Below are 131,788 nucleotides of genomic sequence, written 5' to 3'. Positions count from 1 at the left end.
TGGCACTCGAGGGGTCCTTCCTAGTCCCCCACCGGGGACCCGTTACCGGGTGTACTTTTCCACGGGGGAAGCCCGGTGCTCCCTCAGCCAGGCATCGGGGCATGTCCGGAGGGACTGCCCCTTAGCCTGGCAAAGAGGGGCACCTGGGATCCCCAAGACCCGGCAGGACATCGGCCCTGTCATTGCCGATGCCCCTGGCCACCCGGTACCCGAACCCGCCCCCCTCCTCTTCGGACCACCACTACTCCTGCTCAGGCCCAAGGGGCACCTCCCCTACAACGCCCAGAGGAGCGGGAGAGCTCCGCCCTCGCTGCTGACAATCTAGCGGGGCCTATGGAGGAGGGTGTGGCAGAGATACCACCAGGCATGGGAGAGAGCCTGCCCCAGGGAGAATCCTCCCTCCTTTATGCTGCCCCACCGTTCCCCCCCCAAGTCCCTGAGCCATCGCCTTTACCCCCTGACACGACCCCTGCTAACCAGCCCCCAGATGATGCCATGGAGGGCTGGGCCCTAGTCCAGGGGAAGCGAGGCAAGCGGAAGGCTCGAGCTCCGCTTCATCTACCCGAGGAGGAGGCCCCCCGGAAGATCAGGAAGGGGGGCACCGATGCCAAACCTTCCGCTTTGCCCACAAGTGCGTCCCATCCACCAGTGTCAGCCGGGAAAGACGTGGCAGCACCAGAGGGTAGTGTTTCCCCTCCACGGGAGACCCTCCCCTCCGAGACCCTCGAGGAAGCCCCTTCTGTCCTGACGCTACCCGAAGCCCCCGTGAACCCCAAGACAACTGTCGTGGAGGGTGCCAGCGGGGAGAACCCCGGGGCGGCGGAAAGTGTCCTCTCCTCCATGTTCAAGGAGATCGAGGCCTTAGATCTGACCCTAGTCACCCAGGGGGAGGACGACCTTTTGCCAGCAAATCTCGATGTGGGCGACCTCACTCCATCCCTCTTTTCCCCATGCTCCCTCCCCTTAACTGTTGCTTTAGCTCCCACCTCCGAGGAGCCCCTGCATTCCTCCACTGACCCGGCCGCTGATGGCATCCCGCTGACAACCACCGAGCCTGCTCAGGTGACAGCCAGCGCCACGTGGCCATGGCACGAGTTGCCGGAGCACCCCCCGTTGGTGCGGAGCAATTGACTTCCTTGCCGGGCGGGGGCCCTACAGAAGATAATCCACCTCCTGATGCTGTGGCCGCTAAATCCACCACAGAGCACATGCCCAGTATCACTGAGAGCTCCCTCCCCACCCCCTTAACCCTTGAGCCTTATCGGGAGGCACCACCATCCAGCTGCTTGCCTCCCGAAACCCAGAACCTCGCCTCTGCCCCTGCCCCTACCCCATCCAGTCTACCTCCTGTGATGTTATCGCCGCCCCCGGGCCTGTCTTCTTCCCTTTTCCAACCAATGACCCCCAGGGAGCGGCCTTTGCGTTCTCCTGCCCCGACCCATTAGGAGCTGCTATTTTCCCTCCACCACCCCCTATCGCCCCAGAGCTTGAGGCGGGCCTAGAAGCTCCAGCCCATCAGGCACCCCGTCGGGGGTCCGCACCTTGCTTGTCCGTTTTAGTGGACCACAGGGCTGCAGCAAGGGCCCCGCCGGGAAACAACCAGGAAACCGTAACCCCACCCCTCCATGAGCTGTGATGAGAGCTGTGGAAGTTTTTAGAGGATGTCCGCGGCTCCCGCAACAAGGTACAACTTGCTTTCCAGCGATGGGGGGACTTTTCTCAAATCCTCAGGGCCACAAGGGCCCTCATGGGGGAAGGCAAAGGGACGGGAAAGCAGGATGCCGTGGCCTACTGGCGGGTTTGCGTCTTCCGTGAACAATTACTCACCTACGGGATGGGTCACGGACTGCTGCGCGGCCCACTGGGAGATGCGAGCGTCCCTGCCAGTGAGGACCCCTCCAACCCTCCCCATGACACCTCTCACCATCGCAACGTTGAACACCCGGGGTTGTAGGATGGCTCTCTGCAGGTCCCAGGTGCTCTCCTTCCTTCAGGAGGGAGGGTACTCTGTGATTTTCCTACAGGAGACCCATACGGATCCGACCACCGAAGACAGTTGGCGGCTGGAGTGGGGGGACAGGGTCTACTTTAGCCATTCCACGATTCAACAGGCTGGAGTGGCGACCCTGTTCTCCCCTGACCTACAGCCCAAGGTACTAGGGGTCGCTGAGGCCATACGGGGTCGCCTGCTGCATCTCCAGGTCCATATAGAGGGGCTCGTGGTTAACCTCGTTAACGTCTATGCCCCGACATCGGGCCCGGAGCGGCTGCAATTCTATCAGCAGGCATCCGCTTTCCTCAGCACCTTAGATTCTCACGAGTGCCTGGTCCTGGGAGGGGATTTTAATACCACCCTCGAGAAGCGAGACCGCTTAGGGACCGAGCAGAGCCTGGCCACCACAGACACCCTCCAGGAGATAGTTGAACATCACTCCCTAGTGGACATCTGGCATGACCATCACCCGGATGACACTTCCACATTCACCTTTGTCCGGGTGGAAGCCCATCGGTCGAGCCACTCCCGGTTGGACCGCATTTATTTATCACGCTTCCATCTCTCACGAGCCCACTCCTCCAGCATTCGGCTGGCCCCATTTTCTGACCATCACCTAGCCACCGTGACAGCCTCCCTCTGTGTGGAGAGGCCGGGGCCGGCTTACTGGCATTTTAACAACAGCCTGTTGGAGGATGAGGGCTTTGTGATGTCCTTCCGGGAATTCTGGCTGGCCTGGCGAGGGCAGCGGCGTGACTTTCCCTTGGCGCGGCGATGGTGGGACCTGGGGAAGGTGCGCGCCCGGCTTTTCTGCCGCGACTACACCCAGGGCACTAGCCGACGGAGAAATGCGGCGATAGAGCAGTTGGAACGGGAGGTCTTAGAGCTGGAGAGGCGTTTGGCCGCCAGCCCCGAAGACCCACTCCTCTGCGGAGCGTGCCGGGAGAAGCGGGAGGAGCTCCGGGCCCTCGAAGACCATCAGGCCCGGGGCGCCTTTGTTCGATCCCGCATCCGCCTCCTTCAGGAGATGGATTGCTGCTCCCGCTTCTTCTATGCCCTGGAGAAAACGAGGGGGGCCAAGAAACACATCACCTGCCTCCTGGCAGAAGACGGCACCCCCCTCATGGAACCGGCGGAGATGTGCGGGAGGGCCCGAGTCTTCTACACAAGTCTTTTCTCCCCGGATCCGACCGACCCTAGCGCTTACAGAGTGCTTTGGGAGGAGCTCCCTACGGTCAGCGCGAGCAACCGAGACCGGCTAGAGTTGCCTCTGACTCTGGCCGAGTTCTCGGAAGCCCTCCATCATATGCCCACTAATAAGTCGCCAGGCATGGACGAGCTGACCGTGGAATTCTACCGCGTGTTTTGGGATGTCCTCGGCCCAGACCCAGTCACTGTCTGGGCCGAGTCTCTGCAGAGCGGGGTCCTCCCTCTTTCATGCAGGCGAGCTGTGCTCGCCTTATTGCCGAAAAAGGGGGACCTCCACAATTTACAAAATTGGCGTCCCGTCTCACTCCTCAGCACAGACTACAAAATTGTAGCGAAAGCCATCTCGCTGCAGCTAGGGTCTGTGCTGGCGGATGTGATCTGCCCAGACCAGACCTACACCATCCCGGACCGCAGTATCTTTGATAACCTATTTATGGTTTGGGACCTTTTGGAACTCAGGCGTAGAGACGGTCTGTCGTTCGCCCTCCTGTCCCTAGATCAGGAGAAGGCGTTCAATAGGGTGGACCACGGGTACCTCCTGAGCACTCTGCGGGCGTTTGGCTTCGGACCCCAGTTTGTGGGTTTTCTCTGGGTGCTTTACACTTCCGCAGAGTGTCTGGTTAAGCTCAACTGGACCCTGACCAAACCGGTCAGCTTCGGGCGAGGAGTACGGCAGGGGTGCCCCCTCTCGGGCCAGCTGTACTCTCTGGCGATCGAGCCCTTCCTCTGTCTCCTCCGCAGGAGGTTGACAGGGTTGGTGCTGCGGGAGCCAGAGCTGTGGCTGGTCCTGTTGGCGTATGCCGATGACGTGCTCCTCATGATCCAGGACCCCGGCGACCTGGCAAGGGTGGAGGCTTGCCAGGCCATCTATTCAGCAGCCACCTCCGCCCAGGTCAACTGGGTCAAGAGCTCTGGCTTGGCGGTAGGAGACTGGCGGCAGGCGAGCTCCCTCCCACGCACACTTCAGACCATCCGGTGGAGCGCGGGTCCGCTGCTCTACCTCGGCATTTACCTTTCTGCCACGCACCCCTCTCCGCCAGAAAACTGGGAAAATTTAGAGGGAGGGGTGATAGAGCGGCTCCGGAAACGGACGGGACTACTCCGATGTCTCTCCCTCTGAGGGAGAGCGCTGGAGCTTAATCAACTAGTCCTGTCCATGCTCTGGTACCGGCTCAACACCCTGGTCCCGGTCCCGGGTTTCCTGACCAACCTCCGGACATCGATTCTGGGGTTCTTTTGGTCAGGAATGCACTGGGCCCCTGTAGGGGTTCTTCATCTACCCCTTAAGGAAGGAGGACAGGGTCTGAAGTGTCTACACACTCAGGTCCGTGTCTTCCACCTCCAGGCACTACAGAGGCTCCTCTACAGTGCAGGCAGTTCGGCATGGAGCACACTGGCGCACGCCATCCTGCGCCGCATCCGAGGGCTCCGATATGACCGGCAGCTCTTTTATCTCCGTCTGCGAGGTCTTCCGCAAGACCTCTCCGGGCTGCTGGTCTTCTACCAGGACCTCCTCCAGACTTGGAAACTGTTTTTAACGACCAGGTCCGTGGCGGCCACCGAGGGGGTAGATCTCCTCGCGGAGCCCCTGCTACAGAACCCCCAGCTCCGTGTGCAGGTGGCAGAGTCCCACTCGGTGCTCCAGAGCTTGATCCTGGCAGAAGTCACGAGAGTCGGAGACCTCCTGGACTATGACTGGGGAGACTGGCTGGATCCCCTAATGCTTGCCTGGCGCATGGGGCTCTCCAGACCTCGTACCCTTTGCCGTCCGCTGCTAGAGCTTACCTCGATCGGGTCCTGCTCGAGGGCACGCCCCGCCCACCCTCTACCCCAGGCCCGCCGGACCTTTTAATTGGACCCCTGCCCCGCAGACCCAATCAACCCCCTCACCCCTTCACTGCGAGCCTGCTGCATGAACTGCAGCCGGTACACTTCCAAACGGCGCCAAGGAAGCATCTATACATGCTCGTGCTCCACACCCTTCACGCCCTCACCCTAGTGTCCCATCCTGACACAAAGTGGCGAGACCTTCTGCCACCTTTGGAGGGTGAGCAGCCCCAGTGGGCCAGCCTATACTCCACCTTGGTTCCAAGGCCCGTCAGGGACATCAGTTGGCGGCTCCTTCATGGAGCTGTGAGCACGGGCACGTACTTGGCGCGGTTCACCCCCGTCCCAGATACTTGTCCCTTTTGTGGAGTGAGGGAAACCCTGGCGCACGTATATTTGGAGTGTGCCAGGCTGCAGCCCCTGTTCCAGCTCCTCACAAATCTCCTATTATGTTTTTTGGTTGCATTTTTCCTCTCACCTTTTTATTTATGCACTCCCCATCTGTGGCCCCACAAAGTTGTGGGATCTCCTAGTTAACCTCCTCCTGGCCCTGGCTAAAATGGCCATCTATAAAACCAGAGAGGAAGAGGTTGGCCGATGGAGTTTCCTGAGACTGTGGGGCCGTTTTTCGATCCTTGGTCCGTTCACGTATCCGGGCGGAGTTCCTCTGGGCGGCATCCACCAACTCCCTTGATGCTTTTGAGGAGCGGTGGGTGCTGTCCGAGGTTCTCTGCTTGGTGTCCCCGGCCGGGTCCCTTTGTCTGACCCTTTGATTGGGGGAGAGAGTAAGGGACCCCAGCCCCAGCCATTGCTGCTGCGGACACCACCACCTTAGAGGGGTCCTTTCACATGTGGGTGCACGTGCCCCCCTCCCGCTCTGGATTGTCCACCCCACAGCCTGTCCCTCTTGTTGGGTGCTTTCAGAGGAGGGAATTGTTGGTGACACTCGGGCATGGTGCCAGGTAACTCAAGGGGGTGGAAGACCATGAGAGTTGATGAAGCCCCCTCGCTCTGGGCCACCAGGTAACTCGGAAGGGTGGAAGACCACGAGAGTTGATGAAGCCCCCCGCTCTGGGCCCAGGCAAGCTTGAACACTTCCCTCCCCTGAAGCTAATGAGAAAGCAATTGTGATTGGTTGCTGTGTTACACATTGCATATGCTGCTGTTTTTACTTTGTAAGTGTAAGCAGAGTCAGGATGAGCTCCACCCTGACATCTGGTGGTGAGGTGTGGCAAGTTGTGGAAAAGAACTTCAGGGGCTGATCTCATTTGCATAGGCACACCCACCCCACCTAGAATGAGGCCATAACTGCCCAAATGGTCACTTTGGCTGTTGTGGGATCCCCAGTGTCTCTGTTATTGGGGTGGGAAGAATAAATTATTACCCTGATTATGGGAACTGTGCTTGGAACTGTACTTGGCCTTTTGTTATGATGGAGGGACTCACCATCAACTAAGTAGCACTCACTAGGCAAAGGACATGGGTTCCAAAACTCTGTGAATTGAGAGAGGCTTGAGATAGGTATTAATACCTGGTAGTGTGGGCCCCTTTGTGAGAGTCTGAAACACCAATTGTACCTCTGTCTCTCTCCACTGTGGAATGTCAGAGCTAATTTTGGGTCTATTAAGAGTCTTGCTACAGGTACTGTGCTGAATTCACTTTGGCCTTATGGTGCACCAGCACTAAGGCTCCCACTACTATGAGCTGAAATCACTAAGCACTGTGTCAAGCAGTGGGGAGCCGGAAGATCTAGAGTGCAGTGGTGCTGTTTGTGGATAGGCTGGCGGAGCGTTCGTGAGACAGCGAGGCGAGCTGTGCAGAGTGGAGCTGTTTGTGAGATGGCGAGGCGAGCTGTGCAGAGCGGAGCTGTCTGTGAGACGGTGGAGTGGAGCGTTCGTGAGATGGCTAGCTGTGCAGAGCGGAGTCCTGTAGGGCAGTCAGCTTCAGGACACGTAAGGTGCCCCTTACCTCTTTCCCCACACACAGGCACATTTTAGCCAGACTGGGGAGCAACACTATGCAGATGAACTTTTGAACTCTGGGGCTGGACTTTTTGGACTTTGGGTGATTTGTGGATTGCTGGACTCAAGATCCCAAGGGAAAGGATGTGGCCTAATTTGCTGGGGTGGGTCTTTGCTCATGGTTTGGTTAATGAACACTAGTTGTGGTGTTTCCCCAATTTAATGCTGATGTCCTTTACCTCATGTTATTAAAGATTCTCTGCTACACCAAGACTCTGTGCTTGCGAGAGGGGAAGTATTGCCTCTTTGAGGCGCCCAGGGGGTGTGTAACATTTTCCCAGGTCACTGCGTGGGGGCTCGAGCCAGTTTTGCATTTGCTTTGATGAGAGGGAACCCCTGGGTACTGAACCTGGCCCTTGCTGCTATCAACTGGGCCTGGCAGAAGGGTTACGTAAGTGTGTTATGCAAATAAAAACATCTTTTGCTTCAAAAAAAAAAATTACTCTCCTATAGCCATCTGGCCTGACCTTGTCACACTCCATACGAAGCCAGTCAACACTCTGGGGGAGCCTCCTCTCTGTGAGCATACTTTCCCAGGGCAAGAAGCTTACACCGCTTCGACCTTCCTGGGTCTGACCTCGGAGCATTCAGCATCCCCTTCCACACCATGCACTTCCCTCAGTGAGTCTGCACAGGCGAGTCTCCTGGGGAAGCTAGAAGGCCCTGCACCCCAACTCCGCAGTCAGACATGACTCTCAACCAGCCTGTAAAACAGAAGGTTTATTAGATGACAGGAACATGGTCTAAAACAGAGCTTGTAGGTACAGAGAACAGGATCCCTTAGTTAGGTCCGTCTCGGGGGTAGGGAGGCCAGAGCCCCATCTGGGCCTCCCTCCATTTCCCCAGCCAGCTCCAAACTGAAACTCTCCAGCCCCTCCTCTCACCTTTGTCTCTTTCCCAGGCCAGGAGGTCACCTGATCTCTTTGTTCTCCAACCCCTGGGAGGGGCCCAGGCCATCAGTTGCCAGGAGGCAGGGTGTTGGCCATTCTCTTTGTAGACGCCATCACACTGGCCCTCTCGGGCTCTGCAACACTAACACACCCTTATCCTCCCACCTAGATACTTAAGAAATGCGTCGGGGAAACTGAGGCACACACAGTATTCGGAGAAATCATGAAGAACATTCCCACTTCATCACAAGGTGCATTTGGGGATTCTTAGAAATCAAAGCTGCCATGAGAATTTAAGAGGTTACAATATGGAAATCATAGTGGTTCACGCTCTAGGTCCTGTGTGGGGATGCAGAGCTATTTCTGCAAATTCTCTATGGCAGTCAGACTAGGTGGATCTCATTAGCTCCAATTAAATAATACAAAGAATGGGGGAAATAGGAGAAACAGTAAACAGCCAGCTCAGAAGGAGCCCTGCCTGAAGTTGGTGCATTGTAATGCAGTCCTGCCCTCCAGCTTTATTACACAGGAATCAGAGCAAACCCCATGGAGGGGGTAAATTTTTGGGAAATCACCTATTCTGGAGCAGGGGACCCCACCCATTCCCCTTGAGCCAGCTCTGAAAGTGAAGCTTGCCTGATTTCCCTAGCACCTGAGAGAAGAGCAAAAACGCCCAACATCTCCAACCAGTGAACATGGCTGGTCTCTTGGTGCTGGATAATAAAGAGACATAAGCCTGGCTACTCTGTGGCCCAGAACATACTGGACTGAATCAGTTATTGAAGCAAAGCAGACACCACTGATGCAGAGACATCAGTAGCACTCCCAGACCATCCCTATTCACCAGTGGATCTGTCTCTCCACCCTTTTAGCCTAGCTCCCTCTGCACCAGGTCTGGCTGTCCTGAAATGACTTGCATCACAACCCCAGAGCCAACCACATGCAGCTGCTTGGCCCAGCTGGGCACAGAGTTTTCTTTGTCAATTAAAACTCAAGCTGCCCATCCAGGGCCAGCCATAAGGGAAATGGCATCCTGGGCAAAACATTATTTTGGTGCCCCTTCCCCCGCTGTCTCCCAGGGCTCCCCACCCATCCCCCCTGCCCCTGTTGCCTCCTCATCCATCCCCTCATCTCCCCTGACCCTCGCTGCCTCCCTGGGCTCTCCACCTCCCCATTGCCTCCAGCCCCCGCTGCGTCCTCCCCTTGGGCAGTGGGTATCGTAGGCATGGGGAGGCTGTGCCTCCCCAAACAGCCTAGCATGGCCCCGCCCACGCTCTGCCCCCAGGCCAGGCCCCCTTCTGCAGTTCCCAGCACCCAGCCCTGGCTGGCTGGCCTGCCTCCTGCAGAGACTTGGGATGACTGGTGCTGGGGCTGTGTTGCCCCCCGGGCACTCGGACCGCACCGCCCGGTGGTGTGGGGCTGGTCGCCAAGCACACAGGGGCTGGAGGCACTGCGGCCATGCTGCCCAACCACCTGGAGCACCAGGGCTGGGGGCTGCCTAGAGCACCAGGGCTGAGGCCTTGCCGCCTGGCACTTAGGCTGGGGGCTACAGTGGGGGTGCTCTGGGATCTTGCGTGGGGAGGGGAAGAACGGGAGGGACTGGGGACTATCCTCCCCCAACAGCTGGGTCACCGTCCGCCCATGGTCCCCCCTCATTGCCCAGAGCTCCCTTCTGCGGGCTCCCGCAGGCCCACCCCGCTTCTTGCCTCTTGATCACAGCACCCCATAGCTGTGGGAGAGTGGCAGCTGCTGGCCAGGCTGCACAGGGAGGAGTTTCTGAGCCCAGGGGCTCCCCTGGTCCTACGCCCCTGACCATCATGCCCACAGGAAGGGGGGACCCAGGGGCTGGCCCTGCAGGAGCGAGCCCTGCTTCCTGTGCCTCCCTGCCAGGCTGGCAACTCCAGGCAGCATCGGCCGGCCCCTGCCCAGGCTCCAGCCCTGGACTCACCCCACTCCAGCAGCTCAGGCCCACGAGCTTGCAGCACTCGAACGGCCGGCCCCTGACCACAGTGCCCTGCCCAGCCCCGCCCTAGCTACTGGGACACAAACAGGGAGCTCAAGCGTCAGGATCCCGCTGAGTCCAATGCAAAAGCTGAACACACATGTGCCTCTTACTCAGCTAACCTCCTAGGAGCCCTCATCTCTCCTGCCCCCGAGCGTGTCTTCAGCACACAGGGAAGTTGCACAAGACGCTGCACGTGAATTACGTCAGTAGAAAACAATCCGGCGATTTGAAAGTTCTATCACAAGATCCTGAGTGAGGCTGAATTTAGAAATTTTACTTAGAATTTATCGTGAGAATTGGCATGTCTGCACACATTTTTAATAGAGTAACTAACCATTAGAACTATTTACCCAGGGTCGTGGTGGATTCTCCACCACCACTGACGATTTTTACAGCAAAACTGGACGGTTTGCTAACAGCTCTGCTCTAGGAATTATCTGGGGGCAGGTCTCTGGCCTGTGCGATACAGAAGATCAGACTCGATGATCACAATGGTCCCTTCTGGCCTTGGAATCTATGAGCAGAAATATGTTTCTTGGTCCACATTTTCCAATTTCTGCAGAAGCCAAAAGCCAGCAGAAGTGCTGGTGTCCAACCACACTGTTAGTTGATTTTTCTTTGTCATTTTAAAACGGCAACGCTTTGGTGGGAACTTTCAAAGAGAAAAAAACAATTTGTCAGAATTTCCAGAGGAAAAATAATTGTTTTCCAACTGGTTCTACTGACCCCCACCCCCTTCCTTATTTCACCTTCCGTCCTCCCTATGCAGCATACCATGTCAGAGCCAGATCCCCTGAGTCAGGGCTATAGTTAGGGTGACCATGGCCTTGTGCAATGCAGTGAGAATTCCCCTCCTCTCTCGCAGCTGCCCTATGTCCCTGGGGGAGAGGATGTATCTGGGGAGCTGAAAGGTAACTGACTTACTTCTGTTTGTGACATGGGAGCACCAGCTCTGGTAGAGTTAAGGTCAAGACCAGTCTTCTGTTTAACACTGTTCCAAGGTCTCTAAAATTTGCATGCTTACTCGGATTGCCTTGACACTGGGTGTGCCTCATAGGGGCACTGGATTCTGTCAGTGATCCAAATGTGGGGCCATTTAACCAGGGAGTTCCCAAGATACAACACCCCAAAAATAAACATCTCACTCACTTGAGAGAGTGACCCCCAGAGTGTGCAGGAGAGTGACTCCTCCTTTTGGGGAGCAAAATTTAGAATGGTTTTAACAAGAGAAAAGGAGTACTTGTGGCACCTTAGAGACTAACCATTTATGCTCAAATAAATTGGTTAGTCTCTAAGGTGCCACAAGTACTCCTTTTCTTTTTTGCGAATATAAACTAACACAGCTGCTACTCTAAAACCTGTCATTTATTAAAGTTACTCTTCTGGGGCGGGGGGGGGGGTGTCTGTAATTCTATCCGTGTACTGCTTGTGTCACTTGTGTTCTCATACGGAGCTCTACTTCTCCCTGCTGCAAGTTCCCTCCCAGTGGAGCCATCCTGCAGGACCTAGGTTCCCTAGGGCTGGGTTCTTATACATACACACACACAGCGCATCTGAGAGGACTGGGTCAATCAGCACTCCCACGCTAACCCCTTATATGTCCCTGGACTCAGCAGGCTGAGTCAAGCAGCACTTCCAAGCTGCCACCCTCATATTCCCCATGTTCAGCACGTCCCTCCTCCCACTTTCACATTACAATTGTTCTGGTAGTAACCCATTTGATGAGCAAACCCCACAAGATTTTTGGGCACTACAGAGATCTTTAGCTTTGGTAAGAGGAGTGTTGCTGTAGAGCAAATGGGGAAGACAAAAAGACGAGAGAGAGGGAAGCAACCAGCTTAACCATAAAAGTTATTTATTGCCAGGTAATAACCATATAAGGAGAGCCAAACAAAAAAGCCAGTTACAATATTAAATCTATATTAAATTTGATTACAAAAGTCAGGTTTAGAAAACTGTAACTGATCACACAAGTCAAGATTAGAAAGCTATACCTAGAGTAGAAAAAAAGCCTCAGAGAGAGAGAGCTGGGTTCCCCTCACTCTGTGAAGCTTGAGCCGGTCAGGGTTTCCCAGGTGGTGGTGGTAGCTGAGGGGCCAGAGTAATGGAGACAGGCAGAGCCCCCAGCACGATCAGTCAGGAGAAGATGAAGTTATAGTGGAACTGATACAGATGTTGGATCCAGGCATCAGAACACTTATTTGAGCGTGGGTCAGGGTTTTTGTACAAAAAGAACAATGGTTCAAGGGAGAACACTAGATTTTTTTATGGGTAAACTGATGGCTCAAGGGAGGATACCAAATTTGTTTTGTTCAGGGTAGACAATAGGAACTGCTCATTCTTGGCTATGGGCAGTGTTCCTTCAAGGGAGCTCACAATGCAATTAGGCAACTTCAGTATTTTGGATACCAGTAAAGGATTTATTACTGGAATTGGTCTGATAACTACTGAGCTGGGTGTGTACAGGCATGTGTTCGTTAACACCTGGAGCACAGATCCCCCATCATGCAGTGCTTCCTTGCTTTTCTGGTCCCAGAGTTCAGTGCGGTTCTTGCCTTGGAATCTCTGTTCTCCATTCTGTATGCTAATGGAGATGCCTCCCTGTCCCATCTTCGATGCAAATGAGACTAGGGGAGTTGCACCTGAATCCCTCCCGACAAGGGGGCAGCATTAAGGCGTCTCCCACAGCCTTTTCATTGTTTGTGGTAGTCTTTCATAGAATATCAGGGTGGGAAGGGACCTCAGGAGGTCATCTAGTCCAACCCCCTGCTCAAAGCAGGACCAATCCCCAACTTTCTTCTGATCGATGTTGGTTCAGGCAGAGGCTGGGGTGTCTTTCATGCATCAGACAGGCTGGATACTGCACCCTGGTTACCCAAGAACACAGAGCTGATAGGTAACAACTTTTAATCAGGCTTTTGCACAGCACACAGTGTGCCTTCAGGAGTTTAAGGGATTTAACCAAAGGCCAAAATGTAGTACACAAGCAAGCCTTCACCCCAGCAGGGGGCAGGAGTTAATCATAGTCCATCTGTCTCCTCCATCCTACCTCCTTACCTGGAGCTGGGCCTTTTGCCATCACCTGGGAAGGGAAGAGCTCCCTCTTTGGACTTTGGACCCCCATGAGATCAGACCACTGCAGCTCTTCCCTGGAGCCCTCTGCGATCCTCTAGCTACTGTCTGGGAAGGTCCTTTTGTTGGGTCTCCATAGGGCTTAGCACTCATAGCTTTCCCTTTCCACAACCTCTCCCCTCTAGGGGCACCATTCCTGGGGAGCTTCCTGATCAGCTACTGTGAGACCAGCCTCTGAGTTCTGGGCTTCTTGACTGAGCCCTCATAACCCTTTATTAGGCCCAGGTGTTCCTCAGCTAATTAGCTGCTGCCCTTGGCAGTTAGCTACTCACAGGTGCGTCTGGGTTGGCTTGTTCTTGTTAGCAGAGCCTGTCACAGTGGGGTGGTGCAGGCACCTCCAGTCACCCTGTCTCATACTACAAAACCAGGCAGGCAAGGTGTGTAAAGGCCATGCACGCCGCTCCGGAGAAGAGCTTCAGAGGTTTGACCTTAGGATGAGCCTGACTCCTGGTGAAGGGCAGGGATTGTCACTTACTCTATGTTTGTACAGAACCCAGCGCCAGCGGGCCCAGCCTGGTTGGCTTGTAGGTGCCATGGCAAGGTAAAGGTTAAATAACAGTAATAAGGAAGGTTTCAGAGTAGCAGCCGGGTTAGTCTGTATTCGCAAAAAGAAAAGGAGGACTAATGGCACCTTAGAGACTAACCAATTTATTTGAGCCTAAGCTTTCGTGAGCTCCAGCTCACTCCATCGGATGCATTCAGTGGAATCTCCTCACTGTATTTTCCACTGAATGCATCCAATGTAGTGAGCTGTAGCTCACGAAAGCTTATGCTCAAATAAATTGGTTAGTCTCTAAGGTGCCACTAGTAATAAGGAAGTACTTTTTCATACAAACCATAATCAGCCCGTGAAACTGTAGTGTACTAAATTGCTCCCCGTTGGAATGAGCAACTTACAGTGTACTACTTACAGCTGCCAGTCCTGGTACTCCGTAAGTAGCACATCCCTATGGGGAGCAATTCGTACACTACACCTGGCGGCTCTCGCAGCCTTGCTGCTCGGCAGGAGTTCGCAGCTCCACTGCCCAGAGCGCTGACGGCACAGGGAGCTGAGGCTGCAGAGGAGGGGCCTAACCTCCCCAGCTGGGAGCTCAGGGGCTGGGCAGCATGGTCCCGCAGGCCGGATGTGGCCCACGGGCCGTAGTTTGCGCACCTCTGGCCTAGAGGCTGCAGGCCTCCTACCTAACCTCGAGCTTCGTGCTGCAGGGAACTCCCACCCCATTGAAATCCCCTGCACCTATGCAGATTCCCCTGCACTCCGATGTCCACTGGTCCAGCTGCTGGCTCCATCCGCCCTGCTCTGCACTAGATACCGTCTGTGCTGGTGCACTCCATGTGGCTCAGCCCAGCTGGGGACAAGGTTTTCTTTGTCAATCGAAACTGCACATCCCTCAGCCTGCAGAATGCTTCCATTTGCGCCCACATGCAGGAGCAGCCACGGCTCAGTGCAGGGCAGACGGAGCCCCCCTGACTGCTGCAGAGACCCTGCTTTACAGGAGGTGCTCACGAGTCACCATCCACGCAGGGGTATGGAAAAGGGACTCCATGAATAATCCCTTGCTCTTGTCCAGCACTTTCTCTCCCCCTGCATTCAGCTGTCCTTATGCAAACCCATCTCGCTCTCTCTCTACTAGTGATGTTGCGCTGGTTGCCCTGCCTTGTCTCATGTACTGTTTATTAGCAGCCTGCAGGGCTACTTGCAGAGGTAGGCAATATGAGTGGCTGCCCAGTGGGCCAAACAACAGGGGAACCATTGGAATGAGAAGATCCTAACACATCTGTAGTGGCTTATTTTGGAGAGGCACCAAATGGAACTTGGCCAGGAGGGTGAGCTTGGGAGAGGCAGGTAGCTGGACTGGTGGCTCTGGAGATGTTGCCTGCTGCATGGCTTGGGTTTCACACTGAATTAAGGGGATTTAGTCGCAGAGACGGAAAGACCATGATTTGCACAAGTGGGAGCCCAGCGGTGGACTTCTGAGTCCATAGCCAGGCACAGCAGTGAGAAAGCAGCCCGAGGGTCTGAGCCAGGCACCCAAGAGCCTCCTGGGGAGATCAGCACCTTGGAGAATCAGGCAGAGCACTGGACTTGCTCACACATTACATGTGTGAGTGTGTGCACTGAACTCAGTGGCACGGCTCCAGTGTGCCACACTCAGCCCATGCTTTGCTGGGACAGGGCCAAGCCTGGGATCTGACCATGGACCGAGGTTTTCTTTTACCCTGGGCCCACTGACAATCAGTACTCAGCTAAGTGTGACCCGGCTGCTCCTGCTGTGCGGAGCCAATTCCTGGCCATGTCCTATGGCTGCTCCTGCAGATCCCAAATCCTGCAGCACAGTGGCGCTGGCTAGCAGGCGTGGCACGCCCGCTCTTCACCACCCTGTTTCCGGATGGCTGGCAGACACAGGGGCTGCAACTGCTGCGGAACTTGTGATGGCTTCGGCCTCTGACTCAGAGGCTGGCTCTGGGCCAGAGGATCCTAGCCCCAGTGCAAGTCCTGTGCTGTCCCCGGGTGTGAGGAAGCCATTGTTAGGGGACATGGGGCGAGGGTGGTACCTGGCTGAGCCTGAACTGGGCTAGGGGACAGTCACAAACCCAGTGATGGCAGAAGAAGGCAAGTGCTTGAGCCCAGTGACCCCAGTAACTTCCCAGATCTGGTGTGGGAGATTTCACCCCTTGATCTCACTTCCAGGCTGCCCAGCCAGTCGGTAGGACAATCAGTGGCTGGCACAGGCTGGGATCAAGACAGACTGCCTTCTACCACATCCCAGCAGTTCTGGGAAGTACTGGAGGTAGGGTTGCCAGAAGCGCTGGAGATAGGCTTGGCAGATGTCCGTTTTTTGACTGGAACACCCAGTTGAAAAGGGACCTGGGCTCCAGTCCCGCTGATTAGGCCGCTAAAAGTACCGTTGGCTGCAGAGTGGGGCTGGCAGGCTCCCCGCCCAGCTCCCTGCAGCTCTCAGAAGCTACGACATGTCTCTCCTGCTCCTGGGCGGAAGGGCAGCCAGGAGGGCTCTGTGCGCTGCCCACACCCTGTGCGCCGGCTCTGCAACTCCCATTGGCCAGGAGCATTGGTCACTTGTCTAAGGGGGCCATGCTCCTTGGTGAGGATGAAGGGTGTAATCCCCAAGGGAGTGCACATAGCACACAGGCCGGGGGAGGGACTAGGTGCAGAGTTGGGGACCAGTAGAAGGTCCCAGGCTGGGGAACAGCCTCCCCAAGTCCCATCACTGCAGACATTTAATCCTGGCCCAACGAACCCACCTCCTGACTCTTCTCCCTCTCTCGCCTGGGGACTGGGGGGAACTTTCCGAAAACACCAGGAATTCCCCCCAGTTTCGCATTGGCAACAAAATGCTGCAGAAAATCTGCCTTTGGCAGAAAATGCTTCACAAATGGCAGCTCTGCAGTGTCCCCTCCTCGGGCCACGTGAACCAATGGGAAGGCACCAAGCCTCAGAACCATGGCAACTGCCCTTGGAGGACACAGCTGTCCTAGCCCTCATCAGCCTCATTGTATCCAAGGCACCTCCTGACAAACTGTGTCCGTGCTTCATTATCAATGCGCTTTGCAGTGACTGTGAAATCCATTAGCCTCATTTTGCAGATGGGGAAACTGAGGCAGACACTAACCCACAGTCACTTGGGAGTCAGTGTCACAGCTGGGAATAGAACCCAAGACTCCAGGCCCCCAGTGCTGTGCTCAGACCATGCCTGTCTAATACAGATCCGTTTGTACTGGCTTCTCAGCCCCCCAGGTTTTCCCTCTTCTTCCCTCCTCTCCCAAGTCCGAGCTGAATGCTTCCCAGTTCTGGTTCCCACCTGTAATGAACCATCCCTCAGAGGGGCCTTTCTTCCCAGCCAAGGACAAGCTGACATGAGAAAGACCCAAAGTAGGGTCTCCTCACGAGAGCCCATTGTGTGCATCTCCTCTGCGACCTGCTGCATCTGAACAGAACACAAAATGGCAGCTCTCCAGGCAGTGTAGCTGAGTGTTGGCACAGAAACCAGAGCCCACACTCCCAGCTACACAGGGGCACCGACCCCCATTGCTGTGCTGGCATCACACACTCTGTGGCAGCTTTGCAGGCTCTGGTGCCTGTGAGTGGCATTACCATAAGTCTGCCTCTGCCAGCAGGAGCCCGGCCTGCACTGAAGAGTGATTCCTGGCTGGGTGGAATGGGGCTTGGATGGGCCATTCTCACCTGCTGTGTCAGGGCCCTGCTGCATCCACAGACAGCTGGGGGGCAGAGTGCCTAGTGGATGGGGAGCCAGGAAACTCCCCGTTCTGCCACTGCCCTGCTGTGGGACCTTGGCCAAGTCACCTCCCCTCTCTGGGCCTCAGTTTCCCTCCCCAGTATTTATAATGGGAACTGCAGCAGCAGGGCTTGGTCACCCAGGCTCCCCCTGGGACTGAGCCAGGCACCTTCCAGCTCCCACCACGCTGAGGAGCCTCACAGTGAAATGGGAGGGAATCCAACTACCCATTGTAACAAACTGCCCCCCTGGCCCAGGCTCCTGGCCCTCCCACCCAGCTCCCTCACAGATGGGCGACTGCTGCCTCCACCCAGGGCAGCCCAACTCCAAAGCACTAAGGACTGCTCCAGGAGGCAACAGCTTGTTTTCCCACCTCCTCTCATCAGCACAAAGGACACCAGCCTGGTGCCCTCGCACGGGACGGTTGTCCCCCTGCATGCAGCGAGCAGTGAGGTCTCTGGTGTGAGGGGGTCACTGACCGGCTTTGGGGTGTGCAGCCCTGGCCCCAGAGAGGATCAGGGCCCTGCTGCTAGGCTAGAGGTCTCCTTCAGCTCAGCCTTGTGCAGGGAGCTGGGTGGCAGGGTCCCAGCCCCTGGTGTGTGTGTGATTTAGAAGTCTAGGGTCTGCCCGCCACTGTGATCCAGCAGGCACCTTCAGCCTGGCCTGAGGACATGCTAGGCCAGGCCTCCTGCAGCCAATGACAGCGAGGCCCTTGCACCATCCTCGGGACTCGTCATGGAATCTTCACCCACGTTAGGAGCCACATCCCAATGCGGGGGCCTCCTAGCACCAGGGGCCTACGGGATCTACGGGGCAGGGGGAAGGCAGAGCATGAACTCCCGGGCAGTACAACGAGAGCCCAGCTGGCAGCTCAGGGCTCATGCCCAGTGTAAACTGCCTTTACCAGCTCAGGGAGCTCAGAGTGGCTGCTTGCTTGTCTTTTCAGCACTTTGTATGGCGGGGCTGTGATGCGCCCCCAAGAGAGGGAAGCCCCCTGGAGAGGCAGGAGGACCGGGGCAGTGTGTCCTGCCTGCCAGCCCTGCATGTGGCACAGCAGCAAAGAGGAGCGGAGGTGCTCAGGGTTGAAAATAGAGCTGGGCAGGTGATTTACCCCAGGGCTCCTCGCTTTGCTCTTTGCCGCCGATGGATCCAGCTGTTTCAGGGACTGAGATCTGTCTGACTGCCAGGGCTTGCCATGCTCCTGCCCTCTGGCTCGCACTGCATTCCTCCTGGGGGCTGCAGCGGCCCCTACGCGCCCGCCGAGAATGCTGCCTGACAAAGGTGGCTGTGTGCCCGCAGCGTGTTTACCACTCGCTCACACACACCAAACAAAATCCCCCTTTCAGTTTTGTTCCTCTCTCTCTCTCTTTCCCCCACCACCCCGGATGCCAGGCTCCCATTGGCCCGGGCGTTTTGCAGACCCTGCATCACCGAAGCACTGGCTGTTTTTAAACCCCAGGGCCGTTCTCCAGCCATCCTTCGGCGAGGAACTCTTGGTCCCACTGCTGGCTTGCCCATGCCTCTAGGAGTCATACAGTAACTGGAAGCCATGGGGTCCCAGGGCACTTCGGGGAGTGGGAGCCTCGTGCTGGTCGCTGCCCTGTTCTCTGCACTGGGTAAGTGACTTCTCCCATGGGGGCGGGGAGCCGTTCTCTCCCTGTCCCCACAGAGACCGGAGGGGTGGCGAGGCACATGGTGGGAGTGGGCCCTGCCCTGTGAGGTGCGTGTCTCGGTGGTAACCAGAAGACACGTGGGGATGGGAGGCTGTTGTGGAGCAGCCCCAGTGCCAGGGGTTCGGTTCATGGGGAGACGAGTTTTGTGACTGTTAGACTGGCAGTGGCTGCCCCTGGAAAACGGGGCAGGCTGGGCTGCACCTGCACCCTCTGCAGGAAGGTCCATGCTGCTGCTCCAGGAGCTGCTCATACAGCCGGCATTTCCCTTGCACTTTCCTCCCTGAGGATCCCAAAGTTTTTCCCAGGCCACAGGAACAGAACCCAGCTGCATGCAGCTCTGGGTGTCTCCTCAGCACTGCCAGGGACCCAGCTGCCCTGTAATGAGGAGCATGTGCAAGGGAGCTGGAGACAAGGGGGTGACATTAGTGGGGAAGGTCTGGGTGGACAGAGCATTTCATGGGGTCTCTGGGGTCACAGGAGCCAGAGGTGGGGCTGGAGCAGGATTGCTCCAGGGACTGTTTGAAGCATTACATCTGCATCTCTATCCTTGAACTGCCTCGTTGCTTTGAGCCAATGACCCCCTGGCACATCTGGTTCCCATCTGTCCAGAGAGCCCTGCAGTCCTTGGGCAAAGATAGGAGGGAAGAATCCTGCACCGGCCCTGGGAGATGCCTCCTCCATCCCCAGTTGGGGGCTGAAGTAAGAGCCCACCTCTGGCTGGGGTATTGGCACAAACTGGGATGAATCCTCTGGCCTGTTTCATTCCATGCATTCCCACGTGGGACGGTTCCTGGCTCCTGTCACTGCATTTCCCACCAACCTCCCTCCTGTCCTGTGGGGCAGAGACAGGACCCGGCTGCTCAGAGCACTTGCTGCTGGGGGCGACTTCAGGGGCGCTTCCCTCTCCCTCTTCTTGGGCCCCTCGGCTGGGCCCGGGGGGGGGCTGCCATTGTCACGTCAGCACACATTTCTGTTCATTGGAAGCTGGTAACAGACCCCATGTCTGTCAGGGGAGGGTGTAACAGGCTGACACATCCCGGACTGTAGCAGGCTCTCAGGGCCAGACTGGTAAAGGTATTTAGGTGCCTAGTCGGCATCAAGGTGTTTTTAAAAATCCCACAAGGCTTCTAAATCCCTGTAACAATCTGCCCCCCGCCTTCCCAGCAGTGACATGGCAGGCGCAGCATCCCAAGGCTCTCATGGCACCTCTCCTGTAGCTATCAGAGCATTGGAGCTGCTGCGCCAGAATGGACAGTACCTCCATATAGTTTTATATCCCTTCTCCTGCCATGTGAGGTCAGATCGTTGGTGTATCTAGCCCCATGTCCTGCAGCTCCTTGGTCCACGTCATCTGATATTACAAATAATATGTGAAGCTAGAACCAGTTCTTCTGCTGGGAATCAATGAATTTACAAATGTTACTAGACTGAACCAGGTTTCTATCCACTCCTGTCCTGCCTTCTGTGGTACCAGGGACTTTGGGCAGGCTTGCACAAGGTGATGGAAAAACCCACTCCTGACCCCAGCGTAATCAGTTTACACGCTGGAGCATGGAGTTTGCTCTCTCTGATTAACCCAATGGCCTGTGTCAGTCCTAGTCAGTGCAGAACCTGGTGGGGTTCTAGCCGCAGGGTGTGTCTTCCTAGCCAGCTCATGCAGCAGTGAGTTCCACAGGTCAATTTCTCCTATGATCCCATCTCCTTCATCAGGATTAGCTGCTCAGTTCCCATCTTCCTCCCAGGGCGATGGGAGGACAGGGAAGAGGCAGGCCCCCGACTCAGAGAACACCCCAGAGGTCAGCACCACAGTGCGCTCCTGCCAGCCCCCAACACACTGCCTACCATGTCCCTGGAGTGGCAACAGGCAGCTCCTCTGAACACACCCACCGCCACCTCCTGCCTTTACCCCAGAGCTAGGTTTGCCTTTGGGGTCTCTTTTCCTCGGGTCAGTTGGGGATATTTGGCTCTGTGTCTCTCAAGGCAGCATCAGGCTGCAGCCCAGTGGCCAGGGCCAGAGCCCAGGCAGGACGGCACCAGCCTCATTGGTTCCTTGCCCCTTAGTTCCTCCGCCAGCCCAGGCTCCAGTGCCAGCTTCCTGGAAGCCCTTTGGCTCAGACTGCAGCCTGGCTACCATGTGAATGAACCTGTGCTCCTTGCTCTCCCAACAGAGCAGGGGTTGGGGAGACCCATGTGGGAAGATCTCCCTCCCCCCACCCCTTGCTTTCCTCCTGTCCTGACAGCTCTAAGGCTCAGGGACAGCGGGCACAGCCCTGTGTCCTGCCAGAGCAGTGCCTGCCTGGAGATGGCACCAGGAGTTCCTGGCCATTCGGTGCGGGCCGTGCAGAGCAGAAGAGAACTCGCCCATGTCTAGCTGACCTTGGTCCCTGCCTGGGTTTGTGAATAACAGGCCAGACCCCTCACTGATGTGAGTCAGCCTTGCTCCATGGGCTGCCATTGGCACTAGGCTGAGTTACACCTGTCGTGAGTCCTTGAGGGAAAATTCACCATTGTCCTGTCCCTTGTGCTGCTGTTTACACCAGTGCACAGCGCCACCATGCTGGTGTGACAGCATTTACAGCCACTGTGCACTGGTGAAAATGCCCACACAAGGGACAGGGCAATGGGTCTAGTGGTGAGAGGAGGCAGCTGCCACCAGAACTCCCGGGTTCCATTCCTGGCTTTGACACTGATTTACTGTAGTCTTTGAAATGCACCCATCACAGCCTCCTGGCCCAAATGACACTGTCCCTTGGATCAGGAGAATGGTCCTGCCAAACCCCCACCCACCGAAAACCATGGCCCTGGAATGGCAAATGTCAGGGAGACGACCTCCCCCAGGGTTTAGCTGCACATAAACACTGCAATCCAACCCCACAGGTGTAGCGGACCAGGACAGCCCGCAGAGCCAGACTCTTCACCACCTCAGGGACTGCGAATTCGAGGGCCAGGCCTCACCTCTTCACAAGCTCATCCTCCCAGCCAGTCTGAGCTGTCTCCATGGCACAGGGGGCTCACTTTGGGCTTTGCAGAGCTTCCATCCTGCAAACTGGAAGCAGCTAAGAGGCCAGTGCAGTCTGGGCACCCCGTGTGATCCACTCTGTGCCTAATGCAGTAGCTGAAGCATCACAGAGGGAGCTGAGTGACCAACCTGCTCTGTAGCCTTGGGAGCAAGTCACCCCCTCCCACCCGACACACACACACACACCCTGTGACTCAGTTTCCCCATCTGTGCAGTGACGATCCTGACCACCTCCCAGGAGGATGCAAAGGTTTTGTCCCTAACATGTGCAGTGTTGGAGGTTCTCATTGGGCAGGGGCAGAACCAGCATGTTCTCTCCTACTGGGCAGCCTGGAACCTGCACTCTGGGGTTCAAGTGGCTCATCCCTTGGCTGTTCGCTCATCCCTTGGCTGTTCGCTCTCCTCTCCCCCTTGCTTGCTCTTTTCATCTCTCCCCCTCTCCTCCCGGGGGCCCAGCTGCACAGACACTAGCAGGTGCTGAGCAAGTCTGATGGCACCTTTCTCTGCTCATGTCCATGGCTAGCACACAAGCGGAAAGGGGAGTTAAATCCGCAGCCGCCATTTCTCTGAACACAGAAAGGCCTGGCTACCTGGTTGGTACCCACCACATTTGCTAAAGCACGTGTGCTGGCACTTCCCATTACCACTCTGCTGCTGCTGAGCTGCCAGGGAGCCCACTTAGCACAGCTGCTCGGCCACAGAGGGCTCCAGGTACGCCTGGGAGAAACACACCTTCTGTACTGCGTGGAGCACGAGTGCATCCAGCTAGAGCACACCTGACATGCTGCGTGGGGCACTACGCATCCGACGAAGTGGGCGTTCACCCACGAAAGCTCATGCTCCAATACGTCTGTTAGTCTATAAGGTACCACGGGACTCTTTGCCGCTTTGATGGGACACTAGTGCACCTAAGTAGGGCACACCTGCCGTGCTGCAGAGTTTGCATCCCCTCCCCTCCTCAGACCCAAAATGGCCCTTCTGTGGCACCGTCTGGAGAGGAAGTTCGCAGCCAGCCCCATGCGTCTGCCTCTGGCTTTGCGTCCCCTTAGCTCACAGGGGAATATAATTAGCTGCCCCCCCTTACCAGCTGTGAGGACCCAGCAATCTTCAGGGAACGGACGTTTTACTGCCAGAAAGCTCCTAAAGCACAAACTCAAGGAGAGCTGGGCTGGGTGGTACAGAGAGCAGCACAAGGCTGGCACTGCACACCTGGCAGACATGTCCCTGCTTCTCTTACTGCCTAGAGCTTCCTCTACCCATCAGCTGCGATGATTCTCTGCCCTTCCCCCAGACCTATGGCCCAATGGCTCAGTTTGTATTTGGTAGGATGCCACGACCCACCGGGTAAGGGATTCCCTTGGAGAGGCATCAGATAAGAGGCTTTCCTGAATGCCAGTCTCAGCCAGCCCTGAGCCAGCTGTGCTGGGTGCTTCTCGAGGCCCCTTCACGTCCCAGTCATTAGTGTATTTCTCCTCACAGCCCCCTGGGAGGCAGGGCAGGGCTCGTGCCCCCAGAGCTAGGAGAGGACAGGAGGGGAAGTGAAGCCCCACGAGCTGAGTGACTGGCCCAAGGTTAGGCAGGGAGCCCATAGCAGGGAAGGGAATCGAAGGCAGGTCTCCTATGTTAGTGCCCTGCCCATAGGGCCATCCTTCCGCTCCAACCAGTCCTTGTGGGAGGGAAGGGAGACATGGGCCTGGTGCGCCCCCCTGCACAGGGGCATTTCCCCACAGCGCTGGCCTGCCTGATCAGTGTAAGTGGGGCTGGGGAGTGCAGGGTCTGACCCCCCTTAGTCAGGGTGGGGCAGGTGATGTGAGGTGGGGCCAGTGGCTGACAGGAGTGTCTGCGTTACCAGAGCACAGTACAGACTTCCAGCTCAGACATCTGGAGCTACAGCAGCACCACTCTCCCCACAACCAGCCCCAGGGGCCCAGCCTGGCTCCCGGGCCCAGCTGCCCACAGCAGTGGCCTGGGAGCAATTGAGGGTCCTTTGGTTTCACAGACTCTTTCTGCCCCATCCTTGGCCTGTTAAATGCCATGGCTCCTGCCTGGCTGTGACCAGCTGCCAGCTCCCACCAGCTCCATCGGACAGGATCTGCTGCCTGTAGCGGGAGAGAGGAGCAACACTGAGTGCTGGCTGGGTCCAGCTCATGCAGAGGCACCGAACAGGGCCCAGCGGCTCTAAACCACCCTGCTAGGGTGCGTCCCACTGAGGGAAGGTGGTCGAGTCAGATCCTAGGAGAAGCCATGGCTAAAACCAGCAACAAGGGGCACCTGGCATCTGCAGTAGGGGAGAGGTGGAGCTTAGCTAGCACGCATCAGCTAAGCTCAGCTCCTCTCCTAGCCAAGATGAGCCCCAGACCAGGCCACAGCATGGCCTTGGCCTCCAGCCAGCACCTCAGCGTTGATGTGGGGGCAGGAGGCACCATCCCCCACAGGGCTGCACAAGGGAGCTGGAAGAGACACAGGGCGCAGAGGGCAGTGGCCCCTCTGGTGTCAGCCAGGGCATCCCCCGGCCTGGATGCAGCTGTGAATGGCCATCTAGCCAGTGGTACTGGTCCAGGCTGGACAGACATTCCTGAGAGGTGTCTGGCCCCCGCTGCTCTGTCTGGCCCAGGATTTCCCCTCAAGCCAGCAAGTGGGTGAGGCCCCAAGCCAGGGTGGAACAGCAGGGAAATCTCCCCCCACTGTCAGAAATGTCAGCTCGGGGGTGGACAAAAGCCTAGGCAAGTGCTTGTCTGGAGCACAATTCCCCCTTTGAGCTGCCAGCTCAGTGTCACCCAAGTGGCTCCAGCAGGCCCAGCAATGTTCTGGCCCCCGACCCAGAGCCCAGTGAGCCCGCCAAAGCCTCCTCCAGCAGAGCTGGGCCGGGCGGAGGGGAGGGGACCAGAACAAAGCCATACACAGTGGGGACAATGGGCCAGTGTCAGGTCCCAGCTCTTGTGTATTCTCCAAAATAGAACAAAGGGGCCTTTGCCCCCCAGCCGGTAGCATTGGCATGGGGCTCCGGCATGTTTCCAGCAAGCGCTGTGCCAAGGTGGGCACTCGGACTCCTGAGGGAGCAAGACACCTGCTGCCCTGGGAGTCAGGGCTGGCTGAGCTCCTCTAGAGAAGTCGGAGCAACCGCACTGCAGAGGGGTTTCTGCTAACACCTCCACCTGGCACTAAGGATGGAAACCCCCCTAGACTCTCCATGCCCAGCACAGCACCGGGCATGCCACCGGTGACAGGAGATAGTGCTCCCATGTGGCATAGCCCTACACCACTGCACAAGGCACGGGGGCTATCATAAAAGGGAGTCCCATGGGAGCTGCTAACATCTCCTTCCACTGCTGCTGGCCTGCGCGCAGCCTGGACAGCCTCTGCCTGCCAGGAGAGGAGCTGTGTGACACATGGCACCACGCTTTGGCTCCACGTACAGGGGAAGGATCCCATTGTGGCTAAAGCACCAGCCTGGCATCCAGGCTATCCATGCTACAGTCGTGGCTATGCCATGACCTGGCGACGTGAACTCGGGCAAGCCACTGTGCTCCCTGTGAGACAGAGACACCAAGGCCCCAGGCTGTGGCAGGGCTTCCCTGGGCTGGAAGGGAGAGAGAATTGTCATTTACTAGCCGGGACTCTCCATTGCTGGGTATTTTGCCCCTTCCCTGCCTACACATGCAGATGTGGGCAGGGTGCCTAGGGGCCTAACATACTCACACAGCAGTGGGCAGGGGCTGGCTCGGACCTGCTCCTAGGCAGCAGGGCTGGAATGACTCTTCGGCTTCGTCTCCCTGCAGTGCTGGCTCCAACCTGGGCCATCCACGTTTACACACACCGGGAGGTCCATGGCACGGTGGGAGACCAGGTCACCCTTGCCTGCAGCTTCTGGTCCAGCGAGTGGATCTCCGATGACATCTCCATCACCTGGCTGTTCCAGCCAGAGAGCGGCAAGGACACCATCTCAGTAAGAGGCTGGCGGCTCAGGAAGGCCCCTACGTCCATCCGTCCCATCCCCTAGGCTCTGCCCCTGGCTTAGCTCGCATCCTCATCACTCGCTTTTGTCTTCCCCCAGATATTCCACTTCGTAAAAGGGCAGCCCTATGTCGATGAAGTGGGCGCCTTCAAGAATCGCATGGAGTGGGTGGGGGACCCACACCGCAAAGACGGCTCCATCATCATCCGCAACCTGGATTATACCGACAACGGCACCTTCACCTGCGACGTCAAGAACCCACCCGATATTGGCGGCAAGTCGTCTCAGGTCACCCTCTATGTCTTCGAAAAAGGTACGTCGGGGAGGAGCTCAGAGCGTGGCCCTGCCCCACTGAGATGTGGGAGCCTGATAACTTCCAGTCACACCATTAACACACTCCTCGCCTGCCCGTTATCTGGGTTGCCCCACACCAGATCCCACCTCAGACCTGCATGTGGCGCCACCCTGCCTCTCAACCCATACATGGTCCTGTCCTGCCCCTTCGACCCACACATGACCCCAACCTGCCCCTCAGACCCATAAGTGGCCTCTTGTTAAGCCAGTGGCAAGACTGGCAGCCCCCTCGTCCATCCCCCCCATTTCTCACCCCACCACAGGCCTGGCTGCCTCAACACACCTTAGCAAGGAGTCCTGCAGTCACTGGCTGATGCTGCTACGGCAGAGGTGGGCAAACTACAACCCATGGGCCACATCCAGCCCACGGGACCCTTCTGTCCGGCCCCTGAGCTCCTGCCCCAGGAGGCTCGCCCCTGGCCCCTCCCCTGCTGTCCCCCCTCTCTTGCAGCCTCAGCTCGCTCTGCCGCTGGCGCAATGCTCTGGGCAGTGGGGCTGCGAGGTCCTGGGGCAGCACAGCTGCCGAGCCCGGCCAGACCCGGTGCTCTGTGCTGCATGGTGGCAGGTGGCGGCATGGCCCAGCTCCATCTGGGTGGCACAGCTATAGGACCGCCAGCCACCAGTGCTCCAGGCAGTGCGGTAAGGGGGCACGGAGCAGGGTGTGTTGGCGGAGGGCAGGGGAGTTCAGGGTGGTGGTCAGAGGGCACGGGTGTGAATAGGGGTTGGGGTGGGAACAGGGGGTTGAATGGGGGGCAGTCAGGAAGGAGGGGGGGTTGAATGGGGCAGCAGGGGGCAGTCAGGGGCAGGGGGTCCAGGGGCTGTCAGGGAACAGGGGGGTTGGATGGGGCAGGGGACCTGGGGGGGGCAGTCAGGAATGAGAGGAGGGGTTGGATGGGGTAGCAGGGGGCAGTTAGGGGCAGGGGTCCGGGGACGGTCAGGGGACAGGGAGCGGAGGTGTGTGGATGGGGCAGGGGTCCCAGGGGGCTGTCAGGGAATGGCGGGGGTGGATAGGAGGTGTGGACCGGGCCACAACCCCCTCCCCTAACTGGCCCTCCATACAATTTCCAAAACCCAATGCAGCCCTCAGGCCAAAAAGTTTGCCCGCCCCTGTGCTACAGGCTAATCTGCTGCCAGCCACTAGGAGCAGCACTGAGACCCCCAAATAACTCATCTGACACAGTCGTGACACAGGAACCACCCCCAGGCAGTACCATGGGGGTCTGAACTGGAGCCATGTATCTCGGGCTGTCCCACCACCCCAGCTTTGAGCATGAGCAGCATTCCAGGTGTTCCTGTGTGTGTACTAATCCCAGCTGTGCCACCAACCTTGGGCAAGCCCCATCCCTTCGCTATGCCTCAGTTTCCCCTCCCACCCATTGTATATTCAGACTGTGAGCTCCCTGGAGACAGTGTGTGTCTGTGCAGCATCTGACACAACAAGGGTCTGTTCTCAGTTGGGTCATTCAGTGCGATTGTACTACAGATAATAAATACGGCTAAGGAACCATGTTGAGGGCCCTGCCAAAGCCCCATGGGTTTCACAGATTTTAAGGCCAGAGGGCCTACCCTAGTCAGAGCTGCTGCTGAACCCAGGCCGGAGACCCTCCCCCAGGGCTTCCAGCCTCCAACCTCTCTATATGGTGGTTGAGCCAAAGTCCTAGGGCATGTGCCTTGGTAACAGGTCCCTCTCCTCCACAGTGCCCACCAGGTACGGTGTGGTCTTGGGGGCCGTCATCGGAGGAGTGCTGGGGTTGGTCATCCTCGTGGTGGTGACAGGCTATCTCATCAGGTATTGCTGGCTAAGGAGGCAGGCAACGCTGCAGAGGCAACTCAGGTAGGGATGGCTTAGAGAGAGTGCTGGAGGGACATGGCGTGTGCTGGGCTGGAGGGCTGGGAGATGGAGCATGGGGGGAAGAGCTGTGCTGGGGGCTGCATGTTGGGCTGGCATCCCCTACGGTGTCTGCAGGGGGAAGGCCAAAGCGGTGACTAATTAGCCTGAGCGGTGGCTAATTCGCTCACAGGATGGGTAATGGCGGGGTGAGGGGACGGGTGCTCATCCTGGCTCCTGCTGCGATCTGCATGGAAGCTATGGTGAGACTGGTGTGAAGACAGCGGCTCCTTTCGGAAGCCCCCAGCTAGTTCAGAATCCAGCTGCCCGTGCTCTGCATCACTTGGCAGGCTGGACACAAGCAAACAGTCTGCATTTGAATATGGCCAAATGTCAGTGTCTCCACATAGGAGCAAAAAATGCAGGCCATGCTTACAGGATAGGAGATTCTGCAAAAGATTTGGGGGTCGTGGCTCCCAGTGTGAGGCTGTGACCAAAAGGGCCACTGCAGTCCTTGGATACATCAACAGGGGAATATCAAGTTAGAGTCGGTCGGTTATTTCACCTTTCTGGTGTGACCGCTGCTGGAATCCTGCATCCATTTCAGGTGTCCACAATTCAAAAAGCATGTTGACAAACTGGAGAGGGGTCAGAAGAGAAGAGCCATGAGAATAATTAATGGTTTGGAAAACCTGCCTCCTAATGATAGATTCAAGGAGCTCAACCTATTTAGCTTAACAAAGAGAAACTTAAGGGGTGACTTGATCACAATCTGTAAGTACCTACATAGAGAACAAATATTTAATAACTGGCTCTTCAGTCTAGCAAAGGTCTAGCACAATCCAATGGCTGGAAGTTGAAGCTAGACAAATTCAGACTAGAAACAAGATGCAATTTTTTAACAATGAGGGTAATTAACCATTGAAAGAACTTACCAAAGGTCGTGGGGGATTCTCCATCACTAGTCATTTTTAAATTGAGATGGGATGTTTTTCTAAAAGCTGTGCTCTACTTCAAACAGGAATTAATTCAGGGAAGTCCTGTGGTCTGTGTTATTCAGGAGGTCAGATTAGATGGTCACAATCTTCCCCTCTGACTGCGGAATCTATGAATTGGGCATCTTACAGGCAGTGCTGACCAATTTCTGTTCTCATTTAGTGCTATGGAGAAAGGCAAACTGCAGAGGTCAGCCAAGGATTCGTCAAAACGAGGCCGCCAGGTGAGCAGGAGAGAACATGACCGTGGGGGAAAGCGGGGAGGGAAGACTCATAGGTCAGCACTAACAGAGCTACTGCCAGCCCCAGATTTCAAAGGGAGTAAAGCACCTGGGTCCCCCTTTGCAGAGAGGGAAACACAGGCCCAGGGAAGAGCAGTGAGGTACACACGGGCAGCAGGAGGCAGGACTAGAACCCACCTATCTCAGCTCCCAGCTTCACACTCCAGCCCCACAAGGAAAACAGCGCAACCCTGGGAAGGAGAGAGAGGGAAGTAACCTGCTCTCCCTCAAGTCACTGGTAAATCTCCCGCTGCCGCCAATGGGACCCACAGAAAGGTCCCAAGTTAGGGCCTGATCCTGTGAGCTGCCCTTAGCACCCCACGGGCTCAGGGCCTGAGTGCCAGCGGGGCTGGAAGGAGGCTTACAGACCCAGGAAACGGCCCAGCACACTAAGGCCCCCACACTGCCCCGAGCCAGCCCTGACAGCGCTTGCTGCCAGTGTCTCCCCACACACTCAGGGGTGGAGCTTACCGATCAGCCACAGCCTCGCTGCCCCACTGCAGCTGCCAGCCTCACCGCTTTCCTTCCCCCTACAGCCCCCTGTCCTGTACGCCATGCTGGACCATAGCCGGAGCACCAAGTCGGCCAGCGAGAAGAAATCCAAGGGCGGCCTGGGCGAGTCTCGCAAGGACAAGAAATAGCGGTTAGCAGGCAGGGAAGGTACCCCCAAGGCGGGCGCCGAGTCCCCCCGCAGTTCAAAGGTTGTCATGACCATCGAGATGGAACTGAGGGGGGACGAGGCTGAGGCCACCAGCCTCAAACCTGCCGTCAAGTCCCCCAGCAAGAACAGCCTCAAAAACGCCCTGATGAACATCATCAAGATGGACTCGGAAAAATGATGAACGCCCCCAAACCGAAGAAAGGGGTGTCCTGCCCCTCCCCCTAGGCTTTCTGAGGGAGGGGGCCAGGATGCCTGCCCCACCATCCCCTCCTCCTGGCTTCACCTCTCCGCACTGGTCCGCCGGGCTGAGGGGCAGGGCTAGGCCATGGCACACCAGTGCGGGCTCCTCTCTCTAGGCTCAACTGCAGAGGTTACATGAACCCCAGTGCAGAGCAGCTGCATGTAGGATCTTTGAGGAGACCAGAGGCAAGCCGGGATGGGGGCGTCAGCCCCTTCCGGCACCGCAGGCGAGACACTGCCAGGCAGAATCACGCGCCCCTGCTAAGATAGCTAGGGTGAGGGCAGTGCCAATCCCATCAGCAGGCGCCTGGTTGGCGAGAGGTGCCAGGTTGCACCTGCCCTGGGGCTGTGTGAGGATGAGGGTGGGAGTTGCCCTGGTGGGTCTGCGTGCACTGCACATGGCCACAGGCCGGCCAGGTGACACGAAGGCCTGGGACAGAGCAGAGGAGACGGCCCCAGGGGAGAAGGGTGCTGCCAGCAGGGCATCTCTCACCCTGGCCCCGACTCCTCCGGGGCCTGCCCCTGCCCTCAGTCTGGGGGACCCTACAAGGATTTGGGTGTGGTCCTTGGACAGGGTCCTCACAGAAATGGCCGCCCAATGCCCCGGCCTGAGAGACCGGACTCCCGGCAGCCGCTGAGCCTGACGAGACATGGAAGCCACGAGGACGGGATAGCCGGGGCCCCTCTTCCCTGACATGAGGCCCCTGTATATGGTACCTTCCACTGCGTGAACATCTGTAAAAATCCCTCCCCCGCCCGGCACCCCGGGCACAGGTGTAATTTTTTATTTGAAGATACAATCAGTGACTCTGGGATTCAGCAGGATGGTTTAACCCCCACCTCCCCAGGGGCTTCCCTTGAGCAGGGGCAGCTAGGGGCACCTGCTAGTCCCACCCCAGTGCCTGCCAGCATCTGCCCTCCCACCCCCCTGCACTGCGATGTCTGCCCCGTGGCCCCTGCTCCCTGCCCCACAGCCCACGTGGGAGTTACACCATCCTGGGACACCCCCAGCCCCCCGGCTCCAAACCCTCAGTGATGGACGGGTTTTCACCTTGGATTCGTCCCTTTTGCTCTTTCGTCCCTTCTTGCCATTTTCTCGTCTCTTCCTGGGATGTGACTGAGCACAAATGATGTCACACGGTGACCCTCCCTCCCTCGCTCCCTCCAGGTCTCTCCGCTCCTGCCCTGCCCATTTTTGGATTAACCCCTGTCGTGAGGATGGACTCGGTAACCCCCTTGTGCCCCTGGGGCCCCTCGCCAGCAGCCAAAGGCTCCTGGGGTAGGCGATACTGCCTCAAGACCAGGAGGTGCCACAACATTGAGGACCCCCTGCCCAGGCTGCTGCTGGGACCCCCATCTCCTGTGGCCTCCTCTCTGCCCCAAAGCTGGGCTGCCCTTCCCCGAAAGACAAGCCAGGGCTGGCTGTGCCCTCGGGGCCAGGCCATCGGGTCACTCTGGGTGTATGTGGATACAGCAGTATCTATGGCAGGCTGTGTGCACGTGCTGTGCAGATAACGTCCGTCCATGAGGAGCTGTTCTAAACCACTAAACTGCAGCTGTGTGTGTCCAGTGAAGCGCGGTGTATTTTCTACGTTCTGTACATTCCCCTGAGCAACAAAGACACCATTAAACCCTTAATAAAAACTGACATTTCTAGGACCAAAAAGACAGACAAATAGGCTGGGCTTGTTATCCCTCATCCCCCGCCGTGGGTCGAGTGGCCTTTGCCACAGATCAGCCATGGGCAAGAGGAGGCCGGCTGGCTTAGTCAAAAGCATGCCACACAGCCTCAGCCCTGCCCGAGTGGGACCCCATGGAGGGGCGAGCAGGGAATTCAGTCCTTGGCCTCCCTGCTCTGGAAGGAGCCCTTTAGGGCCTGACACCGTGCTGGGAATTTTGCCTTTGACCCACATAGGCCCTGGAGTTGGCCATTAGCACCACTGGAGTTTTGTGACACGGACAATTATTTCCTAGGAAACCAAAGAACACCCCAGCTCATGCTGCTGCCCAAATGAGCCACCCAGTGGCACAACTTTGGGTTGCTACCAGCTTGGGCTGGACTTGGACCCAGTGATGCAAGGGCTGTGGCCCCTGAGCCCTCCCCCAGTCAGGGTCTAGACAGATGTGACATGGCTTTCCTCTAGATCTGTCATCATGTGCCATTGGGACTCTGTCCCCTTCCCTGGCTGGCTCACTGACCCTGTGCCCAGTGTGTCGTGCTGGGAATTGTTCACCCACCCTGAGAGTGCAACCCTGTCTGGATAACACCCGCATAGCGCCCAGCCACGAGGACAGGATAGCCATTGAGTTGTGTCCTTACTGCAGCTTTTGTCACAACGCAACAGGATGGCACCTAGATTTGTGTCCATCACATCCACGCTGCCAGCCCAGGGCATTCTGGGAAAATCTGGGCCGCTATCCTATAGTGCCTTAGCAGGGTGAGGGCTGCCCAGAGGACATGCACACAGAGTAGCACCCAAGCAGCGCAGTAGGGGATGCCCCACTGCATGGTTTGCTGGGAGGAGGAGGAAGCATGTCCAAGCCAGTTCCAGGGGCCCTGGGGGCGGGGTGTCCCAGCTACCCTGCAAAATATCATTGTGCCAAACTGGTGACATGCCACCCAAACCACCAGCGAGGGCTACATGTGGTCACTTGCCCTGGCTACTCCATGAATGGCGTCTGGACACAAATCCTTTCCCGAGCCACCCACGCTGTTAGCCAGTTACAAACTCAGCGACAAGTTGGAGCCAGAAGCTGCTGAGCTCAGATCTCTGCCAGGCTCCGGGGGACACAATACTTGTGGCTGGAATATCGCAGGGGAAGACTGGCACAGCCAAGCAGAGCCCGGGCAAGGGCATGAAGGAGCCCATCCCCAGTCTTCTCCTCCCAATCCCATGGGGGAGCCTGAACAGCCGGCTGGGAGAGGCAGCTGTGGATGTAGCAGGGCAGACGGATGCGGAAGGATCTGTCTGTGCTGGCTCCCTTCACAGCTGGCTCTGACTACTCCCTTGGGGCCAGGCAGTCCCCTGTGCAGGGAACTCAGGACACTGCCCCAGCTGATGCTCCCAAGGTTTCCATTTTCAAAAGGGGCACAGGGGTTGCATCGCTCATGGGAAGTAATAGTCAATGGTCATGGGAAGGGCAGGGCAAGGAGTCCTTCACGCACGAGGACTCTTCCCCCACATCATGCACAGGAGGGGAGAGCAGCATGAGGTGAAGCTCAGTTGCAGCTTTTTCCTTCCAGGTTTGAAGGGTATGATGCCAAGAAGGGGTCAGTTGACCCACCCTGCTCCCGTTGGTCCCACAGTGGGGTTAGCAGGGGAACTGGACAGCCTGCAAGAGCCACTGCAGCCCCTCAGTACCCTCTCACCCCATCCACTCCTGCTGTGGGTCCCCATGTCACATCTGCCTAGTCCCTGAGGGGGGCATGTCCAGCCCTGCCGTTACCTGTGGCCCCCAGCCGAGCACTGGGGCCCGGGTGTGAATAGGCACACTGGATCCCAGGGCTTGGGGCTGTGTGCCTTGGGTTCATGGCATCTCCATTCCCCGCGTCTTGTGCAGTCATTTGCACCAGATCTGGCAGCACTCTGCCCCACTGGGCCCTGGTGCACACAACGGCACAGCGGGCAGGGCAGCAGCGAATCAGGGGTCCCCAAGAGCAAGGCCAGAAGGGGCTGCTCGGTTCACCCTGGCTGAGCTCAGGCCTAGTACCGGCCAGAGAGCCTCACCCTGGGACTCCTGCTTCCAGCCCAGTGACTAGTGGGCTTGCGTTCCTCTGAGCTGGGTGACCTTCTCTGAGCCCAGGATGGGGGGGTGGGATGTGTCGGGGGCGGGGCCTGGAGACACCTAAACTCCAGAAGAACCCCTTTCCAAGCCTCCTGCCCCCTGGAGCTACTCCCATGGTGCTCTGTGCCCAGCCCCTGGAGCCTAGCCCAGGGGCTGGCTCATATACTCTCCCTGCACAGAGAATCTCTCTGGGTGCCTACCTGCCCAGGAGCCCAGCCCAGAGGGGCAAGGTTGGGCTCATGAGGGGTGAATTGCTCTGGTCCCAGGGACTGTAGGCTTCCAATCACCCACTCTCTGCAGTAGGTATGACTCCCATTCGCCATGTGCACCCCATAGAAAGGGAGTGGGGGCTAGTGGTTAGAGCAGAGGACTGGGCTCCACGTCCTCTCTATGTGCCTTAGTTTCCCCAGGCGGTGCTGCAGAGCTTCACTAGGGTTAGCAAAACGATTGGAGGCCTCTGGTTAAAGATCATGAGGAAGGGCCATGGATCAGTATGGACTGGGAAACTGAGGTACGTGGTCTGCCCAAAGTCACACAATGGCCATTTAAGCAGGGTGAGGCAGGGCAGGGCAGGGCAGGGCAGCACTTGGCTGGGATGGATGAGAAATGCAGACACCTTTCTAGGTCATTTCTGCTTCACCATCACCCTTCACCTTGCTTTTCCTGGCTCCCGGGGCTCTCTGGGGGGATGCTGGCCGGCACTATTGGTACTGCAGAGCGGTTTAACCAGAGCTGGGGCCTTGTCCTTCCTGCCAGACTTGCTTACTGTAAAAAGGTAAATTAGCATAAACAGGTTCATTTCAAAACCTTAGCCTGCTAGAGGACTGGATGCAGTCTCAGCTCCGGATCTCAGCAGGCTGGGGCTGGTCAGTATCTGGTCTAAGGCTGTAGGAAGTGTTGCCAGTAGCCCTCTCCTCCTGGGGTCAGGCCTGAGCTCAGGTCCTAGGGGGCACTGTGCATATCCAGGTACCTTAGCTTCACCCTGCCTCAGAGAACAAGGGGATGTTCAGGGATACCCGATTTTAAACCAACAAAGGGAAATACTACTTCACAATGCACAATAACCTTTGGAATCCTCTGCCACAAGTTATCACTGAGGCCAAGAGTTAGCAGAGAATTCAAGAAAGCATTGGATGTTTTTATAACAACCCCCTTGAGTGGGTCACCTTCCAGGACTGAATTTATGGCCTGTGGATCTAAAAGTATGAGCCTCTATGGATAAAGGATGGGCTTCATAAGCTTAAAGGCAGCAGCAGCCGCCTCCGGTTTCACTCACAGCAGAGATTCAGCCTTTCCGCTTCATATGAAGAATGCAGCGTATCTTTCCCAAGCTTCTGTAAGCGGGGGAATAGTCCCGCTATTGTGGGGAACGTTCCTGGCTTCTGCACAACCCCGATGAGGTGGGCTAGTGAAAGGATCTGAGTCCTCGCTCCCACTCCCTTTACCCAGTGGCCTCCCTGCCCTTGAGGACTCCCCGTCCACTCTCCCATCTGGCAGAATCCTCGTAACCCCAACAACGCTGGGCCCAGGATTCCTGGGGGGCTCGACCCCCCAACCCTGCTGCGGTCACCTAGGACAGGGGCTAGGGTGTCCCCACTCCGAGGTACTCTCTCTGCACTGGGCACTTCTCTGACCCACTGATTATTACATACAATTTGAAGCAAATGCAAGTTATTTAATCAACAATTAATTTTAAAAAGAATAAGGGGAAATGGGAAAGGTTAAAGGAAACACATCACCCCGCTCTGTGGCAGGGAACATCACAAACAGTGTCTCTGGAACGTCAGGGCAGTTCACAGTCTGCTCCTTGTAAGTCCCAGGCCTCCTTCTCAGGCCCTGGCTGTGCTGCAGGGATGCTGTGGGTTGGACACTCGCTCTGGTGGTGGCCACACGCTCTCAGGCTCTAAGTGGTAGGACCCTTCTTCCTGGTGTTACCCCTGCCCTGTTGGGGTTACGATCCAAGTCTGGCCTGCAGAGCCTCTTGGCTGAGGGGCCTCCCTGTGCTGGACCCGCTGCCCAGGGTCCCCCTCGCTCTCCCCAGCTACTCACCGCACCCAGCTCCGGACTGCTCCAGCCCCAGCTCCACCGCTCTGCCTCTGCTGCTTTGCCTCCAGCTCCCTGGGCTGCTTCTTTGGCCCCCCTGCCTCTGGTTGCTGCAGCTCTGCTCCCAGGACAGGTCTGCTCCGCAGGCTGCTTCTGTGACTCTGCTCCCAGCACTGACCTGCTTCCTGGGCTGCTTTTCTGGCCCCTCTGGCTCTGGTTGCTGCAGATCTGCTCCCAGGACATGCTCTGCTCTCTCTGGGCTGCTTCTCTGGCCCCTCTGGATCTGGCCCAGCTCTGCTCCCCAGCTCAGCTCAGGCCCCTGCTATCTCCTTAGCTCGGCCCCACTTTGTCTGACCCAGTCAAATCCAGCTCACACAGAGGACGGGGCCTCCTGACTCCCTGATTAGCCTGCCAGCCCTGTCATTCAGGCTGACCTGGACATTGGCCTCTCCCCATTGTTCCTGGGGGCTGTCAGTCTCAGGGTCCTGATTCCCCATCGACCCTTCCCCTTTGATTACTGGGAGCTAGCAACTAAAACACACCCACTGAATGTTAGTAAGGGGGCAACAGTCCCCTTACACTTACGGCACTTAGGCTGTGGGTAAAAACTGAATTTCCTGGGACTCTTCAACTAAATCTCTTACTCAGTTTATGAGCTAAATCTTGTTTAAAATGTGATGTTCAAGAAAAAATGTCTGCAGAAGCTCACCTTTTTTGTACCGTTTATTAACCAAAGGCTGCTCTGTGTCCTTCACACTTTCATGTAGTTATGACTCATGGCAAACTAGCCACGAACGTACATTGGAGAGATTAGGTTGTAATTAAGCAAAGTTATTGATGATTGCCCCCAACTTTCTTGTTATATTCACAATTTTCCCTTACTCAGAATAGCTGCGTTTTCCCAAAAAGCCTTAATTACAACCTCATACGCCCAGCTCGCTGCACAGACAGTAACACTGCACAGGTGCACATGTTGCTGAGGTTGTCGTTCCTGCTTTGTATTGTACCGTGGGGATTGCTGAGCAAAGAGTTGATTTTTGGGTTTGGTGGCTGATATGAAAAATAAAATAAAATAAAATAAATTATTTCAGGTCAACCCAAAACTGAAACCTTTTGGTTTTGCTCACTGAAATAAAAAAAATGAAAAATAAAAATATAACGAATAAATTGCTTCAGGCTGAATAAAACATTTTGTTCAACTAGCAACTTTTGGGAGGGGTCATTTAGTTTTCAGGTGCATTTTTACACTTTTCTAAAAATTAATCGAGCTAAATTTTGGACTTTTGGGGGGGGATTAGTTTTTTTAATTATTATTTACCCCAAAAATGATTTGCCCAAATCTGCAAAGTTTCAGTCACCCTGAGACTGCATTTTCTGGCAAATGAACTGTTTGTCTGAAAAATGTCAGGCAGCTCTAATTGCAGGGAGCTGATTGTGAGTTGGAGGGTGTTCCCTTATCGACAGGAGACAGAAGGAAGGCTCCAGTGGAGGTGTGCAGGCAGTTGTTGTCAGTGGAAATGTACTGTGTGGGCACTAGGGCCTGGCTAAGAGATGACCCATCACTTGTCCTCAAGGTATATGTTGAGGGGATCGCGCTTACCCAACCTGAAGCCGTAAAACAAAGCTTTTGTACTTGGACTTGTCTAGGTAGCAAGAACAGCCAGTATTATAACAGTAATAGTAACTGCTGGGGTACAGCCTTCAGCCAACCTTGGACTACTGGACTTGGGATAATCCGCCCTCTGGGTGGTTCACTCAATAACTGTCTGCTGTGGGGTGGGAGGAGGTATTGTCTCATGATCTCTGTGTGTATATAATGTCTGCTGCAGTTTCCACGGTATGCATCCGATGAAGTGAGCTGTAGCTCACGAAAGCTCATGCTCAAATAAATTGGTTAGTCTCTAAGGTGCCACAAGTCCTCCTTTTCTTTTTGCAAATACAGACTAACACGGCTGTTACTCTGAGACCTGTCTGCTGTGGGGTTCCGGCACCTCCCTCTCAAGCAGCTGATGCTGTCTACGGACCGGATGCTAAACCAGGGGTTCTCACAAGAAATGTTTTGGTGGCCTCAGAGTACGGCCACCAACTCTTGTTGGTGGCCACTCTGACAATTTTTCCGAAAATACTTGATTAACTTTAGGAAAAATAAATAAATATGCACATATCCACGTCCAAATCATTGTCATTTATCTATGTAGGGTTGTTTTTCAGACTCAGTAATAAAAATAATGTACAGTTGTCTCTGTTTTTTACTGGACCTTAACAGAATAGAAACAAAATAAGGTGTTTTGCACATTCTTGTCTTTTTTACTGTTGTTTCTTTTGCTTTTTTGGCTGCTTTTTTTTTTTTCTTTTAGACTTGCTAGCTAGTAAGGCTGCTGCTATGAAAAGTGATATTTGTATATTTGTATGTATCACTTTTCACAGCAGTAGACTTGCTAGCTAGCAGGGAGGCAATGAAAAGTTGTATTAAAAAACATACAAATATCGCTTTTCACAGCAGACTTACGCAGCCCCGGCAAGCCTGGGGACAAATTAAGCCATGGATGGAGAGGTGAGTAGGGAGGCAGTGGAGGCCAGGGGCGATGAGGTGAGCCCAGCTTGGGGATGGAGCCTGAAACCCTGCGGCCGGAGCCTGGCGCTGCCACCCCAGGTCTGAAGCTAGAAGCCCAAGCCCCACCACCCTGGGGAAGGTGAGGAATTCACACCAGCTGCCTAGTCCTCTGGCATTTGTGGCTCCAGAGGAAGGCAGGGACCAACCCCTGCTGACAGCCCCAGGGGAGGAGCCACTGCTTCCTCCCCCCACCCCCCATCACTGCCCAGGAGGCTGTGACCATAAGAAAAGCCTCTGAACTCAATGGACCAATGCTCTGAGCCACTCTGGCAACCCCCATCTCCCTGTGAACCATCTTTCACTTGAGAAACCTCAGTAACTTTCATCACCATGCCATTTTTGATAGGTGCCACATCCCCACCCATAAATCAGAAGCCCATGTAGGACCACAAGTCCCGCCTTCTCCCACCCCCTCTTGTCCAGTGAGAAACTAGCATTGGCCCAGGAGTTCCCCTTCCCCCTTCCTACAGTGAAGTGGCATCATTTGGGGGCTGGGCTGCATGTGCTGTTGACTGGCCATTTTCAAAACGTCTTTGAGAAGGCTGGGTTAGTGTATGTGATGCTCTGTACCTTGTGGGAACACCCTGCACTCCGATGTTCATCCTTATAAAATGATTGTGTGGTATCCAGTGCAAAGTTTGTCATGTTGGGTGTTTTTGGAAGGCTCATTATGCACTGAGCATGGTTGTTACAGCGATGTTATAGTAATTGTTACAGTAATGTTATAGTTAGGTTATAATTTCATGTATGTAGTTATGAGTCTGAAAATGTATCCTCATGGCTTAAAATAAGCCCAGGAAAAAACTGTCCAAGAGCAGAGGGGCAGTTCACACCTCATCAGGGCATGTATGGGACAAACCCAGCCCAGCCTCACAGGAACAAAGGACACTGGCCTAAGCAGCAACAAAGGATCTGTTGGACTCTCGAGTGAGGCACCCCCCTTCCTCTGGTCAGTTTGGGTCTGCGATGATGTAATGCTCACCTGACTCTGAAGGGCAGGGGGAGCAAAGCCAAGAGGGAAGAAAGAACATGATAAAAGGGAGAGGTGTTTGCCATGCTCGTTCTCTCTCTTCCACCTACATCCACAGACACCACAACCACCCAGCGACTGAAGCGCTGATCAAAGGGGAGAGCCTGGCTGAAGGGCAACCAGCCAGCCTGTGGTGAGAAGCATCTAAGTTTATAAGGGCCCTGAAAGAGTTAAGATCAGCTTAGAATGCGTTTTGCTTTTATTTCATTTGATCAAATCTGACTTGTTATGCTTTGACTTATAATCACTTAAAATTTATCTTTGTAGTTAATAAATGTTGTTTGTTTGTTTGTTTATTCTACCTGAAGCAGTGCGTTTGGTTTGAAGCATGTAAGACTCCTCTTGGGATAACAAGCCTTGTACATATCAATTTCTTTGTTAAACTGACAAACTCATGTAGGTTTGCAGTGTCCAGTGTGCTTAACTGGACACTGCAAAATGGAGGTTCCTAGGGTGGTGTCTGGGACTAGAGATATTGGCTAGTGTCATTCGGTTGCACAATCCAAGGAGCAGCTTACATGCCAGAGGCTGTGCGTGAACAGCCCAGGAGTGGGGGTTCTCACAGCAGGGCAGGATAAGGCTGGCTCCCAGAGTCCAGGACTGGAGTGACCTAGCAGATCACTGGTCCAGATAACACCAGAGGGGAACATCACAGGGTGCGTGTGCTGTTGACTGGCCATTTTCAAAAGATCTTTGAGGAGGCTGGGTTAGTATAATTGTGATCCTCCCCGCTGTTAGCTCAGATGCAAACACAGGCCTGACATGAGGTGGGCAGCACTGGCCTCACATCTCTTGCAACTGCACAAAGTAAAAATTGGAAGAGTTTGTGCCTTTGCCTCCCTTTCTCAGAGGGCAGGTTCGGCAGAGGATACAGGAGGCTGGTTTCAGAGCTGCATGAAACTAGTTACAGAGAAATTAAAAAATATTCCCAAGGAAAAAACACAGAAGAAAAAGGCCCTTTACCCCCAGGAGAAGCATAGTGCTAACTTCATGCCATACAATATCAGGGTTGGAAAGGACGTCAGGAGGTCATCTAGTTCAACCCCCTGCTCAAAGCAGGACCAATCCCCAATTTTTGCCCCAGATCCCTAAATGGCCAATGCTCAAACCACTGAGCTATTCCTCCCCGCATGCTGCCTGATAGTGGGGTAAAAACTCACCCCTTTCCTCAAGCCGATCAGGGCAGGCCTATGACCCAGAGCACATGTGTGTAACTTAGGCTCTGATCCTACATACATGTTCAGCTTAATTTTGGGTGTGTGAGTGAGCAGGTCCCTCTGAAATCACTTGTCTTTACTGCAGAGTTAACTCGAGTTCTCCGGCGGGTGTTCCCCCTAACCTGAGTCTTGTCCACACACACAAACCCCTCACTCGAGTGTGCTGCTTTTAACTGGAGTTGGCTGGGCCATCGGGGGTACAGGCGATGGCTCGTGTGGGCACAACTAGTCAGCAGCTAACACAACCACTCTAGTGTGGATGCAGACCAGCTCCACTCGAGTGCTGCTAGTCCTCCAGCACCTTCCTACAATTCCCCTGTGGGCCCAGCAAGGACAGACAAGTTCTCCCCTAGTTCACTGGGAAAGAATCCACAGAGCAGCAGCTCACAGCAGCGCTAAGAACCAGGGGATGTGCCCCCAGGAGCCATAGCGCCTCACAGGAGCACCAATGTGGACACAGCAGCTGGAGGGTTACTGCACAGTGGGGCTGCTCTCACGTGAGCTGGGCTGACTCGAGTCGAGTCATCGGAGCATAGGGAGCTCGAGTTAACTGTGCCCTGAAGACAGACCCTGTGTGTGTGGGTATGTGTGTGTGCTCACCTGTGTGTGTCTGTGCATGTGAATTGGAAACCAAACTACTTTAGTACACAGACCCGCCCCTCCCAGGCTGGAGGCCCCCTTGCATCCCTGACCCTGGTGCTTCCCTGTGACTGTTAATGGGCTTAATCAGTAACATCCCAAAGGGCTCTTGCTTGTGCAAAACCAAAGCTATATCCTTAGAAGAACAGAAGTTTTCACAGGTCTGTGTGGTGAGACTGGGGCTGCAGAAAGAGTCTGCCTCACCCCCTTCCTTTCTCTCTCCCTCACACACACACAGAGGTACCAGCTGACACACAAACGTCTGCTGTTGACTAGAAGTGTCAAAGCTGCACGATTTTCCATTGACAAAGTGCTTCCTGCAGCCCCCTGCCCTCTTCACACACCCCACCCCCTCACTCCAGCTGAGCACTCCTGCCAACACAAGATTGCTTGTTGACTCCACTCAGCAGTTACCACCCACGAAAACCAGCTGTGCTATCTAACCAGGCCATAGGATCTGGTATCTTCAGTTCCCAGATATAAATCATAGGGTCTGGTCCCTCTTCCTTTTCTTTCCACATTTTACAGTAGCTCTTTGCAGGGCTACTTTACTGTATCATGTCTCTGGAAGGGAAATGTTCACTCTGTGGGCCGGACTGGGAAGCAGGACTCCTGGGCTCTTCTATTCCCAGTTCTGCAAGCAACTTTCTGTGCGACCTTGGGCAAGACACATCCCTGCTCTGTGCCTCAGTTTCCCCACCTGCGTAATGGGAATAACAGTCTCCCCTTCCTGCTGCGAGTGGGGAGTTATGCTACTCCAGGAGAAAGCCGCTCTCGACGCATGCAGCTCAGAGCAACAGCACAGCTGGAAGAGAGGACTTCATGGCATGAAGCTGGTGGGCACAGAAAGTGTGGCTCACAACCTGCGGGGAGGGAGGGACAGAGACCTAGGAGTGGGGCAGCATTGCTGGCAGGGAAGAGGCAGGGCACAAAAGAGAGGGGTCTCTCAGAATTCATGGGTCTGCTGCTCTAAATAAGAGGTGGATGATCCTATTTTAAAGGGACAGTTGGTGGAATTTAGGCTCCTAAATCAGCTAGGCATTGCAATGCCTTTAATAATCTGGGCTTAGCCTCTGTGGACCTCAGTTCCCTATCTGTACAATGAGGACGGAAGCCCTGCCCTGCCCTGCCCCACAGGCCGGTTGTGAGGAGAAATATGGTAAAGACTGGGAGGCGTTCAGATGCTATGGTAATGGGGGACCTACAAGGACCTGAGATAGAGAGCAGCACCACAAAGGAGGCAAAAGGGATTATAGCACCTCAAGCTGGTCACTATCATCATAAGTAAACATGGATTCATCAAGGGCAAGTCATGCCTGACCAACCTGACTGCCTTCTATGATGAGATAACTGGCTCTGGAGCTATGGGGAAAGCAGTGGACGTGATCAATGGCTCCATGTCTAGCTGGCAGCCGGTATCAAGTGGAGTGCCCCAAGGGTCAGTCCTGGGGCCGGTTTTGTTCAATATCTTCATAAATGATCTGGAGGATGGTGTGGATTGCACCCTCAGCAAATTTGCAGATGACACTAAACTGGGAGGAGAGGTAGATACGCTGGAGGGTAGGGATAGGATACAGAGGGACCTAGACAAATTGGAGGATTGGCCCAAAGGAAATCTGATGAGGTTCAACAAGGACAAGTGCAGAGTCCTGCACTTAGGACGGAAGAACCCCATGCACCGCTACAGACTAGGGACCGAATGCCTCGGCAGCAGTTCTACAGAAAAGGACCTAGGGGTTACAGTGGACAAGAAGCTGGATATGAGTCCACAGTGTGCCCTTGTTGCCAAGAAGGCCAATGGCATTTTGGGGTGTATAAGTAGGGGCATTGCCAGCAGATCGAGGGACGTGATCTTTCCCTTCTATTCGACACTGGTGAGGCCTCATGTGGAGTACTGTGTCCAGTTTTGGGCCCCACACTACAAGAAGGATGTGGAAAAATTGGAAAGAGTCCAGCGGAGGGCAACAAAAATGATTAGGGGACTGGAACACATGAGTTATGAGGAGAGGCTGAGGGAACTGGGCTTGTTTAGTCTACGGAAGAGAAGAATGAGGGAGGATTTGATAGCTGCTTTCAACTACCTGAAAGGGGGTTCCAAAGAGGATGGCTCTAGACTGTTCTCAGTGGTAGCAGATAACAGAACAAGGAGTAATGGTCTCAAGTTGCAGTGGGGGAGAACTAGGTTGGATATTAGGAAAAACTTTTTCACTAGGAGGGTGGTGAAACACTGGAATGCGTTACCTAGGGAGGTGGTGGAATCTCCTTCCTTAGAAGTTTTTAAGGTCAGGCTTGACAAAGCCCTGGCTGGGATGATTTAATTGGGGATCAGTCCTGCTCTGAGCAGGGGTTGGACTAGATGACCTCCTGAGGTCCCTTCCAACCCTGATATTCTATGATTCAATGATTCTATGATATATCTTGACTTTAGCAAAGCTTTTGATACAGTCTCCCACAGTATTCTTGCCAGCAGGTTACAAAAATATGGATTGGATTAATGGACTATAAGGTGGATAGAAAGCTGGCTAGATTGTCGGGCTCAATGGGTAGTGATAAACAGCTTGATGTCTTGTTGGCAGCCGGTATCAAGTGGAGTGCCAGGTGACCAGATGTCCCGATTTTACAGGGACAGTCCCGATATTTGGGGCTTTTTCTTATATAGGCTCCTGTTACCCCCCCAACCTCTGTCCCTATTTTTCACTCTTGCTATCTGGTCAACCTAGAGAAGTGACCCCACAGTCAGTCCTGGGACTGGTTTTGTTCAACATCCTTATTAATGATCTGGATGATGGGATGGATTGCACTCTCAGCAAGTTTGGAGATGACACTAAGCTCGGGGGAGAGGTAGATATGCTGGAGGGTAGAGATAGGATCCAGAGTGACCTAGACAAATTGGAGGATTGGGCCAAAAGAAATCTGATGAGGTTCAACAAGGACAAGAGCAGAGTCCTGCACTTAGGACAGAAGAATCCCATGTACTGCCACAGGCTGTGGACCAAATGGCTAAGTGGCAGTTCTTCAGAAAAGCACCTGGGGATTACAGTGGATGAGAAGCTGGATATGAGTCAACAGTGTGCCCCCATTGCCAAGAAGGCTAATGGTATATTGGGCTGCATTAGTAGGAGCATTGCCAGCAGATTGAGGGAAGTGATTATTCCCCTCTATTTGGCACTCATGAGGCCACATCTGGAGTATTGGATCCAATTTTGGGGCCCCCATTACAGAAAGGATGTGGACAAATTGGAGAAGAGTCCAACAGAGGACAATGAAAATGACTAGGGGCTGGGGCACATGACTTATGAGAAGAGGCTGAGGGAACTGGCGTTATTTAGTCTGCAGAAGAGAAGAGTGAAGGAACAAAATGGACACCATGCAGAATTAAACACATGGGTTTATTACGCACAGTGCTGGCGGAGCGTCACTTTGCTTATTAGGCTCAGAGACACTGCCAAGCAATTGACTACAACGGATTATATGGAATCTTCATGAGTGGAGGGAAGCGACGGGGTGGGAGGTCCCGAGCCCCTGGATAGGTCTAGCAGCAAGACAAGATAAGCACAGTAGCCAATAGTCTAAAGATTACATAATGTCTCCGCCCATGGTTTTAGGTTAACATGTAACATACTGTTAGTACACAGGTGTTTTCCTTTAAACAATGTATAAAGTGTACAAGTATAAAATATATATGTTGAGTTCTGCTTTGGGGTCCATAGGAATGAGGTAGCTCCTCTGATTGTCCAACAGGTACATTTCTGGGGGTTAAAGCAAAAAGACATTGAAAAGTACATGGCAATAGAAATTGTTTTTTAGGTTGCCCCATTGTGTTTTTAAAGGCAGACACTGGCAATTGGGAGGGAGGACGTCATATCTAGCCTCTCCATGAACTCAAGGTTGGTATTTGGCGAGGGTATTGGTATCTCTTGCTGCAGAGGAGTGGACATCGAGGCCCTTTTCAATACTTTGGTCTGTTTGCAGCTTCAGATAAGAGCGCCAATTACTGCTCCCCATCCGGAGTTTTGCTGACCATGCTTATTTTAGTAAAAAACGAGGTTGTCTCTTGTTTGTTCCACTTGTCTTAGCTAATATTGTTCACTGTTTGCTCGGCCCCGAGGCCTCTTTGACCAAGCTTTGGACTTTGGGCCTGTGCAAAGTTGCTGCCATAGACTGCGTCAGGATTTTACATACACAACAGATAGATTTTAGCCCTTCAAAGACTGAGGGAGATTTGAGAGCAGCCTTCAGCTACCTGAAGGGGGGTTCCAAAGAGGATGGAGCTCGGCTGTTCTCAGAGGTGGCAGATGACAGAACAAGGAGCAATGGTCTCAAGTTGCAGTGGGGGAGAACTAGGTGGATATTAGGAAACACTATTTCACGAGGAGAGTGGTGAAGCACTGGAATGGGTTGCCTAGGGAGGTGGTGGAATCTCCATCCTTAGAGGATTTTAAGGCCCGGCTTGACAAAGCCCTGGCTGGGATGATTTAGTTGGTGTTGGTCCTGCTTTGAGGAGGGGGTTGGACTAGATGGCCTCCTGAGGTCTCTTCCAACCCTAATCTTCTATGATTCTATGATCATTCCCCCATTCCATGGGGGGAAATTGGCCAAGGTCACCCAGCAAGTCACTGGCAGGGCTGGGTTTACAATCCTAGTGTGCTTTGATACATTAGCCAGCACTCTCTCTATATGAAGAGCAGTACAGGAGAGGGCAGTTAGGATGGAAATGGACACAGGGGCTGCAGCGTCACTCATTGGCAGTGGGTGAACGATGGGTTCAGGGAAGCTAGCCCCCTCTCCAGCCTGCCCCTTCTGTCTGAAGCCCAGCCCCTCCTGCCCCAGAGCCACCCCGCTCCTCACGGACGCCAGCCCCTGTCCTCTAGCCCCAGGCCGCCCGAGCACCTCCAGCCCCAGAGCACTGGGCAGGTGGGCAGTGCGGCCCCGAGCCCCGGAGCAGCAGGTGGGCAGGCAGGGCAGCCCCCACCCCAGAGCACCAGGCAGGCAAGTGGCACAAGCACCGGCTCTAGCTGCCCGGAGTCCCTGGCCACAGGTTGGCCCCCACTAGCCCCAACCCCAGCCCAGGCCCCAGCCACGGGGGAAGAGCCACACAGTGCAGGGAAGCAGGAGTGGGTCTGGGGGTGGAGCATGGTTTGGGCCATGTAGGGTTGTTTGGGGAGGCTCAACCTCCCGCAGCCTTTAATACCCACTGACCTTGGAGGACCTGGACAGTGAGGGATTCCCTAACAGGAAGGGGGCAGAGGAGGGATCTATCTGTTGGTGGGTGGGGTGTGTAAAGACAGGCAAAGTCCCGAGGCAAACAGTTCAGTCAGCAGGTCCTTGCTAACAGAGGCACCAGGCCCCTCATTGTTCCTTCACAATTGGTTAGAGCTTTAACAGCTGAGCTGGTCCAGGAGACATGAACTAGCCAATGAATATTTCCCAGGGGAAAAGCTCATCAGAGTACAGGTATTACAAAGCGAAATGCCTCATGAGCACCCGCGCATCCAAGCCGACAGCTCCGGTGCTTTGGTGCATCCCGTCTATGTGCAAAGTCTCTGTGTGGTGCTTGGAGTGTGAGCTCACGGGGCAGGGACCATCCTTTCATTAGCCAAGTCTCCGGCTCCTCCTCACACTGTCCAGCTTGTCAGGCCAGTCACTGCAGTGATCTGATATTGTGCCCCCTGTGTCCAGCACAATGGGGCCCCAATCCCTGCATGTCTGTGGCCTCTGGGGACCACTGCAGTACATCCAATTAACTAATTATAAACACAAGACTCCAGCATCATCCTATTTAAATCAAACCCAAAGGAATCCTGTTCACTGTAAATATACACAGGGGAAATACCACAGATGAAAGGGGACGATGCCTGCATTTGCCAAGGGCTTCTTCCCTCTGGCACCTGCTTGTCTTTCTGGATATTAATCCTCCCTGCTGGGGTGGCTAATAAGAGAGGGGCAGCTGAGAAATGCTGGTTTCCACAAATTCTTTGGCCATATGTCTGGTGTTGGTGTCTATATAAAAACACCCATCACCATAGTATCTGTTTCCTCCTCCCTCCAGAGCCTGCCAAGCATGGAACTGGCTTCTCCACCAAGCACCAGAGACTATGTCCTCCGAGCAAATCGCCTGCCAAGGAACACTTCTTGCTGGGCCCTTGTCTGTGCTCTACAAATCCTGCTAGCTGAGCACACCCACCCACGGGCTGATTCCATCCCCAGCGCTTCCTTGGATTTCTTTCATCACAAGGAGTTGGTGGGTTGGCCTGGCCTTTCCATGGGAGCTCCCTGCCTCAGACGCATCTGTGACCACCACTGTACTTCATCGCTGCTTCATTTTAAACAGCCTCCAGGCAAAGCTGTAAGGGTGGGTGTCAAGCTATCCTGCAGTGGCTCAAGAGCATGAGTGCCAACCTCAGGGCAAGGTCATATATTACCTCCCCCACCATGTGTCTCTAATATCCTGGGACCAACACAGCTACAGCTTACACTGCATACAACCTCCGGACAGACTGTTGAGAAGCGGGGCACAATCCCCAAATTAGTTGTGAGATCTATACTTAGATTTCACCAACCAATTATCAAGTTTAAACTCCTCAGGCACTATAACAGTCATAATATGGAGTCACAGACACTCCTTGTGGGTACTCCGATTTATCTTGCCACCCAGGTGAGCTTACCTTTGTGATAGATGGTCCCTTATACCATAGGCACTAACTCTGTGGGTACTCGGGGCTCAAACAATCACAGAAAAAAATAGGGAATGCTCAGCACCCATCAGTGGGGTCGCCGATCAGCTGTTTGGTGGCTGGTGGGAGGTGCTAGAGGGATGGCAGAGAGCAGCTGGCAGGGAAGCCTCGGGGGAGTGGGCAGAGCGGGGGCAGGAAGAGGTGGAGTGAGGGTGGGGGCTCAGGGAGGGGGTGGAGTGGGGTAGGAAGAGGCGGAGCAAGGGCGGGGCCTCCGGGGAAGGGGCAGAGTGGGGACAGGACCTCGGGGCAGAGCAGGAAAGAAGCACCCACCAGGAAAAGTAATAGCACCAGTGCCTTACACCAAAGACACAGCAATATTCAGGTTCAAAACAGCCCTAAAGGACCAGTCACTTACCCCAGCGCAATTGCACCTTAGATCTCACACCAAGACAACACTTGTAGCCAATCCTATAATACAATATCCAAAGATTTATTAACTAGGAAAAGGCAATAAGAGTTATTTACACAGTTAAATTGGATAAACATACACACACAACTGAGTTCCAATCTTAAGTTTCAAAAAGTAATAGAAGCTTCTACAATAAGCAAGATCTGTATGTCCTCAAGGGCTGATGCAGGCCAAGCCTTGGGGATCATTTGTTTATGCTGGGTAATTCTTGCCCCTCGGAGTCCAAGCAATATAAAAGATACAGTAGTAGTAATCCACTGATTAGCATTCATCACCATGTAATTTCTGACAGGTTTCCACACCCTTTTTTTATTTATGTCTTGCTCTCCAGCCCCCTATCCAGTCATGTGCACATTTGGTACAGATGGCCATTTTGTGGGAGGGAAAGTTTTTTCTTTTCTTTTTTTCCCATGGGGAATGTTAGGGTTCGTTGCGTGTGTGTTTTTACATATGAAGGTTAGAAGAAGACTGGGTTTTTGAGAGAAAAATCGTTGACAGGCCTTTTTAGAAAATAAGGTGTGTTCTGAGAGGAAAAAGAGAAAACATAAGGGCAGTTATTTTAAAAAGAGGTTTATGAGAAGAAAGAGAAAAAATAAGGGAGGTTATTAAAAGAAAGAAGGTTTTAGAGAAAAAGAAAGGAAGTTATTAAAGAAAAAGGGGTGTGAGAGGAAAGAAAGTGCTTTACAGAAAAAAGGAAACCATGGTTATTTTGAAAAATCGACAAGTGAGAAAAGCAGATGGCAGAGAGGAGAAAAGAGAGTGTGATGAGCACATGCAAGTGGGAGAGAGAGAAGCACAGCAGCTTACATCAGAGGCTGCCTCTCGGGAAATGCCAGCAATTCTGGGGTCAAACCACGCCGCCTCGGTTGGACCAATCAGGAGCTGGTCTATAGCTATGTCGTAGAACGCATTTTCCTGAAACAATCATATTATCCCAAGAAGCATAGCTTTTGACGGGTGGCTGGTTTAAAAAAAAACATAACACAGCAATCTTATTAAAAAAACCTGTTAGCTTGTTTTTTAAAGCATTACTGTGACCAGGGTCCCACTTTGAAATTGCTCAATTAGGGCAAACTGCAAAGAATGAGGTAGATGATCCCCAAAACTGGTAGTTATTTCTAATACTTAGATTCACCAAGCCAGCAACGAAGCAGCTTCTACAATACCTTACTGGTTACCTAGAAGCCAAAACCACAGTTCCCTTGAAACAATCCAGCCTTGAGCTCCCACCCAGACAGCCAAGTGAAATATGATGAGGATTACTGAAAATCTTGTTCATCGTATAAAAAATTCTACCAATGCCAAAGGATCAGACACATTACCCACCAGGTTAATTAATATTTCAGATCTTACCCAAATACATGCTTACAGCCAATTCTTATTAACTAAACTAAGATTTATTAAAAAAGAAAAAAGAGCAAATACTGGTAAAAGACATTATACACACAGGTATGAATAGAGTTCTTAGGTCAGTTTCATAGTAGAGATAGGTTTCAGAGTAACAGCCGTGTTAGTCTGTATTCGCAAAAAGAAAAGGAGTACTTGTGGCACCTTAGAGACTAACCAATTTATTTGAGCATGAGCTTTCGTGAGATAGTATGCTTTAGAGTTGCAAAAAGTTCTTTCAGAATAAATTCTGTAAATTATAATCCAATGTCCAACATCAGGGTGACCCAGTCTGGAGCTGGGGCCCTAAGTCTTGTAATTCAAACTTCCCCTGATGAAGCTTAAGCAGACCTGAAATAACAGGATCAGGGCCCAACAGATCTTTTTATAGTTCTCTGGCAGGCCATCTATAGCCTCTTGACAGCAGGCATTGCTTGGGTGAAGAATAGTGGCTTTGAAGTGACCTCCTATTTCCTAAGCACCACTGGTGATTAGCTGCATGGAATAACATATGGCAACTGCCCATTTTCAAGTAGTTTACCACAAACTTCAAAGAGGAATAAAGTCAATAACATCACTACATTCACAGTTTGTCTAAAGGTTAACATCTCCCTTTGACCTCTGAATTAACAGAATACAGCGACAGACAGGAACCAATTGGTTATGTTGTCAACCTCTATCCATATATATGTAAACACACAAAAAACACAATCATTATCTACTAATATGTCTCTAAAGGTTGAATCTGAGTCAATTAGCCTGCTAGCTGTGTAACCCTTTCTGGTCACAAAGCTTGTTTTTTAAAGTGTTGCCTAAAGGAAAACTTGTATAAAGAAATCTTTAACTTTATACAAAACACACACACACAGCGGCTAACTTAACAGAAAAAACAGATTATGTAAAACAGTGGATAAAAAGGCTGTTTCTCCCCCACTTCCTGACTTTTAAAATCCCGTTAAACTTTTAACAATTGCCTAAAGGAAAAACTGGTTGTAAAGAAGGCTTTAGATTGATACAAAACATGAAAAAACTTTAGCTTATGTAAAAGAGTTAAGAAAGCTATTTTTTCTACTTTTTTTTTAAATCTAAACCAAGAAAAGTTTTAACAAATGTTAATCAAAGGGAACATGTGTGTAGATTTCTTTATTTACAGCATTTAGTTTTGTTCCTGGAGTTAAATTACCTTTAAAATTGGTAGAAAGCCACTTATTGAAAGTTAAATCAAGCTCTCTTATTGTGTTTACTTAAAAGTTTTACTGGAAATTAGCATCTATTGACTTTAGTTGTAAGGAGACCTTTTAATTGAAGCTCTGTAATACCGGTTTACAGGATATTCTCGTAAAGTGTGAATGTAATATTCCCATCATTTAAAATAAAAGTTTAAAAAGACAAAAGTTGAATAACCGCATAATAGGAGTAGAGCTATACGGGGTCTAAACGTGACACTAAGAAAGCAGAATTTTGCAACAAAGAGGCACCACTTCTAAATGTATGAAGATAAAAGGCTGAAGCAGATCACCATGGTTATTTAAGTAAGAGCCTGGGTTAAAAACAAATGCCCTTACTAACAGCAGATTCTGTAAAAGCCGTGTGCTATTTTTTTGTAGTGATAAGAGAAAGTTGCTCTCCGGACCTCTATTTTACACTTTGGCCTTGTCTTACTTAAAACTATTGTTAGTTAAAAAAAAAAAAAGAACATGGGGTATACGTTGACATTAATGCCGCTTTTTGAAATATACATATGCAGGGGTTAAAAACTTGTGCCTTTACTAACAGCAGATGCTACAAAAGCTGCATGCTACTGTTTGCAGTGATCAGAGAAAGTCATCTCCCCCAGACTTTTTTTCTTAAATCTTTTGCTAACATAAATAAACAGCACTGATCATTTTTGACTGAGATGTAAATACTTGTTTTATAGTGAAATGTTATTTAAAACGTGTTTATCTGTGTGTTTCAATACAAAGTAGCATGCAGTAAGGAGAGGGTTGTGCTTTTCAAAAGCATTTTGCAGTGAAATTCATTTTTAATCACAGGATTAAAATTAAATAATGTAAGCCTAAAGGGATGCCAAGTTTACTTACTATAGATAATCATCATATCTGTGACACAGCTTAAACAAAGATTTTAGTCTAAAGTTCATAGTAAGAAAAATCCCCATAAAAATACTCTGCAGGTGTGTAAATTGTGAAGAAATAGCAATATTACAACTGATAATGTATTCGGTGTGGTGTTACTACCAAAATAATAATTTAAAGAGTTGTTTTACAATAAAAGTTTTAAAATTTCATGAAGAAGAAAAATGATGCAGGAACACAGCCACTCCTGTCCCCCAGCCCTTTTTTCCTAGAAGAAAACTGTATGAAGAAGGTAGATAACCGTTGACCCCCTCACTTTGGTTCTTTGAAGAAATGACTTTTAAAAAAATAATTTTAGGGGCCCACCTTTTTTTACAGAATTAGTCCTATACATAGACTGAGAAAAGTGGACATAGTGTTCAAAAGAAATATTGCTGATGTACTTTTATGTAAGACGTCTGCCTCCATGGGGAGCAATGAAATGGTAAAACAAAAAATACTATTTTGTGTGTGCCACCATGTTTTGATGCATGTGGGGTGGTCAGCAAAAAACAGCAGCATTTAATTTTAAATAGGCCAATGCCTTTTCCTTGAAATATCACAAGCTGCTCTAGAAGGGTCAACAAATTTTGGTTAGATCATGTTTAATGTTTTACAGAATTATGGTTTTATTTTTGGAAGAAAAATGTTTTTAAAGTTTCTTTTTTATTATTATTTTTAATTTAGATCAAGATGGAGGTCAAATTCAACAGATGATAGTTTTTCCTGACAATACAGAAGATGATATGGGTTGTTGTTGTTTTTTTAATATGAGTTTGCAATGTTCTGGCTCTTCTCCCTGAGGTCCTGCCCCTTCTCCGCCCCCTGCCCTGAGGCCCCCCCCACTCGCCACTCGCACCTCTCCATCCGCTTCCCTGAGGCCTCTGTGCTCCATCCCCCAAGGCCCCTCTGCAGAAAGGGTGGAGGTGCCAGCAGTGGAGGGGGCAATGAGACATGAGCAGGGGGGTCCTCGGAGGAGGAGGCCAAGAGGGAGCAGGGCCTGGGGCAGAGTGGGGGTATAGCGTGGGCAGAGCCTCAGGGGGAGGAGGCTGAGTGGGGGGGCCTCAGAACGGAGCAGGGAGCGGGGCCACACTCCAGGCGCTGGTGGACCTCCCGCACACACTTCTAGGGAGCTTCTGGCACTCAAGCCCAGCCTCCACAAATGCAGGAGTCACACGCCACCCATTGTTGCCATTACAAACAGCCATTGATATAAAGGTTGTTGTTTTGTGTAGCAATAAGAGAAAGTTTCTTCCCCCCGCACACCATCTCTTTTTTACACTTTGGTCTTGTCTTACTTAAAATGATTGTTAGTAAAAAAGAAACAAAAAGAATATGGGGTATGCCATGCAAGAATTTCATTCCTTCTACCTCTGTAAAGGGCATCTCCTCAATCTTTTAGATCTCTCCCACTTTCTTTTTCATAGCCCTCTTTTCATTTTTAGATTTCATGTTTAGTCAGAGTTGTTTACCCTTCACCACTTTCTCCAGTTTTACAAACATTGCCTATGTTTCTGTTATCTTTTGATTTAAGGCCTCCCTCTCTTCTGGCAAATCTTGTGTTTGAAACAAATTAAAAACTGGATTCTTTTTCTCTATTGAATGCCTAAGAACCTGAAAAGCTCTTTACAATCAGCAATTGCTGCATCAAAACCATTTGTCCCTGTCAAGCCAACAGATGGCCAGGTGTTTGTAGAAAAGGCTCACGGTTGTTCGGAATTGGGGGTGTTGGCCTTTTAGTGTCGTGGTTGCCATTTACCCCCAACCCTGGAAACTGCAGCTGCTTCAGAGGATCTTACAGAAGCTAACTTTGCCCTTTTAAAAGCTGCTTCCTTTGAGTCCTCATGTAAAGAGAAGGCTCTGGATGTGCTGGGTTGTTCATAGTCGGAGGTGTTGGGCCTTTTGTGTCGTGTTTGCGACTTACCTCCACTCCTGGAAACTGCAACTGCTTCTGGGAAGCTTGTACAAGTTATCTTTGCCCTTCTTAAAGCCAGTTCCTCCAATATTTCTTCTTATAGAATAACACTTGATAAGTCTGCCAATACACAACAATACAATGTTTTTAAAACAAAAACCTGTCAAAAATTGAGACACCTCGAACAAATTCCTGCATGGCATAACGCATGCAGCCAGGTGATGAGCATGCCAATTTGCCCAAGAAGCCAACCTCTCTGCTGCAGCAATAGGTCTTACACACAGTGGAAAAAGTCTTCACAGTGTAGGGAGCCTCCTCAGTGTTTCTATGTCCAGTTGATCTCTCCCAGAGTAGTCTGGAAAATGCATTTCAGGGCAAAATAAGCAACACCCCAGGCACGGGGAGACAGTCAGGGGATCGCCCCGTATTCCGTCTGGCAGGGAAGACAGTCAGGGGATCGCCCACACTCCCCCCAGGCAGGGGAAGACAGTCAGGGGATCACCCACACTCCCCCCAGGCAGGGGGAGACAGTCAGAGGATCACCCGCACTCCCCCCAGACAGGGGGAGACAGTCAGGGGGTCGCCCGTACTCCCCCCAGGCAGGGGGAGACAGTCAGGGGGTCACCCACATTCTCTCAGACGGAGCTCTCCTCCTCTCATCACCCCTCTGCTCGGCTTAGTCAGCCTTCCTTCCCCCAGGGTTTGCCCAGTCACCAGGCTCAGCACCCTGGGCGAGGTGAGCACACTGCCATCTTCCCCATCTCTTGGCTACCCAGCAACAAGCCTGGCTCCCTTTCTCGTCTGACCTATTAACCGGGTTAAGTTTGTTTCTCCATTCGTAAAATAGAGACAACTGTCACCTGTCAATGAGAGAGGCCATTCGAACTCTGAATAACTAATGGCTTTGAGAAGGTGAATTGAATGCTCCTGCTCACCTTCTCATCGTGCAGGAACAAGGGTTGTTTCTATTAGGGTTGCCAACTTTCTACTGGCACAAAACCGAACACCCTTGCCCTGCCCCTGTCCCAGCCGTCATCTGAGGCTCCGCCCCTGCCCTGCCCCTTCTCTGAGACCCCCGGACCTGCTCACTCCATCCCCTCTCCCTCTGTCACTCTCTCTCCCCCACCCTAACTCTCTCGTTCATTCTCACCGGGCTGGCTTAATGCAGGGGGGGTGAGGGCTCTGGCTGAGGGTGTGGGCTCTGGGGTGGGGCCAGAAATGAGGGGTTCAAGGTGTGGCACGGGGCTCCAGGCTGAGGCAGTGGGTTGGGGTGCAGGAGGGGGTGAGGGCTCTTGTTGGGGTGCAGGCTCTGGTGTGGGGCCGGGGATGAGGGATTTGGGGCACAGAAGCGTGCTCTGGGCTGGGGCGGAGGGGTTCGGAAGGTGGGAGAGGGATCATCAAGGCTGGGGCGGGGTTGAGGCATGAGAGGGGGTGAGGGGTGTAAGCTCCATGCGGCACTTACCTCAAGCCGCTCCCGAAAGCAGTGGCATGTCCCCTTTCTGGTTCCTACACGGAAGCATGGCCAGGTGCTCTATGTTCTGCCCCGTCAGCAGGTGCCGCCCCTGCAGTTCCCATTGGCCATTCCCAGCCAATGGGAGCTACAGAGCCAGAGCTTGGGGTAGGGACAGCGTGCAGAGCCCCCTGGCTGCCCCTACACCTAGAAGCCGGAGGCGGGACATGCCGCTGCTTCCAGGAGCCGCAAGGAGCCTGCCTTAGCCCTGCTGTGCCACCGACTGGAATTTTAACAGCTTGATCAGCAGTGCTGACTGGAGCCGCCAGTGTCCCTTTTTGACCAGGCATTCCAGTCGAAAACCAGACACCTGGCAACCCTATGCAGTGGAAATTGGCTCAGCTGTTAAACCACATGCTACAACAGGAAGCAGGGCCAGGGCTGTCAAGTGCGTGTGGTCTGGACTTTCCCGGAAGTCCCAGGTGGCACCTCACATGCTGTGAGGAATATTGACCTGATGCCAGCTGGAGACTGACCTTGCTCTGGGTCAGGGGGCAAAAAGCAGGCTGCAGAAAACAAAAAAACGGAACACACTGTACGGGGAGATGTCAGCAAACCAGTAAAGTGCCTGAAACCACTATGGCTTATTGCTAAAAGCAGCCAAGACAGCAGGCTTAGTTTAAGCAAGGCAGGAGGGGAGGGCGTTTTGGGTGCCACAGAAAGGGCAGCTTGACCCCATGTCCTTCCTGATAAGAATTGCGTTGAAGTTGCTGATACATGCATTTTAGAAGAGCAGGTTATGCCCCAGGAATGTCTATTGGGGCCTCAAGCCTGAAAACTCTGGAAAAACCCACACCTGGTTAATCAATAATCAGAAGGAACCTCTTGCTTGACTATTGAAACTGCTTACTTAACAAGTTTTCTTTAAGAGACATGTCATTCTATTGCTAATGTATAAATAAGGGGGAAAAGTTTGAGGTAATTGGATTCTTCTGGACTCTCCCTCTGGATACATCTTGCAGTCCCCAGCGGCAGATGGACTGCCACTGTTCCACTCGAGAGCTGCGCTCAGCTTTGGTAATGATCAAGGGTGTTTTACTAACCTGTTGCGGATATTGTGCGTAAGTGCTTGAGACTAAGTAAAGTTCAGCTTTAAGTGAAAGCACTCTTGTGTTGTCCTGTTTGTGCCAGCCATCGATCGGTCGAACGGCCATGTCTCCCCTGATTTATTTCCTGTCACCACCTCGCACAGAGTAAACGTTACCAAGAGCTTTGGGTTGACAGAACCGCGGGTAACAACAATATTTCAACCAGCAACAATCACTCTGCCTGAGGTGTCAATTTGGATGCTGATGGAGCCAAAGTTCAGGGCTGATTGGACCCCGCTTCTCTGAGTTCATTAGCTCTGAGTGGCACAGCATGGGGGCTAAGTCAGGCTGTCTGCCTGTCCTGGCACCATGCTGTGCGCACCCCGGAAGCAGCCAGCAGATCTGGTTCCTAGGCCAGGGGGCCAGGAGACTCCATGAGCCACTCTTGCCCGCAGGCACCACCCCCACAGCTCCCATTGGCCAGGAACCAGCCAATAGAAGTGCAGAGCCAGTGCTCGGGGTGGGGTGCAGCATGGTGCCAGCCAGGACAGGTAGGGACTAGCCTGCCTTAGTGCCACAGCACTGCCAACCGGACTTTTAATGGCCCAGTCAGCAGTGCTGACTGGAGCCGCCAGGGTCCCTTTTCAACCATTTGTTCTGGTCGAAAACTGGACACCTGGTCACCCTAGTTTCAATTATGTTGCAAGAGGTAAATTTTTTAAATGACACAAGGATTTTTTTTTTTACACACTACATGATTAACCCATGGAACTCACTGCTACAAGATCTCACTGTGGCCAAGAGCTTTGTAGGATTGTAGAAAATATGAGGCATTTATTTGGACAATGAGAACATGCAGAGTTACATTTGTAAGAGAAAGAAAGAAAGAAAGAAAGAAAGAAAGAAAGAAAGAAAGAAAGAAAGAAAGAAAGAAAGAAAGAAAGAAAGAAAGAAAGAAAGAAAGAAAGAAAGAAAGAAAGAAAGGTACCCTGGATAAGGAAGCAGAGGAGACACATGGGGCGGTCACATATCCTCTCCTTTACATTGTGTTCTTCCAGTATGGGGAGACATGAGTTGTCTATGGATCAAAGTGATTGTTAAATGTATGAGTGCATTTGATGTTTAAACTTCATGAAAACTAGTGGTATGTTACTTGCATTGGTTTCACTTATCTGTATCCCATTATAAATCAGTAGCAAACATTTACTTTTGTGTATATTCCTGTAACTAAGTAACCCATCAAACGAGAAAGAAGCCTCGTGGAATGCAAATGAAGAACTTTAACAGAAAAGTGCTAATTTCAAAGCAAGTGGTCATTGTGTGTGATGATTGGAGGTCAAAGACTCACAATGCATTCCTCACTCTCCATCAGCAAAAGAAAAGCCCATGTGGGTAGTGACATTGTCAGCTTGTTTTCTGTGAGAAGCTATGTGCATGGACTCCACGAAAGGTCCTTCATCTCTGGACTGTTTGGACTCTTAAAGGGAAGTGTACCAGATGCAAAGCAGAGATCCCCAGCGATAATCTGGGTACCCGGAATAGACTTTTGGGAAACTGGCAGCTTATTACATCACTTCCACCATTTGGAATTACAAACTGCAACTCACCTGTGCATAGTTTTACCAGCTTTAACCTTTCAATAACTTTATCATTTTCTTTTCTTAGCTAATAAACCTTTACTTAATTTACTATAGAATTAGCTACCTGCCTTGCCTTCTCTTTGGTAAGATCTAGAGTACCAATTGATCTGGGGTAAGTGACTGGTTTCTTGGGAATGGGAGTAACCTGATGTGGTGTGATTTTTGCTTTAAGTGACCCTTTATCACAAAGCCTAGTTTGTCTGGGTGGCAAGAAAGACTGGAGAATCTAAGGGGACTGTTTGTGATTCTGTGGTAAGACTGGTAGAGTGATCCAGGAGTTCACATTTGTTACTGGTTTGGTGAAATCTAATTATAGAACACACCACCAGCTTGAGGTGTCTGCCCTGTTTTTCTGACAATCTGCCCTGAAGTAGACACTGATGAAGTGGGTTTTAGCTCACGAAAGTTTATCATAGAATCATAGAATAACAGAGTGGAAGGGACCTCTGGAGGCCATCTAGTCCAACCCCCTGCCCAGAGCAGGACCAATCCCAACTAAATCATCCCAGCCAGGGCTTTGTCAAGCCTGACCTTAAAAACTTCTAAGGAAGGGGATTCCACCACCTCCCTAGGTAACGCATTCCAGTGTTTCACCACCCTCCTAGTGAAAAAGTTTTTTCCTAATATCCAACCTAAATCTCCCCCACTGCAACTTGAGACCATTACTCCTTGTCCTGTCATCTGCTATCACTGAGAATAGTCTAGATCCATCCTCTTTGGATCCACCTTTCAGGTAGTTACAAGCAGCTATCAAATCCCCCCTCATTCTTCTCTTCCGTAGACTAAACAAGCCCAGTTCCCTCAGCCTCTCCTCATAAGTCATATGTTCCAGACCCCTAATCATTTTTATTACCCTTCACTGGACTCTCTCCAATTTCTCCACATCCTTCTTGTAGTGTGGGGCCCAAAACTGGACACAGTACTCCAGATGAGGCCTCACCAATGTCGAATAGAGGGGAACGATCACGTCCCTCGATCTGCTGGTAATGCCCCTACTTATACACCCCAAAATGCCATTGGCCTTCTTGGCAACAAGGGCACACTGTCGACCCATATCCAGCTTCTTGTCCACTGTAACCCCTAGGTCCTTCTCTGCAGAACTGCTGCCGAGGCATTCGGTCCCTAGTCTGTAGTGGTGCATGGGATTCTTCCGTCCTAAGTGCAGGACTCTGCACTTGTCCTTGTTGAACCTCATCAGATTTCCTTTGGCCCTATCCTCCAATTTGTCTAGTTTCCTCTGTATCCTATCTCTACCATCCAGCTTATCTACCTCTCCTCCCAGTTTAGTCTCATCCGTAAACTTTCTGAGGGTGCAATCCACACCATCCTCCAGATCATTAATGAAGATATTGAACAAAACCGGCCCCAGGACCAACCCTTCGGGCACTCCGCTAGATACTGGCTGCCAGCTAGACATGGAGCCATTGATCACTACCCATTTAGCCCGACAATCTAGCCAACTTTCTACCCACCTTGTAGCGCATCCATCCAGCCCATACTTCTTTAACTTGCTGACAAGAATACTGTGGGAGACCGTGTCAAAAGCTTTGCTAAAGTTGAGGAATAACACGTCCACTGCTTTGCCTTCATCCACAGAACCAGTTATCTCATCATAGAAGGCAATTAGATTAGTCAGGCATTACTTTCCCTTGGTGAATCCATGCTGACTGTTCCTGATCACTTTCCTCTCGTCTAAGTGCTTCAGAATTGATTCCTTGAAGACCTGCTCCATGACTTGTCCGGGAACTGAGGTAAGGCTGACCGGCCTGTAGTTCCCAGGATCCTCCTTCTTCCCTTTTTTAAAGATGGGGACTACATTAGCCTTTTTCTAGTCTTCCAGGACTTCCCCCGATCGCCATGAGTTTTCAAAGATAATGCCCAATGGCTCTGCAATCACATCCGCCAATTCCTTTAGCACTCTCGGATGCAACGCATCCGGCCCCATGGACTTGTGCACGTCCAGTTTTTCTAAATAGTCCCGAACCACTTCTTCCCTCACAGAGGGCTGGCCACCTCCTCCCCATGCTGTGCTGCCCAGTGCAGTAGTCTGGGAGCTGACCTTGTTCGTGAAGACAGAGGCAAAAAAAGCATTGAGTACATTAGCTTTTTCCACATCCTCTGTCACTAGGTTGCCTCCCTCATTCAGTAAGGGGCATACACTTTCCTTGGCTTTCTTCTTATTGCCAACATACCTGAAGAAACCCTTCTTGTTACTCTTAACATCCCTCACTAGCTGCAACTCCAGGTGTGATATAGCCTTCCTGATTTCATTCCTACATGCCCAAGCAATATTTATATACTCATCCCTGGTCATTTGTCCAATCTTCCACTTCTTGTAAGCCTCTTTTTTGTGTTTAAGATCAGCAAGGATTTCACTGTTAAGCCAAGCTGGTCGCCTGCCATATTTACTATTCTTTCTACACATCGGGATGGTTTGTCCCTGTAACCTCAATAAGGATTCTTTAAAATACAGCCAGCTCTCCTGGACTCCTTTCCCCCTCATGTTTTTCTCCCAGGGGATCTTGCCCATCATTATGCCCAAATAAATTTGTTAGTCTCTAAGGGTATGTCTACAATACGAAATTAGGTCGAATTTATAGAAGTCAGTTTTGTAGAAAGCATTTTTATACAGTCGATTGTGTGTGTCCCCACACAAATGCTCTAAGTGCATGTAGTCGGTGGAGTGTGTCCACAGTACCGAGGCAACTGTCGACTTCCGGAGCGTTGCACCGTGGGTAGCTATCCCACAGTTCCCGCAGTCTCCGCCGCCCATTTGAATTCTGGGTAAAAATCCCAGTTCTTGATGGGGCTAAAACATTGTCACGGGTGGTTCTGGGTACATATCGTTAGGCCCCCCTTCCCTCCCTCCCTCCGTGAAAGCAAGGGCAGACAATCGTTTTGCGCCTTTTTTCTTGAATTACCTGTGCAGATGCCATACCACGGCAAGCATGGAGCCCGCTCAGCTGACTGTCACCGTATGTCTCCTGGGTGCTGGCAGACGCAGTACTGCATTGCTACACAGCAACAGTTTATTGCCTTTTGGCAGCAGACAGTGCAGTATGACTGGTAGCCGTCGTCAACGTAGTCCTGGGTGCTCTTTTAACTGGGCACCTGGGCAAACATGGGAGTGACTCAGGCAGGTCATTTCCCTTTTAAGTTTCATCCCATGGAGATTGAGACCTACCAGCAGTGCACTGTCTTTTAATGAGCAGCCAGCGGAAGATGATGGCCAGCAGTCATACTGCACCGTCTTCTGCCGAGCACCCAGGAGATGACAATGGCTAGCGGTCGTACTGCACAGTCTGCTGCCAGCAAGATGTATAAAGATAGATGAAGTGGCTCAAAACAAGAAATAGACCAGATTTGTTTTGTTTTCATTTTCTCCTCCCTCCCTCCATGAAATCAACAGCCTGCTAAACCCAGTTGAGTTCTATCCTTGACGTTTTGAATTCTATCCTTGAGGGGGCCATTCAGTTTGTCGCAAAGCCACCCCCTTTGTTGATTTTAATTCCCTGTAAGCCAACCCTGTAAGCCATGTCGTTAGTCACCCCTCCCTCCGTCAGGGCAATGGCAGACAATCGTTCCACGCCTTTTTTCTGTGCAGACACTATACCACGGCAAGCATGGAGCCCGCTCAGATCACTTTGGCAATTAGGAGCACATTAAACACCACATGCATTATCCAGCAGTATATGCAGCACCAGAACCTGGCAAAGCGAAACCATGCAAGTAGGCAACGTCAGCGCGATGGCGAGAGTGATGAGGACATGGACACAGACTTCTCTCAAAGTATGGGCCCTGCCAATGCATGCATCATGGTGCTAATGGGGCAGGTTCATGCTGTGGAATGCCGATTCTGGGCTCGGGAAACAAGCACAGACTGGTGGGACTGCATAGTGTTGCAGGTCTGGGACGGATTCCCAGTGGCTGCGAAACTTTCGCATGTGTAAGGGCACTTTCATGGAACTTTATGACTTGCTTTCCCCTGCCCTGAGGTGCAAGAATACCAAGATGAGAGCAGCCCTCACAGTTAAGAAGCAATTGGCAACAGCCCTGTGGAAGCTTGCAACACCAGACAGCTACCGGTCAGTTGGGAATCAATTTGGAGTGGGCAAATCTACTGTGGGGGCTGCTGTGATGCAAGTAGCCAAAGCAATCAAAGATCTGCTGATATCAAGGGTAGTGACTCTGAGAAATGTGCAGGTCATAGTGGATGACTTTGCTGCAATGGGATTCCCTAACTGTGGTGGGGCCATAGACGGAACCCATCTCCCTATCTTGGCACCGGAGCACCAAGCCGGCGAGTACATAAACCGCAAGGGGTACTTTTCAATAGTGCTGCAAACACTGGTGGATCACAAGGGACGTTTCACCAACATCAATGTGGGATGGCCGGGAAAGGTACAAGACGCTCGCATCTTCAGGAACTCTGGTCTGTTTCAAAACTGCAGGAAGGGACTTTATTCCCAGACCAGAAAATAACCATTGGGGATGTTGAAATGCCTATAGCTATCCTTGGGGGACCCAGCCTACCCCTTAATGCCATGGCTCATGAAGCCGTACACAGGCAGCCTGGACAGTAGTCAGGAGCTGTTCAACTACAGGCTGAGCAAGTGCAGAATGGTGGTAGAATGTGCATTTGGACGTTTAAAGGCGCGCTGGCGCAGTTTACTGACTCGGTTAGACCTCAGCAAAACCAATATTCCCACTGTTATTACTGCTTGCTGTGCACTCCACAATATTTGTGAGAGTAAGGGGGAGATGTTTATGGCAGGATGGGAGGTTGAGGCAAATCATCTGGCTGCTGGTTACGCGCAGCCAGACACCAGGGCGGTTAGAAGAGCACAGGAGGGCGCGGTGCGCATCAGAGAAGCTTTGAAAACCAGTTTCATGACTGGACAGGCCACAGTGTGAAGGTTCTGTTTGTTTCTCCTTGATGAAACCCCCCACCCCTTGGTTCACTCTACTTCCCTGTAAGCTAACCACCCTCCCCTCCTCCCTTCGATCACCGCTTACAGAGGCAATAAAGTCATTGTTGCTTCACATTCATGCATTCTTTATTAATTCATCACAGAAATAGGGGGATAACTACCAAGGTATCCCAGGAGGGGTGGTGAAGGAGAGAAGCACCAGGAGAGGTGGTGGAGGAGGGAAGGACAAGGCCACACAGCACTTTAAAAGTTTAAAACTTTAAAACTTATTGAATGCCAGCCTTCTGTTGCTTGGGCAATCCTCTGGGGTGGAGTGGCTGGGTGGCCAGAGGCCCCCCATCACGTTCTTGGGTGTCTGGATGAGGAGGCTATGGAACTTGGGGAGGAGGGCGGTTGGTTAGACAGGGGCTGTAGCGGGGGTCTGTGCTCCTGCTGCCTTTCCTGCAGCTCAACCATATGCTGAAGCATATTAGTTTGATCCTCCAGCAGCCTCAGCATTGAATCCTGCCTCCTCTCATCACGCTGCCACCACCTTTCAGCTTCAGCTCTCTCTTCAGCCCTCCACTTACTCTCTTCAGCCTGCCACCTCTCCTCCCAGTCATTTTGTGCTTTCCTGCATTCTGACATTGTCTGCCTCCACGCATTCATCTGTGCTCTGTCAGTGTGGGAGGACAGCATGAGCTTAGAGAACATTTCATCATGAGTGCATTTTTTTCACCTTCTAATCTTCGCTAGCCTCTGGGAAGGAGAAGATCCTGTGATCCTTGAAACACATGCAGCTGGTGGAGAAAAAAGAAGAGACAGTGGTATTTAAAAAGACACATTTTATAGAACAATGGGTACACTCTTTCATGGTAAACCTTGCTGTTAACATTACATACATAGCACATGTGCTTTCGTTACAAGGTCGCATTTTGCCTCCCCACAGCGCATGGCTAACCCCTCCCCCCTCCTCCCTCCCCATGGCTAACAGCAGGGAACATTTCTGTTCAGCCACAGGCAAACAGCCCAGCAGGAACGGGCACCTCTGAATGCCCCCTTAAGAAAAGCACCCTATTTTAACCAGGTGACCATGAATGATATCACTCTCCTGAGGATAACACAGAGAGATACAGAACGGATGTTGTTTGAACACCAGCAAGCATACACTGCAATGCTTTGTTCTACAATGATTCCCGAGTATGTGTTACTGGCCTGGAGTGGTAAAGTGTCCTACCCTGGTGGATGGAATAAGGCTGCCCTCTCCAGAAACCTTTTGCAAAGGCTTTGGGAGTACATCCAGGAGAGCCGCGAATGCCAGGGCAAATTATTCCTTTCATATGCTTGCTTTTAAACCATGATTTTAAAAGATACACTCACCAGAGGTCCCTTCTCCGCCTGGTGGGTCCGGGAGGCAGTCTTGGGTGGGTTCGGGGTGTACTGGCTCCAGGTCCAGGGTGAGAAACCGTTCCTGGCTGTCGGGAAAACTGGTTTCTCCGCTTGCTTGCTGTGAGCTATCTACAACCTCATCATCATCATCTTCCTCGTCCCAAAAACCTGCTTCCATGTTGCCTCCCTCTCCATTGAAGGAGTCAAACAACACGGCTGGAGTAGTAGTGGCTGAACCCCCTAAAATGGCATGCAGCTCATCATAGAAGCAGCATGTTTTGGGCTCTGACCCGGAGCGGCCGTTCACCTCTCTGGTTTTCTGGTAGGCTTGCCTCAGCTCCTTAAGTTTCACCCGGCACTGGTTCGGGTCCCTGTTATGGCCTCTGTCCTTCATGCCCTGGGAGATTTTGACAAAGGTTTTGGCATTTCAAAAACTGGAACGGAGTTCTGATAGCACGGATTCCTCTCCCCATACAGCGATCAGATCCCGTACCTCCCGTTCAGTCCATGCTGGAGCTCTTTTGCAATTCTGGGACTCCATCATGGTCACCTCTGCTGATGAGCTCTGCATGGTCACCTGCAGCTTGCCATGCTGGCCAAACAGGAAATTGAAATTCAAAAGTTTGTGGGCCTTTTCCAGTCACAATGGAGCACTCTGGGATAGCTCACAGAGGCCAATACCGTCTAATTGTATCCACAGTACCCCAAATTCGACCCAGCAAGGCCTATTTCAGTGCTAATCCCCTTGTTGGGGGTGGAGTAAGGAAATCGATTTTAAGAGCCCTTTAAGTCGAAAAAAAGGGCTTCATCTTGTGGACGGGTGCAGAGCTAAATCGATTTAATGCTGCTAAATTCGACCTCAACTCCTAGTGTAGACCAGGGCTAAGGTGCCACAAGGACTCCTCGTTGTTTTTGCTGGTACAGACTAACACGGCTACCACTCTGAAACTTCAGTGTGACACTGGAGGATGTCTACAGCTGAAAGTACAATACACTGGCTGCAGCAGGCAGTGGCTCTGCCAGGGCCAAGATTCCTGGGGGTGACTGTTTGTTCCAAACCACTGGGTGACTCCAGGAAAGTCCTTTCCTTCTGGGGGTCTCTGATTTCCCCTCTGTAAAATGGGGCCCAAGCTGTCACCTAGAAGCAGAGGAGTGGTGGCAAAACCGAGCTTGAAGGGAGCTAACGGCTGTATCTCCTGGAGAAATGGCTACCAAATACTGAGTAATGCAACAGAGACTAATATTTCTGCAGAGTTTTCTTTGCTGTGTTGCAATCAATGTCTCCTGAGCATGAGAAGGCTCCAGGGACGGGGAAAGTTGCCAAACCCATTCAGGGGATCCCAGAGCTCTGCTGTGGGCACTGCAGGGAAACCCTGCAGGGAGGCTTTCTGGAGAAAGGCTGAGTGAGGATTTGCCCTCCAGGTTCCCAGCCCAGTTCTGCATGGAACAAAGGCTTCAAGAGAAGACTGGTGCCAGACTACATGCATTTGGCACAGGGATTTCCCTACACCTCCCCATGGGGGTGTTTACCCACCCTGAATTTCCCTGACACCCCTCCCCCCGAGTTTTGTGAACTTGTTACATGCAGAGTTGTCAATTTAGTGGTTGTCTGGAAATTTGAATTGAAATTGAAACATATGTTTTAAAAACATTTTAAAAGCATATACAGTGTATGATAAAATACGTGTATCTGAAAAAGTATAATAGATTTGAAAAGTATGAACATAGACTAGCTTCCTTATACAGCTGTTGTTTTTATGACCATGTCAGTGCATTCATTTTGGTGATGTTGGCCAACCTAATAATTTCAAATTATGATTTGTAAGCAAAGTCTAAATGAGCTCTCCCTGACAGCTAGTGATGAGCTGGGCAGAAAGGCTTCCGGACCAGATTGTATTTACATTCACACTTAATCTACCCAGGTATCCAGCAAACAGAGCTGTGTTGCCCAAGTGATAGATTTTGGCTGGGGTTGGGTTACAAATCACTTGAATGAGGGGGGTAAAGAAATGCTGTTATTCTTATTGTCTGAGTAAAGGGCATTAGAACTGTACTTAGCCTCTGCTGATTGAGGGCATCAAGAGAGAGGGTGGGGACAGGTGTTTTGCTTGATGGTCTGCCTGAGTCACAAGTACTGTTTGACCTGCCCCTCTCCACTGTTTAAAGACAGAGCTGATTAGGCTCCATAGAGAGTCTTTTGTTCTGTTAAGTGATCACTACAGCTGAAATCACTGAGAATCAGGTCTAAGTGCTTAGACCTGCTGTGGGACAGTGTTTCTGTGGAAGAGATGGCCCAGTCTGCTCTAGCAGAGAGGTTCCCCCACTTTTGAGAGTTCAGCTGAATTCACTGAGAGCCGGGTGGAACCTCAAGAGACCAACTCGCAGAGGTCACAGTGGCAGGTGGCAGCAGAAGGTGACGGTGCAGGGCCATTGGCAACAGAGTGATGGAGTGAACGGTGGCACAACGAACAACAGTGGCCATGGCCAGAGCGAACAGTGAGCAGCTGGAGGAACGAGCAAGGTGCCTTCTTGCCCCCCACCTGGGAGGTGAACACATGTGAAAACACCTCTGAACTCTGAGTCTCCACTGACCAACTGGTGAGTGTTAATGAGGCTGTTAAGAATGCTGGAGACACAACACAGTTCATGCGAACAAACATGGCCATGGCATCATACTTTCTATTTAGGCAAGAGATACCACATACTGCAAACTGGAGGCCAATGTTAAGTGCATTGTCGCTTGTTCATCCTGAAGTTGAACACTGGTTCCGAACAAGATCAGCAAACGCTCACTATCTTTCTGCAAGAAACTCAACAGACGGGCTAGATGCCTGTGGTGCAACAGTGAAAGACTCAACAGCTGAAAAAGTGAAGAACTCTCTCACCACATTCAAAAAAATTTGCATACATGGCTGATGAATGCACCAGTGCAAATGGTCATCAAGTATTAAGTCATTGTGTACGTTATCTTGATGTCAGTCATAGGCCAGTAGATGCATTTCTAGATGTTCAAGTTACAGAAGACAGATTGGCTGCATCTGTGACAACCCACATCTTAGAAGAGTTATGCTTGTCAGTTGGACCCCAAACAGATGGCTGCTTGTGCATTTGATGGAGCTGCAAACTTCTCTAAATTTAATGTCTTCATTATATTCTTTTTTCAGCAAGAGTCCAAAAAGACTGAATATCTTGGAAAATATAGAAGATACACTGGGACTGAAGTTCAAATTAATCTAACCGGGGAAAGCCCTCTGGCTTTCTCATGAGCAATCCTTGGCTGTTGTCTTAAAATTACCCCAGCCATTATTACTGGCTTTGGAAAGTATCTACCAAGATGGGATGGATCCAAGGAGTGAGGCTTGTCGAGGCTACTTTTGCTAATACATTCTGAGAAGACTATTGTCATTCTCTCCCTTGTAAGTCTACTGTTGAAACCACTTGGGTCATTAAACAATGCCATCCAGGCATCTGCTACAACAGTAGTAGATCTCTGTCCAGGAAAGCTTGTCCAGAAGCCACATTTGGATCACTCAGAGAGCTATCCATTGAAAAAGTACTGGAAGAAACACAAGACTTCAGTCCAGAAGTTGACTAATGAAGGCATTTATATTGAATCCTTAAGTGAAGAGGACAAGAAGTTAAGAACTGAAAAAGTACACAGACTTGATTCTACAACAGTGACTTCTAGATTCTACTCAACCTCTAGGTAGCTTTTACAGATCCCTGTCCTATAAAACACCGACAGTTGAGTGGAGTGAGGCACGACCAGCAATGGGGCTGCCATGTGCTCAGGACAGAACAGAGAATTTGAACACAGAGTGGAATATCATACGACGAATGAAAGATTTGACATCAACTTCTTTTTTATCATCACTAGTGGCTCGATCCGATCTTTATGTTATGTTTCCTGGGCTGAAAGAAGTAGGAATTCATCTCTTGCTACTCCCAGTCACAACAGCTACAGTTGAGCGTTCTTTTTCATCATTGAATAGAATTTTGTGTTCTGAAAGAACTTGCCTTCTGCCTGATCACATGAATGAAGTAATGATCATATCAGTTGAAGGAATGGAAGTACTGGACACATGAGAAGCCACCAAAGATAAATGCATTGCATTCAAGAAGTTCATTAACAGAGTTGTGCAAAATTATAACAAGAAACCAGGAAGGATGTAGATGTAGTGCCTCATAGAAGGCTTGAGTAGCCAACTTTAATTTGTGTGATGATTTTAAAATCTAATAAAATGGTCATGAAACATTTTTCAGTTTTTACTATGGTGCCATACAGCCCACCTTCACCCTCACAGTCTCACCCCTCATCAGCCCGGACCTTCCCCCCCCCCCCCCCGCAAATTTGAACACACACCCCTAATTTCAATTCCTGGGGAAAACACTGATTTGGCATGTCATAGCTGGAAACAGCCAGACAGCTGATATAAACTGACCAAGCTCTAAGGAGTGGAATGGCATTATGCTGGTTTACACCATTGGAATCCATTGGAGTTATGCTCGTCCAGCTGGGGAGAGGACAAATACCACTGTTCTCCCAGCAATCCTTATGTCAGTGGGACATTGACTTACAAGAGGGCCAATGCTTGCAGCACCAAGGCCTTTGATAATGCTTGTAAAAAGAGCAGGTGAGATGCGTGTTTAAGTGTTTTTTAAGTTGACCGGGCCCCGTGATGGAAGTGGAGCAAGACTGAGAATCTACGTGCAATCCCTGCTACCCCAGGCCAGAATCAGACTCCCCAGTACAGCAAGGTATTAAGAAAGTGCCTAACTCTAAGCATGTCAGCCCTAGGGAAGTCAATAGGGTTATTCTTGTACTCAAAGTCAGGCAAGTGCATAAGTACTTGCTGAACTAGGGCTCGAGCAGTGGTACTCAACCTGTGGGCCGCATGTGGCCCAATTTGCACACAACTGTGGCTTAGCTGTGTACTGAAGGCTGCTGGGCCCATGGACTGCCCCACTGCCTGATGCAGCACAGTGCAGGGCCCTGACTGCCCTGCCGCACATGGTGGAGTCCAGGGTTGGGGCTGCCAGGCTGCCCTGTCCTGCCCTCCCTGCTGTCCGGGCTCAGGGCTGCAATGCCTTGCCACCCAGGTCCGGGCTCAGGGCCGCACTTCCCTGCTTGGCAGGGTCCGGGCTACCCTGCTGCCTGACCCCACCCTGCAGGGTCCAGGGTCAGGGCTGCTGTGTGACAGGGTTGGGGGGTACAGGTTGCCCCATGGCCCCACGTCTGGGGGCTGCTCCTGGCCCCACTCTGTGGAGGGGTCTGTGTTGGGCCAAAGTGTTGGGCACAGGGGTCTGTAGGGGGATTTTGGGGGGCAGGGTACTGTGGTTCTCAACCTGCAGCCCACAATGATAGGTTGAGAACCACTGGCCTAGAGGGACCTCAGCATATTTAGCTTACCAAAGAGGTTAAGATGTGATTTAATCATGGTCTATAAGTACTCTCACCCCTATTTGATCAGTGTGGTGAGCTGAGATCCAAGGTCACACTGGTTGTCTCAGTGAGGGGCAGGAATTGACGATGGAGCCAAGAATCGTTGATGCAATCCTGTTCATTTATAAAGAATGTGCAGAGTTCTGTTTCCTTGAACATAGCAACTAAGGCCTTGTCTACACTGGCATTTTACAGCACTGCAACTTTCTCGCTCAGGGGTGTGAAAAAACACTCCTGTGAGCACAGCAAGTTTCAGCACTGTAAGCCGCCAGTGTAGACAGTGCACCAGCACTGGGAGCCACTCCTTGTGTGCCGTGACTACATAAGCCACATGTGCCATGACTACACAAGCACGGCAGCACTTTAATGTTGCCAGTGTAGACTATCTCATAGTGTTTGCTCACAGCTCCAAGCCCCTTTCTAGCCAACACTCAGCTCAAAAGCCCACTCTCACAGTGTTTCTGTGTTGTTGGGTGCTTCCTTCTCTCCGCTTCTCTGGCCTCTCTTGTGCTTCTCTCACACGGAGACAGACATGCACACCTCCACCAAACCATATCCAGTCATATCCCCCCACCCACATGTGCCTTGCATGTACCTGTGTTTTCAGTGGAGATGCTATTGTTTCAGCTATCTGCGTCCATAAAAAAGCTTAACTGTTCCTTAACAATCAACCTGCAATGAAGGGCAGCTGCCACACTCACCAGTTTCAAGGTTTAACCCAACCTATAGCAGAACCTACACACGCATAACAAAGCGCACTAGTTAGGAGCTGCAGTCAGCAAAGTTCAAGCTGGAAATAAGGTGCAAATTTTTAACAGTTACTTAGGTGCTACCTCAATTTCACTAGAAACCAACCCAGGGTTACACGTATATTGGTTTTATTAAATGCTGCTATTGGGTCAAACAGAAAAGGGATGGAGCTTATTTATGTACGCACACATTCAATGCATTCATACCCTCATGCACCCACACAGTCACGCAAGTGGAGAGCTACTGGAGACAGCATAGGAAGCTGAGAAGCCGAAGATCTGGGACGGTGAGCAGGTCAAGAAGAAGAACTTGTGAGCATGCTTTCTTCCTTTTATTGGAACTGGGCGGCTCCTGTCACGTACACTGAGTTTTCCTTCTGTGTCCACACCAAGAAGCATTCCCAGACCTCATCCTTTCACGCATACCAGGTTCTTCTTTTCTTTACAGCACCCCATGATTGCCTTCTCAGGGCAGATTACATCAGACACACAGTAGTACTGATCAATGAAATTGTTTTTAATTGTACACTTTATTAATATAACTTCATAAGCAAAGTTTTATGAATGAAACAACAACATTTATTCATAAAACTGGTTACCCCAATGACTGGCTAATTGAGTTTCACTTTCAATCCAATTGCTGCTTAAATCGCTGAAACTTGCAATGCTTCAACATTGTAACTTCTACTCACTGTTTGTCATTCATTATACTTGTCTATATTGTAACTTCTGTTCACTGTTTGCTATTCCTTACACTTGTCCATATTGTAACTCAAACTCCATTTTAAAATGCTCACCCCATTTTGCAAAACCCTGCTGTAATCTTATTAGTGTAGTTTAGATGTGTGAATGAGGGATGTGTGGATGATGGAATCAACTTCCAGTCCCAGCCCGTCCTGATAAAATAAAGTGTAAACACCAACCCCTGAAGATGCAGACAACAGCCCTGACAAAGTAAGAGGAGTCCACCCTCAAAAGAAAAGAACAAAAGTACAACTGAAGAAACATCAAAGCCAGGTCCCAGGCTGAAAGTCATGACTGCAATTGACGGGTGATCACACTAGACCCAGAGGCAGCGTGACACAGCAAGACCTATAGACTCTGGATTCAAACTAAAGCCTACAAAAAGGATGGATGAGATGGAAGACTTTGGAGGGTAACATTCTGCTGCCAACATGGAAGGGCCTGGGTGCATGCCCAACAGAGACCTAGCCCTTCCTCATGCCCAGCTTTCCTGGCCAGTTAGCCGCCACAAGCAACGAACCCAAGCTACTTTCAGGACTGTTAACAATACAGCAGCTGCAGAACATTTGGTGTGGGTGTGGCTGTGTATACAAAGGTATTAGATATTAGTTATTGGTCATAAATCAAATTGTGTTATAATAAACATGACATCTTGTCTTGTCCCCTAAAACGATCCTGTGTAGTTTTGTCTGCATAACAACACCTGGCTCCTGGCTCTTTTCTCCTTGCAGTTCCTCTCCACCCAGTCCCACATACACGCCCTTGTTCACACTCCCTTATCTCCCACACACACTCCCTTGTTCACACTCTTCCTGATCCCCCTAATGGAATATTGCAAAGCTTGGGGGTTATACAAGTGGTAACTAAAAAGGTTACAAAACTTGCAAAAGTTACAAAATTTAAAAGGCTATGCTAACAATGATTAAAAGTTACAATGTTTGACTAGCAATGACTGAAAAGTTACAAATCTTACAATAAAAAGAAAAGGAGGAGTTGTGGCTCCTTAGAAACTAACAAATTTATTTGAGCATAAGCTTTCGTGAGCAACAGCTCACTGAGGCTCTAAGGTGTCACAAGTACTCCTTTTCTTTTTGCGGATACAGACTAACACGGCTGCTACTCTGAAATCTTACAATCACATTCTGCTGGATTGAGCGGAGGCTTTACACAACAGTAGGGTAATTCTCTGGGATTCATCTGGGAAATTCTCCATCACTTTCAGTCTTTAAACCACAACTGGATTCTTTCTTTCTAGAATATACTCTTCTTTAGTTACATGCTATGGGCCTGCATCAGGTTCTCTGCCTGAGCTATGCAAGTCATCAGACTCAGGGATCTCAAACTCAAATCACCACGAGGGCCACATGAGGACTAGTACATTGCCCCAAGGGCTGCATCACTGACGCCTTTTCATACAAAGATACAAAAGCCCCGCCCCCGGCCCCACCCCCACTCCACCCCTTCTGTGAGGCCCCACCCCTGCCCCACCTCTTCCCACCCCCATTCCAACCCCTTCCCCAAAGTCCACACCCCAACTCCACCCCCTCCCTGCCCCTATTCCAAACCCTTGCCCAAATCCCCGCCCGGCCCCGCCTCTTCTCTGCCTCCTCCCCTCTCTCCTGGAAAGTCCTAAACAGCTGGTTGGTGATGGGAAGCACTGGGAGGTAGGCGAGGAGCGGGACAGAGCACACTCGGAGGGGCGGAGGGTGAGGGGAGCTATGGCAGGCCACAGGAAAAAGCTCCGCAGACCACGTGTTTGAGACACCCTTCCCCTCCCCATGAGGGGGGAGGGATAGCTCAGTGGTTTGAGCATTGGCCTGCTAAACCCAGGGTTGTGAATTCAATCCTTGAGGGGGCCATTTAGGGATCAGGGGCAAACCTTGGGGATTAGTCCTGCTTTGAGCAGGGGTTTGGACTAGATGACCTCCTGAGGTCCCTTCCAACCCTGATATTCTATGATTCCATGACTAGACGGTCAGAATGGGCCCTTCTAGCTGGTGCAAGGGGGTTTGCGGGTTTTTAACTGATCAGTGAAATAGTTTTCAGAGTAACAGCCATGTTAGTCTGTATTCGCAAAAAGAAAAGGAGTACTTGTGGCACCTTAGAGACTAACCAATTTATTTGAGCATGAGCTTTCGTGAGCTACAGCTCACTTCATCGGATGCATACCGTGGAAACTGCAGAAGACATTATATACACACAGAGACCATGAAACGATACCTCCTCCCACCCCACTGTGCATACCGTGGAAACTGCAGAAGACATTATATACACACAGAGACCATGAAACGATACCTCCTCCCACCCCACTGTCCTGCTGGTAATAGCTTATCTAAAGTAATCATCAAGTTGGGCCATTTCCAGCACAAATACAGGTTTTCTCACCCTCCGCCCCCCCACATACAAACTCACTCTCCTGCTGGTAATAGCTTATCCAAAGTGACCACTCTCCCTACAATGACAGGTTTCAGAGTAACAGCCGTGTTAGTCTGTATTCGCAAAAAGAAAAGGAGTACTTGTGGCACCTTAGAGACTAACCAATTTATTTGAGCATGAGCTTTCGTGAAAAGCTCACGAAAGCTCATGCTCAAATAAATTGGTTAGTCTCTAAGGTGCCACAAGTACTCCTTTTCTTTCTCCCTACAATGTGCATGATAATTAAGGTGGGCCATTTCCAGCACAAATCCAGGCTTTCTCACCACACCCCGGAACACACACACACACACACAAACTCACTCTCCTGCTGGCAATAGCTCATCCAAACTGACCACTCTCCAAGTTTAAATCCAAGTTTAACCAGAACATCGGGGAGGGGGGAGGGGATAGGAAAAAACAAGGGGAAATAGGCTACCTTGCATAATGACTTAGCCACTCCCAGTCTCTATTTAAGCCTAAATTAACAGTATCCAATTTGCAAATGAATTCCAATTCAGCAGTTTCTCGCTGGAGTCTGGATTTGAAGTTTTTTTGTTGTAAGATAGCGACCTTCATGTCTGTGATTGCGTGACCAGAGAGATTGAAGTGTTCTCCGACTGGTTTATGAATGTTATAATTCTTGACATCTGATTTGTGTCCATTTATTCTTTTACGTAGAGACTGTCCAGTTTGACCAATGTACATGGCAGAGGGGCACTGCTGGCACATGATGGCATATATCACATTGGTGGATGTGCAGGTAAACGAGCCTCTGTGCCAGCAGTGCCCCTCTGCCATGTACATTGGTCAAACTGGACAGTCTCTACGTAAAAGAATAAATGGACACAAATCAGATGTCAAGAATTATAACATTCATAAACCAGTCGGAGAACACTTCAATCTCTCTGGTCACGCAATCACAGACATGAAGGTCGCTATCTTACAACAAAAAAACTTCAAATCCAGACTCCAGCGAGAAACTGCTGAATTGGAATTCATTTGCAAATTGGATACTGTTAATTTAGGCTTAAATAGAGACTGGGAGTGGCTACGTCATTATGCAAGGTAGCCTATTTCCCCTTGTTTTTTCCTATCCCCTCCCCCCTCCCCGATGTTCTGGTTAAACTTGGATTTAAACTTGGAGAGTGGTCAGTTTGGATGAGCTATTGCCAGCAGGAGAGTGAGTTTGTGTGTGTATGGGGGGGGGGGGGTGAGAAAACCTGGATTTGTGCTGGAAATGGCCCACCTTGATTATCATGCACATTGTAGGGAGAGTGGTCACTTTGGATGAGCTATTACCAGCAGGATAGTGAGTTTGTGTGTGTGGTTTTTGGGAGGGGGGTGAGGGGGTGAGAGAACCTGGATTTGTGCAGGAAATGGCCCAACTTGATTATCATGCACATTGTGTAAAGAGTTGTCACTTTGGATGGGCTATCACCAGCAGGAGAGTGAATTTGTGTGGGGGGGTGGAGGGTGAGAAAACCTGGATTTGTGCTGGAAATGGCCCAACCTGATGATCACTTTAGATAAGCTATTACCAGCAGGGCAGTGGGGTGGGAGGAGGTATTGTTTCATATTCTCTGTGTGTATATAAAGTCTGCTGCAGTTTCCACGGTATGCATCTGAGGAAGTGAGCTGTAGCTCACGAAAGCTCATGCTCAAATAAATTGGTTAGTCTCTAAGGTGCCACAAGTCCTCCTTTTCTTTTTGCGAGCCTCTGACAGTGTGGCGTATGTTATTAGGCCCTGTGATGGTGTCCCCTGAATAGATATGTGGGCACAGCTGACAACGGGCTTTGTTGCAAGGATAGTTGAAATAGTTGAGATTCACATTATGGTCACTGGGCTTTAAGTCAGACCCGCTGAGGATGCTTGGGAGCAGCTGACAGGCCTGGGACTTGGAGCAAGCACAGAGTGAGAGCAGCAGAGATGAACCATTCTGAGCCTGTGCCATGTTCCTCCTCCTCTCTCCCAGCACTTTCTGTGCTGTACCCCCAAATTATTCATCCACTCTCCATGCTGTGCCCCCACCCTCCTCCTCTGTATCCCAAACTCTCCCAGAACGCTCCAGGCTGCCCCCAACCCCTCCTCTGTATCCCAAACTCCCCACCGCTCTGTGCGGTGCCCCCACCCTCCTCCTCTGTACCCCAAACTTTCCCCCACCCTCCTCCTCTGTACCCCAAACTCTCCCAGCACTCTCCAGGCTGCCCCCAACCCCTCCTCTGTACCCCAAACTCTCCCCCCACTCTGTGCGGTGCCCCCACCCTCCTCCTCTGTACCCCAAACTCTCCCAGCACTCTCCAGGCTGCCCCCAACCCCTCCTCTGTACCCCAAACTCCCCACCGCTCTGTGCGGTGCCCCCACCCTCCTCCTCTGTACCCCAAACTCCCCCCGCCCTCTGTACGGTACCCCCAGCTGCCAATACCAGAGGCCCCGCCCCCTTCCGTCCCGTCCCACGTGGAGCAGCCACAGCTGGTAGCTGAGCAGGGGGTGGGGAAGGTCCGGGCCGCCGCTTCGGCAGCTGTTACTGCGCCTGCGCGGCTCTGCCCGCGGCAGATTCGGATCGGGCGAGGCGCGCCGCGCTTTGTCACCCTGCCCGGGAGAGCGGCTGCCGCGTGGGGTGAGTGTCCCGCTCCGGCGCCCCCGCCCCGGGCCACGCCGCCGGAGCCTTCCCGCCTGGCGGGGGCGCGGAGAGACACGTGCGGCTGCGGGGCGCCTGGGCGGGAGAGCGGCCACTAGGGCTGGGGCGGGGGGACCCAGCTGTCAGGGCCCCCCCCAGCGAAGGGGCTGCGAGCGCTGCGGTCATTCCTGCCCTGGCTGTACCTCCGCCTCGTGTAGACAAGCCCTGAGAGTCTCTCCGGGGGTGACTGGGTAAGAAACACATCTGGGCCGCAGCTGGAGAGAGGCGAGGGAGACCTTTCCTTCCCGCTGGCGTGCACAAAAGGGGAGAATGCCCCTTGCCTGCCCGGGTGTGGGTGGGGGCAGTGTTTGCCCCAGATGGCAGTAAGCTCTGTTCCCACTGCAGTGGAGGAAGAGCTGCTGTGGGCAGGGATAGACACTGGAGCCTCATCTACACTAGCTCGGGGGTTTTCAAACTTTTTTTTCAGGGGACCCAGTTTAAGAACGTTGTTGAAGTCCGCGACCCAATGGAGCTGGGGATGAGGGGTTTGCGGGGGGCGCTCTGGGCTGGGGCAGGGGGTTGGGGTGAAGGAGTGGGTCAGGGCTCTGGTCTGGGGGTGCAGGCTGTGGGGTGGGGATGTAGATGAGGGTATTGGGGTGCAGGAAGGGGTTCTGGATTTGGGAGGGCTGGGGTTGGGTTGCAGGAGGGGGTCTGGGCTGGGGGTGCAGGCTCTGGGGTGGGGATGAGGATGAGGGGTTTAGGGTGCAGGAAGGGGTTCTGGGTTTTGGGGGGGTTGGGTGCAGAAGGGGGTCAGGGCTCTGGGCTGGAGGTGCAGGCTCTGGGGTGGGGCCGGGGATGAGGGGTTTGGGGCTCAGGAACAGGTTCCGTGTTTGGGGGGGCACAAGGTTGGGGCACGGATTTACCCTGGCAGCTCCCGTTCAGTAGCACAGCTGGGGTGCAGAGGCAGGCTTTTTGCCTGTCCTGGCACCATGGACCACACTGTGCCCCGGAAGCGGCCAACAGCAGGCTCGGCTCCTAGGCAGAGGCGTGCAAGCATCTCCACACAGCAGAGCCCCGTCGCCTCCCTGCCTAGAAGCTGGACCCGCTGCTGGCCGCTTCCGGGGTGCAGCGTGGTGTCGGAACAGGTAGGCACTCGCCTGCCTTAGCCAGGCAGCACCGCTGATGGGACTTCTTATGTCCCAGTCGGCGGTGCTGACCAGAGCCGCTAGGGTCCCTGGGTGCTGAGCAAGGCGACTCAGTGCCTTACATAGCCAGTACTTTGAAAAACACTGCCCTTGGGCACGGAGATGTTCCTTTGAAAATTAGCAGTAATAACATTAATGTGTTATGTTTAAAAAAACAGCAAAATTCATGTTTAGAGATCTACTGCCTGTCTCATTTAACCTCGCCTCCAATTCTAATTTTTAAGTAACAAAGCCTGGTGGGCCAAGACGTCTTGATGTGAGATTGATAAAGTGGGATCCTCTCATTCCAAGTTCATATGGTAGAACATTTACTGCTAGTAAATTTTAGTGCTGAAATGCCCCGGTTGGGGTCCCATTGTGCTGGGTATTTCTAGTCAGACAACTGGCTAATGTGAACGTAGCCATGCTGTGTTCTGCTGTTGTGGTTTTATCTCCTGTTCTTTCTGTCTTCCTGTTGTAAACGATTGTGTTCTCTGGACTGCATAATGATGATAAACTCAAGAGCTGCCACGTTCCACCCCAGCAGTGGCTGGATTGTCATGGTGGATAAGTGATCTCCGCTCAAAGTTTGCATATCAGCTTATGTTCATGGTACCTGGGTTGAAGGTGTTCCGTACATATACATGTAGGATGTTCGTACAGGTCTCCATCCTGTGAACCAAGCTAGGCCTGATGCATTTGTGAGATTAGGGGAGTTGCAGGGGAAGGTTTAGCTGCTTTTCTGAGGCTGCCTTGCATAGGGCTTGGACGCTTGGAAAGTTAAGGCCAGTCACCTGAAGGGTGAAGTCAGTGTGAGTGGGACTTGTCTATCTGGCACCAGGGGCCATGAATTTTAGCCCATGCTGATCTGTAGAGTTCTGACTGCCCCATGTAGACCTGGCTGGCGTGAACTAGAGCTAGCAAACAGAGCTGTAAACAGGGGAGTTTGAGTGGGAGTTTGAAAGGGGAGTTTGTCTTGTGGTGCTTGTGTGGGGTTTGGTTTTGCTGTGGGTGGTGGTGTTTTGGTGTGGTTTGTGTTTCCCAGATTAACAGGATTTAGGTGGGAAGGCTATGACAGATTCAGAGGTGGCAGTGGGAGTGACCCATGTAGCAGATGACACAATGAAGATGACTGGATGTGGAAGCTGTGGTATGTACATGATCCTGGAGGGGGCACCTGGTAAGAGTTTTGTCTGCATGAAATGCCGTCTGATAGAGCTGATGGAGGAAAAGATCAGAGGTTTGGAGATGCAGGTGGAAAGTCTGGTAGAGTTTAGGAAGGGGTTTGAGCAGATTATGGAGCAAAGACATGAGGTATCTGAAGGGAAAAGCTCAGACTTGCAGATGGAAGCAGGACTAGGGAATTCTGAGGGGAGACTGGGTGAGGAAAGTGGTCAGTGGAAGCATGTGACTAAAAGAACTAGGCAGAGGAAAAGACGGGCTAGTGAAGGAGAAATAGAGCTTCAGAATAGGTTTGCAGAGTTGGAAAATGAAGAAGGGGCTCAGCAGGTAGTCACTGAAGGTGACAGGGCAAGGAAGAAGAGAAGAGCGGTTAGTCCTATAGGAAAAGGGGAAGAGTTAATGGAGATTACACCAAATATGAGCCCCAGGAGGATACAGGATGGGTTAAAAAGGATTACAAGGGAGAATGGGAATGGAAAGAACTTGCAGCCAGAGGGAACAGGGGATAGACTGGAGAATAGCACCGTCACTAGGAAAAGGCAGGTCTATGTGATTGGGGACTCTTTACTGAGAAGAATAGATAGGCCTGTAACCAGAGCTGATCCAGAAAATAGGAGGGTGTGCTGTCTTCCAGGTGCTAAGATACGGGATGTAGACCTGAGGTTGAAAAGGATTCTAAAGGGAGCGGGAAAGAATCCCCTAATTATCTTTCATGTGGGAACAAATGATACGGCTAGATTCTTGCTGGAAAGTATTAAGGGAGACTATGCTAGGCTGGGGAGGACGCTTAAGGAAATTGAGGCTCAGGTGATCTTTAGTGGGATTCTGCCTGTTCCTAGAGAAGGGCAACAAAGGTGTGACAAGATTATGACTATCAATAGATGGCTTAGGCAGTGGTGCTATAAGGAGGGCTTTGGGATGTATGGCCATTGGGAGGCATTCATGGATAGAGGACAGTTCTCTCGGGATGGACTTCATCTGAGTAGGGAAGGAAATAGACTTCTAGGATGGAGGCTGGCACAACTGATTAAGAGAGCTTTAAACTAGGAATTTGGGGGAGATGGTTGGGAGATGTCCAGGTAATCTCCACGCCAGAATTTAGCATAGAGTGGAAAGAAAATGAAGTAAGAGTGGATACAGCTGTAGGTAGGAGGAAGGGCAGTGTAGATACAAGTCTAATAGGTTATACTGGTAGTAAAATAACCGTGCCTAATAGGGTACAGAATGTGAGTGAGGCCAAACAGCAAAAATTAAGATGTTTGTACACTAATGCAAGGAGCCTAGGTAACAAAATGGAGGAACTAGAGTTACTGGTGCAGGAAGTGAAACCAGATATTATAGGTATAACAGAGACCTGGTGGAATAGTAGTCATGACTGGGCTACAGGTATTGAAGGGTATGTGCTGTTTAGGAAAGACCGAAATAAAGGTAAAGATGGTGGAGTAGCACTGTATATCAATGATGAGATAGAATGTAAAGAAATAAGAAGCGATGAAATGGATATGACTGAGTCTGTCTGGGCAACAATTAAATTGGGGAAGAAAACTATTAGAGCCTCCCCTGGGATAGTGCTTGGGGTGTGCTATAGACCGCCGGGATCTAATTTGGATATGGATAGAGCCCTTTTTAATGTTTTTAATAAAGTAAATACTAATGGAAACTGTGTGATCATGGGAGACTTTAACTTCCCAGATATAGACTGGAGGACGAGTGCTAGTAATAATAATAGGGCTCAGATTTTCCTAGATGCGATAGCTGATGGATTCCTTCAGCAAGTAGTTGCTGAACCGACTAGAGGGGATGCCATTTTAGATTTGGTCTTGGTGAGTAATGAGGACCTCATAGAGGAAATGGTTGTAGGGGATAATCTTGGCTCAAGTGATCATGAGCTAATTCAGTTCAAACTGAATGGAAGGATTAACAAAAATAAATCTGCAACTAGGGTTTTTGATTTCAAAAGGGCTGACTTTCAAAAATTAAGGAAATTAGTTAGGGAAGTGGATTGGACTGAAGAATTTATGGGTTTAAAGGTAGAGGAGGCCTGGGATTATTTTAAATTAAAGCTGCAGAAGCTATCGGAAGCCTGCATCCCAAGAAAGGGGAAAAAATTCATAGGCAGGAGTTGTAGACCAAGCTGGATGAGCAAGCATCTTAGAGAGGTAATTAAGAAAAAGCAGAAAGCATATAGGGAGTGGAAGAAGGGAGGGATCAGTAAGGAAAGCTACCTTATTGAGGTCAGAATATGTAGGGATAAAGTGAGACAGGCTAAAAGTCAAGTAGAGTTGGACCTTGCAAAGGGAATTAAAACCAATAGTAAAAGGTTCTATAGTCATATAAATAGGAAGAAAACAAAGAAAGAAGAAGTGGGACCGCTAAAAACTGAGGATGGAGTGGAGGTCAAGGATAATCTAGGCATGGCCCAATATCTAAACAAATACTTTGCCTCAGTCTTTAATAAGACTAAAGAGGATCTTAGGGATAATGGTAGCATGATAAATGGGAATGAGGATATGGAGGTAGACATCACCATATCTGAGGTAGAAGCGAAACTCAAACAGCTTAATGGGACTAAATCGGGGGGCCCAGATAATCTTCATCCAAGAATATTAAAAGAATTGGCACAAGAAATTGCAAGCCCATTAGCAAGAATTTTTAATGAATCTGTAAACTCAGGGGTTGTACCGTATGATTGGAGAATTGCTTACATAGTTCCTATTTTTAAGAAAGGGAAAAAAAGTGATCCAAGTAATTATAGGTCTGTTAGTTTGACATCTGTAGTATGCAAGGTCTTGGAAAAAATTTTGAAGGAGAAGGTAGTTAAGGACATTGAAGTCAATGGTAAATGGGACAAAATACAACATGGTTTTACAAAAGGTAGATCGTGCCAAACCAACCTGATCTCCTTCTTTGAGAGAGTAACAGATTTTTTAGATAAAGGAAACACAGTGGATCTAATTTACTTAGATTTTAGTAAGGCGTTTGATACTGTGCCACATGGGGAATTATTAGTTAAATTGGATAAGATGGGCATCAATAGGAAAATTGAAAGGTGGATAGGGAATTGGTTAAAGGGGAGACTACAACGGGTCCTACTGAAAGGTGAACTGTCAAGTTGGAGGGAGGTTACCAGTGGAGTTCCTCAAGGATCAGTTTTGGGACCAATCTTATTTAATCTTTTTATTACTGACCTGGGCACAAAAAGTGGGAGTGTGCTAATAAAGTTTGCAGATGATACAAAGCTGGGAGGTATTGCTAATTTAGAGAAGGACAGGGATACCCTACAGGAGGATCTGGATGACCTTGTAAACTGGAGTAATAGGAATAGGATGAAATTTAATAGTGAGAAGTGTAAGGTCATGCATTTAGGGATTAATAACAAGAATTTTAGTTATAAGCTAGGGACGCATCAACTAGAAGTAACGGAGGAGGAAAAGGACCTTGGAGTATTGGTTGATCATAGGATGACTATGAGCTGCCAATGTGATATGGCTGTGAAAAAAGCTAATGTCGTCTTGGGATGCATCAGGAGAGGTATTTCCAGTAGGGATAAGGAGGTTTTAGTACCGTTATATAAGGCACTGGTGAGACCTCACCTGGAATACTGTGTGCAGTTCTGGTCTCCCATGTTTAAGAAGGATGAATTCAAACTGGAACAGGTACAGAGAAGGGCTACTAGGATGATCCGAGGAATGGAAAACTTGTCTTATGAAAGGAGACTCAGGGAGCTTGGCTTGTTTAGCCTAACTAAAAGAAGGTTGAGGGGAGATATGATTGCTCTCTATAAATATATCAGAGGGATAAATACCAGAGAGGGAGAGGAATTATTTAAACTCAGTACCAATGTGGACACAAGAACAAATGGATATAAACTGGCCACTAGGAAATTTAGATTAGAAATTAGACGAAGGTTTCTAACCATCAGAGGAGTGAAGTTTTGGAATAGCCTTCCGAGGGAAGTAGTGGGGGCAAAAGATCTATCTTGCTTTAAGATTAAACTCGATAAGTTTATGGAGGAGATGGTATGATGGGATAACATGGTTTTGGTAATTAAATATTCATGGTAAATAGGCCCAATGGCCTGTGATGGGTTTTTAGATGGGGTAAGATCCAAGTTACCCGGGAAAGAATTTTCTGTAGTATCTGGCTGATGAATCTTGCCCATATGCTCAGGGTTTAGCTGATCGCCATATTTGGGGTCGGGAAGGAATTTTCCTCCAGGGCAGATTGGAAGGCCCTGGAGGTTTTTCGCCTTCCTCTGTAGCATGGGGCACGGGTCACTTGCTGGAGGATTCTCTGCTCCTTGAGGTCTTCAAACTACAATTTGAGGACTTCAATAGCACAGATATAGGTGTGAGGTCTTTTTTAGGAGTGGTGGGTGAAATTCTGTGGCCTGCATTGTGCAGGAGGTCAGACTAGATGATCATAATGGTCCCTTCTGACCTAAATATCTATGAATCTATGAACTAAAAGGCATCCACCATGCATTAACATAGTCCTTCTCGAAATGGGACTACACAGCACATTTAGTCAGTGCCAGCAGAGTCTACCGGTGGCAGTTAGAGCATAACATGTTACTGTGCGCTATCATTTATGCACTGCAGCACCATGTGGACGATCCTTAAATTAAAGCATGTTTACTCCTGAGAGAAAGCAGGAGTTAAGTGGCCTTAGTTTGCCATAACTTAATTCTCCTCCTTGGCGCTTAACTTCAGGATGAGAGAGACAAACCGCCACGAGGATGTGACTCAGTTTTAACTTTTGTGCTTTGACTTCACATCTGAAGTTGATGTGCCTTAACTTTCCTGTCCCTGTGTAGACATGGCTTCATGTCATTAGTATCCAAATGGTAACAAACAGAGGTGCTGGAACAGTTTTTACAGGGGAGGGTGCTGAGAGCCATTGAACAAACTGTAAACCCTGTCTATGATGGAAACCACTTCAAGCCAGAGCGTGCAGCAGCACGCCTAGTTCCAGCACCTATGGTAACAAGTAGGTTTGAAGTGATCCCTTCAGGGAACTAGCTTTTCCTACCTGAACTCCCCCATTCCCACCCACTCCCCGCTGGTCTGTTGCCAATGTAGTCGTTTTCCAACACACACCTGGAGATTGGAACAGCCTGGGGTACCATTTAGGGAGGTCAGGTGGGCGGGGGGCTTCTCCCCCACCGTTTCTAACCACAGTGGAGTGCAAACAGGAAAACTAACTGTTGCTCTGCGCTCAGAGGAATCCGCAGCCGGTAGCTGGGGTCTGAGTAAGAAGTTGCTGGTGGCTGACAGGGCTGGCCCCCGGGAGTTGGATCAACAGCTCCCCCCTGGGCCCCAGGAAATGTAAATTCCCCGGCTGTGTGGGCCGCGGCTGCTCCGTGTCCTGGAGCCGGAGAGCTGTCAGCGTTGCTCTGCACCCCTGCACAGGGTGAGACTGATGAGGTTCCCAAGTGCCCCCTGCAGCTGGGTGGCTGAGAGCCTGTGCGCCCAGCAGAGGTACAAACGGCTCTCAAAGCACTTCATGAGTGTAAATAGCTCCTTGTCACCCAGCTGAGAGGCAGGAGAGAGCAGTTTCTGGGAGAAGAGACCTGTTGAGTGCTGATCTCCTTAACTCTCCCACAAAGCTGATCTGTTTTATTTTCAGAGTAACAGTCAGTTGGACATTTCAGTTGATCTTGATGGAAATCAGAGGAAGTCATTGTACATAGCTCTGATTCTTAATCAGAAAACACAAATGCTTCTAATCAATTTTGTTGCCCTTCTTTGTACCTTTTCCATTTCTAATATATCTTTTTTGAGATGGAGCAACCAGATGAGCCCACAGTATTCAAGATGTGGGCGTACCATGGATTTATAAAGAGGCATTATGATATTTTCTGTTGTATTATCTATCCCTTTCCTAAAGGTTCCTAACATTGTTAGCTTTTTTGACTGCTGCTGCACATTGAGTGGATGTTTTCAGAGAACTGTCCACAATGACTCCAAGATCTCTCTCTTGAGTGGTAATAGCTAGTTTAGACCCCATGATTTTATATGTGCAGTTGGGGTTATGTTTTCCAATGTGCATTACTTTGCATTTATCAACATTGAATTTCATCTTCAATTTGATTGTCCAATCACCCTGTTTTGTGAGACCCCTTTGTAGCTCTTCGCAGTCTGCTTTGGACTTAACTATCTTGAGTAGTTTTTGTATCATCTGCAAATTTTGCCACTTTGCTGTTTACCCCCTTTTCCAGGTCATTTATGAATATGTTGAATAGGACTGGTCCCAGTACAGACTCCTGAGGGACACTACTATTTACCTCTCTCCATTCTGAAAACTGACCATTTATTCCTTCCCTTTGTTTCCTGTCTTTTAACCAGTCCATGAGAGGACCCTCCCTCTTATCCCAAGGCAGCTTACTTTGCTTAAGAGCCTTTGGTGAGGGACCTTGTCAAAGGCTTTCTGAACATTTAAGTACACTATATCCATCAGATCCCCCTTGTCCACATGCTTGTTGACCCCCTCGGAGAATTCTAGTAGATTGGTGAGGCATGATTTCCCTTTACAAAAACCATGCTGACTCTTCCCCCAACAAATTATGTTCATCTATGTGTCTGACAATTCCGTTCTTTATTATAGTTTCAACCAGTTTGCCTGGTACTGAAGTCAAGCTTTTTGGCCTATAATTGACAGGATCACCTCTGGAGCCCTTTTTAAAATTTGGCATCACATTAGCTGTCCTCCTGTCACTTGGTACAGAAGCTGATTTAAATGATAGGTTACAAACCACAGTTAATAGTTTTGCAATTTCACATTTGAGTTCCTTCAGAACTCTTGGGTGAATATCATCTGCTCCTGGTGACTTATTACTGTTTAATTTATCAATTTGTTCCAAAACCACCTCTAATGACACCTCAATCTGGGACAGTTCCTCATATTTGTCACCTAAAAGAATGGCTCAGATTTGGGAATCTCCCTCACATCCTCAGCTGTGAAGAGCGATGCAAAGAATTCATTTAGTTTCTCCACAATGGCCTTATCATCCTTGAGTGCTCCTTTAGCATCTCGATCGTCCACTGGTGGTTTAGCAGGGTTTTTGCTTCTGATGTACTTAAAAGCTTTTTGTTATTACTTTTGGAGTCTTTGGCTAGCTGTTCTTCAAATTCTTTTTGGCCTTCCTAATGATTATATTTTTATACTTCACTTGCCAGAGTTTATGCTCTTTTCTATTTTTCCATGCTAGGATTTAACTTCTACGTTTCAAAGGATGCCTTTTTGTCTCTCACTGCTTCTTTTACTTTGTTTAGCGATGGTGGCACTTTTTTTGGTTCTCTTACTATGTTTTTTAATCTGGGGTATACGTTTAAGTTGAGTGTCTATTATGGTGTCTTTAAAAAGTTTCCATGCAGGTTGCAGGGATTTCACTTTTGGTGCTGTACTTTTTAATTTCTGTTTAACTTCCTCATTTTTGTGTAGTCCCCCTTTCTGAAATTAAATGCTACAGTGTTGGGCTGCTATGGTGATTTCCCCACTACAGGGATGTTAAATTTAATTAAGTTATGGTAACTATTACCAAGCGGTCCAGCTATATTCACTTCTTGGACCAAATCCTTGATCCATTTAGGACTTAATCAAGACTTGCCTCTCCTCTGGTGGGTTCCAGGTCTAGCTGCTCCCAGAATCAGTCATTTAAGGTGTCAAGAAACTTTATCTCTGCATCCCATCCTGAGGTGACATGAACCCAGTCAATATGGGGATAGTTGAAATCCCCCATTAGTATTAAGGTTTTTATTTTTATAGCTTCTCTCATCTCTCTGAGCATTTTGCAGTCATTATCGCCATCCTGGTCAGGCGGTTGGTAGTATGTCCCTACTGCTATATTATTATTCGCACGTGGAATTACTATCCATAGAGATTCTGTGATACAGTTTGGAGTACAGGTCAGCTTGGAAAAGAGACAACTAAGGGGGGATATGATAGAGGTCTATAAAATGTTGACTGCTGTGGAGAAAGTGAATAAGGAAATGTTATTTATACATAATGCAAGAACCAGGGTCACACAATGAAATTAACAGGGAGCAGGTTTAAAACAAACAAGAGGAAGTGTTTCTTCCCATAATGCACTGTCAACCTGTGGAACGCGTTGCCAGGGGATGTTGTGAAGACCAAAACTATAATAGGGTTAAAAAAAGGATTAGATAAATTCATGAAGGAGAGGTCCAACAGTGGCTGTTAGCCAGGATGGTCAGGGTTGCAACCCCATGTTCTGACTGTGACAGTGTCCCTTAGCCTCTCTTTGCCAGAAGCTGGGAGTGGACAACAGGGGATGGATCACTTGATGATTCCCTGTTCTGTTCATTTTCTCTGAAGCATCTGCCATTGACTGTCAGAAGACAGGATACTGGGCTAAATGGGCCATTGGTTTGACTCATTTGTATGGTTTGGGATTGGGAATATCTTGCTGGATTATGTCCCGATTGTTCTAATTTTACATATAAATTTAAAATATGGCTTTAACTGGTGTTAGAGAGAGAGAGCGCTTTCTCTATATAGAAATTAGATACAGTGCTTCTGTCAGCTAATTTCTAAGTTATCTGCTAAAAAAGTTTTCATGTGCCAAAGTAGCTCCTGGAATCATGGTTAAAGTTGCCCCCCCCTTCCACCAAAATCAGTTTCTGGGGAAGACTCTTGGCAGGGGATCATACTTGTTTGCTGGTAGTTGTCTGGAGATAAGTTTCCATGGCTGTGAGCCTTCCGTGGAGCTGGCTGATGCTATATTAGGCCTTGTCCGCATGAGAAAGCAGCATCTATTCAATTTAAGGTGTAATTTTAAACTAGCTAATGGGTGTGGATGTTCTGATTTCTGATAAAGCAGCTCATATAATAGATTCTAACTGGCTGGAAGGGATCACTGTGATCATCTAGTCTTGTCTCCTGTATAACACAGGGCGTAGGTCTTCCCTGAATTTAATTCCTATTTGAACTAGAGCAGATCTTCTGGAAAAACATCTAGTCTTGTTTTAAAACTTGCCAGTGATGCAGAATCCCCCACAACTCTTGGTAAATTGTTTGGAAGGCTGATCATCCTCATTTAGAATTTTTCACCTTATTTCAAGTCAGAATTGGTCTAGCTTCAACTTCCAGCCATTGGATTGTGTTAACTTTGTCTGTTAGATTGATCAAACATTTGTTCCCCGTGTAGGTAATTACAGATTGTGATCAAGTCACCTCTCTTTGTTAGGCTAAATAGATTGAGCTCCTTGAGCATATCGCTAAAAGACCAGGCATATTTTCCAATCCTTTAATCATTCTCATGGCTCTTTTCTGAACCGTCTCCAATTTATCAACAGCCTTGTTGAATTGTGGGCTCCAGAACTGGACAGAGGATTCCAGCAGTGGTGTCACCAGTGCCAAATTCAGAGATAAAATAACCTCTCTACTCCTACTGAAGATTCTCTTGTTTGTGCATCCAAACATTGCCTTGGTCCTTTTGGTCATCCTGGGAGCTCATGTTCTGCGGTTCTCTACCATGACCCCCAAGTTGTTTTCAGTGTCACTGCTTCCTAGGATAGAGGCCCCCATCCTATAAGCATTACTATAGCCTTTGTTCCTAGGTGTATACATTTACATTTGGCCATATTAAAATGTACACTGTGCCCAGCTTACCAAAGTGGCTCTGTATCAGTGTCCTCTTAGAATCATAGAATATCAGGGTTGGAAGGGACCCCAGAAGGTCATCTAGTCCAACCCCCTGCTCGAAGCAGGACCAATTCCCAGTTAAATCATCCCAGCCAGGGCTTTGTCAAGCCTGACCTTAAAAACCTCTAAGGAAGGAGATTCTACCACCTCCCTAGGTAACGCATTCCAGTGTTTCACCACCCTCTTAGTGAAAAAGTTTTTCCTAATATCCAATCTAAACCTCCCCCACTGCAACTTGAGACCATTACTCCTCGTTCTGTCATCTGCTACCATTGAGAACAGTCTAGAGCCATCCTCTTTGGAACCCCCTTTCAGGTAGTTGAAATGTTAAATAGTGTAGGGCCAAGAACAGATCCCTGTAGGACCCCACTACAAAAACACCCCTGTTTGATTCCAAATTGATTTAAGCCAAAGCAAAATAAGCCTGGTTTAAACCATTCACATTGCCTTTTGTACTGGTTTATAATCACACTGTAAACTAACCTAGTGCAACTTTCTCCCTTAGATAAGGCCCAAGATACAGTTAAACATTTTTAAAATTAACTTCTAAAAACAATATTTTAAAGTTTTTTAAAAAGGACAAACCTGCATCCCTGGTAGAAAAAAGCCCTGAGTCTCTTGTGCCTTGGTCTATAGGGCATGGCCGGTGAAAGCAAACCTGGAGAGTCTTGACTAAGCACCCAAGATTTGGGGGACCTGATTCTGTTATGCCAAGGCCTCTTTCTGCTATTCTAGCACCATAAAAGTGAGTGGAAGTGGTCTGCTGAGAATCCCCTTGTGCAGCTGCTCTGCACATTAATGATCTGGAGGATGGTATGGATTGCACCCTCAGCAAGTTTGTAGATGACACTAAACTGGGAGGAGTGGTAGATACGCTGGAGGGTAGGGATAGGATACAGAGGGACCTAGACAAATTGGAGGATTGGGCCAAAAGAAATCTGATGAGGTTCAACAAGGACAAGTGCAGAGTCCTGCACTTAGGACGGAAGAATCCAATGCACCGCTACACACTAGGGACCGAATGGCTGGGCAGCAGTTCTGCAGAGAAGGACCTGGGGGTGACAGTGGATGAGAAGCTGGATATGAGTCTCAGGGACCTGGAGGCCATTGGAAACCTCAGCCGTGCTCCATAGTGGTTCCTGCATTCTGGAGCTGGGCGTATTGCCCATTGCTGGGAAGCAGCCTCCCTCAGAGTAACATTTTGCTGTTACAGCTTCGAGCTCCGTGGTCGGAAACCAACCATCCAGTCATCTGCAGAGCGCCCGAGACGGGACAATGGAGGCCGCCAGCCTGCCAAATGAAGGTAATGCCCTTTATCTTTTGAGAACAAAGCATGGAAGAGCAGCATGTCCTAGTGGATAGAGCAGGGAGTTGGGCATCTGAGTTCTAGGACTGACTCTGCGCAGACTCATTGTGTGACTGTGGACAAGTCACTTCTCCGCTCTCTGCTTCAGTTTCTCCTAAGCTTTCTTCCAGCCAGGGCAGCGTGTCCCTAGTGAGCCATGCCATATTCTCCAACATTATGTTAGATTGGCTTCTGGAGTGATTGAGACAGGGGAGGAGCTGTGGTGGTGAGCAGGAAGGGGTCAGGGCGCGGGGGGGTGGGGTGATAGGAGGGGAAGTGGGGGTGGCGGTTCTCTGTGCCAGTGTAGAAGCAGAAGCCAGTGATGACGTGACACCTTGCATGATTCTCCTCATCTCTCTGCCAACAGGCCAGTTTGCCCCAGGCTCCTTCCTGGAGAAGCTGAATTCCCTGGTGAAAGGAATCGGCTGCCCCAATCCCGATGTGGGGAGGGCCCCGCACAAAGCCTTTGACAAGAGATGGGCGAGTCTGCCAAATCCAGCCCCTCCCCCTGCCAAGGTGCCAGTGACTGCATCCCCTCCATCATCTTGCTCCAACGGTAAAAAATCACCACCTGCGCATGGCGCACATTGGGCTATCACAGCCCATCTGCATGCTCCCATCCCAGGAGCAGGTAACAAGGGGTCCGAACTACTTTTATCCCAAGGAAAACAACTGCCCATCATGTGGGACCATGGAGAGTGGGCCTCGGGCCTCACTGCAGAGCTACTGGAGTGAGCCCTGGCAGAGGCACTAAGAACTTTCTCGTGGTGTACACCGTCCATCCCTGCTGCAGCTGTTGTCCACTGAGTCTGGGCCATGCTCAGCTGCCACCTCCCTGCCTGGCTGGCTCAGTGTCATGCCCAATCCCTGTGCCTCTTACCCGCTTCGCCCTGCGGCATGGGGCCAGGGTGGTACGCTCCTGGGACAGGAGTGGCTCCATGGCAGTGGTGAGGAGGAGCAGTGCTTGCCGCCCCACTGGCTGGTGTGCCCACTCAGGTTTGGCCCTGGGGACTGGGGGAGACAGTGGGGTGGACAGTGTTGCTGCGTGGCAGAACGTGTGTCTGGCTGCAGGAGCGATCTCTCTCCCCCCAGACTGGGCCGGTGCTACTTCCTCTCCCCATGGCCACCCCCCTCAGTCCTGCAGCTCAGTCAGTGCATGGCCTCTTCTCTGAGAGCAACCTCAGGTGGGAGGGGTGTGGGGAGGGAGGCTGAGAAGCCAATGCTTGCTGGGGCAGTTGTTTGTTCCTGTTTGGGGACATGCTGACATGGGAGCTGGGGAGAACTCGGGTGAGGCTGGGCAGGCTGACGTCTCTCCTGTGTGCCTCAGAGCTCTGCCTCGGCCCTGACACAGCTCAGCCTCCTCCAAGCTGTGACACAATCCTGACTGGCCAGCAGGAAAATTTCATCTGCCTTATTGGGAGTAATATCCTTAACCTCTATTTATTAACAATCACCAAAACAGAATACACACGCAAAGCATATAATGCTCATCACTCCCAATAAGGGTTGCCAACCCTCCAGGATTGCCCTGAGTCTCCAGGAATTACAGATTAAGTAGAGATTGTCATGTGATGAAACCTCCAGGAATACCTCCAAACAAAATTAGCAACTCTAGAGAGCCTTCTAGATGGGCCTTACAGTTCTAGTGCAGGAGGGGGATACTGGGATCATTTCTTTAACATCCACCCTAAAGAAGCAAACAAAGGGCACTGCCCAACTTGTGTTTTCCTTGGCTGGTCCTGTTTAGAGAATGGCAGTCTCTTCTCCCCGCTCGGTCTCCTTCCCCTCTCCATCTGGTTTGACAGATCGGGCTTCATCAGCAGCTTACTCCCTTAACTCTTCCTGATCTCTGTCATCGTCTCCCTCCCAGCAGGGGAGCCTCTTAGCCATAAAGATAAAGCAAGGGCTGGCCTCAGAGGAAATGCAAAACAGGGCTTCCCCCCAGGGACTGATCAGCACCAGGATTAGAGCTCTGCTAGGGAGGATTCTGCTGCAGGGGTTGCTGGGGGATGTTTTCTTAAGGAGACGAATGCAGCCTATGGCAGAGTCAGACAGCAGTCCTGGCTGTCTTCTCACCCTTTCCTTTCTGAGGTCTTTGCTGTCAACTTGACAAGTGGGTTTGGGTCTCCGTGTTTTTTGGGGTGATGTTGTACAACATCGGGGGGGAGGGGGGAGGAAGTGCTGCTAATTAGCTATGCATGTCTGTAAATGCCAACTCCATGTGGCTCCCTAAACTCCCCTGCCCCGACAGCTTGTGCCAGATCAGGAATCCCATCTAGTTCCACCTAGCATGTTCCGAATGCTAGTTTAAACTAATTAATGTGAAAGAAGTGATCATGCTTTTTACCAAAGAGGATGATGCGATTTCTTCCTAACTTTTAAAAAAGTTTAAATTCTCTTAAGCATCATCACACCACGTACAGTTTTAACAAATAAACTTGTAAGTTTAACATGAAAAATGCTTTGTAGCACTCACGCTCAAGTTTTTGTCTTAGGGATATTTTGTAGAAATATCCCAGTCTTCAAAAAAATAGCATTAGCTTGCTTTTTAAAGTTTTGCCTAAATGAATTGCCCAGCATTCAAAGGCAATTCCAGACAAACCTATATTGTTCTAAAAACTTATTACTTGTAAACTGTCAGGAAAGCTTTAGATTCCCTTCAGCATTACGTTGTACAAAACATACATGCGGCCTAACTTAAAAGAGAGGCTAGTTTGAACTAATTTTTGTCAAAGAGGTCCTAACTCTTTTTACCACTTTTTATTATTTCTTCCTGACTTTTTTAACAGAATTTAGATTTTTAAAACTTTACTTGATGCAATTATGTTTAACAAATAAACTTTCAAATGTTTAACGTGGAAACAGTGGGCACTGATAAATGCTTTGTAGCTGTCACATGTGCTTTTAAAGATAACACGAGAAAACAGAACATTGATAAATGTAAGTGAAGCAGCTTTGTAGTGTGCTCTCACGCGCGCACACACTCACTCACAAACCTGTATTTTGTAGCGGTCTAATGAAATAATGACAGTTTATACAGGGCTAGCATTTGTCAATTGTGGAGAAGCAAAGCCTTTATTTGGGCCATTTTTTCCTTCTACTTAATAATTGAGACATGGCCTATCTGAAGAAACCGATCCCCTCAAGCCGCCACCTCCTGTCTTCTAAAAGAATTTAGTGTTTGCAGCAAAAGAATTCTTAATCACAGGATTAAAATTAAATAAAATTAGCTTTTAAATATTTTATTTCAATTTTCTATCTCAAATTTAAAAAATAATGTAAACATGATTTTTAAATTGAATGTATCTGTTACAGCTTAAAGAGATGCCAAGAACAGGAAATTAAGTTTACTTCATTTCCATAACTAAATCATTATTTTGCAGCAGACACACATCCTACACCTTAAATAATACCCTAGCAACAACTATGTTGTTTTGTTTTTGTCTAGCATCACATTTAAGGGGCCCTAAAGAATTATTTTTCTTTTTTTATATAACACCTTAACCCTAGATGCCTTAGACAGTTAAATAATACAAGACAGTAGATGAGAGCCCTGGGCAATTACTGAAAATGCATGTTAGGATGACTAAAAGCCTACTGCAGAGGGCCTGGGGGGAAATTAAAAGGCACAACTTTTAAGGAAGAGGGCATGATTTGAGGAGGTATATAGAAAAAGGGGGAGATGAATGGTTCAGGGCTATTTTGTGTTGGCCCAGATGCCCTACTGCCTATATTTCTAACACGCACAAGTACATGGGGTCCTATGCAACCTACTTCCCTTTTGACAGGAACCGCCTCTCCATATCCTGCTATGACCCAGACAGAAATCCCTCTTATGTGGGGTGGGAGGCCAATGGACTCTTAAACAATTGGCTGTAAATTACTGGCTAAGAAGCTGTTGCTGTTGTATGAAAGAGAATGAGCTTTTCAGACCTATTGATTGAAGATGGAAGAGTCCAATTTCAGCCCTCAAGGAAATATATTCTAGGAGAAAAAACAACTGATCGCATGGACTGAACAAATGTTGCATGTCTGTTCATATGTAGTTTCGTAGTCCTGGAGAGCTTGATGGTGTTGGTTGCCCTATGGAAAAATAACAAATTGCACAACTGTACGTACTTTTTGGTTGGCAGTCTAACTCTCTGTGATCTGTTACTTGGCACAGTTTACTGAGGGTATGTCTACACTACGAAATTAGGTTGAATTTATAGAAGTCGTTTTTTTAGAAATCGTTTTTATATATTCGAGTGTGTGTCCCCCCACAGAAAATGCTCTAAGTGCATTAACTCGGCGGAGTGCTTCCACAGTACCGAGGCAAGCGTTGACTTCCAGAGTGTTGCACTGTGGGTAGCTATCCCACAGTTCCCGCAGTCTCCGCCGCCCATTGGAATTCTGGGTTGAGATCCCAATGCCTGATCGGGCTAAAACATTGTCACGGGTGGTTCTGGGTACATATCGTCAGGCCCCTGTTCCCTCCCTCCCTCCATGAAAGCAGCAGCAGACAATCGTTTCGCACCTTTTTTCTTGAGTTACCTGTGCAGATGCCATACCTCAGCAAGCATGGAGCCTGCTCAGGTAACTGTCACCCTATGTCTCCTGGGTGCTGGCAGATGTGGTACTGCATTGCTACACAGCAGCATCAACCCATTGCCTTGTGGCAGCAGAAGGTACAGTAGGACTGGTAGCTGTCATAGTCATGTCCGAGGTGCTCCTGGTCGCCTCTGTGAGGTTGATCAGGAGAGCCTGGGCAGACATGGGTGCAGGGACTAAATTTGGAGTGACTTGACCAGGTCATTCTCTTTAGTCCTGCAGTCAGTCCTATTGAACCATCTTATGGTGAGCAGGCAGGCGATACAGATTGCTAGCAGTCCTACTGTACCATCTTCTGCCAGGCAGGCAAGAGGTGAGGATGGCTAGCAGTCCTACTGCATCATTTTCTGCTGAGCAGCCATGAGATGTGGATGGCTTGCAGTCCTTCTGCACCATCTGCTGCCAGCCAAAGATGTAAAAGGTAGATGGAGTGGATCAAAACAAGAAATAGACCAGATTTGCTTTGTACTCATTTGCTTCCCCCCCTCCCCGTCTAGGGGACTCATTCCTCTAGGTCACACTGCAGTCACTCACAGAGAAGGTGCAGCGAGGTAAATCTAGCCATGTATCAATCAGAGGCCAGACCAACCTGCTTGTTCCAATAAGAACAATTACTTAGGTGCACCATTTCTTATTGGAATCCTCCGTGAAGTCCTGCCTGAAATACTCATTGATGTAAACCCACCCCCTTTGTTGATTTTAATTCCCTGTAAGCCATGTCATCAGTCGCCCCTCCCTCCGTCAGAGCAACGGCAGACAATCGTTCCGCGCCTTTTTTCTGTGCGGACGCCATACCAAGGCAAGCATGGAGGCCACTCAGCTCACTTTGGCAATTAGAAGCACATTAAACACCACACACATTATCCAGCAGTATATGCAGCACCAGAACCTGGCAGAGCGATACCGGGCGAGGAGGCGACGTCAGCGCGGTCACGTGAGTGATCAGGACATGGACACAGATTTCTCTCAAAGCATGGGCCCTGCCAATGCATGCATCATGGTGCTAATGGGGCAGGTTCATGCTGTGGAACGCAGATTCTGGGCTCGGGAAACAAGCACAGACTGGTGGGACTGCAGTGTTGCAGGTCTGGGACAGATTCCCAGTGGCTGCGAAACTATCGCATGCGTAAGGGCACTTTCATGGAACTTTGTGACTTGCTTTCCCCTGCCCTGAAGCGCATGAATACCAAGATGAGAGCAGCCCTCACAGTTGAGAAGCGAGTGGCGATAGCCCTGTGGAAGCTTGCAACGCCAGACAGCTACCGGTCAGTCGGGAATCAATTTGGAGTGGGCAAATCTACTGTGGGGGCTGCTGTGATGCAAGTAGCCAAAGCAATCAAAGATCTGCTGATATCAAGGGTAGTGACCCTGGGAAATGTGCAGGTCATAGTGGATGGCTTTGCTGCAATGGGATTCCCTAACTGTGGTGGGGCCATAGACGGAACCCATCTCCCTATCTTGGCACCGGAGCACCAAGCCGGCGAGTACATAAACCGCAAGGGGTACTTTTCAATAGTGCTGCAAGCTCTGGTGGATCACAAGGGACGTTTCACGGACATCAACGTGGGATGGCTGGGAAAAGTACATGACACTCGCATCTTCAGGAACTCTGGTCTGTTTCAAAAGCTGCAGGAAGGGACTTTATTCCCAGACCAGAAAATAACTGTTGAGGATGTTGAAATGCCTATAGTTATCCTTGGGGACCCAGCCTACTCCTTAATGCCATGGCTCATGAAGCCGTACACAGGCAGCCTGGACAGTAGTCAGGAGCTGTTCAACTACAGGCTGAGCAAGTGCAGAATGGTGGTAGAATGTGCATTTGGACGTTAAAGGCGCGCTGGCGCAGTTTACTGACTCGCTTAGACCTCAGCGAAACCAATATTCCCACTGTTATTACTGCTTGCTGTGTTCTCCACCATATCTGTGAGAGTAAGGGGGAGACGTTTATGGCGGGGTTGGAGGTTAAGGCAAATCGTCTGGCTGCTGGTTACGCTCAGCCAGACACCAGGGCGGTTAGAAGAGCACAGGAGGGCGCGGTACGCATCAGAGAAGCTTTGAAAACCAGTTTCATGACTGGCCAGGCTACGGTGTGAAAGTTCTGTTTGTTTCTCCTTGATGAAACCCCCTGCCCCTTGGTTCACTCTACTTCCCTGTAAGCTAACCACCCTCCCCTCCTCCCTTCGATCACTGCTTGCAGAGGCAATAAAGTCATTGTTGCTTCACATTCATGCATTCTTTATTCGTTCATCACACAAATAGGGGGATGACTACCAAGGTAGCCCAGGAGGGGTGGTGGCGAAGGGAAGGAAAATGCCACACAGCACTTTAAAAGTTTACAACTTTAAAATTTATTGAATGCCAGCCTTCTGTTGCTTGGGCAATCCTCTGGGGTAGAGTGGCTGGTTGGCCGGTGCCCCCACCCCACCGCGTTCTTGGGCATCTGGGTGTGGAGGCTATGGAACTTGGGGTGGAGGGCGGTTGGTTACACAGGGGCTGTAGTGGCAGTCTGTGGTCCAGCTGCCTTTGCTGCAGCTCAACCATACACTGGAGCATAGTGGTTTGATCCTCCAGCAGCCTCAGCATTGAATCCTGCCTCCTCTCATCACGCTGCCGCCACATTTGAGCTTCAGCCCTGTCTTCAGCCCACCACGTCTCCTCCCGGTCATTTTGTGCTTTCCTGCACTCTGACATTATTTGCCTCCATGCATTCGTCTGTCTTCTGTCAGTGTGGGAGGACAGCATAAGCTCAGAGAACATTTCATCACGAGTGCGTTTTTTTTTTTCTTTCTAATCTTCACTAGCCTCTGGGAAGGAGAAGATCGTGTGATCATTGAAACACATGCAGCTGGTGGAGGAAAAAAAAGAGACAGCGGTATTTAAAAAACACATTTTATAAAACAGTGGCTACGCTCTTTCAGAGTAAACCTTGCTGTTAACATTACATACATAGCACATGTGCTTTCGTTACAAGATTGCATTTTGCCTCCCCCCTCCCCATGGCTACCCCCTCCCCATGGCTAACAGCAGGGAACATTTCTGTTCAGCCACAGGCAAACAGCCCAGCAGGAACGGGCACCTCTGAGTGTCCCCTAAAGAAAAGCACCCTATTTCAACCAGGTGACCATGAATGATATCTCACTCTCCTGAGGATAACATAGAGAGATAAAGAACAGATGTTGTCTGAACGCCAGCAAACATACACTGCAATGCTTTGTTGTACAATGATTCCTGAGCATGTGTTACTGGCCTGGAGTGGTAAAGCGTCCTACCATGGAGGACGCAATAAGGCTGCCCTCCCCAGAAATCTTTTGCAAAGGCTTTGGGAGTACATCCAGGAGAGCTGTGAATGCCAGGGCAAATTATTCCTTTCACATGCTTGCTTTTAAACCACATATATTATTTTAAAAGGTACACTCACCAGAGGTCCCTTCTCCGCCTGCTGGGTCCAGGAGGCAGCCTTGGGTGGGTTCGGGGGGTACTGGCTCCAGGTCCAGGGTGAGAAACAGTTCCTGGCTGTCGGGAAAACCGGTTTCTCCGCTTGCTTGCTGTGAGCGATCTACAACCTCATCATCTTCTTTGTCCCCAAAACCTGCTTCTGTGTTGCCTCCATCTCCATTGAAGGAGTCAAACAACACGGCTGGGGTAGTGGTGTTTGAACCCCCTAAAATGGCATGCAGCTCGTCATAGAAGCAGCATGTTTGGGGCTCTGACCCGGAGCGGCCATTCGCCTCTCTGGTTTTCTGGTAGGCTTGCCTCAGCTCCTTAAGTTTCATGCAGCACTGCTTCGGGTCCCTGTTATGGCCTCTGTCCTTCATGCCCTGGGAGATTTTGACAAAGGTTTTGGCATTTCAAAAACTGGAACGGAGTTCTGATAGCACGGATTCCTCTCCCCATACAGCGATCAGATCCTGTACCTCCCATTCAATCCATGCTGGAGCTCTTTTGCGATTTTGGGACTCCATCATGGTCACTTCTGCTGATGAGCTCTGCCTGGTCACCTGCAGCTTGCCACGCTGGCCAAACAGGAAATGAGATTCAAAAGTTCGCAGTTCTTTTCCTGTCTACCTGGCCAGTGCATCTGAGTTGAGAGTGCTGTCCAGAGCAGTCACAATGGAGCACTCCGGGATAGGTCCCGGAGGCCAATACTGTTGAATTGTGTCCACGGTACCCCAAATTCGACCCGGCAAGGCCGATTTAAGCGCTAATCCACTTGTCAGGGGTGAAGTAAGGAAATCAATTTTAAGAGCCCTTTAAGTCGAAAAAAAGGGCTTCATCGTGTGGATGGGTGCAGGTTTACATCGATTTAACGCTGCTAAATTCGACCTAAAGTCCTAGTGTAGACCAGGACTGAGTAACATTCTTATGTCTGGAAGGAAAACTCCAAGACTGTCTTACGCAATCTGGTTTATTAGGAAAGGCTAGATGTTTGTTGCCCTAGGAGCTTCCATTTTTAGTTTGTTAGACCTAGTCATTGAGAGACATTTGATTGTGGTTAAAAGGAGGCCTTATGAGGCAAATAAGAAGTACAAGGTTTTCTTATCAGACCATGTCGGCTTATCTCAGTTTCCCTGGTACTGTTAGAAACCCTCAATGGAAAATGTATCAACAACTTACCAGACTGCTCAACAGGGTTTGCCTCTTTATTCCATAAGTGTCTTTATAACCATTTTGGCAACAATTGTTATGCTTTGCATGGATATTTACATACTAATAACTCGGAGATCTATGGCATGGTGTAGGATATTTCTGATTGTAACTGGTGGATTCATCGCCTGTTGGCCTCCGTTGTTTGTTCTGGTGCTCACAGATGTAGCCTGCAAAGTAAAAGTGTGCCATTTTATACAAGGCTGGCTGGTTCATTGCCTTGGCCCTCATTAATTCTGCACTGAATCTCAGCATTTACATTATGGCCAGCAAGAAACCATGGCGGTTTTCTTTCACCTTGTTTGTGGCTGACTAGTGAAGACCAGCTTGACCAGATCTTTGTCTGTGATCTGTGTTGGACCATAGAGGCAGCGCAAGTCTGCGGCTCATGCAGTCAAATCATAGGGAAAAACGTTAGCCACGTTTTAAACGCTGAGTACCTGTTTATCACATAACTTGTCTGGGTTTTAATTCTGTAACAACTGACTCAGGAAAGTATAAAATATATAAATAATGCAAAACCAAGGGTGCAACAGCCCCATCTTCTTATCCCCTTAAACAGAAAGCCCTGCTTACTTAGGGAGGGAGACTAATAGACTTTTGAAAAAATAGCCCTGAACTATTGTCTAAGGAAGTATTGCACAAGCGTTGTATAAAAGAGGATGTGCCATTCTAACAGGATGGAAGTACCCTGAATCCAAGCCTCGCCAACACCAGCAGTCAAGAGGGCTCATGAAGGGATCTAGGTCAGGGTTACAAAGATTGTCACATGAGAGGGTTCAGGGGTCACTGACTCCAGGGCTTCCTCTTGCATCTTCCTTTTTCTTTGAAAACCAAATGCAAATAAAACATAACCTCAGCCAAACACAGAGGGGTCCAGCCAGCTATTAACTCTCCCAAAGGGGATCGAGAAGGTAGGCAGGCAGGTCAGGATCAGGCAATGTCAGGGCTTGTACCGACACTCACCATGTAGCGTGTGGGCACCTCCCATGTAATATCCATTAGCAACTGGATTCCTTGGAGTCTTTGGTTCTGCTCCCTTTTGAGGTAGAAAGCTGGTCTTATGGTGGGATTTGTTGGTTTTTATTCTCGGGGGGCGGGGCAGGAGGGTTATGAATGTCACTCCAGTAACGGGCTTTGTCCAAGGGCCAGGTTCTCTGTGTCCCTAAAGTTGCTCTGAGTCTAGACTCCGCTAATGGCTCAGGAAGGCCGTTCCATAGCTGGATCCATTGGTCCTTGGCTCTTGTACCGTCCTGAGAGGATTATTTTTGCTATTATTGAACATCTGTCAGTAGGGACTGCAGCATTGCTAACTTGTGTGACTTTATCATGAGTCACACTATATTTAGTGTCTGTCTTTAAGCCCCAGCTCCTGGAGTCACATGAATATGTAAGAATCTCTGCTTTGGTTTGTCTATAAAAAGCAAGTTTCTAGCCATTATGATTGCAGGGGAAAGTTTGAAAATGTGACCTCAGTGTAACTTTTAGGCTCAGAAACCAGAAGGCAAATAAAAAGAACCCAAAATGTGTACGTGTTTTTTTAATATCTTGTGGGTTTTAAACCCAACTGATGATTTTTCAGTGCTTAGGGCTGGTGATGCTGCTGCTGTGTCTGGACTACCATGCCTTTCTGCTAATGTAGTATTCCCCAAACAGCTCTGCCTCTGGAGCCCAGACCGCTCCTGGTGCATTGCCATTGTCAGTGACTGGATGGGCAGGTCGTGCTACTGGGACAATTGGGATGGCCCACAGAAACAGAGCCGGTGCCCTCTTTGGTTGTGCTTAGATGCCTTCTGTGTCCCTCCTGTAGGGCTGACCTCAGGCCTTGTGTGGTCTTGATGCTGTATCAGGTACCTGTCTAAAATCTAACCTCCTCTCCCACTTGCAGTTGAGATTGCTGGACACTCTTGTTTCTCCGGTTCCAGATTCCAGCTTGTATCTCTTTACTTAACAACTACTTCAGGGTGATCTGTCTTTGGCCCAAGTCATTTGCTAGGTGTTGGCACGAAGGCTTTTGTCCTTTGGCCTGTGAGGCTTGTACAGTGCTGTAAGCAGTGCTGTAGCAGTTTTAACAGTGTCAGTAGAGAAGCCAATGGGTGTGTCTACGCTGCAATTAAACACCGACAGCTGGCCTGTGTCAGATGACTCGGACTTGTGGGGGTCAGGCTTGTGGGGCTCAGGCTATGGGGCTGTAAAATTGCGGTGTAGAGATTAATACTCAAGCTGCAGTCTGGACTCTGGGACCCTCCCGACCCACAGGGTCCCAGAGCTCAGACTCCAGCCCGAGCCCAAATGTCTACACTGTAGGTTCACAGCCCTGCAAGCCTGAGTCAGCTGACACAGGCCAGTGTAGACATGTCCCTGGGGGAGGGGATATTTATTTTTAAATCAGTGTCTTTACTATTTATGGCTACTTTTACAAACTTTTCTGCCAACCTATTTGACTGAACATAGGGCTTGACATGGTGGGTCTGAACTGGCCTGGCACAGAACAACCTGAAATGAGCCACTCCTGGGAACCAGCCCTCCATTGCACTGGGCACTTGCACCAACACAGGCCGGAGACAGTCCTTGCCCTCATTAATTCATTGCTAATCCCATGGGGAGCAAACTGATTTACAGCATGCTGGCACAGTGCTCGAGATGCTCCTTAGTGTGCCAACAGCTCAGCTTAAAAAGAATGTGGTAGCCGCGGCACACTAAGGAGAGGTGACCTTTCCCATGTAATTTGCAGAGCGCAGTGTAATTTGCAGAGTTTCACGTCTGGATGTTTGATCTTTGCTGATGTGGTGACATGAGGAGGGTCCTACCCGCTGGTTTGTGGTGACCGCTATCCCTTCCCTGAGAGCGGGGGGCTCAGGCCCAGAGTCTGCAGTGGCATGGTGTGCTGTGTCTGTTTCAAAGTGACTCTGATCAATTTTCAGTCCATGCTGGCGGCACGGCCGCTGTGAAATTCTCTGTTATGCCTCACAAGCAGGCATGTGATTTAGAGCTGCTGCTGTTTCAATTTCCCACAGGACTCCCTACTGTTGTACCGCTGCCTGTGAGGACTCAGCGAGAGCCTGTCACCAAACCGATCGCTGAGGCGAGCGTCTCGTCGGCTCGGGGAAGCAGGACAGCCGCCCGCCCCCCACTTGCTCCCGCAGGTAGGAGAATCACTACTGTTAGAAGGGATCAATACACACTTCCCCTCCTCCATGGGATCCCCCATGGATGGGGATGGGTTCCCCTAAAATAACACTTCCTTGTGTACCAGTGAACCCCAAGGCGCTCAAAGGGAGGAAGTTTATTACAGGACTAACCCATCAGTGATCCTGCTGTGCAAATTCTTTGTTGCATTTTTCTCAGTGTCAACAATTAAACCAAACTGGCCAGTTTCCCTTTCGTCTTTGCTCTGTGTCTGCCTTCAGGTTCTCATGCAGTAGCCCAATGGCGGGATGTTTATTATTTATTTGTAGAGCTCAGAGACCCCACCTGAGATCAGGGCCCCATTCTGCTAGATGCTGTGTGTACTTAAAACAAGAAAACAGCGCTTGCCCCGATTAGCTCACAGTTGAAGATGAGATGCAGGGTCGAGATGGAGGCCGAGGGGGAGGGGTTGTGCCCCAGGGTTTGCAGCAGGTCCATGGCACATCTGGGAATAGACTCCAAGTCCTCATCTGCTTTGGGCTGCAACCCCTGGCTCGAGCGTGGGAAGGGGAGAAAAGTTTAAATCCAAACAAAGCACCTGTGTGTTTGGCCCATGAGCCTCTGAGCTGGTGAATCTCGTACAGCGCTGCCGGCTGGGCTGTAGTAGTTTAATAGCCCCAGTAGACAGCCACTGGGCATGTCTGTGCTGCAATTAAACATCCTTTAGTGTCGAGCTGCAGCAGCTTGCAGGCAGCCCCACAAAGAACAAGTGCAGCCAAAGCACTAGCAGGTGAGTGTGCCTTGGAACAGGTTTCCTGGGCCTAGCTGAGGTCCAGCTGCGTGTCTCTTTCTCTCCTCCTCTGCGAGCAGAACTGCTTCCTCCCTAGGCTGTCGGCTCCATGCGCTCGGCTTCCTCCTGGGGCCAGGGGAGAGTCTGGCCTTAGAGCTAGGCTTCCCCTGAGTACTTCTGTGACTCGCCCGCCATTGTTCTAGCACCCATGGGAGTCCTAGCACAGTGCAGCCCTGTTGCCTTCACACCCCACCCCCACTGACCCCTGGCAGTGCCCTGACTCTCATGAAAAGTACCCCGGGATCTTCAATGAGCTCAAGTGCCCGGGATTGAGCTCTGATGTCTTTGACGGCGGCACAGCACCTGCTCCAGTCGTCATGCTGGCGGATTGGCGCAAGAGCGCCGGTGAAGGCCTAGGCTGTAGCCTTGCTATAACCGTGCTGTGACCGTGTCCCCTTGCAGCGTGTGCTGCACGGTCAGTCCAGTGTTTCAGCTTGATTAGAGGCCGTGCAGAGGTCTCCCCTCCACACCGTGCTTTAGGTATGGACTTAGCTAGGGCCTGACCACATGCAGCACAAGATGTTCCTCAGTTTCCCCTCTAAATCCTGAACTGGCTTGACCCTGCTTAACCTGCAGGGATCCCATTGGCTCCAGCTATCAGGGAGTGAGCCAGCATAGGGACAATGGCACTCCACCCAAAGGGATATTGAATTTCAGCCCTTCCCCAAGGGCTCTGGGTTTGGGGGGGAAGGAGTGGGGAGAGAGCTGCCAGTGAGGCAGGTGAAGCTGAGCAGACACCCCCACCCTCATTGTCACTAGGAGGAAGTGATGGCAGCTGATAAGGGAAATGCAGTTCCCAGTGGGAGGGAGGTGGTGGCCTGTGGGGGGTTCAGGAGTGGTCATGCTTCTCTTCCTGAGATAAGTCTCTGGTGGCTCCTGTCCAAACTGCTTCCTTCCTCTCTGTCCCAGGCAGCTGGAAAGCCAAGGAGCACTCCTGGATGGGATTACAATCCTCCTGAGGGGAGAGCGAGGGTTTGAAAGGCCTGGGAGGCAGGAGCTGGCCTGGCAGCCGGGGAATCAGGTTGGAGAGCCTAGTGTTTGGGTGAGGGGGTATTTGAGATGGTGCATGTCCTTCATGGGGAGAAGATACTTTTTGGGGTACATCCCAAGGGAAGGTGCTTTAGAGAGACATCTCACTGGGACCGAGCAGGGGGAGGGGCATTCTTGCCACCCACCACTGCGTTAAAAAGACCCATGAGCTCCCCCGCAGGGAGCTGGGAAGCTGGAGGACCTTAGAGAGAGGACACACCTTTGAACTCTGTGGAAATAGCCTGAAGTAAGAGGGGCAGAGTGGGGAAGGGTTGCTTGGAAAATAGGATCTGACCCTCCTGAAATGGGGACAGGGCTGTGGTCAGAGTGGGGTGTGGGAGCCAGGACTCCTGGGTTTTATTTGTAGCTCTGCTGCTGGCTCTCTGTGTGGCCTTGGGGGAGTCACTGCCCCTCTCTGTGCCTTAGTTTATCAAGTTTGTCCAAAGGTCGGGGAAGGGGGTGGTGATCTTTCCCTGCCTCCCTGGGGCTGAGGCTGAATCAGTGGCCTCTTCCAGATCAAGACATGGAAGGTGCTAGGTGACCACTGCTCCCTCGAAGCTGTGCACGTGTGTGCGTGCCCTCCGATCCTAAACCCCGTGCACAAGGTGAAACACCGCACGCGCGCGCACAAATTGCAAAGAAGAAATTTTTTGCGCTCACGGCCTGCCAAAAATTAGAGGGAACATTGTAGGTGACACGTGTGAGTTAACACCTGCCACTTCCTCATCTGGACAAAGGCCTGAGATGAAAGACGCTGGTGAGTGTTGAAGCCCTTGCTCCTTCTCTACCATACTGGGGGCCAGGTCACCCCTCCCTCTTTCCCTCCCACCCCCCGCCCCCCCCGGGGCCTTGCCCTGCCCCCAGCGTGTCTTGTCTCACACATGCAACAGGACTCTGCTGCCCCCAGGCTCAGCTGGGGCGTTGCTGTGCTGGGCTCCCCAGCAGATGGAGCAGCAAGCGGTTCCCTGGCCATGCCCGTTACATGGCAGCAACAGCCCTGGGGAGGTAGGGCAGGGGAGCTGAGCAGTGCCTACTCAATCCAGCCCCATCCGCCCTTCACGCTGGCCGTCCAGGGGGGCTGCGGTGTCTGGGGGGGGAGGTAAGGGAGACCCCCACCCCTGTGTGTATGGAGCCATGGGGGGAATAGTTCAGAAATGGGCTGTCAGAGGGGACCAGGCTTCTGACCCTATTGCCCTCTGGGGGGACATGAGCAAAGATGGGGTTGAGCCCCAGTGCTGGAATCCAGCCTGCCCTGATGTGTGGGGCCAGGTCCCATCCAGCAACTGGCTGAGCTGCTGCCCCTCCTCCCACTGCTCTTTCTGCGGGCGGGGGTAATTGGAAGGCTCTGCTCTTTTCTGGCATAAAGGGGTGTCTCCCGCTCCCATCTCTCAGGCCTTGGTTTGCACATGGGTAGGGCCCTGCCAAATTCACAGCCATGAAAAACACATGGACTGTGAAATCTGGTCCGCCCCCCCGAAATTGGTATAGTAGAGGGTAAAAGTACACAGAAGATCTAATGTCACGGGGGAGACCAGCGTTTCTCACATGGTGGGTCCTGACCCAAAAGGGAGTTGCAGGAGGGGGCTTGGTATTGCTGCCCTTACTTCTGCGCTGCTGCCTTCCGAGCCGGGCGGCCGGAGAGCGGCGGCTGCTCACTGAAGGTCCAGCTCTGCAGGCAGCAGCGGAGAAGAAAGGGCAGCAGCAAGGGTGCCCCGCTATCAGATGGGAGGTAGAGTGATGCTCCTACCCCAGCCCTAGGTGAGCGCTCTCCCCTCTCAGACTACGTGCAAGGAACTGGCATGGTGTGTCCGGCGCTGCATGGACCCCAGCCCAGTGAGTATGGGGCTGCAGTGAGCTGCTGCAGCTGGAGAGGACTTCGCTGGTTTGAAAGACAGGGCCCTGCTTGCGAAAACCTCAGTGGGTGGGTGTGGGGTGTATCCTGGCTTTTTAATTCCTTACCTGCAGGCAGGTGTGTCCACCCCCTGCTGGTTGCAGCAGACCCCTTGCAGCTTCCTTCGCCATTGCAGCAGGGCAGAACTCACTTCTAGCACTTTGACGTGGAGCGCCCGGGGTGGATCGGAAGGGCTTGATCCCACAGGGCTCTGAGTTAAGGGGGGCACACGGAAAGCTTGTATGTAACACTCACAATGTTTAAAACTAATGTGATGCAACAGCAGCTGGGCCTGGTGTTCGCTGCCAGCCAAGGACCCTCTCCCCCCACCCCACACATACACAGCAACTCCCCACAAGCACCCTGCACTCTTGAGGGCTTCAGCAAGGGGTTCGGGATGGAGCCCTTAGTGCCCCCCAGCAGTGTCGCAGCAAGGGAGGGGTGCTTAAAAATAAAGCAATGTCCCCTTTTTAAAACTCACTGTTCCTAACAGTTGTGCCCCAGCCCTGGACCCTGCGGTTTGTTACAGCCCTGGCAACGGACTCTGATTGATTAGCAGGAGGAGCCACGGGTGTTGCCAACAGGGGGCAGGACAGTGCCCACCTACATACTGGAAGTTTGAGGCATCTGGAGCCATCCTTCCATGGAGCAGGAACACTGGGGCTTTGTTCATAGTTTAAATGGACTGTTTTAGATGCCAAGGCAGCCCAGTGCGATCAGGCAGCTTCACTCAGTCCCATCAGTGTCCCTGGGCCTCCATGTGGATCAGCTGCACTCATCAGGAGAGAGCTCAGCTCGGTTCCTCCTCTAAATGACACGTGGGACTGGGTTTGCTGAAGGGCTCGGCAGCTCCCATTGCACCATGCTTATGGCCAGAGTTTCAAAAGGGTTCGGTGCTCCATGTGCTGAGCCCTTCTGAAAATAATGGGCCTGCAGGAGCACCACATTCCACTCTCCCATACACGGGTTCAGCTCCATGGACACTGGTGGAGCTGAAAGTGGAATTTTTCCCTAGGCTGTAACAAAGCTGCTGGTCCAGGGGAAGGTCTTGTCATCCTTAGGCCCCGATCTTGCATTCGTATCAGCACATGCAGCCTTCTGCATCCCCGGAGCCTTAGGATTGGAGTTGCCATGCAGGCTGTTCTTACCTGCTCAGTGCAAGCCCCGCACCCAATTTTAGCACAGTAACAAAGGGCAGCTAGTTAATTTTCTTAAACCTTATCAACCCAGAACCTTTCGGCTGTGAAAAGTAATGCACTGTCAGATCAAAGGGGATTAAACGGTCTTGCAGTTAGGGATTTAAGGACCCGATCCTGATCTCATTGAAGTTGGGGGGAGCAAAAGCTGCTGTTAGTGTGGTAATGGGAGGGAAATGCTCCAGGAGCTGGAAAGTCTGCTCTATGTATTCCAGTATGCCGAGAGGCCTCAGCTGAGATCAGGGCCCCATTGATTTTTGAACAGTGCGAACAATGTCGCACATATTAAATGGATTAAAAACTGGTTAAGGATCGCTCTCAAAATTAATGGGGAATCATCCTCCAGTGAGATCTCTTCTAATAGGGTCCTTCAGGGATTGGTATGGAGACAGTGCTGTTCAGGAGCTTGAACAACAATCTGGAAGAAAGCATAAAATCTTAGCTGGGAAAATTCGTGGCTGTCACCTGTCCACTGATTCATTGTGGATAATGACCCATCCGTTCCACAGAGCAATCTGGGCCAGTTGGCAAGGGGACAGGGTGCTCGTGTTTTAACACTGCCCCATGCAAGGCCCTGCAGAGTGTGGGTCATGTATAAAATGGGGAACTGTGTCCTGGAATGTGGGACACTGGAAAGGACTGAGGGGTCATGGCAGAAGGAATCCGACTGAATGTGAGCTCGCAGGGCGATGCTCTAGCTCAGGGTGAACGCAATCCTCAGGTGTGTAAGGGAGCTAGCGGGTGGGAGTAGAGAGATGCTATCGCCTCTGTATAGGTTATATGTTAGTGGGGCCATTACTGGTTGCTGGGTTTCGTTCTGCTGTCCACGCAGCCACAAGAATGCTAACAAATTAGAAAGCGTTGAGGAAAGCACTACAGGAACAATTCAAGGATTGGAAAACCTGTCTGAGAGACAAACGAAACTTGATCCATTTAGTTTATCAAAGAGAAAGTTCAGAGGTGACTTAATCGTGGTTTTCAAGAACCAATGTGGGTACTTCTCTGCCTGAGGGGCTCTTAAAGGCAGAATAAGATGCAGCGGCTAGAAGCTGAAGCTAGCTAAATTCAGACTAGAAATAAGGTGAAGACTGTTGACCACTGGAACAGTTTATCTGGGAGTGTGGTGCGTTCCCTAGCACTTGGAGTCTTTACATTGAGATTGGGGGGCTCTTAAAACACATGCTCTGGCTCAAACACAGCTGCTGGGCCTGCCACAGGAATTGCCTGGTGAGATTCTCCGGCCTGTGACACAGGACATCAGACTAGGTCAGTGTTTCTCAAATGCAGCCACCATGACCACATGCAGCCACCAGGGGCTTTTCTTGTGGCCACAGCCTGCTGGGTGGTGATGGGGGGAGGGGCAAAGCAGTTGCCCCTCCTCAGGACCACCTGCAGGGGTTGGTCCTTGCCCCCTTCTGGAGCCACAAACATTGTAGGAGCAGGCGGCCAGTGTGAGTTCCCACCTTCCCAGGGGTGGTGGAGCTTGGGTTTCGGCCCTGTGGTGATGGGCAGTAGGCTCTGGCGTATGGCGGCGGACTTCAGCCTCCAGCCGCACGGCTTCAGGCTCTAGCCCTGGGCCCACCCCGCATTGCCCCTGGTCCTCCCCGACACCTTCCCACCTCCCTGTGTAGGACTTAATTTGTCCCTCAGCTTGCCAGGGCTGGGTAAGTCCTCTGTGAAAAGTGATATTAACAAATATACAAATATAACTTTTCAGAGTAGCAGATTTACTAGCTAGCTCGTCTACAATCTCCCTGGTCACTCAATAACAGACTTAAAAGTGGCAGTTCTTCAACAAAAAAACTTCAAAAACAGACTCCAATGTGAAACTGCAGAACTGGAATTAATTTGCAAACTGGACACCATCACATTAGGCCTGAATAAAGACGGGGAGTGGTTGGGTCATTACAAAACGTACACCTAATTTCCCCCTGCTGTTACTCACACCTTCTTGTCAACTGTTTGAAATAGTCCACTCTCATTACAACTTCAAAAGTTATTTTTCCTCCCTTGGTATCCTGCTGTTTAATTGAATTGTCTTATTAGACTCACCTCACACTTGGTAAGGCAACTCCCATCTTTTCATAGAATCATAGAATATCAGGGTTGGAAGGGACCCCAGAAGGTCATCTAGTCCAACCCCCTGCTCGAAGCAGGACCAATTCCCAGTTAAATCATCCCAGCCAGGGCTTTGTCAAGCCTGACCTTAAAAACCTCTAACGAAGGAGATTCTACCACCTCCCTAGGTAACGCATTCCAGTGTTTCACCACCCTCTTAGTGAAAAAGTTTTTCCTAATATCCAATCTAAACCTCCCCCACTGCAACTTGAGACCATTACTCCTCGTTCTGTCATCTGCTACCATTGAAAACAGTCTAGAGCCATCCTCTTTGGAACCCCCTTTCAGGTAGTTGAAAGCAGCTATCAAATCCCCCCTCATTCTTCTCTTCTGCAGGCTAAACAATCCCAGCTCCCTCAGCCTCTCCTCATAACTCATGTGTTCCAGTCCCCTAATCATTTTTGTTGCCCTTCGCTGGACTCTCTCCAATTTATCCACATCCTTCTTGAAGTGTGGGGCCCAAAACTGGACACAGTACTCCAGATGAGGCCTCACCAATGTCGAATAGAGGGGAACGATCACGTCCCTCGATCTGCTCGCTATGCCCCTACTTATACATCCCAAAATGCCATTGGCCTTCTTGGCAACAAGGGCACACTGCTGACTCATATCCAGCTTCTCGTCCACTGTCACCCCTAGGTCCTTTTCCGCAGAACTGCTGCCTAGCCATTCGGTCCCTAGTCTGTAGCTGTGCATTGGGTTCTTCCGTCCTAAGTGCAGGACCCTGCACTTATCCTTATTGAACCTCATCAGATTCCTTTTGGCCCAATCTTCCAATTGGTCTAGGTCCTTCTGTATCCTATCCCTCCCCTCCAGCGTATCTACCACTCCTCCCAGTTTAGTATCATCCGCAAATTTGCTGAGAGTGCAATCCACACCATCCTCCAGATCATTTATGAAGATATTGAATAAAACCGGCCCCAGGACCGACCCTTGGGGCACTCCACTTGATACCGGCTGCCAACTAGACATGGAGCCATTGATCACCACCTGTTGAGCCCGACAATCTAGCCAGCTTTCTACCCACCTTATAGTGCATTCATCCAGCCCATACTTCCTTAACTTGGTGACAAGAATACTATGGGAGACCGTGTCAAAAGCTTTGCTAAAGTCAAGAAACAATACATCCATTGCTTTCCCTTCATCCACAGAAGCAGTAATCTCATCATAAAAGGCGATTAGATTAGTCAGGCATGACCTTCCCTTGGTGAATCCATGCTGGCTGTTCCTGATCACTTTCCTCTCCTCTAAGTGCTTCAGAATTGATTCCTTGAGGACCTGCTCCATGATTTTTCCAGGGACTGAGGTGAGGCTGACTGGCCTGTAGTTCCCAGGATCTTCCTTCTTCCCTTTTTTAAAGATTGGCACTACATTAGCCTTTTTCCAGTCATCGGGGACTTCCCCGGTTTGCCACGAGTTTTCAAAGATAATGGCCAGTGGCTCTGCAATCACAGCCGCCAATTCCTTCAGCACTCTCGGATGCAACTCGTCTGGCCCCATGGACTTGTGCACGTCCAGCTTTTCTAAATAGTCCCTAACCGCCTCTATCTCCACAGAGGGCTGGCCATCTCTTCCGCATTTTGTGATGCCCAGCGCAGCAGTCTGGGAGCTGACCTTGTTAGTGAAAACAGAGGCAAAAAAAGCATTGAGTACATTAGCTTTTTCCACATCCTCTGTCACTAGGTTGCCTCCCTCATTCAGTAAGGGGCCCACACATTCATGTACGTATACCTGCTCCTGTATTTTCTGCTCCATGCATCTGATGAAGTGGGTTTTAGCCCACGAAAGCTTATGCCCAAATAAATCTGTTTGTCTCTAAGGTGCCACAAGGACTCCTCGTTGTTTTTACAAAAACAAAATCAACCAAAAAAATCAAAACATGCAAAGCACCTTATTTGTGTTCCTGGTCTGTTTGGGTCTAGTAAAGAACAGAGACAACTGCACATTACTTCATTTTTTTTGCAGACTCAACAATAAAAGTAAACTCCTATATAAATAAATAAATAATAATTTGGACATGAGTATGCGCATATTTATTTGTTTTTCCTAAAATTAAATATTTTAGGAAAAATTGTCAGAGCGGCCACCAGACACTTCATTGTGAGAACCCCTGCACTAGGTGGTTACAATGTTCCTCTCTGGCCTTAGAATCCACAGGCTATGCCTGGGGCTCTGCTCCCTGTAGGGACACTGGCCCTGAGGTTCTCTGCCCCCCCAAATGGGACAGAGGGCTGAGCTCTCCCCGGGATTAGACCTGGGGTCCCTGATCCACCAGACCACGCTGCCTTTGCTGCCTCATGTGTTCTTTGGGTGACGCTCTGGCTGTGCCTGACCTGGAGTACCCCTGGGGGGGCTGTCAGCCCTGAGGGATTTCAGTGTGAAGGAGAAGTGGAGGGGTTTTGTTGTAGTTGAATGCCAGAGAGAAAATGTCTCCACTATAACAAATTGTGCGGGGAAGGGGGCCTGCTTTCCTGCTAGCATGGGGCAGAGGGGGGCCGTGAGAACCCCCTTCCCCTGCAAAACTCAAGAATGGAGACTTCCCAAACTGCCCCATGTCACTACTTGCGGTGCTGGCAGGCATGGGGGATGTGATGAGTTCTGTGGGGCTCTGCAAACCCCAGCCTGCCCTGTTAAATGGACCAGTTTTCTTTCTTTAAAGAAGGGAATTTCCCGGGGCTCTGTCTGCTGCTTTGCCCGGCCTTGTGGCAGCTCAGGCTTCGCTTTTCCTCTGCATCGTCAGACGTGACCCCTCATGCTAGGGGGTACAGGGCAATGGCCACCCCCCGAGAGACCCCAATGCGCATGCCGAGCATGAAGCTCCCAACATTGGGCACTGGCTGGGATCTGCCCTGCCCAGTGCAGGTGGCTGAACAAGGCCTTGCGCACTGCTCGCACCCTTGCCGTGGGGTCAAGCTGGGGCCCAGGCCATGCGTGGGGAGATTTTACCTCAGAAGCTCCCTGCCTCTCCCTTTATTACAAGGGGGAGTGCCAAAATCCAGCAGCCAGAGGGGAGTGGTGTCCCTACCCAGAGCCAGTGATGGGGAGGTAAAAGGCATATAGGGCTGAGCAAAGCAACACACTGACCATCTCCTTCTAACACCCTCCTTCCCGCAGCTCCGCGCCAGGCCTCCAGCGTGGCCCAGGAACCATCTCTCCGGGCGGCTCTGGAGCTCCAGGGCGGCACCAGCAGCCTCGACGAGCAGGCCCAGCAGCTGGATGCGGAGATCAACGAGCTGATCCAGCAGTGGGAGCTCAGGCCCGAGGATGAGGAGTTGGAGGACACTGCCTCTTCTGTGCTGCTGAAGAGTAGGTGCCCTCGGCGCATGGTGCCCATACCCCTGTGGGCTGTCCGGCTCCACAGCCCAGGGAACTTAGAGCGGGGTGATCCCTGTCAGATCACCTGCGGCAGCAGCAGGATGGTTCCCTACAGACCGTCCCCAGGGCTCTGTCCAGTCTGGGTTTAAATGCTGCTTGGCCCAGTCCCTCTCCAGTAGCCAGTTCCCCCAGCCTTGGACCTCCTAGCATAACAGGGAACGTCTGCTTTGTTCAGACACCCCCAAGGCTCCTACCTCTCCCCTTGCCCAGCCCCAGTCCCTCTCCCAGCCCAGTGCTCCCCCAACTTTGGTCTGGCTCAGGACTGTATAGTAGCTCTGAGGCCAACATGCCACTTCCTATTCTTGCTTACTCGCACAGAGCCCAGCAGAGTGAAGGTGGGTCCCAGGCCAGGGTTGGGGAGAGGAGCCAGGCACTGAAAGCTCCAGAGATGTGCCCCTAATCCCTGAGACCCACCTGGGCGTGGCTTGCCCTTTCCCCTGCATCTCCCTGCCCGGTGGCTTTGGCAGGGCCAGGTGTTGCTCTGAGCTCCTGCCCTGATGAGACACCCCCAGATTCCCACCCAGTGTGCTTTCTGTGCAGGTAAATGGTGCCAGGGTGACCCCATGGATCTGGACGACGAGTTCATCTGGGAGGACCCTGCCTACGACGCAGACAGGGTGGAGAGCAAGGCTCTGGAAGCAGGTGATGGGGGAGAGGATGTCACTGGGGTGACCTGAGTCCTGCTCAGCCCCCCTGCCACAGCTCAGAAGGGGCCATTGGGCTCCTGCCATGCCAGCACAAGCAAGGCAGGAGGAGGGATGACCTGGTCTGATCTGCTGCCATCACGGTGCTGCCCAGCTCTGTGAGAAGGGCCCTGAGTGCAGCTGGGCACCTGGGGGTCCCTCGTAGAGGGAGATTGCTGGGCGAAGACTCAGGGAGGTACATGGCATACCCAGCTCCCTTTTGGAGCTCTGCAGCTAGCACATGCATACGGGGATCCCTGTTGGGGCCTGAGGCAACACCTTCCTCCGGGGGGGTGGGAGAGCAGTGGCCTGTTGTGCACAGATCTTGAAGGGCCTGGGAGAGAGGAGGGGGCTCAGCAGGGGAGGTGCAGGCGGGAAGCCGAGTGATCTGGGGGCTGTGGTGCTCTGCCTGGCACTCTCTGTGCTCTGCAGTTGCTGCAGCCCCTTGAGCCTGGGATCCTGAGGTTAGGGGAGTTGGGCACAGCAGCCTTTGGGGTTCATACAGAGGAGCTCTGCCCTGTGTCTCAGGGAATCCTTGCCCAGCCCTGCTCGCAGGAGACCCTGACATTTCGCTAACCACTCAGCTCGCTAGCTTCTGAGCGACCGCCAAGGGCCAAGCCCAGCCTTGTGTCACGTGCCAGATGCAGCATTCATTCGCTGCTGGGTAAGTGTGGAGCTCGCTGCCCAATGGGAGGGGACTTGGGAGCTCCAGCTGCAGAGGCAGCTCTGCCCCGCTGTCCGTCGGGATAACGCGGGCAGCAGCATGCGCCCTGTGGCGTTTAACATGCAGACGGCTCTGGAGGGTGGATGCTTTCAGTCTCGCAGGTGTCGCTTGGGTGTACGTGCCAGATTGTCTCCGGGGTTGGTGCCATGGGGCGCTGGGAGCTTTCCCGAGCTCAGCACAAATGGCACTAACCGTGGGTGCCGACGGAACAGGCCTGGTAATCCATCTGAGCAGTGCTGCTCTGGAGCCGGTGACTGAGCCACGACCCAGGTGATGGGGCTCCCTCCCCATAGCTGGGAGAAGATTCCCAGCCCCATAGACCTTGTCGTGGGAAAGAACTCCCTAGTGTTCAGCATAAACTGTCTCTGGTCATCACATCCTATCCTCTGCACCTCATCCCGGCCTCCGCAGAACCTCAACCTGGACCCTAAACACTCCTTTCCCTCTCCCCACTCTGCCATGGCCTCCACAGGCCCCTCTGGGCTGCAGCCTCCACTCCCCTCTGCGGAGATCCTGCTCCAGCCTTCACCCTCATGCCCCTGCATGCCCCTCCCCAGGTGCAAATCAGCTCCCTGTCCATCTAATACTGGCTTCCTGTGGCCCACCCACTAAACTGGCTGTTGAGGGTACAAGAGCTGTCTCCTCTGCAGCTCCCCCAGCTTCTGGCACTAGGACAGAGAGGGTCATTTGGCCGCTCTGGGAGCCTGTCAGCCAAGGAGCGAGTTGTTGGGGTGCTTTCTCTTGTGCGTGGCTGGACACCAGGCCACTGAGCCAGCGGGAACTGGGGACCAGGAATCCAAATCCCTGTAGCATCCGGACCCATAAAGCCCAGGGCGTTTTAGGTTGTTAGAGCAGCAGCAGTAGGCTGTGCTGTGGTGCGCGCGTGCTCTGCCCGGGGCCGGTGGAGAACTAAGCGTCTCTCCAGAGTCCTCGTGGCTTTGTTGTTTCTCGCTCTTGTGATTTTTGGAACCTTTGGGGCTAGTTGGCGCTGCCGATTCTCGGTGTCGGATGAGCCCATTATTTCGGAGCCCTGCTGACTGCTGGGGAAGCCTCCGAGCCCCTTGAATTAGGTTTCTTTGAACAGGAAACGGCATCGGCCACGGAGGCAGCTGTGGAGCTGGGCTGGGTTTTGGGAAGTTGTTGTCGTAGGCTTTTAAAAAACAGCCATTAAGTGTTAAAGGAAAAGCCCCCTATAGCAGCGAGGCTGTGCTGGCCCCAGCATCAGCTCCTCTGGAGCAGAGCCACTGAGCAGAATGTAGCAAGAGGGCTTGATTTCCAGCAACATACGCCAGAGCCGTGCGTCTGCGCTACACATGCAGATGCCAGAATCAGGCAGGCAGTGGCCACGGTCGTGCCTGTAAACTTCCGTTTATGCCTCTGCCTGGCTCTTGGCATGCAGTTGGATGTGCAGCTGTGGTGACTGCCCAGTGTGCATTGTGCTCCCAGCCTGGGTTTTCCCAGAGCCCCCAGCTTTCAGCGGGAGCTAGGTTAGACAAGTGCTGAGCACTCCTGCCAATTCTGCCTGGAAGCTAGGAACCAGGCAGGAAACCTCCACCCGATCAGTCTGATCTAGAGTGAGCCTGGGCGAATGCACGTCCCCACTCAGCTGGAACTTGCATAGGGACCTGAAAATGGTGCGATTGAACATGGTACTAGAAAATGATACCCATTAACTTCCCGCATGCTGGGGATGAATTGATGAGAGTGTTGACAGCCTCCGCACTCCAGTGCATTCAAATGGCAAACTTCTCTGGCACACGCTGTACCATCATCTGTTGGCTTCCTGTGTGGTTCTCACTGCATTTACACAGACCATTCAGTGGCGTTTCTCTCCTGGGTGATTTGCCGTGCTGGGCTGTGTGCTACCTTGCATGTTGCTTGGCCTGTATGAGGCCTGTGTTGAAGGAAATAGCTTTGTCAATGGCATCCATTGTTACAAGATTGCTCCCTTGTGAGCTGTGTCTGGCTGGAAAGTGTCTGGTTGCTGCAATCCTGCTCAGCGGGTAGCCGGGCATCTGAGAACTGCTGGGCTACTCTGCTTTCAAGTTTGGCTTTTTTAGTCTGGTGTGAGCAGCTGTCACAGCCCTGTGCTCCTGGGGTCCCTGTGCCACGCATGGGCTAGTCGGCTCAGGAGAGGTCCCATCACGAATATGTGAGACATGTTTAACAAACCCAGGGGCCCTCTGGGTCCATTATGTCCGTGAGCGTATAATGCTGCCTTTCGGAGCTGGTCGTGTTTCTCCTGCTTTGTGCTGCTCTGAATGATGGCCCAGGGGACAGGGCCAGGGAGGGTCTGGCCTAGTCACTGGAGAGTAGTAATTGTGTGTTGTATCCATAGGCCTCAGCCCAGATGATGATGATGATGAGCTTGGTATTGTGGCCCCAGCCCCTTTACACAGGCACTTGACAAACCTGTCTATAGTGCCATTCTTCTCTCCTGCATTACCCCAGTGACTGTGACCTCCAGTTCTTCTTCGAGTGATTGCTCATGTGTATTCCACAATAGGTGTACATGCTCGCCACGTGCACCGGTGCCAGAAGTTTTTCCCCTAGCAATACCCTTAGGGGAGAGCGCCCCCCCCCCCACGGCGCCTGCCCAGCGCGGTATAAGGGGGGCTGCACTCTCCCCATCCTCCGTTCCTTCTTGCCGCCAGTGAAGGGGCGTTGGAACTGCTGAGCTCCAGGGAAGGAGGAGGATCCTGGGAACTAGAGGCCAGTCAGCCTCACCTCAGACCCTAGAAAAATCATGGAGCAGGTCCTCAAGGAATCAATTCTGAAGCACTTAGAGGAGAGGAAAGTGATCAGGAACAGTCAGCATGGATTCACCAAGGGCAAGTCATGCCTGACTAAACTAATTGCCTTCTATGACGAGATAACTGGCTCTGTGGATGAGGGGAAAGCAATGGATGTGTTGTTCCTTGACTTTAGCAAAGCTTTTGACACTGTCTCCCACAGTATTCTTGCCAGCAAGTTAAAGAAGTATGGATTGGATGAATGGACTATAAGGTGGATAGAAAGCTGGCTAGATTGTCGGGCTCAACAGGTAGTGATCAATGGCTCCATGTCTAGTTGGCAGCTGGTATCAAGTGGAGTGCCCCAAGGGTTGGTCCTGGAGCCGGTTTTGTTCAATATCTTCATTAACGATCTGGAGGATGGTGTGGATTGCACTCTCAGCAAGTTTGCAGATGACTCTAAACTGGGAGGAGAGGTAGATACTCTGGAGGGTAGGGATAGGATACAGAGGGCCCTAGACAAATTAGAGGATTGAGCCAAAAGAAATCTGATGAGCTTCAACAAGGACAACAAGGAAGAATCCCATGCACCGCTACAAACTCCGGACCGAATGGCTCAGCAGCAGTTCTGCAGAAAAGGACCTAGGGGTTATAGTGGACGAGAAGCTGGATATGAGTCAACAGCGTGCCCTTGTTGCCAAGAAGGCCAATGGCATTTTGGGATGTATAAGTAGGGGCATTGCCAGCAGATTGAGGGACGTGATCGTTCCCCTCTATTCGACATTGGTGAGGCCTCATCTGGAGTACTGTGTCCAGTTTTGGGCCCCACACTACAAGAAGAATGTGGAAAAATTGAAAACGCCCAGTGGAGGGCAACAAAAATTATTAGGGGACTGGAACACATGACTTAGGAGGAGAGGCTGAGGGAACCGGGATTGTTTAGTCTACGGAAAAGAAGAATGAGGGGGGATTTGATAGCTGCTTTCAACTACCTGAAAGGGGGTTCCAAAGAGGATGGCTCTAGACTGTTCTCAGTGGTAGCAGATGACAGAACAAGCAGTAATGGTCTCAAGTTGCAGTGGGGGAGATTTAGGTTGGATATTAGGAAAAACTTTGACACTAGGAGGGTGGTGAAACACTGGAATGCTTTACTTAGGGAGGTGGTGGAATCTCCTTCCTTAGAAGTTTTTACGGTCATGCTTGACAAAGCCCTGGCTGGGATGATTTAGTTGTGGATTGGTCCTGCTTTGAGCAGGGGGTTGGACTAGATGACCTCCTGAGGTCCCTTCCAACCCTGATATTCTATGATTCTATGATTTGCTGCAGCTCATCCCCAGAACTCTTCGTTTGTTCAGTAGTACCTGTAGGTAGTTAGCTAGCTAATTCAGTTAGTTTAGTTAGTCATTGAGCCCAGGCCGGGGCATGCCCCGTGCCCCAGGCTTTAAGTCATGCGGCTCTTGTAGGCACTCTATGCTGAGGAGTGACCCGCATGCAGATTGTCTGTGCTGCTTGGGAGAAAGGTGCAAAATCTGCAAGTCTTTCAAGCCCCGGACCAAAAAAGAAAGGGACATTAGGCTCCGGGCCATCCTGATGGAGTCAGCGCTGGCCCCGACCCCCGCACACCACTCAATCGGTACCCGGCACCGCAGCGTCCGGTACCATCATGCAGACAGCACCTCTCCCTGTCCACGGGGCACGCCAAGAGGACCGGAAAGACTCCCTCTTCGCAACAGCACCGAGGGAAGTCTGGGACAGAGGGTAGGCCCCATCGGGCTTTAGGCCTCCGACTCACGCCGAGCGGAGTAGCCCAGCCCCTTCGGAGCAGGCCTCTCCAGATGTCCAGATGCCATCCACACCCAAAGCCCTCCAGGCAGCCAGGGACGTCATGTCCATGCTGGTGCATGGAGTTCCACTGATGTTGGCCGCACGCTCCAGGGGCAAGCCGTCGCTGGGATCACTGTAGTCACCACCGGCCCGGTACCGGTCTCGGTCGAGGGAACGTTCCCAACACCCCTCACTGCCCAGCGACCGTTCAGGGCTCAGTCCACTTGGATCGCCCTCAACGCTGGCCAGACTGTCCGGATGGGTGCCGTCTGACTGGGACTCCCGGCACTGCTCGTTTTTACAAAGCGAATATCGACAGGACCGTGGGGGACGTTGCCAATGGTCCTCGTCTCGCAGGAGATACCACAGTCGGTTGCGGCACGATCGTCAATGTCGTTCCTGCTCGGACTCCCGTTCCAAGTTCCCGCCAAGGCACTGTAGCCCTGGGCGTCAATCACCAGCATCTCGCTAACGCGGGTCCACCCATCAAGGCCGTTCACAGAGCAGCTGCTACCGTCGGTGCTGCTCCTCCGCGTCGAGATCACGGTCCTGTGGCCAACGTAGGTCCCGGCACCGCCGATTCTCCTGGTCCAGAGGCAGCAGCGGATCATTCGCCAGCCCGGCCTCCCCTCGCAGCCGCCTATCTACACGCCAAGCTAGCCAGCCAGCCCCGCCAGTGCCTCAGCAAGCGCAATGGCACCAAGCGTCATGGCTGGCCAGTGGGCACTGTGGCCTCCGGCACAGCCCCTGATGGGGGCTCACTCAGTGGCCGGGGCCTCAGAAGCACTGTCGGTGTCCATTTTTAGACAGCCAGAAAAAGGTCGGTGGGATCTGTGTCCTCGGTACTGTGCCCGGAGTCCGACCAGGTGGTGGATCCTCTGGTGCCAGACGACACCCAAAGCACTGCATTGGCTTCGCCCTGCGCAGAGGAGCTGATTGCGGCCCCGCCTCCCTCCGTCCCTCAGGAGGACTACTGGGCTCACCAAGACCTCCTAAAAACGGTGGCAGCAAGGCTCCACCTCCAGGCTGAGGAGATGGCGTGAGGCTTTGCAGGAGGTGGGGCGGCTCCTGGACCTAGGAGCTATAGAGGCGGTGCCCAAGGAGTTCCTGGGCAAGGGGTATTACTCCCGGTATTTCCTTATCTCGAAGGCCAAAGGGGGGCTCAGGCCCATCATGGACCTGCGAGGCCTGAACCACTACATGGTGAAACTCTAGTTCCGCATGGTTTCCCTGGCCTCCATCGTCCCCTCCCTGGATCATGGGGACTGGTACGCTGCCCTCGATCTACAGGATGCGTGCTTCCACATATCTGAGGGGCACAGACGCTTCCTCCGTTTCATGGTGGGATGGAGTCGCTACCAATTCACGGTCTTACCGTTTGGTCTGTCCACTGCCCCCAGGGTCTTTACAAAGTGTATGGCAGTGGGAGCGGCCAACCTCAGACACCAGGGGGTCCAAATATTCCCATATCTGGACGACTGGCTAGTCAAAGGCATCTCCCGGTCGCTGGTGAGGGATCATATGGTGCTCCTCGTGTCCACATGTACTGCCCTGGGCCTGTTGATAAACAGCACCAAGTCCACGTTAGTCCCGGTCCAATGCATAGAGTTTATCGGGGCGCTACTGGACACGACATCAGCCAGGGCCTCTCTCCCACCAGACAGTTTCAAGACCCTGAAAGGGCTCATCGACTCGGTCACAAGGTTCCCAGTGACAACAGCCAGGGCTTGCCTGCAACTGCTGGGTCACATGTCTGCATGCGCATATGTGGTCTGTCACGCCAGACTCAGAATGAGGCCCCTCCAGCTCTGGCTGGCCTCGCGGTTCTCCCAGGCCACAGACAGAATGGACAAAGTCCTCATCATGCTGAACTCTGTGATCACCTCCCTGCGGTAGTGGTCAGTCCCAACCAACATGCTCCAAGGGGTCCCATTCAGAGTCAGGGCCCCATCTTTGGAGCTGGTGTCCGACGCGTTGGACCTGGGTTGGGGGGTCCATGTGAGGAACTTTCAGACCCAAGGCCTGTGGTCTTTACAAGACCTACCCCTTCATATAAACTTCAAGGAACTCAGGGCGGTGTGACTGGCATGTATGGCCTTCCGCTCACACCTGGAGGGCAAGGTAGTCAGGGTCCTCATGGACAACATGGCCTCGATGTTCTATATCAACAGGCAAAGAATGTGAGGGCGGATCACTTGAGCAGGGATTTTTCCTCTCTGCACAAGTGGTCTCTACACCCAGAATTGGCTCACCAGCTCTTCCGAAGGTGGGGTACTCCCCAGGTGGACCTATTTGCGACCCAGCAGAATGGACAATGCCCCTGGCTCTGCTCCGGGGGGGCCTAGGGAGGGGCACTATCTCCGATGCCATTACCCTGTCCTGGTGAGGCCAGCTCCTCTACGCCTTCGCCCTGTTCCCTCTGATCAGCAAGGTCCTGGAGCAAATAAAGACGGACAAAGCCAGGGTCCTCCTCGTTGCCCCGGCAGCATTGGTATGGGACCCTCTCAGGGCTGGCGGTAGGTCCGCCATGGCAGTTGCCACTCCACCCGGATCTGCTCTTTCAGGACCAGGGTCGCCACCTACATCCCAACCTAGCAACGCTTCACCTCATGGTGTGGCTGCTCAGTAGCGAGGAAAGGACATGCTCGGAACGGGTTCAGCGCGTCCTTCTCGAAAGTAGACGGCCCTCCACTCGCCGCTCCTATGTGGCGAAGTGGTCTCGGTTTTCGAGGTGGGTGGCAGGCCAGGGTGTTTCCCCGACAGCTGCCCCAGTCCAGCTTATCCTTGATTACCTCCTCCACCTGAGGGCCCAGGGACTGGCACCCTTGTCAGTCAGGGTACACTTGGCGGCCATATCGGCCTTTCATCCCCCGGTGCAAGGGCACATGGTGTTTTCCCATGGTATGACCAGCCGGTTCCTTAAGGGTTTGGACCGTCTCTACCCATATTCCAAGCCCCTGGTTCCACAGTGGGACCTAAACCTGGTGCTGGCTCGTCTCACGGGGGCCCCGTTTGAACCACTGGCCACGTGTTCCTGGTCTCGGCTCTCATGGAAGGTGGCCTTCCTGGTAGCTATCTCGTCGGCCAGGCGGGTCTTGGAGCTCAGGGCCCAAAACACCGTATACGTTTTTTCATAAGGTCAAGGTCCAGCTCCCCGCGTTCCTCCCGAAGGTGGTCTCTGCCAGCCACATGGGTCAGGACATTTTTCTGCCAGTCCTATGCCCCAAGCCTCACGTGACTAGTGAGGAACGCCATCTCCACATGCTGGATGTGAGATGAGCTCTGGCTTTCTACCTCGAGCAGACCAAGCTATTCAGAAAGTCTTCACAACTGTTCATCACCTTGGCTGAGCAGGCGAAGAGTCAGCCGATTTCCACACAGCGGCTTTCTAAGCGGATCACTTTGTGCATCCGTTCCTGTTATGAGCTGGCAGGGGTTCTCCCGCCGCCTGTTGTGAGGGCAGACTTGACTTGGACGCAGGCCTTATCAGCTGCCTTCATGGCCCGTGTCCCCATCCAGGATATCTATAGGGCCGGCACATGGTCTTCAGTTCACACATTCACCTCACACTATGCAATCGTCTCCCAGGCCAGGGATGATGCTGGGTTCGGCAGGGCAGTACTCCATCCCAAGAACTTGTGAACTCCTATCCACCTCCAACAGATATAGCTTGGAATCACCTATTGTGGAATACACATAAGCAATCACTTGAAACCTTTTCTTGGGGGGAGGGAGAGCTCAGTGGTTTGAGCATTGGCCCGCTAAACCCAGGGTTGTGAGTTCAATCCTTGAGGGGGCCATTTAGGGATCTGGGGCAAAAATTGGGAATTGGTCCTGCTTCAAGCAGGGGGTTGGAATAGATGACGACCTGAGGTCCCTTGCAACCCTAATATTCTATGATTCTATGATGTTCTTCAGGATGTGTTGCTCATGTCTATTCCACATCCCATCCTCCTTCCCCTCTGTCAGAGTTGTCTGGCAAGAAGGAACTGAGGGTGGGGGAAGCACAGCCCCCCCCTTATACCGCACCATGCAGGCACTGCTCCAGGGGTCACGGGGGGGGGGGGTGCTCCCCCCTACGAGTACTGCTTGGGGAAAAACTTCCGGCACCAGTGCACATGGCAAGTACGCACACCTATTGTGGAATAGACATGAGCAACACATCTCGAAGAACACCAGTTACGGAAAAGGTAACTGTCTTTTTCCCATAGCCAAGGGCAGATCTCAAAGGGGAGAGCTCTTTACCGCTAACAGATGCTATGGTGCCCATGCAGTGAGTTCTCATGCAGCTGCTCGCTCAGAATTAGCGAATGCTGATGCCACAAGCTCAGGTGTCTGGTTGTGTTTTCATAGCTGGTACAGATATTCCTGCTTCCAGGCTGTGACCGTATGGGAAGCACTAGGGGAAAAGCCTAGACAGACAGACAGCAAGACCCCAGTTCAGCAAGGCAAAGAAGCACATGGTCAGTCCCAGAGGTCATCAGGACTCCTCCTAGGCTCAAAGTGAGGCCTGTACCGAAGGAATCTGCTCCCAAGGCTGTAGAGTATCAGGGAGCTAGTCTGTTACTTGCCTGGGTCTCTGTTTGTTCCCTTCCCAGCCCTGACAGGGAGGCCCCAGACCGCCATGGGATTGAGCAGGATTTATCTCATCTGCCAGGTGGCCGGAGCTCCCTGGAGCACACACTTGAAGGAGCCCAGGGCTCCCTCAGGGCATGTCCGTGTGGAAAAGCTTCCCCGCTGTGCTTAAATGAGTGCAGTTAGACTGGTGCAAACCCCCTTGTGGCCCCTCTGGCTCCAGGATAAAAGTAACTTTGGAGGGCTTTAGCTAAACTCCTTCCAAAGCGACACAAGCTGAACGCTCCCCCTTATCCCAGCATGAGTGTTAATGGTGGGGGGCATATGGCACGCTGGTTCAGCATTCACCGGGGGTGGGGAGGGGGCATATGGTGCGCTCATGCAGCATCCCCCAGGAGGGGGGATCCGTATGGGGCGCCGATGCAGCATCCCCCAGGAGGGGGGATCCGTATGGGGCGCCGATGCAGCATCCCCCAGGAGGGGGGATCCGTATGGGGCGCCGATGCAGCATCCCCCAGGAGGGGGGATCCGTATGGGGCGCCGATGCAGCATTCACCAGGAGGGGGGATCTGTATGGGGGCGCTGGTGCAGCTGTCACTTTACATTGCACTTTACACCTGGCTTATACCGGTATCGCTTTCCCATGTAGACGAGTGCTCATGCGTGGAGCCTGGACTGTGGCTGAGCACTGGCACAGAACGGGGTCCTGAGCTGCGTGCCCAGTGCCAGGGCATCCCAGGCTGTTCTCTGAGCAGAGCCAGGAAGGGCCTTACTGCAGAACTGGGGTTAGGCTCCTGCCACCCCTGTGACCAGTGGGGGTTGGTGGCGAGGACTCCCCCACCTGGCCAGCCCCGGGGCGGCCCCTGCTGAGTGAGGCTGCACATGTGCAGTGCTGGTTCTCTCCAATCCAGCTCCCCTTGGAGAGGAGCGTGAGACCCACAGCTGTGGGGAAGGGGAAGGGACCCCTGAGGGGAGGGACTTGGGAGCTGGGGGTGGATCCACCTGGGGGCTGCGCTTCCTGATGCTGAGCCCACAGCTGGATGTGTCAGGAGGCAGCACAGGGCGAGGCTGTATGCTGGGGAAGTGGGGAGGGCAGGGGCCCGGCAGGCTGTATCCAGCACCCGGTTCAGGGATCCAGGCGAGCGCTCCCTGCCCACCACCCACCCCCAACAGGAGGAGGCATACAAGGGGGCGGTAAGTGTGAACAGAGTGAGGAAGCATGTGGGAGAATGAGGGAGAGGGGCCAGTGAAGAAATGTGTTCTGCGGGGAGTCAACTGCACTGGGAGATCGGTTCGGTTCCCAAAGTCAGGGGAGAGTTCGTGGGTCCTTTCCTGTCTGGCTGTCTCTGGTGGGATTCAAGCACCAAGTGGTCAGTCTGATTGTTTAGGTCTGTGGCTGAAACCCCATCTCATGTGTAGACCCTTGTCCTGAGATCACCCGTATCTTCCCTGGGCGGGGGGCTCTGCTCCAGGTGTCACCATCTGAGAACCTCCCAGCTGGAGCAGGATGGAGACTCGGACAGGGCCTCAGTAGCAGTTCCTCTGTGACCCATGTGCAATCTCGGGCAAAGCCACACTCCGAGCTGTCTGGGGGAGCAGCAGTGTCTGGCTCTGGGGCTTCAGGTGTTGTCCTCCATCCCCACTGGGCATCTGAGCGCTGTGCTGGGCCAGCTGGCAGGAGTGGGGTGGTGGTAACGCAGGGGCATGGGAACAGTGCCCTCGTTCTGTCCCCGCAAGGACTCCCTTGTCAGCATTTGTCAGGGTTGAGGCCTGTGTTTAACTCATCCACCAGTGACCAGCTCTGGGCTTGGCTGCGTTCTGAGCTCCCCTCTGAGGCGCTGAGAGCAGGGTCTGGAGAGCAGCCGTGGGTTAGTGGTGTAGGGCTGAAGAGCAATTGGGTGAATGGCTGAACTGGGCTGAGAGCATAAGAGGTGGGGGAGGCTGAGACGCCAGGTAAGCTGCTCCACCAGATGCAGCCTCACCAGGATGGGCATTTCACCATGTGCCTCTCTCTGCAGATGATGTAAAGGGCCAGGCCGGCAGCCCAGCAGTGCCACCTTCCTCGCCCTCCTCCCCTGCCCAGTCCTCGGAGGATGTCCCGGACAGCCAGGGGGGCTATTCCCTGAGACCCAGGGGCCCTGCAGAGGAGCGTTCAGCAGAGGAGGAGGGAGACTCCCCTGGTGGCTCCACGGAGGAGAGCTCAGCAGAGGGGGAGGAGGAAGATGCTGAGCCCCCTCCGCAGCGGCAGAGGAAGCGGGGTCCCCAGGGAGGGACGGCTCCGCGTGTCTACCCATGCCCCACCTGCGGCCAGAAGTTCGCCAACAGCAGCAACATGCGGAAGCACCTGCGGATCCACACGCGGGAGGCACTGTACTCGTGCCATGCCTGTGGCAAGTCCTTCACCGACTCCTCCAACCTGGCCAAGCACCAGCGCGTGCACAGCGGGGGCCGGGAACGCCCCTTCAGCTGCTCCAAGTGCCCCAAGGTCTTCGCCTCGGCCCCCGATCTGCAGGAGCACCTGCGGCGCCACGAGGGCATCCGGCCCTTCCCCTGCATGGACTGCAAGCGCAGCTTTGTGTCGCAGGCAGAGCTGCTGGCGCACATCCGCAGCCACGTGGGGCAGCCCCAGACCCTGGCCCCCAAGCCCTTGCTGCGCTGCGAGGACTGCGACAAGAGCTTCGCCGGCCCCATGCTGCTGCGCCTGCACCAGCGTCGCCACAAGGCCTTCATGTGCGACGAGTGCGGCGCTGTCTTCACCCTCGAGTTCAAGCTGCTCTTCCACAAGAGCTTGCACAGGGGGCCGCAGACCTGCGCGCGCTGCGGGGTGCAGTACACGGGAGGGCACTTCTGCCGGGCCCAGCCCCGGGCCCAGCCCCAGGCCCAGGCCCAGGCCCAGCCCCAGGCCTCCCGGCCGGCACAAAACAACACCAGGAGTCCAGGGACCGCGTCACTCATGGTCAGAGTCCCTGACTCTGTCTCGACAGCAGGATCCACCCTGGCCAGGCCCTCAGCCCCACTAGCGGCCGGGCCCCCAGGCTCCGCCCTAACCAGGCCCGCAGCCCTGGCCCCACTAGCAACTGGGCCCCCAGGCTGTCCCCAGGCTGGGCCCCCAGCCCCACTAGCAACTGGGCCCCAAGGCTCTGCCCCAGCCAGGCCCCCAGCCCCAATAGCCGCCAGGCCCCCAAGCTCCATCCCAGCCAGGCCCCCAGCCCAAGTAGCAGTGAGGCCCCACAGCTCAACCTCAGTCTCAGGCCCTGGCCTCTGTCTCAGTCCCCACAGCTCAACTACACCGATGGCCCTGGCCCCTGTCTCAGTCCCCTTGACCATCCCTCCCTCAGACCCAGTCACAGGAGTGATAAGTAACAGTCTGATCCTACTGAACCCGGCAACCTTGCCTCCGGGCACCAAGATCATCCTTCAGATCCCACCCCAGATGGTCGTGCCCCCCAGGGACACAGGCACGAGAGCCGGGAGTACCCACGCACATACTCTGCAAGGACCCGTGCCCGGAAGGATGCGAGTGCTGCGCCCAGCCCCAGGTACCGTATACCGACACCAGGGCACAAGGCTTCACTGTCGGGCAGGTCGGCTCCTGCTTCCCAGCCTCCGCTGTCAGCTACTGCAGGGAGGTCGGGCCCCAGAGCAATTCTCGTGGGGCCCCATTTGTTACAAAAGCTCGGTGTGGCTTGTGCCAGCAAGATGGCTGCCCTGCCTTCCTGGCTAGGGCTGGGCCATGCCCTGTGCTGAGCATGGAAAGAGGGGATGTGCCAACCACAAAACGAGCCGATTGCCTCCCTGCCTGGGGGGGCTGGATTCATGTCACTTGGGGCCCAGGGAAAGCACTGGAAATATGGAGGATTGCCCCAAGCACATATGCCTTTCTGAGCAAGGGAGGCTCTACCGTAGCTCTCCTTGCCTAGAGTTGGGGGGAGGGCAGTGAGGGGGGCCTTTTAAGGGGGAAAGGTTTGGGGGTCAGCCCCAGAACTCCCTGCTGAAGTCATGGGGGTGCACAGATTGGGACATCAGAATTTGGCCCTCACCTCCATCGGGGACCCCCTTTCCATCGGGTTCAGGGGCTGAATCCTCTGTCTAACTCCTCTCCCCTGCCAGAGCATGCTTCCTCCTTGGGGGCTGGGCCCTCACTGCCCATTCAGAGGGGCTGTTATTTGGACCAGGAAGGGTCATCCACCCGCCACCTCCCTGACCTGTCTCCTCTTTGCTTTGCAGCCAAAGCTCAGGGGCCAGCAGGAGGACAGCACGGTGAGCTCACCAGCAGCAGGACGGCAGCAGAGAAGGGGAACGAGGCACAGCCCCTGCCAGTGGGAGCCCCATCCCAGCCCCTGCAGCCCCCCCCACCATCAGCCCCTCTGCAGACCCCCCCTCCCTCAGGCCCACCACCCCCTTCAGTCCCTCCACAGCTGCCAGGCCCCTCCAAGGAGCTCTGGGCTGAGCAGGGAGCGTGGCACAAACCCTACAACTTCCGGCAGTCCCAGCCCCAGGTGACATACACAGAGCAGGGAGCAGGGGAGGGTAGCGACCCCGGGGGAAGCTCTGGGGAGGACTGGGCAGGGGAGAGCGGGGACGAAGAGGACGAGGAGCTGGAGCCTGTCCCCCAGGGGAAGAGGCGAGGCCGCCCCCCCATGAAGCAAGGCCAAGGCCAGCCCCCCAAGAAGCGGAGGCGAGGCCGGCCCCCCCTGGGCCCCTACATCTGTGGGGTCTGTGCCAAGCGCTTTGCGTACCAGAGGTCACTGAAACAGCACATGCGGCTCCGCAGGCACCATCCCTCCTGCCACCAGTGCCATGCCACCTTCAGCGATCTCCCCAGGCTGCAGCTCCATCTGCTCAGCCACCGGGGGGAGGGCATGGCATGAGCGGGCATGGGTGAGGCTCAGAGCACACCACTGCTGTGCCTACCCCCCAACCCCTGTGGGGGCCCTCAGTGCAAACACCCCCTTGCTCTGCTCCTGCTGCCCCACCCCATTGCAGAGCAGGCAGTTGTGTTGGGGTGTTTGGACTGAGCTGTCTGACCATCCTGGGAGAAACTACACCCAGACGTCTCTTCTCTGGCCTGGCCTTCCACGCGCCACTCTGCCCTGGCACCCATGGCGTCCTCAGGTCCTCCACCCCTTGGATTCCCCTGTGTCACAGGGGGCAGGGCAGGGCCTCTTCTCACCTGAAATGCTGCTGCCCTCTCAGTTACTCCACCGCATAAAAAGCTGCCCTGAGGCTCGCTGGGGGCTGCGAGTGCTTTGTGTGTTAGGGGTGGGGACCAGTGACTTGTTTTTTCATGTCCCCCACTGCATGGCCAAGCTTGGACACAAGAGTGGAAAGGCCCCTGCCCTGCCCCTCTGCCTTAAGGGGTCAAGTGGAGCAAGACACACACGACTGATTTTATTTTTTATTATTAAAAAAAAATGTTTTTAAGCAAATTGTTGTATTTGTGAGTCCCCTGCCTGCTCAGCAGACCACGGCCAGCCTTTCAGGTGGCTGCTGGATTCAGGTGCCTTGGGTTTGGGGAGCCCGGCAGAGCCCTGGTCTTCCCAAGCTGCTGAGAACCTGCCCCAGTCAGCACAAGGTCTCCAGCTGGGCTCCCCCAACCAGTGGCTGCCTGTGTGAATTGATCCTTGTGTGGGGGCTCCTGGTTCCTGCAGGGCCCTGTGCCCTGCTGCTCACATTGCAAAGCCCCTGCCAGCGCTGGTGGTTGAGCAGAAATTGCCATCAGTTCTGCCAGGTTTCAATTGCAAGGGGGGAGATGTCCCCTGTAGGGCTGCAGGGGGGTTAGTGTTCCATGGTAAGACATGCGGAGGGGGACTGCTGGTGTACTGAGAGCTCCCAGGCTGGGCTGGCAAACAGCCCCAACCTCGTCTGAGTTATTTGGGGCAGAATGGCAGGTAGAGGCCCCAGCCACTGTCAGGCCTTGCACAAACTTAGTAAGAAACCAGCCCCTGCCTCAAATTGCTCGGGGTCTAAAGGGACAAGACCAGAGGTGGGAGAGGACACTGAGGTGCCAAGAGGGGTGAAGTGAAATGGCCCTGGTCACACGGCAGCTCAGAGGCAGAGCTGGATGCGAATTGTCCAAAAGTGTTCGGGGGGAGTTCAATGCCAAGTCACTGAGACAGTAGCTTTTGTGGGAACGTGTCTGTATATAACAGGCGCACGGTGGGGTGGTTCCAGGGCATTTCTGAAAACAAGAGACCCCTCGAATAGCCCTGTGATGAAGCACCCAGCTGGGATGTGCCTGATTGATTCCAGGCAGGGACTTCAATATGGCTCTCCCAGGGAGGGCCCTGGCCATGGGGCTGTTGGCTGTAACATGCTGCCATTTGAATGCCTGGTAACACAGGGGCCTCCCCGGTTGCTATCATGTCTGTTATTGAACTAGGAACTCACCCACAAGCAAGCTGTGTTTAAAAGTGGCTGGGAAAGCACGTCCTCCTGTTGGTTCTGCTGCTCCGAGCCCAGCTCTGCGGCACAGTGCCGTCCTCCTTGAGTGTTTGGTGGGTTTACGCCCCGTTAGTTTCCCTGCTGGTGTTAACACTTGCTGGAGCTGGGGGTTGTAGCTGGACTCCTGTGTGACGTGGCATGTGGCCCTGCAGGCGAGGCTGCCCTGGTGGGCCGTGAGGTGCAGAGGGGAAGAGCTGGGGCTCAGGCTTTTTGTCTCTGATGTTTCCACTGTTCATCTACCTCAGTGCTGAATTGATTATTTGTATTACTGTTGTGCCTAGGAGCCCTAGTTACAGCCCAAGGCCAAACCTCTGCAGTGGCTGCTGGGCCAGGCAGGCACATCCAGCCCACTCTTCCTGGTCCAGGATGTCCTCACCTCTCCATCGGGGGGGGGGGCTACCAGCAGCCACAGAGCCAAGGGAGACCAAAAACGGCGTGATTGCATCCTACACTGACTCAAAATCCACATCACACAAGGCCAGGGCTGCACCTATGAGGAAAGGGCAGGCCTGGGGATTACAAAGGAGCCCAAGGGAGTTAGGTGCCCAAAGCGATGGGTGTCTAAGGGTTCCTGAGCCTGTCTGGGATATCTCTGCAACCCCAGTGCACCCATCGCTGTGTGGCACTCGGCTCAACACCAGCTTGGCTTTGTTCCAAGGCCACTTGCTGGCTCTTCTGTTTTGCCCCTTAACTGTTAGTGCCCGAGCTCCTAGCCTGTTGTTTTCTCAGTGGGGCACCCAGAGCCATGGTTCCTGTTGCCCAGATCCTCCATCAAGCAATCTGCACCACCCAGGTTCAAGCAGAGAGGGAAATATGGGTAACGGGAACTGCTGAGGCAGAGGAGAGGGCAGGAGGCTACACAGCTGGGAGTTGGCCATGTGATACAGAAGCCCCAAAAAGGCCAGCAGGGCTAAGGCCAGGGCCAGGGCCGCCTGTGTCTGCAACACTTGTGACAGCTCAGCAGGTATCCTGTGCTTGGCTAGGGGCCCCTCACTATCACAAAGGGGAACGCTGGGCTGGGCTGGACAGATGCTGCGGGAAAGCGTAGAGACCGAAACCCACGTGGCTGGGCTATGGGACAGGGAGGGAGCCGGCGCGATGCTGGGTCTTACAGCTCTCCCAGGGTCAGAGCACCCCTGGCAACGGAGTCACTTGGCCTGAGCTAAAGGGCTGCCAGAGGTGAGGGGAAGGAAAGCCGACGCTGGCAGGATGAGAGGGCTCAGGGCGCTGAATGGGGTTTGCTTCTGGGCTCTAGTCTCTGCTCCCACGCTGGCAGCCCTGCAGGGGCCAGGCTGGAATAATTGGGTCGGGAAGCGAAGGGGTGGCAAAGCCCATTATTGGGGAGCAGGATTTTGCTGCACATACTTTACAGCGTTGGCAACGTACATACCAGGTAGGGTGCAGACGGCATCATGCGAAGTAGTTTGCAGGGGTGCCTGCTTCATGTCATCCTTGTAGGGCAGCATTGCTGGGGTTCAGGGGCAGGTATACCCAGTGCCCCCTCCCCACCTTGGCTGCCAGAAGGGCGGGGCTGAGGGAGGCTGTGTAGCTGTAAGCTACGGGGAGGGGGTGTTTATGGAGCAGCTCCTCAGACAAAGGCTCATGTGAAATCCCCCAGGACCTGAGGGGTAGCAGCCATGGCCTCCAGCCAAAGCACTGGAGGAGCATGAGCTAGTTACTGGGGGAGCCAATCCCATCTCCCCAGAACCCCACCCCTTCCAGGCTAGAGCCTCACGCAGGGGGGCTGGAACAATCCATACAGGGGGGCTGAGAACCACTGAACCAAACCGTAAACCCTGGATATGATGGAAACCACTTCAAGGCAGGGGCTGTTGCAGCATGGGCGGGCTGTGCTGTGCTGGGGGTCTGCAGCTGAGCCAGGACAGAGCATGAAGCCATGAGCCTAATTATGGCTGCACTGCAGCCTGCCTGGC

At 52.0% G+C, this 131,788-nt stretch overlaps 2 protein-coding genes and 1 long non-coding RNA gene across 4 annotated transcripts; 2 read left to right on the top strand and 1 right to left on the bottom strand.

Annotated features, from left to right (window-relative positions):
- Positions 1-18,720: 18,720 nt before the first annotated feature.
- MPZ (myelin protein zero) lies at positions 18,721-31,993 on the top strand. The gene is made up of 6 exons (XM_084613747.1): positions 18,721-18,949; positions 25,805-25,971; positions 26,080-26,293; positions 28,033-28,168; positions 29,321-29,381; positions 29,975-31,993. The coding sequence occupies exons 1-6, from the start codon at positions 18,883-18,885 to the stop codon at positions 30,077-30,079; spliced, it is 750 nt and encodes a 249-aa protein (XP_084469873.1). The 5' UTR covers positions 18,721-18,882; the 3' UTR covers positions 30,080-31,993.
- Positions 31,994-45,038: 13,045 nt separating this feature from the next.
- LOC311512149 lies at positions 45,039-56,305 on the bottom strand. 2 transcript variants are annotated; one of them, XR_014709413.1, is made up of 4 exons: positions 56,213-56,305; positions 54,236-54,346; positions 48,758-48,810; positions 45,039-45,417 (listed from the first exon to the last, which is right to left on the bottom strand). It is a non-coding gene; the product is annotated as an uncharacterized lncRNA (long non-coding RNA). The 2 variants fall into 2 exon arrangements; XR_014709414.1 differs by lacking the exon at positions 56,213-56,305 and adding an exon at positions 55,689-55,957.
- Positions 56,306-76,576: 20,271 nt separating this feature from the next.
- LOC311512279 (uncharacterized protein) lies at positions 76,577-128,790 on the top strand. Its single transcript, XM_084613414.1, has 8 exons — positions 76,577-76,673; positions 89,919-90,008; positions 90,418-90,606; positions 102,302-102,430; positions 112,612-112,803; positions 113,413-113,514; positions 125,429-126,949; positions 127,638-128,790. The coding sequence occupies exons 2-8, from the start codon at positions 89,981-89,983 to the stop codon at positions 128,279-128,281; spliced, it is 2,805 nt and encodes a 934-aa protein (XP_084469540.1). The 5' UTR covers positions 76,577-76,673; positions 89,919-89,980; the 3' UTR covers positions 128,282-128,790.
- The last annotated feature ends 2,998 nt before the right edge of the window (positions 128,791-131,788 follow it).

This window comes from Lepidochelys olivacea, assembly GCF_965140295.1.
Source record: "Lepidochelys olivacea isolate rLepOli2 genome assembly, chromosome: 24".
NCBI lineage: Eukaryota > Metazoa > Chordata > Testudines > Cheloniidae > Lepidochelys > Lepidochelys olivacea.
This window is presented reverse-complemented; position numbering and strand designations above follow the sequence as displayed.

Coding starts and splice junctions, on each gene's coding strand:
- MPZ (XM_084613747.1), top strand. CDS start 18,883: ATGGGGTCCCAGGGCACTTCGGGGAGTGGGAGCCTCGTGCTGGTCGCT. Junction 18,950..25,804: donor TGCCCTGTTCTCTGCACTGG/GTAAGTGACTTC, acceptor GTCTCCCTGCAG/TGCTGGCTCCAACCTGGGCC. Junction 29,382..29,974: donor CGTCAAAACGAGGCCGCCAG/GTGAGCAGGAGA, acceptor TTCCCCCTACAG/CCCCCTGTCCTGTACGCCAT.
- LOC311512279 (XM_084613414.1), top strand. CDS start 89,981: ATGGAGGCCGCCAGCCTGCCAAATGAAG. Junction 90,607..102,301: donor TCCATCATCTTGCTCCAACG/GTAAAAAATCAC, acceptor AATTTCCCACAG/GACTCCCTACTGTTGTACCG. Junction 102,431..112,611: donor CCCCCCACTTGCTCCCGCAG/GTAGGAGAATCA, acceptor TCCTTCCCGCAG/CTCCGCGCCAGGCCTCCAGC.